This window comes from Perissodus microlepis, chromosome 18 (assembly GCF_051167445.1).
Source record: "Perissodus microlepis isolate ML-2025 ecotype Zambia chromosome 18, ASM5116744v1, whole genome shotgun sequence".
Taxonomy (NCBI): Eukaryota; Metazoa; Chordata; class Actinopteri; order Cichliformes; family Cichlidae; genus Perissodus; species Perissodus microlepis.
In genome coordinates this window covers 10,351,983-10,473,878 of record NC_140478.1, presented here as the reverse complement: position 1 = coordinate 10,473,878, position 121,896 = coordinate 10,351,983, and the positions used below count along the sequence as shown (strand labels likewise).

Sequence of the window (121,896 nt, the reverse complement as noted above, 5' to 3'; positions counted from 1 at the left end):
TTGCTTCTTTGTGACTTTAAGGTAGGAAGCTCTGGCTTCTTTCAGCTCTTGGTCAAGAGACTCTACCTTCAAATCATGAAGGGCCTTGTTGGAAAGCAGCTGGGATTTCAGGTCACTGATTTCTGTCTTGAGTGACTCCTTCTCCTGGCTATGTTTAATTGCCTGCTCTTTCAGCTGTTTCTGGAGCATCTCTATCTGCTCTCGTCGATTCCTACATTGGACCTCCAATTCAGCCTCCTTAGAGGACTTTAGGCCTACAGAGTCGGGGTGTGAAGTGCCTGCGGTTGGAGTGGCAGACTCCACACACTGCTCTGTGGTAGGGTGGCTGATTTGTTCCTGCAGGGATAGCATCACCTCATCCAGTTTGACAATTGCTTGATTGTCATTTGTGAGAGCCTCTGTTTCACTCTTGTTATCGGGCTTATTTCTAGAAGCCTCTTCCAGCTGCTCTATGAGGTCTTTAATTGTTTCCTCATGATTTCTGTTGTTGTTGTACATTTGTGCATGAAGTTTGCTCTGCTGAAACTGGTGATAAGAGGCCCTCTTGTTAGCACCAAGCATTTGCCAATAAATGTCGTTCTGATAGTTTTGGGAGGCTTGCAGTTGCTGTTTGAGAGCAGCAATCTCGTCCCATGGATTATACTGGACTGCGCCCTGATGGGGCCAAATCTGGGATTGGACTGATGTTGGACTGATGTTGCCCGAGTAAACGGTCTTCTTGGCTCTTCAGCCACTCTTTGCTGTTTTTGCTTTTTTGCTTTCTTTGTTTTCTTGACCGATTCTGTTTGAGCTTGTGCCACGGGAGATTTTTCAGTATTTGGTTTTCCGGGTTTTTCGAGCTCATTTTTTGGTCCTTGCAGGATTGTTGTTTTCGGTGCAATGACCATTTTCGTTTGTGCTTCTGCCATTGTCGATGGTTCAGCGTTTGCGTCTGCGTTTCTCTGCGTCTGCCTTATCTTTGTTTTAACAACCAGGTTGTTGTGTGTTTCTGCCATCCGAGATCCACTAAAGTTGGTTGAGTTTCTCTCCTATTTAAGGATTTTTCCAGTAGAATGTTCACTCTGACATCACGGCTGTTCCTTTGAAGTGCCATGATTGGAGCAATTCAAAATAAAATGCCTACAAACCTACTGTAAAGGAAAGGCTTTTTTTTTGTAGCATATACTGATTTAACACTATAAAAGCTACTCTACAGAAATTGCAGTAAAAAATAAAACAAAAGCAAAATATAAGTTTAATAAATGGTTGTTAAAAACCCTAACCAAAGTAGAAGATGACTGTTTAGTGGAAAAGTATTCAACATTCTAGAGATTCTCATGCATAATAATTTCTTTTATAATTTAAACTAGGGCAGGTAGAAAACTTTGATATTTAGTGAAAGATGTTAATAAACACTATCCAATAAGAGTTACTGAATGACTTTAGGCAGTGAGATCATGGTGTTTGCCGAGGTGACAGAATGTCATCTATGTTTTGTTTTAAATTCAGTTTCATTGCTGAATCTAAGAAACAACAGACTTTAATAGAGGTTTACTAACTTTTACTTTTATATCTATTGTGGAAAAGCCTGTATATATTTAGCATAATATATCCCAAGCATGCAAACTAGTATGCAAACTAAAATTCACAGGAGAGCTTATGAGACCACAAACACTGTTGAGATCCAGTTCAGAGACACAGGTTTTGCGGAGGTGAAGCCTAGAGGACAGGTGGCAGCTACAGATTTGCTCATCTGCTTTTTTCCTCACAATTTCAACATTATGACTAAACGAATGCAGGTATGAGAATCAGGCACAGGCTGTGTTCTGAAAGGTGTCTATTAAAAACTGTATTGAATGTATATGTATTACATTTTTAAAATTAGAATAACAAATTTGACGCCACAAACCTGAGTTGTCATATACATCTGTGAGTTTATGTGCACAACAGTATGCACATGTGGTCTGTGCATGTACACACATGAAGAATTTGACATTGCAGCATCTATGAAAGTGTTCATTGTGTAGAACTCACAACCCAAGCCTCTACTCGAAAACTGCCTAAAAGACTAGTTTCAGTATTTATACAGTCATTTGTAGATGTTCTAAGTATGTACAGACCCCCCGCAGCTCCACTCTTTTAGCAGACAAAGCAAAACAAAGACGTCTCTGATGATGAAACATTGAATTCAAACCTCAGCCAGCCGTCAACAATTTACGGATTCAGTGTGCACATCATGTATTGAGTGCATTCAAAGTTCAAAACATTTATGGACAGTTTGGTGTTTAAAGAGCAATCAGCCCCAAAACTGTACAAAGAAAAGAAACATGTTTTGTTGTTGCTCTGCAGGTTCTGGTTGAAGTGTTTCAGAAAGGTCGTGTTGTCAGTTGGGTTCTCTGAATACTCTGCACACTTCCTGATCAAATTACAAATAAAAAAATATTTTTCAAACTGCCGTGTAAATGTTATTCACAATTTAATATACTTCTTTGAAATGTATATATTTGAAAAGTAAATCAAAGAATTACACTTACATAAAAAATGTCAGCTGTTGGACAACCTAAACATATTGAGACAAAAGCAACAAAGTGAGTTTGTCAGTTAGAAGCTCAGATCCAGTAAACTTTATTAGTGAGGACGGATTCACTGCATTCAAAGATAAACCCACAGAGGAAAATCCTCTCTGTTCTTAAAGAGCCAGACTGCTTTTATTCTTCATGTTTTACTTTTATTCCATATTATCATTTGCTGTCAAGACTTCTTGCAATCATAGACAATGACTCCCACTCCCTCCATAACACACTGCACAATCTGAAGAGCAGTTTCAGGAACAGATTTCTTCAACTTCACTGTCTGAGGGGAACGTTACAGGAGGTTGTTCCTTCCTGCTGCTATCAGACTCTTTAATTCATCCACTTGAGTCAGATCCACACATGCAGAACAGGATTAAACACACCTAACTGCACTGTTACTTTTGTACACCATAGCATATATTTGCACACATATTTTATATTTATATATATATTTATGTTTGTATTTATACCTATATCTCTATATTTATCTCAATATTTGTCTAATAATGTCTCTGACATGACATGAGTTTGGCTGTTGGAAGTTGGAGACGACTCTATAGGCAAACATCAGCTGCAGCCTTTCACAAATCAGCGATGTTAGGTTTCTATTTCATTATGTTCCTGTGTGGGAAATGTTTATTTACTTGTTTTCTTTCACTATTCTTCTTGAAATGATGTGTTAATTAGATCCTGGAGAATGAAGTTTCATGTATGTTAGCTGTTACAGGAAAAAAGAAACTGAAAGAAAAACAAGTTACAATATAAAGAGATCGTTTATATACTTACATGTGCTCAGAAATATTCTTCTATTAGTGCACCGAACATTGATATAATAGTCTTTTGTTGTACAAGGGAAAGGCTTCGTCTCTCCTTCCCGCATGTATTCAGATGAAGTTTTTACAAGACCATAACGAGCATATCTAGCAGGATCCACCACACAGAACGCTTCTGCAAACCAACAACAAGTAAAAACCAAACATAAAAAGAATTTTAAGAACATTTTTAATAAACTTTTGGAGTGAAAATGATTTTTTTGATACCTTCACAGGTGGGTAGTTTGGACCAGTGAGCATCACTGTAACAACTCACAGCTTCTGGACCAGCTAGTTTGTAATAACGATTGCACTGGTATTTCAAATGCATTGGACCTTCTTCCACAATTACAGCATTTTCAATGTATGGGCGGGCTCCACACGACTGAACTAAAATAAAAGAAAGTGAGTGTAACAAAATGATCATTGTGTACTCAGCTGTTTAGTTTTCATAATCTTTGAATTCCTGTACAACTTACCCACATGAATCATTATTGCAGTGATCAACAAGTTTTATTCATTCATTCATTCATTAACGCTGGCTTCTTATTCCAATACAGCTGCTTGTTGTCATTCAAAAAACTAAATTAAATATATAAACTGAATTTGATGTATATGCTGATTAAGTGGAAAAGCAACTTACTATTCACCAGCATGGGTCTACTGTCTCTGTTATTTGAGTCAGAGGTGCTAGAAGATCCTGCAGGATTCAGAGCAGATAATGTACATATACAGACAACAGATCAGTTAGACTGGAGATATCATCTGAATTTCAGGAGCGGGACCACTCCTCCTTCATGCCCCCTCCGGCCTCAGGCTATAAAACCCCCCTTCTCCATTACCTGCTGTTCTCATTTTCATGCCCCCCCCCCTGCCCCCCCTTTTCTTTCCTCTCTTATCCTCTTTTCCTGTCCTCTCTTCCTTTCCTCCATTTATTTCTCGTTAGTACATGGGGATCTGCCCGGTCCGAGAGCCGTCGCCAGTCCCCTTCAAGGCCTTCCCCAAACCGCAGCACTATTCACACTTCCTTATCCCCCATTGCCCATCGTTACCAAGGATGTGGTCCCTGCTAGTGAAATCACTTTATAAACTTCTTTGACTTATAAATGAGTCCTGCTGCCAGCTGTACCTCCCTGATGTCCAGTAGTTCCTCTACTTGATGAGAACAGATAACTCATTAGTTATATGGTACATGCTGCATATATTTCATTGAGACATGGAGGTGCTGCGGGAGTACGCGTTGTCTGGCCCATTGCTATGGGCCATTCGATCCCTACACAACCGTTGCAAGAGCTTGGTTCGCATAGTTGGTAATAAGTCAGACTCGTTTCCCGTGGGTGATGGGCTTTGCCAGGGCTGCCCTTTGTCACCGATTCTGTTCATAACTTTTATGGACAGGATTTGTAGGCACAGCCAAGTGGCGGAGGGCTTTTACTTAGGTGGCCTCAGAATCTCATCTCTGCTTTTCGCGGATGATGTGGTCCTGTTGGCTTCATCGGGTGAAGGCCTCCAGTTTGCACTGGAACGGTTCGCAGCCGAGTGTGAAGCGGCAGGAATTAGGATCAGCAACTCCAAATCTGAGAACATGGTTCTCAGCCAGAAAAGGGTGGAGTGCTCACTCCGGGTCGGGGATGAGTTCCTGCCCCAAGTGTAGGAGTTCAAGTATCTTGGGGTCTTGTTCACGAGTGATGGGAGAAGGGAGCGAGAGATCGTCAGACGGATTGGTGCTGCGGCCGCAGTGATGCGGTCGCTGCACCGGTCCATCGTGGTGAAGAGAGAGCTGAGCGTAAAAGCGAAGCTCTCAATTTATCGGTTGATCTACGTCCCTACTCTCACCTATGGCCACGAGCTGTGGGTAGTAGAACGAGATCGGGGATACAAGCGGCGGAAATGAGCTTCCTCTGAAGGGTGGCTGGCCTCTCCCTGAGAGATAGGATGAGGAGTTCAGCCATCCGCGAGGGGCTCTGAGTAGAGCTGCTGCTCCTCCACATCGAAAAGAGCCAGTTGAGGTTGTTCGGGCATCTGACAAGGATGCCTCCTGGGCGCCTCCTGGGTGAGGTGTTCCAGGCATGTCCCAGCAGGAGGAGGCCCCGGGGCAGACCCAGGACACGCTGGAGAGATTATATCTGTCGGCTGGCCTGGGAATGCCTTGGTATTCCCTCGGACAATCTAGAGGAGGTGGCTGGGGAGAGGGAGGTCTGGGCTTCTCTGCTTAGGCTGCTGCCCCCGCGACCCGGCGGGGGCAGCAGCCTGAAGGAAAAAAGAAAAAAAAAAAAAAGAAAAAAGAAGGAACACACACATGTAAAGGAAGCACTCAAAACGTGCGGCTATCCTAAATGGGCGTTCTTAAAGTCAGCAAAGAGGCACAGAAAAGAAGACCAGACACCAGCGAGGGAGGATAAGAAGGACAGACGCAACAACATTGTCATCCCCTATGTAGCCGGTGTATCAGAAAAACTTAGGAGAGTTTTCTCCAAGCATGACATCCCGGTGCATTTCAGACCCAGCAACACGCTCAGACAAAAACTGGTTCACCCGAAAGACAAAACGCCAAAACACAGACTTAACAATGTGGTGTATGCTGTACAGTGCAGCGAGGAATGCCCAGACCTCTACATTGGAGAGACCAAACAGCCACTTCACAAGCGCATGGCACAACACAGAAGAGCCACCTCCACAGGACAAGACTCAGCAGTCCATCTGCATCTTAAGGATAAAGGACACTCTTTCGAGGATGCCAATGTTCACATTTTGGACAGAGAGGACAGATGGTTTGAAAGAGGAGTGAAAGAAGCCATCTATGTCCACTGTGAGCGACCATCTTTGAACAGAGGTGGGGGTTTACGACACCAACTCTCTGCCATCTATAATCCAGTTTTGAGATCCCTTCCCAGACGCCTTAATGCCCACTCACATCCTGGGCCATCTGACCTCAGGAATTCGCATGATAAGGTGGGGCCAGGTTTCACAATGAACACACCCGAAACTCTGGCTGATTGGGACCCACACCCAGTTTCACACCTTGGCTCAGGCGATTAGAGGATCATCAGGGGGTCCTTTTGTCCCTCTGTGGGGGGATACTCCCACTAGGTTTATATCTGGGACTCTCCACCATTTGACCTTAGAACTGAAGAAGCTTCTCGGATGAGAGGTGAAACGTCTTCAAGTAACTTAAAGAAGTCCAGACGCTTTTCTTTGCAAGCTCCTTTGACGACAGCTATACGGAGAGAAATCTGTCTCCCAAGGCCCTACTTGGATATAGGGGGCCCGGCTCTCCGAGGCCGTGTTGTCTCAGAAGGGTTTATCCAGACTCTCCTGCCGACTGGCCTTTCATCCCCTCGGTGAGTGGAATATATGAACGTGAAGGCTCTGATCCTGAGAATTTACGCCCTTTAATTCGAGAAACTCGAGCTTCTTCCAACAACAATGTTTTCACCCCGCTGTCTATGGCGCTCTTTAATGCCCGATCTTTGACGAATAAATCGTTTGTGCTTAACGATTTTATTGTTTCTAAAAATCTGGACTTCCTGTTCTTGACTGAGACCTGGCAACGGGGTTTGGATTATTCGTCTACTATTGAAATGTGCCCAAATGGCTTCTCTGTCATTTGCCAGCCTCGAGGATCTGGTCATGGAGGAGGCCTCGCGGTGGCATTTCGGAGCCGGTTTAACTGCCGTTCAGTGAAAGTTGGACACTTTCTGTCTTTTGAACTGCAGCTTATCAAAATCGGAAAGAAGGATCCTTTTTACTGTGCGTTGGTTTATCGCCCTCCTGGCCCAAACAGCTCGTTTTTAGCTGAGTTTAGTGATTTTTTGTCCTCTACTATGAGGTTGTCTAAATTGCTTCTTGTGGGAGATTTTAATATACATGTTGAGGATCAGTCCGACCTCTTTGCTAAGGGTTTTACCAGCATCATGGACTCTTTTCATTTTATCCAACATGTATCTGGCCCCACACATAACAAAGGCCATACACTGGACCTTGTTTTTTCTTTGGGTCTGAATATTGATTATATTTGTTCAAAGGACATTTTTATTTCTGACCATTATTGTGTCTTTTTTAATATGTCTTTTTATGAGCCTATGTCTCCTGTTCATCGGACAGTTATTTCCCGCACCTTAAACTCCTCCTCAGCACAGAAGTTCTCTGATGCTTTTAATTTAACATTATCCCCACAAAACGATGTTGATTTTTCTATAGATCTATTCAATTATCATTGTCTTTCGATCTTAGATGAAATCTGTCCGATTAAAATGAGACCTGTGCCTGTTTCCAAGTCTGTACCCTGGTTAAATGACAACATTCGTCTTATAAAACGTAATTGTCGTAAAGCTGAGCGGTTATGGAGGAAAACCCACTTAAATGTTCATCTCCTTTATTTAAAGGATCTTTTAGCCTCCTTTAACAATGCTATTAGAGTTGCGAGGGCTGCTTACTTTTCTCACTTGGTTGCAAAGAGCAGAGGTAATCCTAAAGTTTTATTTGATACTATTACTAATATTATTACTCCTGCTCCACCTGCTGCCATTATTTCTTCTGTTGAAGATTGTGAAACTTTTCTTGCTTTCTTTTTAGAAAAAATTAGTAACATAAGGAAAAACTTGTCTTTTTCAGCGTCTGCGCTGTCAGTTCCCACTCCAGCTCGGCCTGTTGTTTTAGAAGGTTTTTCACCTGTTTCACTACCAGAGCTGGGAAAAATAGTTAGTGCAACAAAATTATCCTCTTGCTCTCTTGATTTCTTACCTGCATCATTATTCAAAAATGTCTTTTACTCTACTGGTCCCTGTATTCTTACTATAATTAATACCTCCTTGGCCTCGGGCATAGTCCCTGCCTATTTTAAAACTGCTGTTATACATCCCTTGTTAAAAAAGCCTATGCTGGACCCATCTCTCACTAGCAATTATAGACCGATCTCAAAAATTCCGTTAATTGCTAAGATTCTAGAGAAGATCGTGGCTAAGCAGCTTACAGCAGTTTTAGATAAATATAGTATTTTCGACAAATTTCAATCTGGCTTTCGTAAAGTTCATTCCACTGAAACAGCCCTTCTTAGAGTTTCTAATGACATTTTGTTACAAAGCGATGCAGGTAAATGTTCTGTTCTCTTAATGTTGGATCTTACGTCGGTCTTTGATACTGTTGACCACTATATTTTACTTAACAGGCTGAAATACTGGGTTGGTGTCTCTGGGACTGCATTGAAATGGTTCTCCTCTTATCTCTCTGAACGATATTCTTCTGTGGCAGTTTCTAAGTATAGATCATCTTCTGCGTCCTTGTCTTTTGGTGTGCCACAAGGCTCTGTGCTGGGGCCTTTATTGTTTCTAGTTTATTTACTCCCTCTCCAGCACATTTTGAGCCCTTTTGAGGATATTTGTTACCATTGTTATGCGGACGATATCCAACTCTATATATCTTTTAAACCGGAAGAGGCTTCTAAGCTGTGGCTTTTAAATGTGTGCTTGGAAACCATTAAAGGCTGGATGGCTGAAAACTTCCTCCAACTAAATGAAAATAAAACCGAAGTCCTCTTATGTGCCCCAGATAGACATATACCCAGTATAATAAATGCTCTTGGTCCTCTTTCAACGTTTGTAAAACCATCTGTCAGGAACTTAGGGATTATCCTTGATCCTGCTCTTACGTTAGATAGTCATGTTAAATCTCTTGTTCGGTCTTGCTTTTATCATTTAAGAAATATTTCTAAATTGAGCTCTATAATATCCTATACCGAACTGGAGATTGTTATTCATGCTTTTATCTCATCACGATTGGACTATTGCAATTCCCTGTTTACTTGTTTAAACAAAGGTTCTTTGGAGCGTCTGCAGATCGTTCAGAATGCTGCAGCAAGACTTTTGACGAAAGCTTCAAAATTTTCACATATAACACCGTTGCTTATGCAGTTACATTGGCTTCCTGTCGAATTTAGAGTCCATTTTAAGATTTTGGTTTTAACTTTTAAGGCTCTTCAACAACAAGCACCACCATATATTATTGAACTTTTACAGCCCTATGCCCCTAGTAGGTCTCTGAGGTCGAGTAGTCAGGGCCTACTTGTCACTCAGTATAAGAGACTGAAAACTAGGGGTGATAGAGCTTTTGCTACTGTGGCCGCCAGACTGTGGAATTCCCTTCCTCAGGACTTACGATCCGCTGATTCATTGATTACTTTTAAAAAACAGCTAAAAACACATCTTTTTAAAATTGCTTTTTGCTAACTTTGTTTGTATCTTGTTTTTTTTTTTTTTCTTTTTATAATCTGTTATATCTTGTAAAGCACTTTGTGATTTCTATCTAGAAATGTGCTATATAAATAAAATTTTACTTACTTTACTTACTTACTTACCATGATCAGCTATGTGAGAAAAAAGGGAACGGCTGTTCTGCTGCTCAGCACAATGAACCACAGCAAGATGGTGGATGAAAACAGCCCAAAGCAAAAACCAGAAGCAGTTCTCTTCTACAACCAGACCAAAGGAGGAGTAGATACTATGGACCAGATGGTTGGCAACTACACCTGCAACTACACCTGCAACTACACCTGCAAACGCCAGACGCAAAGGTGGCCCACGGTGCTTTGGTACAACATGATTGATGTCACCGGTCTGAATGCCTATTCATTTTTCAGGGCTCAGCACCCTGAATTTTACACGGGCGACACCGATGGACAACGACACTTCCTCACAGAGCTCTCAAAGGAGCTTGTGACACCTCACATGAACAGTCGACTGGAAGGTACCCCAACCCTACCAACCTACATCACTGAAGCAATGGGAAGGTGTGGAGTGACAAAAAGTGCTCCGATCTGGCAACAGGAAAGAAGCACACAGAGCCAGCAGAAGAGAAAGAGGTGCCAGTTGGGTCCAAGAAACAAAGATCACAAAGCCACTGATTGCTGCTTTGGGACAGCTGCACACAGTGAGAGGAGATAAGATGTTTGTGTGTGTATATATACGTGGACAGGGTTATGGTCTCTGGACCTGTTGAATGTTCTCTGTTCGTCCTCCACATAGGGACACACAAACATGTTTTGACACCTGATTGGCCTGATTGATGGTTAAGTGCTAAAATGTGAAGGAAAGGAAAGAATTTACATGTCAAAGATTAAATTACTCTTTTGTTTGAACAAAGTGTATCATCTTAACCAAACTGAGAGAAATGTCTTTAGTTTATTGCAAAACTCACTGATTTTGTGAAAGAGTCAGGTAGCGAGAGAAAAACTGAAATTACTTAAAATTAATGAAATAAATAAAATGCAAATGGCCTCATGTCACAAACATGTTTAATGAGGAATACTTGGAATATGAAAATATTCTATACTCTTCATTTTAAAGATTTTGACTCATAACAACCCAGTTTATTGCAAAAACGCATTGATTTTATTTGGGGTCATTTTTGACCCCACTCGTGGAAGAGTGTAGGTATTGGTAGGTTGTGCATCCAGGTGTTAACCAGGAAGCTATAAATACAGGAAGTAAAACTACATTTTCTTCCTTTTGTTCCTGGAACACAGGTAGGTAAGGTGAGTTCAAACTAAACCACTTAACAGTTGAAATAAATAACATGTTAACTGAACAAACTTGTCAGAATTAATTTAAACCAAGATGTTATGTTATATAACCTGTAAAAGTACAAAACATAAACAAACCCGGGATAGTAGATGTTTGCCTATTGGAGACAAAGAATGTTAACTAAGAATATGGACAAGTGGTGTTCTCATCCACTTTGTCACACTGATTTTAAGTGTTTTACACTGTACCATGTGACTGTGTGTGGAGACAAAGCCACAACATGAACAAGTAAAACTACAGAATATCACTGCTGAAATAAATAACATGTTAACTTAACAAACTTGTCAGAATTGATTTAAACCAAGATGTTATGTTATATTAACCCTTTTTATCTAAGGGTTAATCTGAGGTCACAGGAAGAGACCAGGTGAAGAAGGGGGAGAATCTTTGTAATTTAATAAAGCTGATTTTAGAGTGTGTTTATACAGAAATTGATTTATTGGTGCAATATGTTTTGATTACACTGCAGAGATTTTATTGCTAGTAAAGAGTAGCAGTAAAGGTTTGAGTATGTTCCTCCTACCTACTGAATGGAATAGTCCAGGGGTGAGTGGACTATTTAAGCAGATGAACACAGGTGTTCAGGGAAAGAACCAGGTCAGTGTAGCTGTGTGCAGGTTAACCTTAATTTCTGTTGATTTAAGTTCAGTTATTTATATTTGAACTGAGTTAACTCTGGAGTTGAGTTTCTTATTTATTTTTTGTAAATATGGTTTGGTCACAAAATGGTGAATAAATCACTCGCTACACTGGACAACATCTGTCTCCAGCCATTCTTTAGCCGTTTAGGTCCAGTTCCACCACAATCAGTATTTATTTTTCCATTACAGGTGAGAAAGCACAGCAGTGTGAGGAGTGATTCAGACGCCATGATCACCTGACAGTCCACTACAGAAGTGATCATCTGGGGGAGAAAGTCTGGCAGAAGTGTGTTTTTCAAACCACGGGCTTGTTCTCTAGTGTAGTGGTGTTGTTGTTGTCACCTGCTTCTCTCTGCATCTCTTTCCAGATCAGCCTGTAACTTTGGCAAGTGTTGTTTTCTTTTTTTGTCTGCATTAATAAAGACTGCAGAAAGCTGCTGTGCATCAGTGTGAGGTCTGCATGAAAGAATTTAAAGGAAGTCTAGAAATGCACTTCAGGACTCACTCAGGTAAGGAAGCAAAGGAATCAGTGGAAAGTGTCATTAGTCATTGTTAGGCTGCTTTTTTATTCTTTACATCACTACCACTTTCCCACGCTGATAATCTCAATACTCTCCTTATTGAAACATCATTAATATTATGATATGACATAACCCCAATCACAGCTTGAACCAAATCCTTAACGTTTTGCTTGAAGTTTTGGTTTTGGAAATGAAGCTCTCTGCTACATTCTTATTCCAAAATGGATTTATTATTAAAAATACAAAACAAAAACATAACATGCACATAAGTGTTTACTGCCTTTGCCAAGACACTCAAAACTGAGGTAATGATTTATAGGACCAGGATCAACAAAAAAAACCTAACCTAAAAATTATAGTTCATACAAGTTTTTGGTTTATTGTCAACATATATAAAGCATTGTATAAAGATTTAAAATATCATGTGACCTCATGTGACCATGTAATGGATGATAAAATGTATTTTATCTCAAAATCTGTCACAGACACCTAGTGTTTGTTATTGTCTGACTAAATGCATGAGGACGAGGTGGACAGCAGCTTTAAATGGTCTAGTTTCAATTACAGATCGTTTAAACTGTGAAGGTCTGCCTTTAAGTACCAAGGCCTCAGAGAAGAGCTCGAGAAGATGTGGAGGGTGAACAGTGGTCCCTGTAGTAATCAGAGCAGTCCATGCAGTGACTCCCAAGCTAGACGAGTGACGCAGATCCCAGGAACAACATCTGAGATCTGTCCAGAAGAGCGCAGCTAAGATACTGCACAAGACTCTCAAGCCCTTGTAGAGGACCCGAGCTTGAAGGATAAAGACTGCCCGGCCTTTTATTAGTGTAATAAAATGTGTAAGAACCTTATTAAAAACACTCAGAAAGTGAAAGTTAAACAGTAAAGAAATGTAAAACAAATAGAGGGATTATTTCTTTTCTTTACTGTTTCCTATAACTTTGATCAGAATTGTTTGAGAATTCAATATTCCAAATACTTTAAAGTGGTAATGTCTTTTTTTCCAAACTTTGTTTCTTAATCAATAAATGACAACTGAAAAATAAATAAACAAAAGATGTGTTTTAGTTTGTAGGATCTTTGAGTGTCTGGTGGCTCCAGGTAGGACAGGACATGTGAGAACCTTTAACAACTTGTCACCCTGACACTTCAAAATCAGTGCTCTTGAGATACAAACAAGAACAATAAAGAGCAGCAGGAGTCCTGATGGTAAAATCTGAGACTTTATTCTTTTCACTGGTGTTTTTGTTTTATATATAAGCACATAAACCATTTTCTCTGACACCTTCAAAGATGAAAATGAAAAGCTGATACAGGGTGTGATGTGATCATATGTCAGGTGTCTCCTTTAAAAGCTCCAGGGTGGTGAGGAAATCCACAGCTACAGCTGTGCTTCGCACCTCTGGTTAGAAGAAAATATGTTTTATGAATAAATTACGAGTGTAAAAAAATCAAGATGCAATTCTTATTCTTTAAATGACAGATCAATAACAGCATTTCTTTTAAAGAGGAACACTCACCACTGCATGTTCCAGCCTGTTACAACCTGTAAACAGTGATGCAGAAGCTCAGTGTGAACACTTCAGTTACTTAACATTTGCAGATGAGGTGTGTTCAGTTTTCTACATGTCTACAAGCTGCTGGCAGTTTTTATCAGGTTTGATATTTTGTTGAATCGACTTTACTGGGATACTGTTTAAATCACTGCATGAGGCAGAAGTTTCTATAGAAATGGATATGGTTGTTTACTAAATAGTCCCCTGTGTTTACACGAGGCACAAAGTAAACAACATATTTATCAGCCTCATTAAAGGTGATCACACAGTAAACTCTGTTTAAAGCTTTTTTGCATGTTTTAAAGAAATACATATTCATCAGGTCTATAAGATCTATTGCGATTCCACTAGAAATTGCCAAGTGGAAATGCCAAGGATAACTTTAGGTTTAAATCATCACAGGCATTAGTGCAGGGAAAGGGAAGCTGTCAGGGCTGCAGCATGTGCTACAAGGAATCAGTGAATCAGCAGTGTTGCTGTACTTTTTTCTGTGTGTTTAAAGGAGTTTAAAGTTGTAAAAGCTTGGTTGGATTTGGCGACACTGAGAGACATTAAGTGCTCAGATCTTTTAAAATGTAGTTGTTATTAAAACGATTCATGTTCAGTTGTTTTATTTATTAAAAAGTTTTCTTTCTTATAGGTAATAAAAACGTGTTAACATGTAGGCAACACAGCACTGAAAACTCTTTTCTGACTGACACATTCAAACATAGAGAGTTTACAGTAATACTTACATTTAGTTGCCTCCACTCTTCCACTGATGCATCGAACCATAGAATATTGTTCCATCGACCAGCTGTGTGGTTTCACACACTCCACTCTCTCTTCCTCACCATTTTCTATGTGCACAGTTCCCACAGATATGTATTCAGGATTGTCATTGGTGTTGACAGCACAGAAGTTAGCTGGACACAAGAAACAACCATTAAATTAAAATTTCTCCCCAACGCTTTAACAGATCCTTAAAAATGATTATCATTGATGTGTTTATACCTCTACACTTAGGTAAGTCTGACCACATACGACTGCTGATACACTTCACTGTTTCTGGACCCACTAATATGTAGAAACGTTGGCATCGGTATGTCAAATAGTATTGTGAAGTTTGCTGAGCAACAGCATTTTCAATAACAGGGATGTTTCCGCAATTCTGAACTGAAATGAAAACGCAGGAATATTTCTGTAAACACCAAACTGTGGCCGAGGTAATGAACTTAACATTCTGATTTCATCAGCATGAATAAATTCAAGGAGAAAATAATGTACTTATTTACTTGTTGTATAACGAAGACGTGTGTCTCCCTCATTTGAAGATCCTGAAAGACACAAAACAGTTATTTTGCTTTGAGATTAGGCCAATTTGAACATTTTCTCTATTATTATTTTATAAAGTTTGTCAGTCATTTTTATGTTAACAAGGTTCTACACACACTACATATGCATCCAAGAACTTTTACTGCTCAAAAACACCCAAAAATAAAAGGATAAAGTCACTCCATATGTATTAAATATCTGTTTTTTTTGTATTTTTGTATTTTATTAAATTTCACTATGAACAGCAGAAAAGACTGTAAACAGACACTGACAGTCCACTTCCTGTTTAAACGTGCATCATTTGTAGACTGTAAACTTCAAATGATTGCAGAATACTTATTCTTTTTTATTTATTATATTTCTGACCACCTGATCATTCACTAAACATTCTCATTCATTTGTGCACTGATACAAGTGTCATGTGATCAGTTGTTTTTAAACTTACTGTGGATTATTGCCAATTCATAAAAAGTAAATACATAAATGCAGATCTCATTAAACAGTCAGCTTACTGCAGGTCGGGCCTTGTGTCCAGCTTCCTTGTGTACAAACAGATTTTTTGTTGTGTGCTCCCTCTGCAGTGTATCCATCCTCACACTCATACTGCACTTCTGAACCTGCTGCAAACACTTCCTGGTAGTCCTGATGAACGATGACTGCATGGGGGATTTTAGGAGGCACGCTGCACGCATTCATGCTTTCTGTAAAATTAGTTTAAGACTTTATTAATCCCAGAGCAGGGCTGTTTGTTTGTAGCTTATTCACAGGATCAAACCCACAAAACCTACAGTCCTTAAATGCTAATCATAAAAACTTTTGCGTGTTGAGTCATGGCTCAAAAAACTGTGAGGACCTGAAAACAAAAACTACATAAATTGCCCTTATTAACAGCATTGGTCTCGAATTTGTTCTGTGTTGACCAGTATTAATTTTGTTGACCAATAATTTTCATCATAGTGTGCAGACTGTGGTGTCTAACCGGATACTTACAGATACTTTACAGTTAATCCAAAATACTGCAGCAAGAGTACTATCAGGGACTAGAAAGAACCACCATACTTCTCCTGTATCATCTTCACTTTATTGGCTCCTTTAAAACGCAGAATTAAATTTGAAACTCCTCTCCTCACATACTAGATTTAGGCTGCTGGAGAATTTCATGTGATGTGAACTTTTATTCTTTTATCACCACTTTTCGATCCCTGTTCCTGCTGTAAGTACTAAATCTTTTGTTTTTTCTCTCATTGTCCTCGTCTCTTTATGTCGTCCTTTCTTCTCCCCCCAACCATTCCAGTAAAATAATGAATTCTTCCTTCCCAAGTCTTGCTCGCTGCTCATCATCTGATTGTTGTTCTGAAGCCATCCATCCATCACTAATTTTCCATCTAAGGCAGGATGGATCCATGATTCAGGCTGGTAGGGTCTACTGATGTTTTCTCAGCCTACTTTGGGTCCCATCATTTAAACACCAAAGCCTACTATTGTTGGGGACCACAGCCGACCATTTTCTACTGACTGCTTCCAGCAGGTTAATGTGCTCAATGTTAAATCTGCAAATCTGCAGCAGTTGTGTTAGGTGATACTAACATGTCAATATGGCCACAATTTCTGAAGAATGTTTGCCGCACCTTATTACTTTTTAAACGAGGTGAATTATCTTTAAAATTTCACATAGGTTTCAATCAGATTCTGAAAAATCAGCAATGTTGGAATTTTCTTTTGATTCTGACATGTAATCAATATTATATTCTTTTAAAAGTTAACATAAAATGTAGTCTTTGAGACAGTCATAGAAACAGTCATAATTCTGACAGTTATATCTTTATTATCTCCTGATCAGTGAGGACACTCTATCACACTGACAGTAAAAACAGGCTCTCTATACGAGGGCTTTGGATTTATTATGCTCATTGCGTCTGTGTAGGTTCTCAGTCATCCAGGTTATGGCAGTTTAAGGAGCTTGGAAAGAAGGCGACCAGATTTCTTTACGTTAGTGAAACACTTAAAAATAAATCTGACACATTAAAATTTTAAACTGATGTTGGCATTAAATTAAAAGTCACATAAAGTAAAAAGGAGTTCATTCTAACTTACTGTCTCATGAAATTAGTGCAAACATATTTCAACCAAGACAAACAAGCAAAGAAAGAAGAGCTGTTGGCAGGACTTACCTATACACTGTGGCTGATGAGACCATTTTCCATTGTGACATGTGCTGGTTGCCCACCAACCCTTCATTGCTAGCGTACGTCCTTCGTTGCAGGTGTAGCTCAGCTTGGTGCCCTGAGAGTAAGTCTCTTGCTTTGGGGCAAAGAAGCCACCGTCCAGTGTGGGAGCATCACAGGCCTGTGTGGTGCTCTGTGCTGAAACACAACACTGAAGTAAGTGCAAAACATTATCAACCAGTGTAAATGTTTGTCTGTGAAGTTACTTGTTGTTCTCACCGTGCAGCACTCCAGGAAACCAAAGAAGAGCAAATGCAAAATATTTGATGCACATTTTTAAATCGTCCAACAACAAAGCAGCACCAGCAGTTAAAGGTAATCCACATGAGAACCAGCTACTTATCACAACTGTCACCCGAAAGTTTGTGCAATCATCTTGGCCCTTCCCATTTTGTGGGATGGAAAAAAGTTCGTACACATTCAAAACAACTTTTGAGAAAGAACGTGGAAAAAAATACTGTTTTCCCACAAACGTTTACTCAAATATGTGGTCACATTTTTTTTTATTGAGGTTCTTTTTAAACATGAAGAAAAGAAATAAAAATCTCAGCAACATCTATTTTTCATTGATTTCATTCATTACACATTGGGTCGTATGTTTGGAGCAGTTCTGAGCATTTTCCCTGAAGCCAACAAGAATCATTTACTTTGAAACATCAAATCAATGAAACTATTTACTGTCCAAATTTCAAAGTCACTTCCCGGACTCGATGGATCAGAGGCTGTATGTTTGACCTGATTGTGCAATTTATTCAGCTGCTTCTAAAAGTATATCTAACATGCTAACATTTTTATGGTTTCCATCAAAGTTTACACACTACTTGAAATGACTGTAAGAAACATATATCTGTGTAGTAAGAAGCAATGATAATGTGGGTGATATATTCACTGTGTACATGACTCTAATGTGAGGATTAATGCAAGAAGTCAAAGTGATGCAGTTGAACCTTGGTGAGGTAAATAAAGTCACATTACTCCCCCATTTTATTTTAAGCGAGCATCATTAAATTGCTAGGCTAGCATCGTGGTGAATGGAGGTGTAAGACTGGACTCATATTCTCTGCTCTAATACATCCCAAAGGTGTTCTGTCAGATTGAGGTCATGACTGTGAAGGTCAAAGTTGCTCATCTATGTCTTTATGGACCTTGCTTTCTGCACTGGTGCGCAGTCCTGTTCGAACAAGAAGCCTGTTCCATGAAACCTCTACGTGCTGTTCTTGAGCTGATCTAAAGCCGTCATGAAGGTTGGAGGTCTGTAACAATAAACTCTACAGAAAGTTGGTGACCTCTGCTGACTGTGTGCCTCAGCATTTTCTGACTCCTTCTGTGTTTTTACGTGGTCTACCACTTTGTGGTTGAGTTGCTGTTGTTCCCAGTTGTTCCTAATTGTTGAATCATGAATCTGAACTCAACTGAGAAGTGAGACCTGAAGTTCTTAAGATGTTGTTCTGGGTTCTCGTGTGACTTCCTGCAAGGAACAGAAAAACAGAGGGGAACGGGGACAGTGAGAAAGGACACTTAAAAAGGAAAAAAAATCTCCCGGATCACCTGTTGAGAGAAAAAGAAAGAAAAAAGAGAACAACATAATAAACACAGCACTATTGCATTAATCTAGCTAACAGTAAATAAGAGTAAATACTAAATGTTGAATGTTGTTGTGCAGCACACAGGACCGACAGCGCACAATGTGCTTTGAGGTAGCAGCCAAGAAAGGTGTAGTTTGTGTCTGTGAACACCTGTGTGGATCAGCACACTTCTATTCAAAAGGTTTCTCCATGTAATGATCTGCTAGAGGGTGTGGGGAGCCATAGACCCGTCCCCCAGGGCATGAAGCAGGTATGGAGGAGATCCAGGCCCCAGACATCCAGAGGTCCCAGAGTGCGAGAGCCCAAGGAGGACCACTGGAGGGGCATCCGTGCCACCCTCCTGCGAAGAGCTGAGGAGAGCCCCAGACGAGGGTTCACCCAGCAGCCACGGAGTAGAAGTCAGAGGGGGCTGCAGTGGCGTGCCCGCAGGCTCTGCCAGAGTGAACTGAGGCACAGGCCCAGAGGCCAGAGGCCTGAGGGCCCCCACAGCCCAGAAGAGGCCTGGCCAAGTTACGAGCGGCAGGCCGGTACATACCTGAGCGCCCAGCCCCAGACACCAATAACCACCAAATTTGAGTAAATCTTTCCTGTGAAGGTTCACCCGTTTCTCAATCTCTAGACAAACCTTTTCTAGAAGAAACAGCTGAGAAACAAATTCACTGACATCTGTTTCTCAGCTGTTTCATCAGATCAGGACATGACATGTTTCTTGTCAGCCAGGTTCTATTTCAGTGATTTCTTGACCTGGTAGTAATCAGGTAAGCAGGCTGTGGCTTCTTGAAACTGAACTCACCTTTTGTGGTTAAAATGTGGTTAATTACTGTTTCATGGTTTAACAAGAGGAGCAATTACTTTTTCACACAGGGGCAGATTGATTTGAATAGCTTTATATCCCTTAATAAATGAAATCGTCATTTACAAACTGGATTTTGTATTTATTCAGGTTTGTTTGTTGAATATTACAAAAAACCAAAAATACTTCGTCAAACCACTGTTCCTGCTTTTTTTAACAATACAGTAATCCAGGGTTTACTCTAATAAAATGTAACCTTTATGCTGAGTCTAAGAAATCGTTGTCCTGTTAACACAAATTACAAATTGTAAATTAATGTCAAAAGTGTTGGGAAAAGTGGTTTTGTTATGATTTCTTCTCAAATGAGATACAGCAACTATTTCAGTCAGACTTCAGAGCTTTTCATGTTCCTGAAAAAGATTTGTTGAAGGTGATCAATTATTTGTGACTCACATTAGATTCAGGAGATATCACAGCCCTCATTCTTTTGAACATTAGCTGCTTTCTGCTTTTGATATTGTGAAGCACAAGAATCTTTGGGCTTGGCTCAAATGCTGGGTTGTATGTTTCTTGGACCAGGACACCAAATGAGGGTTTTTGTGCCGTCACAGACTGTTTGAAAATGTCAACCTGTGACAACTGTTAACTGTGTAACAGTGGACCAGTGTGTGTATGACACGTTTCTCTGTGATACTGTGGTGCATCAACTCATCATCACCTCATCTGTAAAATTGAGTTCAGCCAACCTTCAGATGAAGCTGTTTTCTGCAGCTTGTATCCACAATCTCATTCTCTCGGTCACTAACCAAAGCCAACACCATCATGAAGTAAAACAAATCAATAAACTTGTGCTTGTGTGCTTACTATAATGTTTCCGTTATTGTTATTTATTGAACAACATTTTGATGTGCATAATAAAAGAACTGTTCTACACAGTTAGTAGACAAAGCAATACAAAGACGTCTCTGATGATGAAACATTTTATTCAGACCTCAGCCAGCCATCAACACTTTATGGATTCAGTGTGCACATCATGTATTGAGTGCATGAAAAGTTCAAATCATTTATGGACAGTTTGGTGTTTAAAGAACAATCAGCCCCAAAACTGTACAAAGAAAAGAAACATGTTTCATTGTTGCTCTGCAGGTTCTGGTTGAAGTGTTTCAGACAGGTGCTCTGAGTTCGTAGCAAGACTCCTGATTAAAACACAAACAAACAAACAACAGCTGAGTGAAAAACATCAAGCACATTTATTTCAAAGAAACTATATTTGTTTGAAAATAAATCAAAGAATAACACTTACATGATATGCAAATTCAGATCCATAACAACCTAAACACGAAGCAGATAGTTTGTCAGTTAGAAGCTCAGATCCATAAACTTTATCAGTGAGGACTGATTCACTGCATTCAAAGATAAACCCACAGAGGAAAATCCTCTCTGTTCTTAAAGAGCCAGACTGCTTTTATTCCTCATGTTTTACTTTTATTCCATATTAACATTTGTTGAAGTTACTTCATTTTGTTTTTTGTAACCATAACAAACTGTTTTGTGGTGATTTGGGGGCAACTGGAACAAGTGTGGATGCTGCACACTAAATCACTTTGTTCCTGTGATAAAGAGTGAATCTCCTGCTTTGTGTGATGTGCTGGGACGAAGGCAGGTAGATGAATTTGGCTGTTGGAAGCTGGGGACAACTCTACATAATACAACATGAAGTGAATGTGTCATTCCTATAGACAAACATCAGCTGCAGCTTTTAACAAATCAGCAATGCTATTTCAGTATGTTCCTGTGTGGGAAATGTTTATTTATTTTATTTTTCTTTCACTATTCCTCTCATTTGTGTATCAGGTCCCAGAGAAGAAATTTTCATACATGTTTGCTGCTAAAGGAAAATAGAAACTGAAAGAGTTAAAATGTAAAGAGATAAATGCTTACATCTGCCCAAATATATTCTTGTGTTAGCACACCGAACATAAATATGTCTGTCTCTTCCAGTACAAGAAAAATGTTTTTCTTCTCCTTCCTGCATGTATTCAGGTTGAGCTGCTGCAAAACCATAACCAGCATATCTAGCAGGATCCACCACACAGAACGCTTCTGCAAAAACAACAAGTAAAAAGAAACATAAGAAGAGTCAAAGGAGCTTGCAAAGAAAAGCATCTGGAATTCTTTAAGTTGCTTGAAGACGTTTCACCTCTCATCCAAGAAGCTTCTTCAGTTCTAAGGTCAAATGGCGGAGAGTCCCAGATTTAAACCCAGTGGGAGTATTCCCCCAAAGAGGGACAAAAGGACCCCCTTTGACTACGATGACCTGGATGACTGAGAACCTTCACAGACATATTGCCGTACATTTTGGGAGAAACACCCTTCAACTGCAGGAAATTTCACACCTTGCTTTCAAAAACACACACCCCTCATTCTGAACCTACACAACTCAGGGAAGAAAACACACCTGAAGACAGTCAGGAGAAATGGGTAAAGAACTTTTCAGACTGGAATCTCACTGAACCTGAAAAGAGAGTATTAGCCAAAGGACTCAATTTTGCCATTTCCCCGCAACAGTTGCCCATAGTGGACCTCATCACAGCCACAGAAACCGCCATATGGATTAATAAATTATCACAGACGGAAGCAGAGCAAATCAGGATGAAAGTCTCAGCCACCCTCTCCAGTGCCAAAGTCCCTCCGTCCAACCTCACAATACAAGAAAAGAAGGCCGTTGCTTCCCTGAGCAAAGACCACAACATCACTGTTTTAACAGCTGATAAGGGAAGATGCACCGTGGTCCTAAACACTACAGATTACCACACAAAGATCACTACTCTCCTCAGTGACAACAATACCTACGAAGCCTTAAAGCGAGACCCCACAAGCAGCTACAAAAAGAAAGTTATAGCTTGCCTTCAAGAATCATTGACCGCCTTACATATCACCACCTTTACCCAGGGGATGCCATACCCTGCATTTACGGACTTCTTAAAAATCCACAAGGAAGGGGTCCCACTCAGACCTATAGTCAGTAGCATAAACTCAGCCACTTATAACATTGCGAAACACCTTGCTACCATCCTTGCACCTCTCGTGGGGAACACCCCACACCACATCAAGAACTCCACCGACTTCACTGACAAGGTCCAGAAACTTACCCTGGACCCAGATGAAACGATGGTGTCCTTTGATGTAGTCTCTCTCTTCACTTGCATACCCACCACGGAGGCTGTGGAGACTGTCAGAAAATGACTACAAGAAGACAGCTCCTTGGAAGACAGGACCAACTTCACACCCGATCAGATCTGCACACTGTTAGACCTCTGCCTTACCACAACATATTTCAAATACAACGAAGACTTCTACAGACAAAAACATGGCTGTGCCATGGGCTCCCCCGTGTCACCTATTGTAGCCAACCTTTACATGGAGGAAGTGGAAAGGAAGGCTCTTGGCTCTTTCAAAGGGAGAGTACCCAGCCACTGGTACAGATATGTAGACGACACCTGGGTCAAAATCAAGACACAAGAAGTGGAATCCTTCACTGCGCACATTAACGCCGTGGATAAAAACATCAAGTTCACCAGAGAAGACACAAAGGACGACTGTTTGCCTTTCCTGGACTGCGCTGTGCACATTGAAGAGAATGGCAACCTCAACATTTAAGTTTACCGGAAGCCCACACACACGGACCAGTACCTCCTCTTTGACTCCCATCACCCTCTGGAACAAAAACTTGGGGTAATTAGGACCCTACACCACCGGGCAGAACATGTTCCCTCTAAGCCTGAAGGGAAAAAGAAGGAACACACGTATGTAAAGGAAGCACTTAAAACATGCGGTTATCCTAATTGGGCGTTCATAAAGTCAGCAAAGATGCATAGAAAAGAAGACCAGACACCAGCGAGGGAGGATAAGAAGGACAGACGCAACAACATTGTCATCCCCTATGTAGCCGGTGTATCAGAAAAACTCAGGAGAGTTTTCTCCAAGCACGACATCCCGGTGCATTTCAGACCCAGCAACACACTCAGACAAAAACTGGTTCACCCGAAAGACAAAACTCCTAAACACAGACTTAACAATGTGGTGTATGCTGTACAGTGTTGGGACTAACGCGTTATTAAGTAACGCGTTACAGTAACTACGTTATTATTGTGGTAACGAGCACGGTAACTAGTTATTATGCCAAAATCAGGAACGCGTTACTCGTTACTGGGATTTAGATAGGCTCGTTATTCGTTACTTCGTGTGGTGGCTATCGCGGAGCTTCCACAGATTCAGTAACATTAGCAAGTGGTGGAGGCCAGCAGGTGGATGAGAGAAAGGGGAGGCAGGAGGAGCAGAGACCCGAGGCAGCCGCCGGTCCGAGTGTCAGGTGAACTGAACTTCAGGTAAGAAGTTATGACCTGCAGTCTCTCTGGGTCAGATATAAACCAAGTTTAGTTGGAGTTTATTTTCGTTGTGCTGACTTTTTCGTACTGCGTGCTAGCTAGCATGACGGGGTTTCTATACAGCTGGGTGGTTGCTATGTTACTGATGTTGAACTTTATTTTGTTCATACGGTTAATTATTAGAGTTGCCAACCGTTCCCTAAAAAATGGAATCGTCTGTTATTCAGAGAAAATATTACGCGTTTCGTATTTAGGTGAAAAGGAACAGTTTGTCCCGGACCTCAGCTACAATGAAAAAGACACAAAGCTGGAGTTATTCTGTGTCTTTGCTGCATAGCTGCCTCTTCTTCTCTCACCCTCCCTCTCCTGTTGCTACTTTAATCATGAAACTGATCAATGATCAGCTGATCGGCTTTTCCCTCTTGTTTATTTATCGTCCGCTTTGCGCCAGAAAGAGGAAACCACCGGATGTCGCGTTAAACAACAGCAGCACGTTTGATCAGCTGTTGTTAGAATTTATTTAATATTAATTTCTAGTATCAGCTGATGTTTGCTGGAGCCACAGCTATGAACCTGCTGGTCATGATGTCGGTTTGTATATCTGGTGAGTGGGAAACCAGATGAAACCAGGAGATGTCCTTACTGAATCATCAGAGCTGAACAGGTGATGGAGAAACAGGTTTACCTTTTAGGTGACATGAATGAGTTGAAGGGAAGTTATGAACTGTGTCTGAGAGACAAATAACACCAGGATCCTTTTCTATGTAGCTGACAGCTGGTAACTGTGCAGGGGCGGGTCTAGCAAAGTGTTGCCAGGGGGCCAGGTAGGGCATTAACAGGGAAAGGGGGGCACAAAGAAATACTTTCTTATTCTCATTTCAAATGTCTAGCTTTTAATAAATAATTATCTGAGTCTTACAACAAATGATTGATAGATTGATACATATATACCATCAAAACAGTGTACATCACTGTCACAACAGCGTTTGTTTTCATTCAAAGGCTTTATGATATTTGCTATAATGGCGGGCCGGTATCTAGTCAAAACGCCCGGGCTGATTTTTTTGTCCCAGTCCAGCTCTGTATGCAGCTCATCTGCAGTCTGGTGTTGCCTACATCTTCCTATTTGGAAGGCAGAATTTCTGAGTACAATCAAAAGCACCACGACTGCAGTTTTTGTGTTGGATGTAAAAAGCGCACATGACGCTGTGACGTAGACTAGAATCATGGCGGCGGTCAACGACGGTCCAGGCGTGGGATTTCTCTCGTGGAAATATGCACATTATTTTTTAATAGGTGGCACAGTGCACTTGTGGCAAGTAAGCAAGCTAGAAGACTGGCACTCTTGCTGGGTATCCAGTTAGCAACACATTAACAAGAGAAGTCTGAGTAAAACCAAAGTTACTTTCCCTAGTAACTAGTTACTTTGAAAGTAACGAGTAACTTGAAGTAACTGAGTTACTTTTGATGGAAGTAACTAGTAATGTAACTAAGTTACTAATTTAAAGTAACTTACCCAACACTGATGCTGTACAGTGCAGCGAGGAATGCCCAGACCTCTACATTGGAGAGACCAAACAGCCACTTCACAAGCGCATGGCACAACATAGAAGAGCCACCTCCACAGGACAAGACTCAGCTGTCCATCTGCATCTTAAGGATAAAGGACACTCTTTCGAGGATGCCAATGTTCACATTTTGGACAGAGAGGACAGATGGTTTGAAAGAGGAGTGAAAGAAGCCACTGTGAGCGACCATCTTTGAACAGAGGCGGAGGTTTACGACACCAACTGTCTGCCATCTATAATCCAGTTTTGAGTTCCCTCCCCAGACACCTTAACGCCCACGCACATCCTGGGCCATCTGACCTCAGGAAATCACATGATAAGGTGAGGTCAGGTTTCACAATCAGCTCACCCGAAACCCTGGCTGATTGGGACCCACACCAGTTTTCACACCTTGGCTCAGGCGATTAGAGGATCATCAGGGGGTCCTTTGTCCCTCTTTGGGGGGATACTCCCACTGGGTTTAAATCTGGGACTCTCCGCCATTTGACCGTAGAACTGAAGAAGCTTCTTGGATGAGAGGTGAAACGTCTTCAAGCAACTTAAAGCAGGGGTCCCCAATCCCAGTCCACGAGGGCCGGTGTCCCTGCAGGTTTTAGATCTCACCCTGGGTCAACACACCTGTATCACATGATTAGTTCATTACCAGGCCTCTGGAGAACTTCAAGACATGTTGAGAAGGTAATTTATCCATTTAAATCAGCTGTGATGGATCAAGGACACATCTAAAACCTGCAGGGACACCGGCCCTCATGGACTGGGATTGGGGACCTCTGACTTAAAGAATTCCAGACGCTTTTCTTTGCAAGCTCCTTAGACTACGATGACCTGGATGACTGAGAACCTTCACAGACAAACATAAGTAGAATTTTTGAGAACATTTTTAAACTTTTGGAGTAAAAATTAATTTTCATATACCTTCACAGGTGGGTAGTTTGGACCAGCTACCATCACCGTAACAATTCACAGTGTCTGGACCAGCTAGTTTGTAAAAGCTATTACACTGGTATTTTAAATAAATTGGACCTTCTTCCACAACTACAGCATTTCCGATGTTTGGGCGGGCTCCACATGACTGAACTAAAATAAGAGAAAGTGAGTGTAAATAAATGATCATTGTGTACTCAGCTGTTTAGTTTTCATAATCTTTGAATTCCTGTACAACTTACCCACATGAATCATTATTGCAGTGATCAACAAGTTTTATTCATTCATTCATTCATTAACGCTGGCTTCTTATTCCAATCCAGCTGCTTGTTGTCATTCAAAAAACTAAATTAAATATATAAACTGAATTTGATGTATATGCTGATTAAGTGGAAAAGCAACTTACTATTCACCGGCATGGGTCTACTGTCTCTGTTATTTGAGTCAGAGGTGCTAGAAGATCCTGCAGGATTCAGAGCAGATAATGTACAAATACAGACAACAGATCAGTTAGCTTCACTTTATAAACTTCTTTGACTTATAAATGAGTCCTGCTGCCAGCTGTACCTCCCTGATGTCCAGTAGTTCCTCTACCTGATGAGAACAGATAACTCATTAGTTATGTGGTACATGCTGCATAGATTTCATAGAAACATTGGACTGCAAGGCAAATACACACTCATTCATATCTGATTTATGTCTAAAACCTACCTCCACCTGAAGGTTGTCCCCCACTGACAGCAGGGTCGTGCTGTCCTCTGCCCACTCCCCCCACTGGTTGGTGACAAGAAGAGGTCACAGCACAAACAGCAACAGTTCATATTTTTAATCTACTCATTTAAGGCGTCAGGTTTTCCTTCAGGTATCTATGTAAAAATGTGATGGGCTGGAAGCACGAAGGGCTGCTTTATTAAGATGGAGAGTAATGACATGATAATTTAGAGCTTCCTCAGATCTGTGATAAGGGTTGGGGTGAAAATTGAAGCCAAATAATCTGCAAAGCATTTGAAATTTACTAGTTTCTGTTTTCTTTTTTAATGCTTGTCTTGCAATTCTTGTTTCTAAATCAAAAATGAGAGTCAAAAATAAATATCTGTGTACAAAAATGCTGCAATAATCTCAGAGATGAGATGACTGGATCCACCAATTAATATGTTTCACTTACCCTCCAGTTGTTTACCACTGCCAGCTCCACTTTCTCTTCTGTCTAAATGAAAAACATGCTTTAGATTTAAAGTATACGCAAACACAGAGATTAGGTGCACGGACAAAACGATTAAAAAAGTACCTCCCCCCTCAGGCTGGACGTTTGCGTCTGATGCAGGGGGTCCCTGATCTGCTGATGATTCGTCTGCAGAACCGAAGATATTATTGAGACTATTCAGCTTAAAAGCAGCTTTAATGCTAACGTGCTCTGTCACATAAACTGTTGTTTACCTGCTGACTTGCAAATGAATTCAGAGCACAATTCAAGTAACAGTGGCAATCCTATCAGATTTATTCTCAAATTTTATACAAATTTTCAAACAAGACAAAAGTCCTACATTATTTCAGTTACTGCTGATAAAAGGTGTGGTTGTCATCCTATAAAAACTAAGCAGCCCATGTATAAAAAAAAGAAGAAGAAAAAAGACCCAAAAAAAGTAAATCTGCCCTGTTATGATGCTGACAGACTGTTGCCAAAGTAAAGTTTAATGTCTCTCAGACCTGGACTGCATTTATATAATTATATGGATTTTTATTTTTTCCACTTTCATTTTAGTGAGACCTTGTTGTATTTATTGGGAATTTTTGGTTTTTTTGTTTGTTTGTTTTGGATTGCAGGGTTCATTTTTATTGTCATAAGCAGAAATAAATATTCTTGCAGGTCATTTGTCATTTTGCAACATTTGATCAACCTGCACCAGGAAAAAGTAAACAAAAAGCTGTCCCAAAGTGCAACTGCAATTTCAAAAGCCAATAATTCAGTTTCTACACATGCTGTGCATGAATCTCTTCTGATTAACGTACATATAGAAACTGGTTTCTTATAAACTTTTGTAACATTGTTTTAGGTTTTAGAAAGGTGAGAAAAAATAAAATTAAAGGGTATTTTTTACACACTTACTGCATGTTGGCCCTGCAGTCCATTGTCTATGTTCACAAATGATGATATCGTTGCCCTTTTGAGTATAACCTTCTTCACATTTATACTGCACTTCTGAACCTGCAGAAAACACCTCCTGGTATTGATGAATTATGACTGCATGAGAGATTTTTGGAGGCTCACTGCATGAATCTCCGCTTCCTGTGAGGAACAAAAAAACCTGTCATTACAAGCCGACTGATGAAGGTGGTGAGAAAGTGATTTGTTTGTGTGGGATCTGGCAGACTTACTCTCACAGACAGGCAAAGAGCTCCAGGTTCCTCTTCTACACCTGGGGCTATGCTTGTCTTTGCGTTCATATCCATCGTCACATTGTACCAAAATAGTGCCCTGTTCTTTGTACCAACCGTCTTTTGCTTTAACATATTTTCCATGAGGTATTGTTGGGGGGAGGCAGGCATTTTGATCTGAAGAAGATAAAAAACAACAAACTCGTTTGATGACTTTCTTTAAACTGTATTTTACTTGTTTTCATATTATTCTTGTCCTCTATTGATTCAAGATTCTTTATTTGTCACATGCATAGTTATACGACTACAACACGCAGTGAAATGTATCCTGACACACTCCTCAACTGTTCTGATTTAGGACCCTGTTCTGTAAACAGAAGAAAGTAATATCACTCGTCAGACTCACACTAAGCTATCAAGCAAACATTGCTGGGTTTGGTAAGCATTACATTACTGTGTAGTTTTAAATATTATACTACATATTAGAGTACAATTTAATAAAACAAATAACAAATAAGGATAATTTTTATGGCTTAAAACTGAATGCATTACTTCTTTCATACAACAACATCACTCCACATTGTTCTTTTAATGAACAGCTAACCGATGGTATTGAATAAAGTTCGCACTCCGGCAGATTTGTAGCATCTAACTGAAACAAATTTGTTGAGATATTACTGAACACTTACGTATACACTGTGGTTTATAAACCCAATTCCCATTTTCACATGTGCTTGTCGCCCACCAACCCTCCACCACCGGTTTCCGTCCAGAATCACAGGCGTAAGTGAGCTCTGCTCCGTGAATGTAAGTCTCTTTTTCAGGGACATAATAACCCCCCTTCAGCACAGGAGCCCTGCAGGCATTTTCATTTTGTGCTGAAAAAGTGATAAACAAGTAAGCAACTAGAGGAAAATGCACTTTTTAAAAATGTGTTTTTAAGTATGAAAATAGCAGGAAGTGAATTTAATATTCTTGCCATGCGTCACTCCTGCAAACCAAATCAGAAGCACAAATCCAAGATAGCGCGCACACATCCTGTCAGGAGCTCAAATACTGCAGAGTAATGCAACAAACATGAGAGCACAGAGACGAGATAAAATCAGAGGTGGTTAATAATTATTTAAGGAAATTCCCCCAAAATGTAACCATACCTCTGCCCACATGCCCAAATGGAGCAAGCATCTAAAATCCAGTAAACTGGAGGGAAAAGTCAAACCTGTAGAGTTACATTTTTTCTTCCTTCAAATTGATTTCAGACGCACAGGAAACCTGTACGAGGAGGAATGTACTGACCAGCATTGCAAAAATACTTGCTTCTGTACAATTATAGTTGCAGACTCTCTGTGCACCTTTAGTTTGAGCTTCTAATTTCTAATTTAATGTTGACTTTTGGTTTTATAACTGTAATGCCAGCGTGTCTGTGTGTGTTTGTATGTGTGTGTGTGTGGTGGGCTGGGTTACTCTATATATCGTCCAGGATTCAGCCTTGTTTGGAACAGCTCTCACAACAGTTTGTTTAGAGTGCGCATTTCAAAATGATTTCCCGGACTGCCGTGTTCAGAGGTCACTGTTTTGTTGTTTTGAAATACCAAACACAGCCAAGCCAAAGGTCAGGCTGGAGTAACACAGGTGAAAGGCAAAAAAGTGAAAACATGTTATAAAATAAGGAGGAATAATGATTTAGGGTTAGATTATTACTGATGACTGTAATGCGATCCTTTAGTTTGTGTGTGATCACCATCTCCTGGATCTTCATGGGCTCTGCATTAAAGTGCTGGTGGAAAAATTGGATTTCTGGCTATAATTTAAAATGGCAAAGAAAACATAAAACATCCCATAAAAGAGCAAATATTTTTAACAGCGAATATGTTGACATCATTTTGTGTCACATGACATATGTAAAGGTTGTCCTGCTTTGACCTTAGCCCTGCTTATTCGCTGCTTCTGCTCCAACAAATTCAACTGATGTCATCAAATTAATCAGTTAAATATTATATATGTGCAATGCTGTAACACTTAGCTCAGGACAAGCATAGCAATGCTAGAGCTTGACCTGTAACTGCACACATTAGTACAAAAACTGAGGCTCAGCATCAGCCACTTGATGTTAGCTGACCCTGCAGATGCAATGATAGGATTTGTATAGAAAACAATGGCTGAATAAAAGCACTTTACCACCTTTACATTTTAATCAGGAGATTTTAGGATGGTACATTCTCAAAGAAAGCCAGGAAAATAAATGTATCATAATGTCATGCTCTTGGTTGATTTGAGTGTTTTTAAATGCAACTGTATTCTCGCATCGCCCTTTTTCTCCCTGTTGATGATCCAGGGAACATCTTCAGGCAACATTTCTGTTACTACTTTTGATTCTAATGAATCTGTAACTTTCTAATTTCAGGGCTGGAAAATGGCATACATGGTGTTTCAAAACGAGAAGAAATGAAAGAGCACAATTTCACTCTCTGAGCTGCTTTTTTGGGATACTCCTTTATTTATTTATTTCATGGAAAAAGCTCTGCTATGATTTGAACATTACTTTTAAGTTCCTGAAACGGGTTCAAAGCTGCAGACAGACGCTGAGAACAAAACAACACCAGTTGCACAGAAGCATCGACAATGTGTGAAAAATATATTTGTATCCAGCGGAAACGGCTGACACTCAAAAACAACATTTTGCATGCATCCATCCATTTTCTTCTGCGCATCCGATTCAGGGTCGCTGACAGGCCGGAGCCTATCGCAACTGTCGCAGGGCGAGAGGCAGGGTACACCCCACACAGGTCACCAGCCAGTCACAAGGCTATACAGAGAGGCCAACATGCTCAGATGTTCACATCTTGCCAATTTAGAATCACCAGTTAATATTTAATTGTCACTTTTGTAAAATAAATAAATAAAAATCATTCACTGTGAAAAAAAGAAAATAAATTGCGAGTAGAGTTTGATGGAAAGAATAGTCCAGACACTTCAATTTGATCCAAGGATCTGCTGGAAAATCTGCATCTCAGTGCCAAATTGCATGCATTTCCAGTCACAAAGAGACAAATTTAACTGGGATGGAAAGTGTTCCAAGTGTTCCAGCCTTTGCTGTCCAAAACGAACACTGGGGTGGAATAAACGGACTCAATGATCCTTTTCCTTCTAGTTGCATCCACTCCTTCAGCCAGCACTCTATTCTCTGCCTTGTAGGCGCTTACTAACTATCACACATGTTCAAAGTCGAATAGCAGGAAAATAAGATGTTCAGTGTCTTGCTCAAGAACACTTCAGACTGAAGAATCAAATCACCCACCCTCCAAAAAGGTGGAGGAGCCACTCTACTCCTGTGCACAGCAAAACAATTGTTTGCCAATGAACATATAAGAAAACATTGGATTTTCCCTCTGGATAGTTATGTGAGAGAATCAAAAATCAGACTTTCAGTAGGATAATACAAACTTTATTTTAGTCTAAATTTTAATACTAGTAAATATTCTCAGTTTGAATCAGTGAAGCAGAACATGAGCAGAGAAAAGAAATCTGTTTTCTGTTGGCTACGTTGTAGAGGATGACTCTGCATCTAAGCAAAAAATGAGCACAGTCAGGGGCTGAAGTGGGATTGAGCACGTGGGGAACGCTAAAATCGTTCTTAATGGCTCAGTGTGGGCAAAAGAATCACAGCACACAATAATTCTATTGAGAGCTCCAGTAGATTTTCTTAGTGTACAGGCTGTGATCAGCTGACCTGCTGCTGCTCTGACAAGGTGTCAGCAGATGTCTCGTGAGTTGTTCTGGCTAATTTCCATTCTCTATACAATACACAGTTTATGCTGTCTTTATATTAGACACTATAAAGTTGGTATGAAGATGGAATTCAGTGAATGCATCTCAGCATCATCAGTTTAACTTCATGAAACCACAGCCACTGTGCACCGGTCACACACTGTTCTTTACTTTAAACCCATCACAGTGCAGCAAACCACAGCGAGTCTACTTCAGTTTGTTTTGCAGCAGGTTTCACAACATGAACAAAAGCATATTGTCACATGCACAAACCTGATATCCAATTTAAAAAAACAAGGACTTACTTGTAAGCTTTAAATTTCCAACACCACTGATCAGTCCTTATCTTTAAATATAAACATTTCTTCTTTCTTTCCCGTCTTTGTCATCTTTCTCCATCTCTGAGTGAAGTTCGCTCCCTTTCTTTTCTCTCCCCGTGAAAACAGCAGCTGGACCTTTAGCTTGCAACACTGTGCTACAAACTGCACACAAACTGTTCGTGTGTTTGCTGATGTTTATTGATCTGATAGAAACATTGCATTTGAAATTACCAGCCACAGCATGTTGCATATTCCCCTATGTGAAGTCTGAAAGGCCGAGGGCCGTGGGAACGAAAGTGCTTTACTGTCAGGGGACCACGATTAACAGGCAGAGCCTAAAGAGGCGACACAACTCAGGTCACAAAAAAAAATAAATCAGTGAACCTGTGTTTGTCCCACCTGAGATGGGATTTTGAGTTCATTTATGGAGGAGTTTGAGAGGGTTTAACAGGATTTTTGTTAATTACGTGTTTATTTTTATGTTAAAATGTTAATGTAAAATAAAAATGAAACCAGCACTTATGTCACTGTGTTTTCTCATGTGCTGCTGTGTTTCTGCCCACCTGGTGGAGTCCAATACCGACTCTTCCTTTGAGCTCTTTGTTTAAGCCGCGTCAGAAATGTCGGGCTCTTCACATGTTAATAAAGCTCCTCTGTCGGCTGCTTGGTCCTGGGAGGCATGTAGGAGAATGTGGATGAATGTGGAAATCACATCATGAATGTGCATCTGATAAATCTGCAGCAACTGTTAGACGCTGTCATGTCAACATGGCTTCCGGCGCCTCACTGAATCTATACCACGAAGAATTAAGGCAGATCTGCAGGCAAAAGGGGGGTCAAACCTTGAAGTACTAAGGTGTTCCTAATAAAGCGTCTGGAGATTATATACGATGGAAAATGAGCAAGCATGCACTCTATCCAGTTTAAACATCCTCCAGTCCCAATGAGATTATTCCTAATCCTTAGGAAGCCAATCACGGCCGTCACAGATCACTTGTTCTGATACTCGTGGATTTGTTTTAGTTCGTATTTTGATTAAGAAGTCATCAAACCACGAGCAGATTATTAACTGCAACTGTAAAATGTGCTAGAATTGTTTATAGTAGCTACATTTCACAAGACATTATGTAACAGTGCTGGAGCCACACAGTAAAACTGGAGCTTTATTTTAGGGCTCAGCTGCATCTATGCGTTCAGCCTCATTAACCACACAACGTATTTCAGGTGACATGATGAAATGAAACCAGCATTAAACTACTGAGATAGAAGAATAATGAAATAAGCACTACCCACTTTCAGCAGACTGCACACAAGCACTTGTTTCTCAGAGGCTTTATTATCTATTTTCAGGTGATGTTTTAAAGCAATACTCTCCATAATTTCTCTCATCTAGCACAACACCAACAAAAAAGGAGTTTAACAAGGTCACTGCATGACCAAGACGTGTGCAGAGCTGTCAAAAACTGAACTAGGCATTGACTGCTTGACTGAGATCATTTTAACTGAGTGAGAGCAGAGGAGCAATCTAACATATGAACACATTTACCTGCACTTCCCTTTCTGCTCAAGGAGTTTTGGCTCTCACAGATTTGATCACATATGTACATTCAGACCACAAACACCCAAAATTTAAAAAAAGAAAAGAGAAGTGTAAATAAAGTCTCTTCCTCAAACTCAGCACTTGCCTCAGTTGTACCCAGAGATTCTCACGTTTTCATCAGACTAAAACGCTCACATTTCCTGTTTACCGCTGACAAAAGGCAAGCATCTCCCTCTGAGCTCATGTTGCTTAGTACTGTGTTTTAATCATCTCCGCAGCATGTTACCTTTTATATAAAACTTATTTTGGTATTTGTCTTTAACTACCTGAAAACATTAGAAAACAATTACAACAAAAACACAAAAATCTCCTTTCTGATGTCCAAAGTAACAATTCCAGCACACTGCATTAGGAGTCCTGGAGGAAGCCCTGGAATGATCGCTCCTCCTCTTCCTCTTAAAATGGGGATCATGTTGGAAGATGGATTGGCAGCTTGGATGAGGGAGTTGGACCAATTAGAAGGGGAAGGCTGAAGAATTGATTTGTGGGATTTTCGGTGTCTGTGGCTGTGATCCTGGCTCAGAACCTGAGGTGAGATTTGTGTTTCACCATGTATCTGTTCACCAAGAAAGAAAAGGGAGCGAGGAAAAGAGTTTATTACAGAAAGTTTCGTTAACTACATATTAAAAACAAAAAAAAAGGTGCATCGAGGTGAAATTAAATTAAGAAATTTAATTAAGTGCATAAAAATTAAGTACCTGTCAAGGGTCTCCCAAAAGCGCAGGAAGACGGGCCGGTCCAGATGGCGTCTGTGGCGGCTCAGCTCCAGGACGGTCACATCCCACTTTTGCACATTGGGATCAGTCGTTGCCTCATCGTATTTTAAATGAAAAGCTCGAACTGGAGGGGAAAATGCATTCATGCAACCATAAGGATGTTTTTCAGTAATATCTCCTCAACCTCTCAGTTTATTTTACATTTTCAACCCTCTGAATCCTTTTCCAACCTCATCTCTAAAATCCTGGAAGACACGGTGGCACCACAGCTCTAGTTAACAATAATTTCTACGAGCCATTTCAACGCGATTTCCGTTCTAGACAGACCACTGACATCCCTCCTGACATCACATGGCACTGTTCTCACCATCCTCATCCTCCTTGACCTCAGTGCTGCTTTGATACCACTTCTCACCCTCTTCTGTTAGAATGACGAGCCAGTGCTGGACTCAAGGACAGCACGAGAATGGTTTACATCCTTCCTTTCTGACAGGATATAGTTCAAGGCAAGACTGTACGCTCTCTATTAGCCTCGGTCACACATGGGGTCCCTAAAGGATCAGTACTGGACCCCCTGCTATTTATAAATTATCTCTTTCTTCTCAGAAATATAGTTTCATTTTTACGTTGACAACTCCTTTGCCCGTCCTTTCCTCATTACCTGCTCGCAAGCCGTCATGAAGTTATTTTATTGAATGAAAGTAGGGCTGGGCTTTATCATACCGTTCACGGTAATACCGGTGTAATGTTGGGCAACGATAAGAAAATGAAATATCGCGATAGAATATGGGTAAAACGCGCGTGCGCAGTGCCTTTGTTTTCATACGCACATGGCGGTGACGCAGAATGAGAAGGGCGAAAGCGGACCGTTGAATGAAACGGATGAACCAGAATTGGTTTGTAAAAATGCTGCAACTTCAGTGGTGTGGAACTGGTTTAGCTTTCATCCCTCAGATATACAACAAAGCACTATTTTTGGTAGCGCATGCTAGCGGGCCGTCGTTATTACCGTGTTTTTTGGAAAATACGGCACACTTAAAATCAATCCTTTGATTTTTCTGAAAATCGACAGTGCCCCTTATAATCCCGTGTGCCTTATGTATGAATTCTGGTTGTGTTTACTGACCTCGAAACAATCTTATGTACACGGCGCTCGAAAATCTGTCGCACCGCTTGATGGATTGTCGGAGCATTACGGCTATCGTAGGCAGGAGCCTCGCGGAGTGATACGTACTGTGCTTCAACATAATACCGTATTATGTGTGTATAACCTCTTTTTAAGTTTTGTGGATATTATACAAGGTTATGCTGAGGACATGTCGGCCGGTTTCCACTGGAAATGCTTTTTGGTTAAACTGTCAGCAAGGAATTTGCATTTGCACTGTTAAATTTTTATATAACTTTAATGCACTTAAAAAAGCTGCTTGTTTAAGTGAAAATACATGGTTTGATGGTTTGTTTTGCACTAATAAAGTTGAGGAGTTGTAAAGTATCTTGTCTAGTGTCAATTATATCGTCAGTTATATCGTTATCGCAAATTTTCGAATGTATATCGTGATAAATATTTTTGGTCATATCGCCCTGCTCTAAATGAAAGGACACCCTATTTGATGTCTCTATAGATGGACAATACTCTCTTTGTCACCCACATCAATAACATCCAAGTCCACCTAACATCTTCAGGCTACACACAAGTTCTAGTTCATGCCCTTGAATAGCATTCCAATAATCCATGCCTTTGGATTAATGGAATGCTATTCTCTCTGATCTCCACCCAAAACTTCTTAACTGGCTCCAAATTGTACAGAACTCTGCAGCGAGAATAATCACCCACACTTATCATATTACACCTACTCTCATCCAGCTTCACCGTCTCCCCATTTCCCAGAACATCCAATACAAGATTCTGTTCCTCACTTTCAAAGCTCTCCATGACCTGGCACCCTCATCTCCTCACACCTCTGCCCGTGCACCATGCTCTCCTCACTGCTCCTCGCTTCAGACTTTAACACTAGAGGCTTTAGCTGCGACTCATCTTTGGAACTCACTACTTCTAACTCCGTCAACCAAACTATGACACAGCTTAAAAGCACAGCGCAAAACCTACCTGTTCATATCAGCATATCACCTATAACCATCAACACCTTATGTTTTACATTTCTGAATCTCAAACTTAAATCTCTCTTTAATATTGATCTACTTGTTAATTTTATTGTTGTAAGGTAACACTGAGTGCTTTGAAAGGTGTCCACAGATAAATATGTCTATAACAGGCACAGAGTTCACAATTTGCTGATTCTTTGAATGAGTGGAAAACCAAACATCACGACTCCAACCATTTTTTACTGCTATCGTTTCAACACAGTGAAACTAAATAGACTAAATAGACTTCACAATATTACTTACTTTTGGCAAAAATGTCGACAGGAGAGCCGTCGGGCAGCAGCCACGGCCAGCCTTTGAACTGCCAGGCAGGACCCTGCACGAACACAGCCACCACTCGATCCCTGAAGGAAGAAACAGGCTTGTCAAAAAACACAGGATTAAACATTTAAAGAAGGTGCAATAAGCTGTAATCACATTCACTGAACACTGCAGCAGAGGGCAAGGATCTCAGGTATCATTAATATGACAATATGTGTTTTCCTGATGTTGGATTTACAACCAAGGATGCCCGATGCTGAAATTCTTGATCGGCTGTAGGTCAAGTGGAGTGGTTCGGAAAACTGGTGGACTGATCCTCGGCTCCTGGCTCCACATGTCCTTGGGCAGGTTACTGAAAAGTTGCATCCAATGCAGCAACTAGAGTATGATTGTGTGCAGCTTGCAGTAGGAAGCACTGAGTACTCAACTTAAGTAGAAAGGTGCTACACAAGTACCAGTAATGTGCCATATATGCCAATACCAGTGGGTGTTATAAATGGGCTTAAGACTTGCTCCAGCAGAAGTGAGGAAGAGGAAACACACACCTCTCCCCCCCATTTCCCTCTGAAATTATTCAACAAAAATTCAACAATCGGCCAGTACTGTGTACCCATTATATGATAACCCAGACTCTGAAACACAATCATCTTGTGGTTTCAACACAGGCTGCATGCATAATAATGAGTCATATTTGCTAAACACTCAAATATTCCCGTTAACAGCTGAGTCATCTGATGAATGGTCATTTCATGATAAAGGTACAGAGGGGAGTACAGGCTTGTTGTTTCCATAGTGTTCCTGTATGGTGTAAAATGCTAATATAACTGAGAAAATACATATACTGACCAATCCTGGGGAGCCAGTTTGAGCGGCTGATCGATGACGCGGTACGGCACGGTGACACTCAGTGTTGTGCCACCAGGCTGGATCTGGTCTTTGCGCCTCTGCAGCAGAACCTCATTGTCCCGCGGGATGCCCTGCTTCTTCTTCTCTTCTGATGTGATAAACCTGGTACAGGCCAGAGTCTGGAAGTCATTTCACTGCTGCTCCTTAGGGTACAATTTTTACCTTTCTTGCCAGCACTGCCCATTTTGCAGAGGTGCCAACATTAAATCCAGTCATTAAACCTGGATATTTTTGTCAAGTTGCTCAACTTAGTGTTGAGCAACTTGACAAAAAAAAAACCCACTACTGCGTGTCTGAAGAACATCAACCACCAAATAAGATCAAATAAATGCATGGAAGACTGTGCAATTGATTCATTATGTGAACACTTTAGAGAAAGAAGAAGGGCACTAATGATTCGTACTTACTTCAGATCCTGCAGGAGATCCTTAGCATTGAGCATTGTGATGAGGGAGGTGGTGGCAGCAGGGATGATGATGATTGGTGTTCGGGATCCTGCAGAGAAAGCCACATTAAAAATGGTTTAAAACTACAGCTCAGTTGGTCAGTACTACTAAAAAACAGTGATTAACTCTGATCAAATGTGATGTACCTTTCTTCTGGTTTGGTGGAGGTCTGGCTTGTGAAACTAGAGAGAAAACAGTTAAAAGAATATATTTTTAAATAAATACAAACAGGAACGTGGATATTGAGTGCAAAGACAAGAACAACAATCCTCAGTAAAACTGCTTCCTATGCATATTTGTTAAGTCACTTCCGTGACAAGAAATTTTCTTCATAAGCTCTAACAATAGTAAGACTTACAACATCCAACAACTGAACGAACACCACTAAACCTGAACACAGAAAGGGTTTTTTTTTTTTTTGGAATTTATCCTTAAAATCTGTTTGGAAAAGGGGAGGTACTTCCACATGATAGTTGGAAGAATCCGGTGTCTATCAGTATACCTAATGCTAACTTTAACCAATGAAATAAATGAACCCAAAAGGGGAAAAAGAAAAAAGAAAAGAAAACGGAAACACGACTTTGCTACTTAAAGCTTGCATACACGGAGTGTGTCAAATGATAAAAAAAAGAAAAAGGATCTTATGTTAGACTAAAAATACATGTAGCCGATTCTCCAAGTTCCCAATTTCATCAAACTGTGGTTCAGTTTCATGATGGTTTAAGTTGGGACCTTGTTTAAAATCTAAGTAAGAACAGAATTTGCCATCAACCCATATTTCAATTACATCAAGTATTGAATCCTACATCAGACAGCACATGATCTGGTCTGCACTGGTGTTGAAAGAGGTGAATTTACACTTTATTGTGTCCCAACATTTTTGGAATTGGGGTTGTGGATTTGCAAGAACTCTGCAATGTGTTAAAGTAATAAATATCTACCAACCGGCTGAAGCAGCTGGAGATAAAACTGAAAGCAACACAAATGCATAAATCCCATGTGAAATACCACCATGGAGTGAGCAACTGGAGAACCGTTAGTTTATAAAAGTAATGGCAAAAATTAAAGAAAGACCACTGAATATATTTAAATGTTTAGTCTTTTGCTAATTGGAGTATAATTAAATAAAGCAGAAAAGACAGTTTTTGTCAGACTTGCAGTCACACTCAAAGACAACGTTTTAGCTTAAAACCTCTGCTGCAGGTCAAATGGGTCAAACTGATTCTACTTTTTATTTTTTCCACACATACAATGGGAAGTTGCTAAGAGAGCATCTTAGGTCAGTGTTTGTAGAAGAGTCAAACAAACATGTGATTCTTCTCTACAGACAAAAGGTTATTTTAGCGATGCAGCTTCATTCAGAAATCATGTGAATATTCTTTTCTTTTTTTATTAGTACAATCATGTGTCTAAATGCCAGCCTGGAAACAGTCGACATTGTGAATAAAAGAAATACCGTTATTATTACACAACGCTCTGATACAGTCCCTTTAGAAACTGCTGGTAAGAGACCAGAGTGACTGATATATGAAAAGAGCTGATCAACACATACTAACAGGCAGTGTTGGGAGCACTGAAAACTGAAAACAGTCATGATGTGACTACGTCAGGATTTGGGAGGAGGACAAAAAAAAAATGACAGAATCAATTTAACCCTTGAGAAATGAATGAAAAAGGAACTAGCCCAGGCTCAGCTGGAGCCTGTACAGACTATAGGGTGTCTTTAGCTGTTTTCCCTTGCTATATGAAAAATAAGGCACAGAAAAGAATATTGTAGTAGTACAGAGTGCAAGTCTGTCTTTGTTAAAAACATCACTCCAGTACAAACTCTCAAACAGAAACACTCCTTACACTCTATGGCACGATGGGCAAAAACTAAAAAAACGTTTTTACTCTGTATTTCGTGGCGATCGTGGCTCAAGAGTTGGGAGTTCGCCTTGTAATCGGAAGGTTGCCGGTTCGAGCCCCGGCTTAGACAGTCTCGGTCGTTGTGTCCTTGGGCAAGACACTTCACCTGTTGCCTACTGGTGGTGGTCAGAGGGCCCGGTGGCGCCAGTGTCCGGCAGCCTCGCCTCTGTCAGTGCGCCCCAGGGTGGCTGTGGCTACAATGTAGCTTACCATCACCAGTGTGTGAATGTGTGTGTGAATGGGTGGATGACTGGATATGTAAAGCGCTTTGGGGTCCTTAGGGACTAGTAAAGCGCTATATAAATACAGGCCATTTACCATTTATTTTACCATTTATTCTTTATGCATGATTAAACATGAACATTTAGAATTCAACACTAACCTGGACGAGGTACAGGCTGCAGTGCAGGGGTCTGGGCCTTTCGAGCAGATGCTCCTTCCTAGAAAACAAGCAAAACCTCAAGATTAAAAATACAAGGTTATATACAGTCACATCATACAGTGTCTTCAGAAACTTCTGATGTTAACAAGAAATATAAAAATTGTGCAGCTTCGATTGTTGTGCCCAACAGGCCACTTGACATAAATTGTTCAAGGTGTTTCATCAGTGAAATAACTGAACAGCGTTGAATATTTAGGCTTAGATAGCCACCTAGCAGGAGCAGCTGCTCTTGAAGCAGCTGGTAGTCATCCTTATCGTGATCGGTTATTTGTTTTCTAAAGTTTTCAGCATTTTAACACAACTACAATCAACCAACAGTTAAATATTAGTGGGCATCAAGTATCAAATATACTCCAATTCCTCTGATCTGCAAGGTAACGTCTAACTGAAGCTCCACAAGAATGTGTCATTTACAGATAAATTGCATGTCTGGAGCTCATCTGCTTGAACTGAATGTGGGTTAATGTTAACTAGAAGGCTCCATCTGAGTGTGAGTGCAAGTTTCTTAAACCTCTCAAATGCTAATTACACTGCTGTAGTTTTTCTTAGCACTAGTATTTGTTTGTTCACAAGTTACCCTTGTGAAAGAGAGCTAAACTTGTCAGGGCTAACCTACAAAACAAGACAGATAGCTGCTTTACTGACCTCACAAGGGAAATGTGGGTGTTAGAACAGAAACAAAAAAAGTAAAAATAGTAGAAACCGTAATAAACAAAGAAATACAGTCAGAATAAAAGTGCCAGAAGCACATGATAAAAGCCTTATGCAGGAATTTATAGAGTTATAGCAGTGATTAAAAACAAAAAAGTAAAAATGTAGTTAAAAACAGTAATAGTAAGAATGACATTGCTTGAGAGAAAAGTGAAAATTGCATTAATTAAATATGTACATTACATAAAAAAGCAAAAAAAAAAAAAAAACAGCTGAATGAAGGTTTAATACAAAGTACATTTGGGATTTTATGCCTGACAGGTGAACACACCTGTCACAGCATGAAGAGTTTTAAATACAGCTTTGTAGAGAACAGTATGAATGATTTCCTCAAGGGTTCTTTGTGGCAGTGAGGTTGAATCAGTCTGAGGGACAAGGAGCTCTGCTGCTTCAGAAATGTGGAGCGGAGCAGGTGTGATGGGTGATAATTGTACATTAAAGAATAGCTTACAATAAATCGATCTATTCTGTAATTCAATCGGCACCACCAGTCTACTAAACTATGGCAAAGGCCTATATGTTTAGATGAAACCAGAAAAAAGAAAAATAAAAGTCCAACATGCAAAAGTTAGTGGAGTCAAACTTTCTCACAGGATGAGAAAACTGTGATTATGTTGTAAAATTCAGAAATGGGATTTCTACAGCTGGAACAGTCATAAAAACATAATGGTCTCTTACAATTTTAGTTCACGCTTCAGCAACAGTACTTATGCCGGCATTCTCAGTCATCTCTGTGCCTTTGTGCTGCTAAGAATCACAGTTGTGGTTTGTCACCTGAAAAGTCACCGTTTTTTTATTTTTCTGTCATTACCAGACACAAATAAAATATATGTATTGTAACATGGGCAAAGATGCTAAATATTAGATTTAGTGAGCTTAGTGTAAAGATAATTTTAATTAACTATATGCAAGAAGTTTGTGTGAGATGACAGCTGGGGGTGACAGACTGCTGGGGGTTTGGGTGGTAATGTCCACTGTTTTTCAGTCAACAACATGTAAGCTGATGTTTGCCACTTTTAAATCAGCGACCCTCTAAGAAGTGTGTACACAATGGCCACGCTTCCCTTTTCTCACAGCATGCCAACTTGAGATAATGGTTTATTCCTCATTCTGCAGAGTGGGTGTGAATACAAATAGGTCAGTAGCCCAACCCCCTCCCCTTTAACAGAGCAGGCAGCAACAGCAGCAAAGACGGCGTGACGTGGTGGGAGAGCGTAATGCCACCGAGCCTAGAGCTGCCTTTCAGAGCGAGCTCACAACTCACAGCTCTTCCTTCCGTTCATCTTCCTCCTCCCCCGTTGCTTTCATCCCTCTAGCTAGAAGGAGCAGTGCGTGAGAGGCAGCTGAATGGGGAGGGGGGATAAGCATAAAAACCGAAATCTGAACGATCTGAGAAGCACAGTGGACAGCGGGCATGTGAATCAAAGAGGAAGAACAAGAGGAAACGAGGATAAGCACAGAAAGGGGGAGCAAAGCTGAACGGAGACATGTAGGCTTATTTATCATTCAGATGTGAATCCCATCTCTGCGTGCCTGCTTTGATATACACAATATGACAGCGGGGACAGTAAAAGGACCCAGGGCTGCAGCTTACTGTCAACTACCGTCTCTCCTCTCTCTTCGGCCATGAGCAAAAGAAGCAGCACACCACGGCTAAAATCAAGCCTCTAGGGACAATGCGCCAAGGCAGATTGAGAGACTGCAACACCGGAGCGCTCAAACATGCTCTGGCCAGGCATGCACGCATGAACTAGCAGCACATTTGTGCACGCATGACACAAAAAGCTAGGATTACCTGGAAAAATTAATTTCCCTGGACTGACTACAGAAACCTTACCAGCCAAAGAAGAGGACAATTTGACATATGCTGCAGGAAAAAAAAAAAAAAGTGAGGACATGGGGCTGTGTGCATTTATGATCTGGCCAAAAGCACCGCAGGAACAGAGACCGAGTGGCCAGTCGGAATGTGTGAAGACTGTAATTTATCCAGCAGTGATGAATACCACAGAGACAAGTTTTTAGACTAAAAAAAGGTGAGTTTATGTTGTGAAGAATTGAAAATACAGACGAACATCGACATAAAAACAATCATAACAGATGACTGTTATGATTGACTGTTACAACTCATCTGGTTGTGGTTTAACTTACAGGATGTAAAGGGCGTGTCTTTCTAAAGGGAGAAAAACTTATTTCTACTGAAGCATGCAACAGTGGAGAGAATTTACACTCTCTTAAAGTCCTCTCTGTTATGTTAGGCTCCTTTGTTTTGTAATTTTCTTTAAATAAAAAAAAAAAAAAAAAACAAAGAAAGAAAAGAAAACTCCTCTGGATTCTGTATAACAGGCAAAAACTACACAGTCTGTTGACATTCTACAATTAGCCACAACTAGCATTTTAGCATTATTACATGAAAACTAAAACAAAACGAGAGTGTGGTAGAGGAAGACGTCAAAGCAGGTAATTTGTAGATTTTAATGCCGATATAAAAGCCTACAAACTATATTTAGACTATAGAAATGTACCCTCATTACATTAATATGATATCAAATACGTTTAAAAACAACAGGAAGGGCCAATCAAGTTGTGTATTTCTCCAAATCAAGAAATGAAAACGTGCTCACCAGATAGCTGCAAAGTTTTCTTAACTTGGCTGGTATTTACAAGCTTATTTACTCTAAACTGCAGCCTTATCAGAATGAAACTACATGGTTAAACTGTGAGTATAATTTCGTTTTTCACAATGAAAATGTATACTCTTCTTTCCACTGTCTCCTAGGCCATCACTGGGTATCAACAAAGTGATTTATCTTACTCATCAACACGAGCTGAAACCCAGCTGACAACTGGATTGAAGCGTAACAACTGTCAAGACTAGAGGTGTCGAAACCATGCAGTGGAAACGACGCCACTGCTGTACACACACAGCTAAACTTCTGTATCTGCTCTCTCTGCTGGGTGTGCTGTTCTTTCTAGTCCACCAGGTGTGGCTGCCGAGGCTCACTGGTATGCCATGGTGGAGAGGGCATCCTCTGGTGTATGGAGGTGGAGCAGCTCACACCACCAAAGCCAAATGGAACACAAGCACCCGCCATTCACAGTGGAGGTTCGTCATCATTCCTCAAAAGACTTTCAAGGCTGACGCCAACATCAGCTCCCGTGAAAATCAGGGAGTTTACCCAACTCAACCAGACCCAAATTTTGAGAACGTTCTGGCAGCAAACACAAGCCAAAGAGACGACGCAGACCTCAGCGCCGTGATAACCCACAGACCGTACCCTTACATCATTAACGAGCCTGATAAATGTGCAGACAACACAGCTGCGCCATTTCTGGTGTTGCTGATTGCCACTGAAGCTCGGCAGGTGGAGGCGAGGAATGCTATACGGCAGACGTGGGGGAACGAGAGTGTTGCTCCAGCTCTGGGATTTATCCGGCTCTTTCTGCTGGGGAAAAAAGATGGAGAACTGGGACTTCTACAACAAAGGATGCTAGAAGCAGAGAGCCGGAGGCATCGTGATATCATTCAGCAGGACTTCCTGGATTCTTACAAAAACCTCACCATAAAGACACTGATGGGACTAAACTGGGTTGCAATGCACTGTCCGCACACCAGCTACGTCATGAAGACAGATAGCGACATGTTCGTCAACACAGAGTACCTCATTTTTAAGCTGCTCAGGCCTGAACTGGAGCCCAGGAGGAACTACTTCACAGGAAACAACATGAGAGGCTACGCACCCAACCGAAATAAAAACAGCAAGTGGTACATGCCCCCAGAGCTGTACCCAGGTGACAAGTATCCCACCTTTTGCTCTGGGACTGGTTACGTCTTTTCTGGGGATCTCGCAAGGAAAATCTATCAAGTGTCTTTACGTATCCGCCATCTGCATCTGGAGGACGTGTTTGTGGGAATATGTCTGGCCAGCCTCGGAATCGAACCCACGCCACCACCAAATGAGTTCTTATTCAACCACTGGCGAGTATCTTACTCCAGCTGCAAGTACAGCCATCTGATAACATCACATGGGTTTCATCCCAATGAGCTCCTGAAATACTGGCATCACCTTCAGAGCAACAAGCGAAATGCCTGCATCAACGCGTTTAAAGAGAGAGCAGGCAGGACACACTTTCACAGAGTGACTGGAGAGAAATCAGCTGAGTGAAAGGACACTGTTACACTCACATGCTTACTGTTAAAAATGAAATAAATAAAAACAAAATAAAAAGAGATTTATATCTCGGCACATTCTCTTTTTTGAACTTCATATCAAGGGACTTTACTTATAATCCAAACCCACTTTATCCACAATACAAAATGTGCATAAATGTTGGAAATGTAAAAATCGAATCAAGTGCTCTAGCCAACTTTGTACAACAGAGATAAAAACTGTTTCTACGTCTGAGTCAAACTACTGGAGTTTTATTTTATGAAAGAACACGCTGTGCTTCACTGTACAGAAATAAAGTACTTTTTTGTAATAATCAGAGCTACTGTATGACTTTTAGATTTCTGAAGCAGACAGTGCAAGTAAATATCTCCACATATCAAACTGTCCAAGAAGTTATTTTGAAAAATGGCTGTGACAGGTGACGTGTAAGGATGCGACATCATTACCTACACAGAGGACATGTATCCAGTTATCTGTACTTTGTGCTGAATTTCTTTGAAACAGTAAAATCTATTTAGAAAGAACAGCAGGCATCTGTTTTTAAATGCTGTTACATACATAAGCACATTTAAAATGTGTTATTTAACTACTTGACAGACTTTATGTCTCAACTTTCTGTGGAAAACAGTGCTTGTATACATGTGTTACAGGTTGAGGTTTTGGTTAGTAGTTATTGTGCAAAAAGTTATTTCTTACCGTCACTGACTTCAGGGTCATGCCGTGATACGTGCCCATAGTATCGATCTTGAAGCCCTCCGTTTCTAGGACAACAACATGCTATGAGTTGGAGCTCACTGGCTGAACAAAGAGGGTTTTTTTCTTTATAAGTATAATGAAATCTAATACCTGCATATTATGCAACATGTTCGCGGCTTCTAAGCCCAGATGTCCCAGTTTTACACTGGGACTTGAAAGCAGCTTACATTTGTGAATCTGTGTGAAGCTAGCAGCGTTAAATTTGCCTTAAAATCTCAAGTGGGCATGTGACGTGGTCTGTGGGTATCAGGTGACTGGTGCTTATGCATTTATGGTTTTGTAAGGACATGAGAGATGATTATTTTTAGATGTGTGCGCGCACAGAAATGTTTTTGAAGGAGAACATTATCTGATTCGTGAAGCTAAACTTAAAAGTGTGCATAAATGATCATATATGATCAGTATTTATTCAAGTTTGGATGAACGCATTTGTAAAATTGTTTCACGTGTGGTCAGATTGCTTGATATTTGTGTGTGTGGATTAAAGCACTTGCATCTGAGTTCTCAAAAGTTACACACATATCATTGTACGCGTTTGTGAATCTTTAGTTTACGCTTGTGAATCATATCGCATGCATTTGCAATGCATTTGTGGCAAATTTCTCTCCATACTCTGACTACATTTGTTTACTGATGCTGGGTTTAAATGTGGAAACAGTGGATGAGTGAACTTATATTAACTCAAACAAACAAGCACTCTTTTGCAAAAGGATTGATACTAAAATTAGCAGTAAAGCATTTCTAAAACGCACCTTCTTTTCCCTTGAATCGCTCCTGATCGTATCTGTTATAGGCAGCTGGGACAGGTTGCTTGTTCCTTAGGGACGGGTCCTGGAAAAGATACGAAACAATAAATACCTGTATATACAAACACACCGCTCTTCAGTTTAAACTATAGTGGATTTGCAACTAACTCAAACACCTACAGACTATTTTTGCACACATAACTTTGGACAAATTCATTACAAGATGAATATATGTCAGTTTTAACTTTGATTTATTTATGAGATGCAAACGTAACAGGACTAACAGCTAATCAAATTAAAGGTGTGTGCTTATACAACCAACAAATCATCAACTGGTTCTTAATCGTCCTTATTACTCCTGTATTTTCAAATTGTAAAGAAATTAATTTACAAAAAAAGTGTGATTAAGATCTAAACCATGTGCAAATAAACACTTAATAAAAAAAGATTAAGGTCCAATAAAAAATAAAAAATAAAAATAACGTAACGTAATTTGTAGGAAGTGGATATTTGTCAGTTTACCGCTTGAGTCGTGTTCTGTGCTGGTCTCTGCTCTGGAGCTCGCCCTTCTTCTCGAGCTTTCACGGACTGAAGGATGGCAAAAATGTTTTTGGAAAAGTTCTGAAAAAGGAACAAAAGTAGGTTGAGCAGGAGTCGTTTCCTTTTAAAAACAAAACTGTCATCACAGAAGAGATTAAATTAAAACACATTTAAAATGTACAAGTTATTAATTACTGTGTGCTGTTAAGTTAACAGTCTGTCTACATCTTTGGTTTAGAAACGATGAGCGTCATGTGTGCGTATAATGCCCACCTCAGTACAGAATTTCCCAGGTTAAGTTTGAACTGTGAGCCAAGAAAATTGAAGTCTTTGCATGTAAACACAACAAAAAGAACATTCAAATAGGAGCTCAAATTTCACTAGTTATGGTCCATTCGCTGTTGCATATAAACAACGCAGCAGGTTCATTAAATATGTACAATAATTAAAATCAATATTTTGCATGATGCTGCAATTTCTCTCCTAACAAGCGATCCATCCACAGAACAGATGTTCAGGTAGAATTCCAAGTTTTCCAAACAAGATGGCTTTTGCCTACAAAGTGAGACAGCTGCCTTACTTTGAACATTTCATTAAAGAAAAAAAATTCAACTGCACAACTGGTGTGAAGGATTAGTTTAATTTAACTGTGAACTCTAAATTCTTGTTCATGAATATTTGGTTTTTGTTTAGATTTTTATCATTTAATACTCTGGATATCATAAGAAAAATATTAAACATGTGGAATCTGAACAGACATTCATACTTAACTGAATACTGTGCACTGTTACCTCCCTATCAGTCTCTCTCCAGTTAGACATAATGAGACACATTAAATAAATTAGTTTATCGAGGGACTGACAAAACCAAGATCTAATATCTATTTAGCTTTAAAAAGGTTAAACTAAGATAAGATCAGATAACTGACAACCTTAAAACAAACAAAACAAAGATGGCTGGACTTTAAATAAGATGGTTTCGTTTTAGATAAGCCAAATTTAAACTGATAGGTGAGCACATCTTTTCAACAATCTGTAGATCAGTTAATTCCTAACATTTAAATTCAGCTTCTGCTGCCATCTAGTGGTTCACACTGGTCCATGTACTGGTACACATTTATGGTGCTTTCATGGCTGGGCCATTTGAATGTTTTCTCAACCCAACGCACTGTCTCTTAGGGTTCAGGAGGCTAATGAATGATTTAAACTTCTGTGGGAAATCTATGTCATAACTCACAAGGTAACTAGAAACCCCTTTTTATCTTCCAGGCCATTCAGTTGTTTCTGCGTCAACCCAAGTTTTAGACAGACTTCTAGGGAGGTGCACGTCAGGTGATGGCGTAGGGTTAAAAGGGGTTTCTGGTTACATGATATGATACATCTGGCATTATAGTGTCAAGTCAATTACAATTCATTTATACAGCGCTAGTTGACAACACACTTGTCTTAAGGCTCTTGCTTCTGAAGGAAAGTTTCATTATTCCAGAAAACAGTCTGGCATAAAGTGTACACTAACCTTTCCAGTGCTCTGGAGAATGGTTGTCCTAGTCCTCCAGACCCGCTCTCTGCTAACAATATCCCTGGTGACATCCACTTCTGCATCCACAAAGCTTCTCTGCTTCAGTGTTATGTCATCATCGAGATCTGTTTTGATAGTTGAACGCTTCTTGGCCATAATCTTTGCTTTAATGGCTGCAATTTTTTCCACAGACATGGCCTCAGACAGTGATCTGGAAGACATGAACAAACGTTTTGATAAGCTGAACTATCTGTTAGGAGGAACTGGTAATCAGAATAAGGAAAAGCTCATAACCAGATCATACCTGATCTGTTCGATCTGCACGATGCCTTCTTTATGGCCCTCCAGACGGGCAGCCAGACGCTCCTTGTCCAGACGCACACGTTCCTCATCCTTGAGATTGAAAGCAGTTTTCACATTATTAGCAAATTGCAGGATAAAAAATGATATCATATCAAAAACCTTTAACTGCCCACACTGCTGAAATTTGTAAAAGTTAAAATACTCAGACTCTGTCACCTGCATGCATGACACACAGTTACCCATTTTATATTCAGTTACACTAAACACTGAAGAATATTTAATGAGCTGCGTTTCCCACTATTTAGAATCTCAAAGTTAATTCATTTAAATATTTTCCTTATGGAATTATTTTTAAAAATACATTATTATTATCATCATCATCACCATCATGATTAGTAGTGGTAGTATTTTCAGGTGTTGGGAGTGGTCCACATTTCTTACAGTAAGAATATGTAAACAAATTCAATGTTAAGTATGTCAGAATAGGAAAACTGTGATTTCTGTGTCCTGTGTGATACCACACAGAAAACAACATGAGCCACATGTGACAGCTGAAGTAGCATAATTTACCTCAACTCTTGGTTTTTTGGCTTCAGAGGATGCCTCATCAGCAGCTCTTTTAACTAAAAAAAACAAACAAACAAACAACAATCGCAAAGAAAGAAAAACAAACAAAAAAACATTGTATGTATCACTATGCAAAACAAATTCCTTCATCCCACCTTCCTTTATTTCACTTATGCAAAATTGTTTTTGTAAAAATAGGACAGTGTATGTTGCATCACTGATATCAGCTCTAGCAGTTATAAGTAGTAATTATTCCTGAAATTTACATTTCAGGATTAAGTTATGAAACTAAACTCCACATCATGTTGTAAAAATGTTGTTACTTTACCTTGTGTTGGCCTTTGCAGACCTATTTCTATGGGCGCACTTCTGTCGATGCTCGTTGACGTGGCTGCAAATGGACAAAAACAACATTTGAAGCAAATTTTCAGCGAACCAAAACCTGGAAGAAATCATTACAATTTAGGAAAATGCAAAAGGCTGTACTAGATGCCAGAAAACACCCCCATCCTCAGCGTCCAAGCGCTACTTACAGCTCTCGCCATTAAGATATGACAGCAAGCCCTTTCGATCAGGTCGTCTAACAACAGGGATGTTCTCTGTCTATAAACAACACACAATCATCAAAGTCAAAACGCTTTGAAGTTAACAAGATGCTGCATGTATGACAAAATGTGGGCTGGAATCAGGGGTGTCTCAAACAACACGTTGGTAAGCAATGAAGGATTGATACTGACAGATTCTGGGCTGTTTCATATGAACTCCAGAGCACTTACTGCAGCTCTTCGCACATAGGATGGATGCGGCAGGTGCACATTGTTGAGCAAGAACAAGATAGAGTCCAAGGTATAGTACTCTTTGGGCTGCCCCTCTTTACCAGTACTAAAGATCAAAACAAGCACAAAACATTTTTAAAAAAAGCATGCAAGTGTCCAGTTTTACAACTAACAAACTTTAAGTGAATTACTGCGCGATGCACACTTAAAGTGGTTTGATGTGAACCGCATTAAAGCTTGACTATAAAGCCAAAGTTACTTTATCAACCACTGTCAACAATTCTCCTGCTAGCTAAAGCACTGCTAGTTGCAACCTTAATTTCTGCGTCACATGCACAAAGTTTGGTTTTTGCACGGTGAAGAAAGACGTTTATAGTCATGACTGTAGGGACTAAAAGAGAAAACAAACAAACACAGGTGTTTCAACTCGACTCTCTGAATCTCTGTCTCCGTGAAACAACTCGCTCGCTAGCTAGCGTCCATGATTAATTAGCATTACACAATACTACAAGTTTGGCTGAACCCCTCGCGAGGTAAGTTTAAAAGACATACATTGGCTTTCATGGAAGCTAGTAAAATTGGCTCTATAGTCTATGGAAGAGACCTCCCTGATGCACTAACAACAATTAAAAGGGTGCTTTAACTTTTGAGGAAAGTAGCTGGGTTAGCATTTCGTAGCTAGCGAGCCTTCCGTCGTTACTAGCAGCACAAGGCACAGATGAGCATCAGCTGCAGGCCTACTGAAGCACTTTGTAGATGTTATTAGCACTGACATACCCCCAGATTATGTAGTTGGTCTTGACATTCTTCGGCCAGGAGAACTCCCCAAATATAACTTCATCTCCTTTAGCAACAATCTCCTTTTTCTGGATGTTATACTGACGAAGAACACTCAACACATCCGCCATCTTCACTTGTATGTATGTAGTGTGTTTGCAAGGCCCCCAGTTATCAACATCGTGCGGCCTCTCTAGATGCCTGATCTGAATGACGCTTTAAACTGTAAACTGTACTTTGATCACAGTGATGTATCAGTTCAACAACTCAGGCAATTATTGGTAAAATGAAAGCGCATTTCCAGAGCAGCAAGTTGTTTATTAGGAAGGGCTTCACATCGCCGCTACAGTGAATAGGTACATGTTAAGCGGGACAGATACAACAGAATGGTTGTGAAACACTTGAGAACTACCAAATCTCATGTCCATCTCCTAAAACGCTGTGTCAACAGTCATGTTATAAATATTTTATATGTTGACCAAAAAGATGTTGGATGTTGCTTTAAAATTAAAAATGAAAACATCAGCATGTTGGGACAAACATCCTTCACAGTTACATGGTCAGTTTATTGTTCTTTTGTTTATGAAGACTAAATGACACCACGATAAGTAAAGCTTATTACAGTACTTTATTACAGTAAAATGTAAATTCTGATGCATAGAATTTAGACTGAAACAAACTTTTCACACAAAAAAATTCCAAACATTGGCATTAGTGTGTTGTTAAAACTGAATCCAAATTTACTTTATAAAAAGTGTCATCACATTTCTTTTAAAGTATAATCTCACAAGAAGAAAACAGAAAACTCAGCTTTAAAACAATAAACTGGGCTTAGGGTCAAACAAATGTTAGAACAACTAAAATTTGTGGCTAAGCTAAAGCAAAGACAGTGTAAAAGGAATCCAAGATGTTAATACTTGAAAAAAACTTTTCTGATCTAAGAAATCTGTGAAATTAACACAATAAAAAGCAACTCCAAGTTTTACCATTGACTTTGTGTGCTTTGTTTCAGGTTTCTCTTTCATTGATGTTAAGTATCTCTACATCAAACCTGCTAACTCATACCATAGATGATTATTGAAAACTACAGGTAATCCCCCCGAAGTAAACCTACAGTTGCAAACACCCTATAACTGTGACTCATGCATTGTTCCCCTTAACCTGCCAACCTCTTGCTACAAATGTTGAATTGGCCTTCATATTCTACACTCATTACATTACTCAGGAAAAGTCCCCAAAATCTTATCAGATCAGATCTTGGGCCAAATTACGAATGACACTAAAACTCCAAGGTTGAAGCCAGAGATGGTCAGCAAACCCCGGTCTTCTGTGTCTGAGATGGCAATTCCAATGTAAGTCAGGCCACACATCACCAGCTTTGCACATTGCCTTCTTTATGGTCCTCTAGACGGGCAGCCAGACGCACACGTTCCTCATCCTTGAGGTGAAAGCAGTTTTCACATTATTAGCAAATTACAGGATAAAATGTGATATAATATCAAACATCTTTAACTGCCCAAACTGCAGAAAATTCTAAAAGTTAAGATATTCAGACTTTGTCAATTTCAGTGTCCTGACTGGGGGGTGGGGGATGTTTGAAGCATTGCATTTCTAATGATACCACACAGAGAACAATATCAGCCACATGTGACATCTGAAGTAACATAATTTACCTCAACTCTTGTTGTTTTTGGCTTCAGAAGATGCCTCATCAGCTGCTCTTTTGACTAAAAAAACAATAACAAACAAAAAAGAAACAAAAACAAACTATTTCACAGCACAAAACAAATGCCTTCATACCACCTTCCTTTACTTCACTTATTCAATATTAAACTCCACATCACATTGTAAAAATGCTGTTACTTGTGTGTGTTACCTTGTGTCAGCCTTTGCAGACCTATTTCTATGGGCGCACTTCTGTCGATGCTCGTTGACGTGGCTGCAAATGGACAAAAACAACATTTGAAGCAAATCTTCAGCGAACCAAAACCTGGAATGACAACACCTGTACTAGATGCCACAGAAAGCCCCCTCCTCAGCGCCCAAGTGCTACTTACAGCTCTCGCCATTAAGATATGACAGCAAGCCCTTTCGATCAGGTCGTCTGACAGCACGGATGTTCTCTGTCTATAAACAACACACAATCATCAAAGTCAAAACGCTTTGAAGTTAAGATGCTGCATGTATGACAAATTGTGGGCTGGAATCAGGATTGTCCTCAAACAACACGTTGGTAAGCAATGAAGGATTGATACTGACAGATTCTGGGCTGTTTCATATGAACTCCAGAGCACTTACTGCAGCTCTTTGCACATAGGATGGATGCGGCAGGTGCACATTGTTGAGCAAGAACAAGATAGAGTCCAAGGTATAGTACTCTTTGGGCTGCCCCTCTTTACCAGAACTAAAGATCAAAACAAGCACAAAACATTGTTTTGTTGTTGTTGTTTTTTTTAAAAAGCATGCAGGCGTCCAGTTTTACAACTAACAAACTTTAAGGGAATTACTGCGTGACGCACACTTAAGGTGGTTTGATGTGAACCGCATTAAGGCTTCAAGCCAAAGTCACTTTATCAACCACTGTCAACAGTTCTCCTGCTAGCTAAAGCACTGCTCCAAAGTTTGGTTTTTGCACGGTGAAGAAAGATGTTTATAGTCATGACTGTAGGGACTAAAAGAGAAAAACAAACAAACACACAGGTGTTTCAACTCGACTCTTTGGATTTCTGACCAGGGGCGGATCTAGAGAAATTTTCTTAGTGTGGCAAAATCAAAGCCTTTTTTAACAAACATATGCACGTGTTACATACGATAAAAATGATTCAAATGTAGTAAGTATACAAGTTTCATATAAATATAGTCTATCACTTAATTATTTTTTGTAGCCCACATAATTAAGCATTTCAGTTACATAAAATGTATGAATTTAAAGAAAAAAGAAAGAAAAGAAAAAAAACGGCACATACTCCACACAGCCATTATTTCAGTGTCTCGATGACATTAAGGCTTGGATGTCTGTTAATTTTTAAAATTCAATGATAAAAAGACTGAGGTGATGGTTTTTGGTAGCCCCACTGAGACCCCCAATGTGTATTTAGATTCCTTGGCCCAGTATGTTAAGCCAACTGTCACAAACCTGGGGGTCAAAGTGAACTGTGATCTCAAGTTTGAAAGTCAGATTAAGGCAGTGGTTAAATCTAGCTTCTTTCAGCTCAGGCAGTTGGCAAAAATAAAGCCAATTCTTTCACAGCAGCACTTTGAGACAGTGATCCACGCCTTTGTTAGCACTCAGCTGGATTACTGTGATGCACTTTATATAGGGGTCAGCGCATCATATATTACCCATCTACAGAGGGTGCAAAATACCGCAGCTCGCCTTTTAACTGGCACTCGAAAGTTTGAGCACATTTCCCCTATTTTAGCTTCACTTCACTGGCTGCCCATTCTTTTAGGATTCATTTAAAATAATTTTATTTTCTTTTAAAGCCCTCCATGGCCTAGCCCCATCTTATCTCTCTGAGTTGATACAACCTTATACACCCACCCGCTCTCTCAGGTCAGCTGATCAACTGCTCCTGAATGGACCCAGGACTGGGTGTAAACTTAGAGGAGATCGTGCTTTTGCTGTAGCAGCTCCCAAACCGTGGGACGATCTCTCTTCAGAGATTACACAGGCCTCTTCCCTACCAGTTTTTAAGACACTCCTGAAAACCCACCTCTTTACCCTGGCCTTTGACACCACGTGAGATGTTGGTTTTTATTTTTTATTTTTATCTTAGTTGTTTTTAGTCGATTCTATGCTGTTTTATCTTGTTTTCTTTTTTCCTTTTCTTTTTTTTTTTTTTTTTTTTAATATAGGGCTGTTTTAATTCTTTATGTATTATGTGTTTTATTTATTTATTTTTGCTGATAAATAAAATTGGATTGGAATTTGGATTCTATGTACTGTATTGCCTGTATTACAAATACATATGTAGACCAATAAGTCTAAAATACAGAAAGCTACACAACATGTAGTGATTCATTTAAAACAGTCTAACTTAAGTTTCACACTGATCTTTGTTAGAAATAATCAAGTTGTTACCCGCTTAAGTTTACACAAAATGTCAGAAATCTGCACTGTCATGAACAAAATTCTTTCATGATTTGTTGGGTTAACTCTCTGAGGTCCAAAATACAAGCAGGCATTTTTGACTCCTTTTTATATTTGTACTTCACCTTCAAATTGTTTCATTTTTTGCCTTGCTTGGTATCATTCTTGTCAGCTCAGCTGATCTGAATTCACACAAACCTCCGGATTTACTAGCCTGTTATTGAAATCTAAAAACTGGTATATACTTTGAAGTCTGAACTTTCAACACAAGCTGAAATAGAGACTCAGCGTGGCTGCAGTTTGTTTCTATGTCAGCATAAATAAGTCATGTGATTTGGAGGTGCGGCACACAGAGGGTTAGTAACACTCGCCTTCATTCCAATTACAGAGTGTCACAACCAACCATCCGTGCCCATGGTGTTGATTCAAAATGTGTTATGGTTAGTGCTGTCAATAGAATAAAAACAAAAACCCCAAAACTAATTAATCTCACAATTTTCTTTAATTCATTGCGATTACTCGATCGCGATTACTTGATATGTCCGAGGTAGACTTACTGAGTCCCCGATGCTCCGTCAGTGGTTTGTCACAAGCTGGGTGATGTGTTAGCCAAAGTCCTAGCAGCATCCCCGGCTAACGTATGCTTCGCGTCAATGTGATATTTTAAGCTGCAAGTGCTTCAGTGAAAAGACAATTCCTTCTTGCAAAATGTGATTGGTTCAGCTGCCCGTCACTACTAGCTCTACTGCCCATTTGCGCATGTGCAAAGGTAACTACTTGGACAAACTGCTCAAAATGCATTGACAGAAACATTTCAGGGATTTTTGAGTCATTCTGCACTCCAGATGCATTAAAAGCGTAAAAAAATTTTTTTATCACGTTAATCGTGATGACGGCTTAATCTATGTTAACGCATTAACTTTGACAGCACTAGTTCTGGTACAATCATAGGCATCGGTTGCTACTGACAACAAGAAATAAATCTGGTCTGCGCTATGGGCTGAACCAATGTTCCCTCTAATTTTCCATGTGTCTGAGCGAACACACAAACTCCCTGAGCGGTCCCTTGGACCACTGTGAGCAACAGCAGACGTGTGCACTGTGGTCACGCCAGCACCGAATCATCCAAGTTACAGCATTTACATTTAGACTACTTTTAATAAACTGCTTTAGCCCACTTACAATGAAAATTTAGAAAAATCTTGTCCATGACCTGTGTAGTATGTTAACACTATTGGAAGTAAAAATAACTTGAACTCCAATTTTGAAAACAAAACTTTATTTCTTTTTTCTTCCTTTTTTTATAAAGCTCTGACTTGTATCATGAGTCTGTGGTCTGGGAGAGAGTCTGTAACTCTGTCTGCAAAATACAGTATATAAAGACCAATGTTGGGCAATTAATTATATAGTTACTTCTTCAAAAAAGTAACTGCGTTTTGCAAACAACAAAGTTTTTTGCAGCTGTTTACCTAAAAATACAGCCAAGGCGTTTTTTAAATAAACATTTCAAACTATTTACAGAACAATCAGCTGTTCTGCATCAAATCTGATGCCACACAAATTATTTGTGCCGCTCCAAAAAATAATTTCTGTCCACTATGAGATGAAGGAGAACAACAGCCTGATACCTGCAGGCCTGACAACAGATGTATCACTCCTGTAACACCTGTAACATTCAGCAGTCGCCTCATTGTTCTGACGCACACAAGGAAACTATTGACTACACTACACAAGATTTGCGCTAAACCTCGCAAATCTCTCACATCTTAAAACATCTCAAAACACCGCTGTCACTCCTAAAACTTCCCCCTTCCTAAACAACTAAATGCTATGCTGCCATATTTTTTGATTGGTCGACATGGTACATTTTTCGACAAATAGGAAAGGGTGGGGTTTTTTGGTTTTGTCTTTGCTCACAGGCGGAGAGTGCTTTCAAGCGCTTTCCTTGTAAAATGCAGTTTTTACCGTTTCTTCCCGCAGTAAATATAAACAACGATAGTATTCAGGAAGAAAACCAAACACTGCATATATTTTTTTTAACATAACTCCAGTTTTACGTGGCCTATCAACACAATTTAAAAGCTGGTATAAAGTCCACACTTTTTCCGTCAATTGTTCCGTCTGTCCTGCTCACATCTCCAATGGTTGTACACGTTGTCACAATACACAATATATTCAGTTTTAGAATTTATATTCAGTGTTAACTGTAGCTAGGGTTAAAGTGTTAATGCTATCTCATTTTAATAAACAAGACTGTCATATGCAAAACTAGGGTGGCACGTGCGTCCCTTCTAGATCCGCTGTCTCTGACTCCATGAAACAACTCTTAGCTAGTTACGTCCATGATTAATTAGCATTACACAATACTACAAGTTTGACTTCACCTTTCTCGAGGTAAGTTTAAAGGACATACATTAGCTTTCATGAAAGCTAGTAAAATTGGCTCTATAGTCTATGGAAAAGACCTCCCTGTTGCACTAATAATAATTAATAAGGTGCTTTGTGACATATCCCGAGATTATGTAGTTGGTCTTGACATTCTTCGGCCAGGAGAACTCCCCAAATATAACTTCATCTCCTTCAGCAACAATCTCCTTTTTCTGGATGTTATACTGACGAAGAACACTCAACACATCCGCCATCTTCACTTGTATGTAGTGTAGTGTGTTTGCAAGGCCCCTAGTTATCAACATCGTGCGGCCTCTCTAGATGCCTGATCTTGACCCGCTTTAACCTCCTAGGACCTGGCGTCCACATGTGTGGACATCACATTTTGGGGTATTTAGACCAAAATATTCAATTTTGCTCTACAAGGGCCTGATATCCACTCAAGAGGACATAATACTGCTACTGTTCTATCAAAATTTTAAATGAATGTCCTCATATGTGGCTCTTATTTTTCTTAAAAACAAAAATAAGGTAAAAAAAAATCTGGTAATTCTTTGTTTTTACATTCATTGGGCCCCAATATGCCCAAATATCAAAGAGAAATTAAAAATGCATGCCGTGGAAGAATTCGGGTCTTAGGAGGTTAAACTGTAAACTTTACTTTGATCACAGTGATGTATCAGTTCAACAACTCAGGCAGTTATTGGTAAAATGAAAGCACATTTCCAGAGCAGCAAGTTGTTTATTAGGAAGGGATTCACATCGCCGCTACAGTAGGTACATGTTAAGCAGGACAGATACAACAGAATGGTTGTGAAACACTTGAGAACGACCAAATCTCATGTCCATCTCCTAAAACGCTGTGTCAACAGTCGTGTTATAAATATTTTATATGTTGACCAAAAAGACTGTGGATGTTGCTTTAAAATTAAAAATGAAAACATCAGCATGTTGGGACAAACATCCTTCACAGTTACATGGTCAGTGTGTGTTTTTCTTTTAATTTTATGAAGACTAAATTACACCGTGATAAGTAAAGCTTACTGAATATTCTCAGTAATTATTACTGTTGACTAAAACGAAAAGCACTACTGTAATCATTTGTTTACATTTCCTCAAAAATTAACAGGCCCTGTCTCTAAAACTCTCTAAGCTGTGCACGTTTATTCTGTGTCTGGAGAAATATAAAACGTATTTTAAATTGACCATTACAGGTTTTATAAAAGTACATTCAAATAATTTTCACAATAATTCATTCATATCAAGTTTTCTGGAAAGGTAGCAGTTTTCTGTTCTTGCAGAACGAACAATGTCACATTAAAGATAAGGTAACGGGTATCAGAGAGCTATGATTGGTCCTTTCCAGATACTTTATTACAGTAAAATGTAAATTCTGATGCATAGAATTTAGACTAAAACACAAAATTTTCACACACAAAAAAAATCCCAAACATTGGCATTAGTGTGTTGTTAAAACTGAATCCAAATTTACTTTATAAAAAGTGTCACCGCATTTCTTTTAAAGTATAATCTCACAAGAAGAAAACGGAAAACTCAGCTTTAAAACAAAAAACTGGGCTTAGGGTCAAACAAATGTTAGAACAACTAAAATTTGTGGCTAAGCTAAAGCAAAGACAGTGTAAAAGGAATCCAAGATGTTAATACTTGAAAAAAACTTTTCTGATCTAAGAAATCTGTGAAATTAACACAATAAAAAGCAACTCCAAGTTTTACCATTGACTTTGTGTGCTTTGTTTCAGGTTTCTCTTTCATTGATGTTAAGTATCTCTACATCAAACTTGCTAACTCATACCATAGATGCATGTTGAAAACTACAGGTAATCCCCCCGAAGTAAACCTACAGTTGCAAACACCCTATAACTGTGACTCATGCAATGTTCCCCTTAACCTGACAACCTCTTGCTACAAATGTTGAATCGGTTAATTTTTTCCCCACTTAAATCACGATCCATCAAAATCCACCAAAGTACTGAACAGCTGATCATATAGAGGCTCTTAAAAACATGATATGCAAACACATACCATGTCTTAATCACTTCCTATTCAATTTTCACAAAATATAGATGCATTTTACATTTCCAAAGTGTTGTCCAGCCCGCTGGACACTTTGTCGACTGAATGGTGAGCAAGAGAAAACAAAGAAAAACTGGAATTGAAATTGTCAGCATCTTTTGGATTAGTGCTGTTTTGGGACACTCTACATGCTAAATGAGCCTCATTGGTCCACTCTTTGCCTTCATATTCTACACTCATTACATTACTCAAGAAAAGTTCCCGAAATCTTATCAGATCAGATCTTGGGCCAAATTACGAATGACACTAAAAGCTCCAAGGTCGAAGCCAGAGATGGTCAGCAAACCCCGGTCTTCTGTGTCTGAGATGGCAATTCCAATGTTAGTCAGGTCACACATCACCAGCTTCGAATTAGCTCCTGATGTCTGTTGACAATATACACAAACCATGTTTATTGTAAAAATGTTACATTTGTCATCGTTACTTAGTACATATTTTAAGTAACCTTTTGGATAAAGGAGTTTAAAGGAGAACTTATAATGCTGTAAAATTAACTGTGCCCTATCAGCCATCTATGGAACAATGTGAATAAAAATAGCACATCAACCCCATCCCGTTAATCTTTGCTTGGTATTGTATATGTTCAAAAACAATCTTTACCACACAAGGCCATTATTTAATTCAACTCCAGATGTGAAAAAACAAACATACTTCTCTGTGCTTCTTCAGAGACTCCACCGGGCTGGCAGTAAGCATCCACAGTGGGTTGGTGCTCAAAGTGACGAACACATCTACAGCTTTCCTGTTCTCCGTGGCCCATTGAATGGGAAGGGTGCAGTCTCTGCTCTCACTCTGGAACTGCAACATAAAGGCACTACCTGATGGCTGTGCACCCCTTTCTCTCGTGCTCTATGTGAGAGGACAATAAACAGGTGGTAGATTAGCTAACCAGCACTGCTTTGCAGTACTTTGATGTGAAGGTGGAAGAAGAAGAAAAAACTGCCTCTAGTTGCTCGTCTGCAACAAATATTGTATTGTATATTCCTGAAAGGAACTGTTCAGTCACTCGTATTATCTCTTCACCTTTAATGTTCTGTAAAGCCTTACCTTAACCAGTTCATCGGTTGCTTCTTTGAGAGTCATGTCAGCAGAAATAGAGAATGGTACCATAGCCTCTTCAGAGTAGACAAGCACATGTGTGTCAGCCTCCGTCCTTGCAAAAATCTGTGTCAAAGCCAAGGTCAAAAGAAAGCCATTTAGTTACCCTGACTAAAATGCCTTTATCCTGCATGCACATTCACACACAGTACACCACTGTTAGGGCCTATGCGCTAACATACTGAGAAAGGCATTTTCAAGGAATTCACAGTATGCGTCAACAGTCTCACGCCATCACCCGGGATCTCTCTAAAGATGGGGCAGCCTGAGCCCTGTTTGAAGATGCAGCTGTTCCAACTAACCAGATAGCATCATCTGGCTGTAGTACAGTCTTACCATGGCAATAGCGGCTGCAGCAGCAGCAGTGCTGATCGACGTTCCTGGGACAATGCTGCTCGGTGACCCGCTCATATCTACTGCCACAACAAAGCATTTACCCACAGGCTCCACATTCTGAGGACAGAGTCACAGCAGAACAGGTCATTCATGTTAAACAACTGCTGCTGACATCTTCTGCAACAACTGGAGAAAGTTTTGAAAATTACAACAACGTACCATAAAGCTCTTGTAAAAGGCAGAGTCCATAGCTTTAAGGATGTTGCGGTCTGCTTCCCATTTCGGTTTACCCTGATAGCCATGGCCTTTTTTGTAGTTTTCTGTAGCCAAAAGTATACTGAAAGGGTGGATCTTTGCCTGGTGATTTTAGGAGACATTTAATTCCTAAATATTGACCTCTGCATAATTAAAAACAAAATAACATTTCTGGTAGACGTTGTGAGCCTTACCTGTTTTAGTGCCGTCTCACTTTGAATTCTGTCACATAAAAACTGTGTTTCTGAGCTTCCCGGTTCAAGAACTTTGCCAGATGTCAGCCTACCTAACATCTTTACCACCGAATGGAGAGGCATTTCCTTCAACAAAGCGCTCCATACCTGCAGAAAACAACCACCACACATCCTGTTAGATGTAGAAAAATACATTTTCACATTCTTTACATTAGGCTTCAGTCTACCTGAACACTGCAGTTTTACAGATAAGAAATGTTTTGATTTTTTCCCCCTCCAGAGAACACTTTTACGCAGTGAGCAGGAACTTACAAAGGGCTCATCCCAACCCCCAAAAACTGGAAAAAAACAAAACAAAAGTCCTAGCAGTTCAAGAAGTGAGATAATAAAGATCATTTATGGTATTTGGTGTTTAGGTAGTGAACGAGAAAGCAGTTACTTTTTAAACCAGGGATGTTTAACTTATTTTATATCAGGGGCCAGATAAACAGAACTTTAATCTTAAGTGGGCCAGACCTAGGAAAGTCCCCTTTCTATCAGTGTAACTACGTGTAGCTGCACATTTAATCCCTCCAATATTTCAATATAAATAAAGAGGTGCAATTTCAACAGGGCATCTCAGTTTTACTACATGATAAAGAAATTCTGGTAGCTCATTTACCAGACTGTCCTGTAATTATAAAGCAGAAAGTTTTTGTTGTTTCATTTATTTTACTGTGGACACACTGTAAAAAACAGGTTTTCCTTTTATCAGTACTGAAAACCCAAAAAGAAAAAAGGAACTTTTCTGTTCATTTAATAATCTGATGTAGTATGTAAGACTGTGAGTAGGAGGGCTTCATCAGCAGGACAAGCTGTAAAATTTATGAAAATACAGGTGTAAGTCCAGTGGGTCAAAGACATCCAGTGGGCCGGATTGGACTTCCAGGGCCTCGAGCCTTATGTTTGACACCCCTGTTCTAAATGCTCTGTTTGAATTAAAAATGCAATTTTCATTTTTTTTTAGTGTGAACTGCCGAGGGAGATTTTTGCTGATTACAAGCTTCTGAGAACTGATAAAATAAACTTTTCTATCACTTGTGCTGCTACTGGACTGGTTCTTATATAGCGCTTTTCTACTCATCTGAGCACTCAAAGCGCTTTACACAACTTGTGCATTCACCCATTCACACACATTCGCACAAGCACATCTTTCTAAGTGCTTTATAGCTAACATTCACACACATTCATACTCTGATGGATGCATCGGAGAGCAATTTTGGGTTAGTATCTTGCCCAAGGATATTTGGCATATAGACTAGGGGAAGCCAGGAATCGAACCACCAACCTTCCGATCAGTGACCTGCTCTACCACCTGAGCTACAACTGGAAGGAGGTACAGATTAAAAACTAAACTGAAAATAAATTGCTGTACACCCCCCTTTACATGGCATATTTTACTTTACCAAACAACAGCAGGTACAATATATTTATTTAACAAAACTATATGAGTTGCTTTCATTACTACCCAGTTTGTTTTGAACTTCACAAGCCCTATCTGTTTTTCACTTGCCTTCATAATTTTCCTCATAATCGTTTTTAAGCTTTGACTGCTCATACAGACGCTGCTAGCTTGTACCTTCTCTGAGTTCTGTATTCCTTTAGCCACTTTGCCTTTTCTAGCTTCGTATGTTCAGCTGGGTGAAAGTGATTTAAGTGATTAGATTTGTTGTTAAACATTTTTGTGGTCATCTCCCCGTGGTTTTCTGCGTTGGACACTGGTCTAGTCACTCAGTGTGAGCAGTTTCCCCACTTGTCAAACTGTGGTTATGAGTGTGCGCTGCTTTCCGTGTTCTCAGCCCAGTCAGTCACCAGTTTGGGCTGAGAACACTGAAAATCTTCCTATGTCATGTGCATTTCTAATTTTAATAAGATCCCAAGTGTAAAAACTGAATTCATCTCATCAATTATCACTACGGTCTATGTTATAAAACACAACCAGGCCTGTCTACAAGACATCCTGTGTACGTGTCCCACCAGCTTTAATAACCCTAATTCCAGAAAAAATAATTGATCTATTGGAAACTGCTAATTACTACTTACTACAGTATCATGGTGCATAAAAACTACGGAAGTGCTTAATAATAAAACAAGCGAGCACAAAAAACAAAAAGCATCTTGAAAAAAAAAATGATTTAACAGACTCGCCTGTTTAAACTTCAGATGCTCGGTCAGCAGCTGTTCCCTCTCAAGCTTGTGTTCCTCTATTAAAGTGACGACCTCAGTTTCATCCCGACTGTGCTTTACCTTTTCCACCACTTCAAGATATGAAAGCACCCTGATAACCTCTTCGGCGTTCTCTTTGTTTTCATGAGCAACCTGGACCTCTTTCCACCCTTTTGTTACATATTTGCTGATCAAGGCAATAGCTGAAAACACAAAGAGATGGGTGTTGCATGTTAGCACTGACTAAAGTGAAACAAAATAAAAACTTACACTGTACTAATTAAAATTCAGCATGGGGAGTTTATAAATATGCACATATATGCTCAGAACAGAGAACATCCAATAAAACCCCAAAGAAAGTTGGATAACTGCAGACGTTTATTCAACTGATTACTAATAACATTTTGCAGGCTAAATGACGTGGGTCTCTATACTTACCATCTCTAGCTGGTTTAGTGTGGGAGAGTCTGAGCAGATCCTGGTGTGACCAGCCCTCTCTCTGCTTACATTTGGTCACTGCAGCAGCTAGACTCATGGCATCTTGCTCATTGTACCAGTCAGACAGTGCTTTCCTCAGGGCACGCCCCCATATCCCACATTTCATGTGCTCTTTTAATTCCTTCTTGTACTTGATGAAAGAAAACAGATGGGCAGGCTCACGACAAACATCCTTCAGGGCTTTGAACGCTGCCTGTTTGGTGTTCACATCTGGGTTTTGGGAGCACAAAGCCAAGGCAAAAATGGAGGGCTCTAGTCTGACAGCTTGCCCATCCTGAGCGAACCTTTTTATTTCCTCCAACACCTCAGCGCCTCGTTTCTCCTGCAGCATGGACTGCAGGGCTCCAGTGTTCTCCACTCTGATGTGACCATTCTCTCTGGTACTGTACAAGTCTCCCTCTGAGCCATAGCAGAGGAAGCGACAAAGCTTGGCCTTGTCACTGATCTCCCATGAACCACCACCTGTTGAGTTCAGGGTATGGTTGCTAGTGGTACTTCCTGATAGCTCCATTGAAACACTTGAGGCGTCCTGAAACACATTGTAGTAAAACGAAGCAATTCTAAACTTTATAATGAAATGGCACTGTAATTTGATTGTGGTATTTTATCTTATAGTATAGTGGAAATGAAATAAAAGCTAACTACTAACACTAACGGGACGTAAAGCGTCCCCAGTGTTAATCAAACCATGGTTCGGATTTGACAGGATTGCGCAAGCGTTAATAAACCACCCAGCGTTTGCTAAGGTGGCGCTTAGCACACCTTACTTTGAACATATATTATCCAGCTACGTTGTTAAAATGCACATTAAAATGTTTGAGTCCCTGCAACAGCCTCTCGAGTTCAAGGCCAGCCAGCAAGCATGAAAATGTTAACTTCGCAAGCAAACATGACTTACTCATTGCCTCAGAGCGCTGTCAGAAATAGCTTAAAGCCGATTACAGAAGACGATCATACGCATAAGACAGAGAAGACACGCTGGTTTGTTAACAGGAGATGGTACGAGAAGTTAACTGCACGTCATTTTAAGTTAGCTGCGGAATGAGCTAGTCAGCCTTAGCTAACACTCCCGGTAGAGATTCGTTTGCTAAGTTAACTAGTTAAGCTAGCAAAGGAGGGCGGTCTGGGCAAGGTGAATTAAGTTATGCGGTTTTAATCATTTAACAATAAAGTTAGGAATATGACAAGTCATGTAGCAACTCATAGCCAGACCAAGTCTCCTCAGTTTCCCCAGCCGTGACTTGGCTGCATAGTAATGATATTAATGTTAGCTGTCAGCACAAAACTATCAACTCCCCAATCTGAGCTCCGCTCTGGCTGGGACACCGGAAAGCACTTTGATACAGCTAGTCCAGGATGAGCAGCTTGCTACTAACATACGCTAACCCTAACAAAACTGTGTTGGATTTACTCAACACATATACTGTTTGCGAGTTGAAATAACATGACATAGATATCCACTTACCATCAGGTATGTACACAGTGCTCAAGTTTTTTGGGTTGTTGTTTTTTTTAATGTAGCTAGATGTGGAAAGGCCTCCCCGCTGACCGTCAGTGAGATAACAGGGCGGTGCCGCGGTGGATGCCGGGATATGGAGTAAAATCACACAGGCACGTTCACCCAGGGTTTTCTCGCTTTCTCTCCGTACGTTCACATTCACTTTTTTTAGTGGTTCACAATCCACTGAAAAAGACTTGAGCCACCTTTCATTTTTCTATATTTTGCCAGTAAAACGGAAAATAAGTGCAGTGATTTATTGAAACATGCGCAAACATAGGTGGGAATACACATGTACATATGTACAGTAAAAGGCAAAAACTATTCTATTGAGCTTCAAAGTCAATATTTGGTATGACCATCTTTATTTTTCAGCACAGCCCGAACTCTCTTTTACAAGCTTGTAATTTTTTCTTTAATGTCTTTAGGAATAGTTCTCCAGGCTCCAGGTTCCAGGCTCCAGGTTCCAGCCCCAAACTGTGACAGACACCATGGTTATTGGATGGGTATAAAAACTGTTGTACCTTTCTTCTAACCTCCTCCGTACATACTTACATTGATTTAAATCAAAAACTTTTGAATCATCAATCCATAAGACCTGTTTCAACAGGCTTTAAGCCCAGCGTTCTCATGAAATTTGACATAGCTCAGCTTTTTCTCCTTGTTTCAAATCTTCTTTCAGGCTGTTAGGAATGTTTATGGCAATTTTAATAGTTTCAGGCAGAATAAATGGGAACAAAGGGCTGTCCTTGTCACTCCTGTTCATAATTTTTATGGACAGAATTTCTAGGCATAGCCAGATGGCAGAAAGCCTCCACTTTGTTGGCCTCAGAATAGCTTTCTGCTTTTTGCAGATGATGTGGTTCCATTGACTTCATCAGGTGGTGGCCTCCAGCTCACACTGGAGAGGTTTGCAGCCTAATGTGAAGCAGCAGGAACGAGAATCAGCACCTCCAAGCCTGAGGCCAAAAAGAGTGGAGTGCTATGTGTCTATGTCTATGTCACGAGGAATAAATCATACATTTGGATGATTTTGATTTCCATCAGATGAGAAGAATGCTATTAAAACATATAGCCAATCTTCCAGATAGATTTACCATCACATATTTTCACTTTTCAAAAAACAAACACACTTTCATCCATCAATTCCAAACTGACCTTCAATGTATCCAAAAGGGCCACACAAACGGGACACTTTTCCAACTTTCCAAACTTGTTCTATTCTAGGCTTAAGGCATTTTCTTTCCTTCCCATTGTCTTTTGGTAACATTTCTGCAAATCCGATACCTTTCACCCTGCAGATATTTCTTTTTTTAAAATTTATATTTCACCTGTTTGTGAGTGACAGAAACGATGACATGTTTTTGCTTTTCGTGCACCTTCCCTCCCATTCCCTGCACATCTACTGCTAATATATATTGTTAATATAAATATATTAATAGTATATTGTTTATATTTTAAAATGTTATATTTTTTCTGTAATACTAATCTGTATATGGAGAAGGTGTTTGACTATCTGTTAATTATCTAGTATCTCATCAATTATCTAGTAACAAATTTAGTAACAATCTAGTAACCAAATTATATATTAAAAACCTGAATAGTTTCACAGTGGATGGCAAAAATGTACTTGTTTTTCACTTTTATATTTAGTTTGTACAAAGCAAGAAATTCTAATGAAAATGTAGCATTTTTCTAACAGCCCAGTGTCAAGAAGTACCTTTGCTAGGATTCAGTGTATTTTGTATGGTGGAGTACATTCTGCAAACCCCATCAGTGTTCATCACGGCCATTTCCATCTTTTTCACAAGATCCACTACCTTCTGTTCTTCAGCATTGTTCTCCTTAACATCATACCTACCAACACCTCCTCTTCACCTCTGTTTTCTTCACCTCCAAAACACAAGTTTTTCCTTCAAGATGACCCCTGCTCCATTTCTCTTCCTAGCGACAGCAGACTAGAGTATTAGTAGCTCCTGGCCTTGCTCCCCTTTCACCTGGTCTCTACCTCTCCTTACATCCTTGCCTTTCTGTCTTTCTTGATGCCTCTGAACATGCCTTTCAACAGCATCAGAGGTTGTTGGTGTTGTCCACAGATCTGACTAATCTGGTATCGAAATGTTCTTCTCGATGATCTACATGTTTGACTTACTTAAGATATCACACAGGACGCGCTTCCTGACACAAAGTAATGAGTAATATAAGGGATTACTATCGCAAAAAAAGTAAATAGATTACTGTTACTTTCCAGTAAGCACGCCGCTTTACTGCGTTACTAAACCGTGATTTTGTTTGTGAGAGTGTCTCATGACAATGACATAAGCACGTGCGACACCTGTGGCAGCAACAGACTTGTGTAGATCAACAATGGATAGTATGGAGTGCAGGACAGAGTACGACTATGCAGCATTTAAAGCTTGGACGTACTTACATTACTTTAGTCGGTAAAAAGTGACAAAAATATTAGCATCCGCTGTACACTCTGCGTGGGAAGAAAATGTCTTTCTACAGCGAAATATTAAACTTGAAATCTGAGCAAGCACCTAGCACGCTGCCACAGGAATGTGAAATTCACAGAGAAACCCCCGGATACCCCCACTGACATGACTACTGTGGCACCGGGCAAACCTCCACCCGCCCCACTCCTGCTTAACAGGTGAAGATAGATTTAAGAACGACAGGACTTAGTGACTCTGAGTCTTTGATTCTATTTATTTTTTGCTGTGTTTTACTTGCATCTATTTGAAAGAGTGAGTGTAAACACAAAAAATATTTTATTTTATGTGCTGGAATGTGCAGAAAATAGGTTTAAATGTTAAACAAATTTCTTCAAGTCAAAGACTGTTGAATATAATTTCATTTTTGCTTAATGCAATGTGCATAAAATTAAAAGATTAAAACTGATAAAACAAGTTTTTAAAAGAGACTCTGAGAATTCATTTGATTCAATTTTATTTGATGGATTATGCAGAAAAAATAGAATTGGGCTGAAAGGTCTGTTGCTTTATTATGTATTCAGGTTGTGTATCATGTTTTTAAAAAGTAACAAAATAACTAAGTAACTAATTAGTTTTGAAAATAAGTAATCAGTAAAGTAACAGGATTACTTTTATGGAGTAGTAATCAGTAATTAGTTACTAATTACTTTTTTCAAGTAACTTGACTAACACTGGTAATAGATCTCATCAAGGAATTACAAATCATCCACCAGTTCTTCGGAGCTCAGTTATAAATGATTAATAAGAACAACTTCTTGGCTTCTAGTGTGCAGAAGGATTGAACGTCTACCTGAATTTCTTAGTGAGAACAGTTTTGTGAGCATAATAATAACCCCTTAACTTCACTTCTCTTTCCACAAACATTTTTATGCATGCGGGTAAATAACAAATTTTAGGGTTTACTACACATTAAATTGCAGCACAGAGGATTACTAGAGTCTGCTTTAGTCTTTATTTGGCTTTTCTGCGACCTCTAGTGACCTTTTTGGTCTTTTAGAACTCTTTCAACAGAAGGCCATAGGGACGAATGGCACGCGCCACCATCTTTTCCTCTTCTTCTTTTGATACTCCATCATTGATGGGAACCAGCCAGTACTTATCATTGTTGTGTTTCTCTCTGTATCTGGGGTTGATCCGATTCTGCAGAATCACTTTGTATGTCTTGCCGTTTTTTTTGGACTCGAAATCTTTACAGTATTTGAGGGCCACTTTGATGTCAGGTGTAGAATAAACCCCTCTACCATAGACGTCACGGGGACCTGGCTGTTAAATAAAGTGAGAGGAATTAGAAATCAATTTAGAGATTTAGATAATTTAGAGAATGTTACAGTTTATTTACTTTGACCTGAATAAGATAAACTTTAAGTCATTTTTAACCATTTTATTTATTTAGTTAAAGATGTACAATAACTAACAGTAAATCACGTTTCTATTCTATAGCATAGGGAATGAACACATTGCAGTCTTTGTTAACACGTATTGTGTTTTTCTGTTATGTTTTGCAAATCTTCTACTGAAGATGAAATCTATTGAAATTTCAGTAGATACTGATCAGGGGCTGAGGGAAAGAGAAGCATAGAAAGACCAACAAACAACAAGAGGACAAAAACACAGACTACACAGACAGAAGATAAACATTCATGAAATATTTTAAGATATTGTGTCAAATAACTATACAGCAATTGGAGTGGAGATGAAATGCTCATTGCATCATGGGAAGTCATCATGGAGATGATGGAGACACAGACCTCCTGACAGAGGTGGCTTACCAGGCATGTAATTCCAAAGTATTGCCATATTAAAGCATCATATCATATTTTCACTGGTTAAAATACTGCAGTACCAGAGATAATGTAATCAAACCTTGAAACGTCCTTTGATGATGTCACAAGCAGAGTCATAAGATGTCCCGTGGTAGGACACAGGCCACTCCCCTGACACTGACCGAGTGCGATAGCCTGCTGTGCCGAGCCATTCATTTCCATCATACTTATCCAGGACCTGTGATCAAATATTTTCATGCAAGAAAATCTGTTATAATGTTATAACAGATGATAGCTTCATAGAGTTACATAAGCTGAGGGGCACAACTCATAGCAGAACACAGTTAAAAAACAAACAACAACAAAAAAACTATCGCTTTTGATAGGTCAAAGAGCCAAAAGTTATCTCTTTATCTGTAGTTATTTCTGTAACTGTTTGTTTGTTTTGTATCTAGAGGCTGGAACAGATGGGGCAGTGGGACATAAGAGCAGAGGATGCTATCTAGAGGGCGCAGCTCGAGTACGAAGACATAGTCTGTCGGTCTGAGGTCATCAAAACTGCTTTTGTTTGTTTCAGACAGTCCATATCCTAGTCCACATCTTTGCAAAAGTTAAACACGTGTTTTGCACACAAATTTTAAAAAGTCAAATAAAAGTAAAAGTAAAATTATTATTGTCATTATTCTGATTTCCCGTGAAATATAATATAAATTCTTTTGACAATCTATTGAAGTCACAGCCCTCCTTCCACTGTATCTACCAAGAGAAAAAAGTCTGCATTTTATTTGTTCATCACAGCCTCTAGTTGAAAGTTTCTAATAAAGCCAGCAACAGAAAACAAAATCAACTCTATATTTTGATATCAATGTGATTGTAATGCTTCTAAATGATCTATTAATAACATTGTGAACCATCTTTTGATTTTATTCTACTATATATTTCATATACTATATACTTCATTTCATTATACACTTCATTATATACTTTATTTTATATAAGTAACTTTTATGGTGGTATCATTGAATTCATAATGCGTCTTTTTCAGTGAGTATCAGTATCATCCAGTGCTTGATAGTGTTTAAGGACCAGTTATAGCAGTTTAAATGCTGAACATGAATAACATGGCTGCTTCAAAGGGATACTTACCTTGAGAGCAAAACGCTGCCAACCATAGGGACGCTGGTACTCTTCGTCACCTCTGTAAAAGGTATCTGTGTCTTTCATTCCAGTAAAGTCGTAGTGAAATCTGGGGTCAAAGAATTCTTCCTCGTTGATGATGAAACGCCTTCCATTTCTTTCCTCTATTTCAAATTTTGATACATGTTTATTTGCTGGAAAACCTTTAATACCTATATTCCCGGGCAATCCTGAAGACACGTGCCCATCAATCCTCATCAAGCTGCTTTGTGACACCGAGCTGTAAGCATAAAGTTTCAAAGCAGATCAGCTGTCTTTTCATGTCATCGACTTAAATATATTTTAAATCAGATTATGCATGGCTTATAGGTCATGCTGTTTTACAAAAGTTAATGAGTTATGTCTCGGGAGTCTGAATAATCTGAAATTTTAGCTGTTGAAAATGAAAATGGTGGATTTTAATTGGACTTTTTTTACACTATATAAAGTGAAATGCAGGTAAAAATGAGCACACATATTTTTTTATCCTGTTGTGAAACGATTAAACTTCTTTGGGTTTTCGAAACTACAACCTGACTTTGAGTCTCGGCACAGTCACGGTTTTACTAGTGTCATCTAAATTATTTTTGAAACACTTTTTGCATCAGCAAGCCTAACCCTTTTAAAAACCTACAATCCTGTTTCAGAAATGACATTTAAAGTAGTTGTTATCAGAGGTTTAGTATAATATTTACCAGGTTTGATCTCCATCCACAACTGTAGAAATGAGCTGCGTAACAGGCAGCTGCATAGCAGGAGCTTTGAAAAACAAATTTTTGAAAGCTTCGAGAAGACCAGAACCGATGCCAACTTCTCCTTGATTTTGTTGAACAGAAGTTATCTTAGCATTGCAGATCACCCCCAGTGCTTCAAGTACGATGTCGTTGTCAATCATCTTGGCGATGTTGTCTTGATGTTGCAGTGCTTTGCTTTGATGTAAAGAACGAAAGCTTGTATCTTGTACATGTACTTTCACTTCTGGTATATAGCAAACAGCTATGTGTATGTGTATGGAGTCATCTCTGTTGCTGAAGAGGAAGTGTTTCTAAACTCTGAGTTCTTTATACCATGATTTATTTCTTATATGCCCTGTGAAAGTTAAACTTCAAAAAAATCAATTTTCTTTAAATAAAAACAGGTTTCCACATAAACATTTATACTTTGGTCTGACTTATACTTTCATTTCTATCCACTCATGCAATTTCTTAACTATTGGCAGGGGTACTGGAGCCTCTCCCAGCAGTTACTTGCTGGGTGTTACAAAGTCTCTCTCCTCCACCCTACATTTGTATTTTTAAGATAAGTAATGTATCAAAAATGAAAAAAGCCATAGTGTCACGTCTGGCGTGGCAGACGTGTGGAGTTGTAGATAAGGACCCAAGATGCTGCTTGTGATGAGAGTGAACTTTATTTAGTAAGGAGGATGACATACAAACAGAAACGGCGTGGCGAGAATAAACTTAAACTGGAACAACTAACAAAACAAACCGAAAACCAAACCCAGAGATGAAGGGAGACACGGAGGGAGATACGCAGGAAGATGGAGGGGAACAACACAGACGAACCAGCAACGAGGACGAGGGAACACACACTATAAATACACACACCAGTAATCAGGGGATGGGAAACAGGAGGGAAACACACCTGGGAGACATAACAGCTGATGAGGCAGGGGAAACGTAATTAGAACACACAGACAGATCGAGACCTTCAAAGTAAAACAGGAAACACACCGACTGAACACAACACACACCAACTAAACACCGACTGAACACACCTACATCGGCACATGAAACGTGAAACAGAAGAGTACAAAAACCCAAGATAACCAAAACCACAGAATAATAATAAACTAAACATAAACACGGAGTCACAGACTCCGGACCATGACACATAGAGTCAATGAAGTTAAAGATGTGTTACACAAAACAGTTTCAAACCATAAAGTTATTACTCATATTGCAAATTTTATAGAGAGATTGTAATGGAAATGTTACTGTTTGCAAGGCTGGGGGAAATGTGCAGTCGCTCTGAGGTTTGCTTGTAACAAAAGCTGAGAAATGCAGGGGAGGCAATTAAAACTGAAACCACAACCACTGTATGGTGCAGCTGGTGACATGGAAGATGAGGATAAAGCAAACTGCATCACAAGTGCTGAATTCATCACTCTTGCACTGTGTGTGATGATTAAATGATTAAATGTTGCATAAAGTGGCAGGAACAAATACAGCGTTTCTATCAGCTCAGCAAACATCAGCAAACATATAAACTGTTTATATGTTGGCCACACAGGTGCTGCTGGCTAAAAGCCTACTGGTGTGTTTCATTTCACAAAGAAAAGACTGTGAGATAGCTTCACTCAGAGAGGGGGAAAGGTGTAAGAAGAAAGACAAGAATGGGAGAAGTGTCCACTGGCATTTGGTAAACTGCATTAAATATCTTTTAATAGAGGATTAAATAGAAAAAGTCGATAGAGATAAAGACAAACATGAGTCTATGGAGCCATTCACTTAGGTAGGTCAACTTAAAACAGAGAAGGGAAGAACTGGATTTTCCATCAGATGTGCAAAAGGATTTAACGTCCAAAACCATTTTGTTAATTTTATGCACATATGTACATTAAATTGTAGCAGAGAGTATTTTTAATGGATTACTAGAGTCCACTTTAGTCTTTTCTTCCAACCTCTAGTTACCTTTCTTAGTCTTTCTAACACTTTGAGCAGAAAGTCATAAGGACGAATAGCCCGTTCCACCATCTTTTCCTGTTCTTCTTCTGGTAATCTAGGATTGATGCAAAACAACCAGTTTGTTTACTTTGACCTGGTTAAGATTAACTTTAGCTCATCTTTAACAATGTAATGACCTGTATTTGTACACATACAATAATTCTAATAGTTAATTGCATTTTTATTCTATAGCACAGAAAATGACCACATCACAGTCTTTTAACAGATTTTGTGTTTTTTTGTCATGTTTTGCAAATTTTCTGTTAAAGATGTAATCCACTGACAAAAAATGTTTCTGAGTGGTTGTGGGCTGACGGAAAGAGAAGCACAGAACGAACAACAAACAAGACAAAAACCCACGAGTCTGGTTTTGGTTGTTGACAGGAGAACAGTACATGTCTGACTGCACTGTGCCATGTGTAAAGTTTGGTTAAGGGGGGGATTATAGTGTGAGGCCTTAGTTCCAGTGAAAGGAACTGTAAATGCTTCAGTTTACCAAGACATTTTGGGCAATTTCATGCCCCCAACTGTGTGGGAACAGTTTGGGGATGGTTCCTTTCTGGTTCCAACATGACTGCGCACCAGTTTTTCAAAGCAAGCTCTATAATGACATGGGTCTGGGTGCAGTTTCCCCCTCTAGGGGCAAAGGTACCTAGACCTGGGGCATAGTACATTTGGGGAGTGTGATTGTGTGTACAGTGTCTATTTATCTCTGTCTTCACGTTGGGTGAGTGCTGAGTATTTGCATATGAGAGCATGAGGGTGGGAATGGATGTTTGTATCTGTGTGTGCCTGTTTGTCTGTGTCTATATTTCAGGTTGGGTATCAGACGCCACTTCTCTAGGGACATCTCAGGCCCCCCAAGGTATGGAGGCCTATCTCCCCCCACCACTCCCCCTGCCAGTGGCTGATGCCGTCAGACATCGGTGCATGGGTGGTTCTTGGTGTCCGGCACTCTGGCTTCTGCTCCGCAGCTGCTGGGTGACCCTTCATCTGGGGCTCTCCTCAGCTCTTTCCGAGAGAGTGGCACGGTTGCCCCGCAGTTGGTTTTCGTTGGACTCCTGCACTCTGGGGGTCTCTGGATGTCTAGAGCCTGGATCTCCTCCATACCTGCCTCATGCCCTGGGGGGCGGGGCTATGGCTTCCCACGCCCTCTAGCAGATTGTTACATGAAGCGCGCTCATGCTCACAGGTGTACACACGGGTCCTCACAGACACAAACTACAGGGTGGGCCATTTATATGGATACACCGTAATAAAATGGGAATGGTTGGTTTCCTCCCCGCAGACGGCTCCGACGGGCCGGGCAAAACCACATCCGGCAGGTGAGGCTGACGCGGCTGCTCCGGGGTGGCCGTTGTCTGTTGCTGCTGGACAAAGTCCGTTATTTTCCGAGCTTGCGCCGCCTCCCGGGCTTCATGCAAATTGGCCAATAAGTCCAAACATCCTCTGACCTGGCGGAGATAGGGATTTCTGACCACTTATAAAATGTGTTCAATGTGCTGCCCATTGTGTTGGATTGTCAGTGCAACCCTCTTCTCCCACTCTTCACACACTGATAGCAACACCGCAGGAGAAATGCCAGCACAGGCATCCAGTATCCGTAGTTTCAGGTGCTGCACATCTCGTATCTTTACACCATAGACAATTGCCTTCAGATGACCCCAAAGATAAAAGTCTAAGGGGGTCAGATCGGGAGACCTTGGGGGCCATTCAGGTGGCCAACGACGACCAATCCACTTTCCAGGAAACTGTTCATCTAGGAATGCTCGGACCTGGCACCCATAATGTGGTGGTGCACCATCTTGCTGGAAAACTCAGGGAAGGTGCCAGCTTCAGTGCATAAAGAGGGAAACACATCATCATGTAGCAATTTCAAATATCCAGTGGCCTTTAGGTTTCCATACAACTATCGTTGTACCCCATATACCACACCAAACCATCACTTTTGTTGTTCCAACAGTCTTGGAGGGATCCATCCAATGTGGGTTAGTGTCAGACCAATAGCGGTGGTTTTGTTTGTTAACTTCACCATTCACATAAAAGTTTGCCTCATCACTGAACAAAATCTTCTGCGTGAACTGAGGGTCCTGTTCCAATTTTTGTTTTGCCCATTCTGCAAATTCTGTGCGCCGATCTGGGTCATCCTCGTTGAGATGCTGCAGTAGCTGGAGTTTGTAAGGGTGCCATTTGTGAGTAGCTAATATCCGCCGAAGGGATGTTCGACTAATGCCACTCTCCAGTGACATGCGGCGAGTGCTAGGCTGTGGGCTCTTGCTGAATGACGCTAGGACAGCCACTGATGTTTCTTCATTAGTGACAGTTTTCTTGCGTCCACATTTTGGCAAATCCAACACTGAACCAGTTTCACGAAACTTAGCAAGCAGTTTGCTAACTGTAGCATGGGAGATGGGTGGTCTCGTAGGGTGTCTTGCATTGAAATCTGCTGCAATGACCTGGTTACTGCGTTCACCAGATATCAACACAATTTCGATCCGCTCCTCACGTGTTAACCTCTTCGACATGTCAATGGCTGTGAACAAAGAGGAACTTGTAAATAACTCATGAAAGAATAAAGTTACGTTGAAACCAAGCACACCATTGTTTTTCTTGTGACATTACCAATAAATTTGATGTGTCACATGGCCCTCTTCCAATTGAAAAAACAAAAGTTGTATCCAAGATGGCCGACTTCTAAATGGCCCCCATGGTCACCACCCATCTTGAGGAGTTTGCCCCCTCACATATACTAATGTGCCACAAACAGGACTTTAATATCACCAACCATTCCCATGTTATTACGGTGTATCCATATAAATGGCCCACCCTGTACACCTCTTTTGGCTGCTACCTCAAAGCACACTGTGCGCTGTTGATCCTACGTGCTGCACAATAATATTCAATATTTAGTATTTACTGTTATATTCACATAGGTTATCGTGATGATCTTGTTTATTATATTGCTCTCTTTTTTTCTTTTTTTCTCTTTTTTTTCTCTCAACAGCTGATCCAGGTGATTGATCAGTGATTCCTGAGATTAGGGACAAAACGGGTTTTAATTTTCTAAAATATATTTTTTGATTTTTCAAAAACATATTTACATATAATTGTTACACAAAGTTTTGGCTGTCTCACCATGTTTTGGTACAATCTCCCAGGTGTAATATTTTTTAATAATTTATGATTTTGCTGGAGAAGTGAAAGGTTTTTGTCAACACCGTCAGACACAAAGAAATGCAAAAATATATATTTTAAATTAAGTTGTTTCAGCTATTTTGACTATTAGCCGCTTCTCTATTCTATTGTTTATGCACATATGTTTTCAAAGTAATTATACCACATTTAAAAGTAAGATTGTTTTGGCTTTTTATTATTAGAGTTACAGTCATACATATTTTCAGAAGCTTGTATTTAATCTCTATAAGAAACATTCATATTTAGCAGCATGCAAATTACAAATTTATTGAGAAAATTACGTATTTTTATTGGAAGATCATGAGGGATGAAAATATATGGTTCTCCAAAAGAGAAAAATAAACCAAAACTCCATATTATGGAATTGACAAGGTGCTGACGGTGGTGACGCAAATCTGACGGTGGTGACGCACTAGTAGAAAACAAGATATTATTTCTTTCAAAATGACCATTTAACCTTAACAACTTATGTAATATCACAAGACACATCATAACAATTCTGTTTTTGCACATGTCAAGTTGTACATCTTAACAGTTCACCAGCAAGTAGCTGCCTACTACTCCTTGATTCCTAAAGTACTCTGTGGTTGTGTGTTTAGACCCTGCTGTACTTTCTCTCCTTTTGTCTCTCTGTGCTTGTTTCCAAAACCTTCTCTTCTGCCTTTTTTCTCTTTCTTTCAGATCACTGGTGTTCTTTATTTTTCCCTCTTTCACTCTATTTCTCCATCTTTCCCTTTATGAGAAACTCTTTCTTCAACTCAGGCTGGCTGTTAATTTTTTCTCTCCTTCTTTTTCGATCATTCCTGTTCCTTCTCTTTCGTTCCTCTACTGACAGGTTCCCCTTTGCTATTCTAGCCTGAAATGTACCATTTTGTAATCACTATAATTTTTCTGAACCTTATGCTTTTTTACAGATTAAGGATGAATATTCACAACACAATTATGCATTAAGCAATAGAGATGCTATCTGGTCTTTAAGTCTGATGTCATTAGCCATTTCCAGGTCCAAACTCCGCTGCAGATCCCAAAGTCAAAGGAACTCTGCGGCATCACTGAGAGTTACAAACTGTCTAAATTCTTTCATCTTTAATAAAATGATCAGTGTGTAGCTCAACCAGGTGTAACATCCAGGCATCCATGAAAACAGAATATATGAAATTTAACAGAGTTAGAAGTTAGATTGCTTGTTTCCACCTAAACATGATACACCAGCTCTGCTATCGCTTCCAACATAAATGAAGACAGAAAACTAAACAGCAGTGACTTCTGTAGAGTTACTGAAGTTGGGCTAGCTGGTATACAGTGATGTGCTACGTGATCGCTAGCGACATAGCTATGTTAGCATAATATAAACACAGTGAAGCTGGAGGATGAATGCTAACTTTTTTCCACTTGATAAAAGTTAATGTAGCCTGGGAAATGGTTAGCCACACAGGACACAATTACTGGGGTTCTTAATGTGCAGTTTTATTGTCAATGACGACTGAATAAACCAAAAAAATGTCCTTTGACCTTTACTTTTGTCAAACAGCGGCCATATGGACTTGTATTGAACATCGGCAGCACGAGAGGTAACGTGGCAAAGTAACAGAATAACCGATTAAACAAAGATGCGCCAATACAACACGAGGAATAAAAGAAATGAAATGAAATACAAAACACAAAAATACGGCAGTGGCCTCTGTCTGTGCAGAACAAAATACAAAGAGCTAAATCACACAAGGCTCCTTTAAAAAATGTGGAAGTGTTACATACATTTTTATAAACACTTACATTCCACAGAAATCTCAGCTCACTTGCAATACTGGAGCACACAGACAATCTCGCAACTTATCCCTTGCATGGAGAAAATGGCCGCTCCACGCTGCACATACAGGTCCTTTGCATCATACATTTAAGAAATACATCATCTTGTTAAAATACTGACGTTTTGCCACTGCACTACAATTATACCAATATGTTTCAATGAGTTATGTGCATATTTAACAATTCCTTACCAACAATTTAACTCCTTCACAACATTCCCATTCCACATCCACAACAAAAAGAAAAGTAAACAGGAAGTCCCAAGATGCATTTCTTGTTAAGTTTTTTTGGAAAACTGCAGTTAACCCTTAACTCAACTACACAAACCTATAAAATTAACAGCTTCAAGTGCACACAACATGCAGATAACCAAAGAAATAGCACAAGCAATAACATTAAATTACCCAATAACATTCTTGTCTTACCATACATGGAAACAAAGAAACAACATTTTAAGACCCCTTTTTGAACCTTAAATGGATATTTGGTTAACTGAAATGAAAAATATTATTATTAATTTACCACTCGGCTACATTAACGTGAGGGTTCCCGATGGTTAGGCTGACAGTGATCACTGACTGTTTTTAGGGGCTTGTTCAGATGTAATAGAACAAGATAAAAAGCATTAAAACATTTTAACAGCACAACAGGCTTAATAAACACAGAGTAGTTTAGGCCCAGAAGCAGGACTCATACATCATCACTTAAAGAACAGCTCTCGGGGCACAGCTAGCTCAGTAGATGCCACATGATCGGAAGGTTGGGCGTTCAAATCCAACGAACAGCGGCTATCCTGGATTGGTAGCTGCCCACTGCATCACTGAGTGAATGGGTTAAATGCAGAGGACTAAGCATTTTCCTACAGGATTAATAATGTATACATAAACAATGAGATTCAAGATAAGGCAAATTTGATAATATTTGTGTCATGGTCCGGAGTCTGTGACTCTGTGTTTATGTTTTAGTTTATTATTATTCTGTGGTTTTGTTTATTCTGGGTTTCTTGTACGCTCCTTTTTCACGTTTCATGTTCCTATGTTTTGTGTCCCCCAGTCTGTGTTAAATTTGTGTGTTGTGTCATTACGTGTATGTGTTTCCTGTTTTATTGTGAAGGTCTGCGTCTTATGTGAGTGTTTTCAGTTTGCCTCCCTGGTCTCGTCACGTTAATCACTCCCAGCTGTGTCCCCCACCTGTGTGTAATCTCCCTGTGTGTCTCTGAGTGTATTTTAGTCGTGTCTTCTGTCGTAGTAGTTATTGGTTCGTCTGTGTTGTTCCTCTCCATTTTCCTGTGTATTCGCCCCGCGTTGTTCTCCCTGTATCTCTGTTTCACGTCTCAAGGTTTCAATCAACCCGTGACAATTTGACACATCTGTAAAGCAGAAATATCAGTAAAATACACAGGAAGTAATATGACTGAAATATTAATAAAAATAACTTAATATAATGGATTAATAGGACACGTTTGTGGCATTTGTCAACACCATTAGAAAAAGGGTCAACACCGTCAGAAAAAATCCTGATGGTGTTGACATCTGATGGTGTTGACAAAATACCCTACTTTCTCTCAAAATACATGTTTTTCTGATAGAAGCCATCTTGTTTTTCATCAGTTGCTTATGGCCTCAACAATCCACCTAAATTAAGCTCTTTTTACAAAAAAAATCTTGGATTACATCGACTTTGGTGTTGACGCACTGTGGTTGTGACACAGTTTTATCAGAAAGGTGTGCAATAAATGAAATAAAAATAAAAAGATTATCACAGCAGTGACCTCATGGCATGTGTATCAAACAGGAAGTGGTAAAGGGGTCCTCAGAGTGTAAGCTACCCACAATAATTCCTGATTTTTTTGTACTTTTAAAAAAATCTGATGGTGTTGACAAAAACTCTGGACACGATTTTAATCACTTAAAATATTGAAATAAAATTTCAATTGCATATTTGATATTATATAAGGTATTGACTTAAATACTTAGTGACGAGAGCCATGATGTTTAATTTTACATTACTTTTAAAAAAAGATTTCTGTATTTTAATATTATCACTCCTGCTTCTGGACAATGGATTTTTAAGGTACTGATAATGTACTGTACCATTTAAAATAAATATATACGTATAAAAAATGCAAAATCATACTTTTGTTGTAAAAACATTGCCTTGGCTTGTCTTTTAGGCAGTTGGGTTAACACTTGTATGCATATTTTTAACCACAAAATTGGGTTTTATCTGCCGGACATGTTTTGTCCCTTATCTCAAGAATCAGTGTGATATATATATGTATTTTTTGTAATGTAAATCCGTTGGGCATCTTTCTTGGCCTTCAGACAACAATTCTGATGGCAAAAGAACCAAACGGGACAGGCAAAAAAAAAAAAAAAGATTCTAAGCAGTGCCTCTGGTTCACCTTACAGCATTTGAATCACCTGCTCATTTAACATTTTCTGGTTTTCTAGGTGGCACTGTTGGTCCCTTTTCAATTAAGCAGAAGACAAATCACACTGAAAGTGTTGGATTGTAAATTTTAAAGCCAATATGATAACCTTATCCCACCAACGATGTGGAGATCCACTTTTTTTTAAGATCCAATTAAATCAGTTCACTCAAAAAGATCCTCAGGAAAACAGTAGAATTCTTGGAACAGAGTTTAATACACAGAATCATATGAACAGCAAGATAGTTCATACACAGAAGAGCAAGAAAACCCATAGCAAAGCAAACAAAGCAAACCCCGGAGTGTAGCGCCTTAAGCACAGACAGCAGAGCCACACAGAGACAGAGAAGAGCCCCGGTGGCCCCTCTGACCCATCTCTTATAGGCAGTGCTGGGGAGTAACTGAATACTAGTTACTTTCTTGAAATTAATGGATTACACAGCGGTCATTTTCTGCTTCATATGTTAGGCTATCCCCTCTCTAATTTTGGTAATTTCACGCATTGCTGGAAACCCAAACAAAACACGCTATAAGAGGCTCTAATGTAGGCATCCTGTTAATGTTGGTAGCGTCAGTTGCACAATGGACCCGGAGCCAGCACAACAGATCCAGCAGTGCACGGGCAGGAATGCATTTCTTACTTGGAAATTCCGACACCACTTCACATTTAAAGAAAGGGATGGGCGAAATCTGACTGTTCAATCCAGACTCTGTTTGCCAGCAACCAAGCTGCTCTCAGCTTCTAGTCCTGCTCACTTGGTTGTTCAATATCCAATGAGTTGGCAAGCACAATCATTGAAATATTTAGGAGTTGTTATTCCCAAGGATTTAACTAAATTATTTGAGGAGAATTTTGGTTCCCTACAAAGGAGAATAGTGGGTGATATTAGACGATGGAACATGATCCCCTCTCTTTCTCTACTCTCACGAGTTGAATTTATTAAAATGAATATTCTGGGGGGGGGAAGCGGCCGAGGGTTTGTTTTAAAACTTTACAACTACATAAGAAGGCGGGAGGATGGGGGTTGCCGTCACTAAAAAATTATTTTCGGGCTGCTCAGCTGAAGACTGTGGTCAACTGGTGTGATACAAGCTACCAAGCACACTGGAAGACTATTGAGGAGAACATGTTTTCCTCTCCAATACAAGCTGTCTTGATGGATTCGAACATTCGAAAATGTATTGACAAGGTTTGCAACCCCTGGGTGTCGTGCACACTTAATATATGGAGAAAAGTTGTGAAAGAATTTAAACTGGAACAGGATTTGGCTTTATTTAAATGGTATGCATATGACTCTGACTTTGTCCCGAATAAACTGGACTCACATTTTAAAAGTTGGTCTGCTAAAGGGTTATCTACATTCGATAGTTTGATAAAGGATGGGAACTTTATTAGTTTTGACACACTGAAACAGAAATACAATCTAGAAAAACAGGACTTTTATCGATATCTGCAAATAAGACATTATATAAAGACAACAATCGGTGTGATGTCAAACACTAATGCGGAACTGGTAACTTTGTTTAGACAGGCGTACAGTGGGGATGTCGATACAAGACTCATTTCCTTTTGGTATAATTTTCTTATAAATAAGCTTCCCCACTCAACTGATTATGTGAAGATGTTATGGGAAAAGGAGGGAGGGATGTGTATTTCAAGGGATGAATGGACTCAGATGTGGGAACGGCAATGGAGGAGTACTTCCTCCAACAGCTGGAGGGAATTCGGATGGAAGTCTTTGATAAGGTTCTTTATTACTCCGTGTCAAAAGGCTCATTATGATGGGAATCCTCCTGTGTGTTGGAGAAACTGTGGACACCAACGAGCACATCACACCCATATTATGTGGGACTGTCCTGTGCTACGGACTTACTGGAAAGACATTCATGGTACATTACAAGGCATTTTTGACTGTACATTCTCTTTGGACATGAAGACAATCTTTTTTGGTTGTATACCGCAGAACTGGTCTAAAAATGATACATGTCTGTTAAGAGCTTTACTTGTTGCAAGTAAGAAAAGTATAACTAAGAAATGGTCCTTGCAAGATATACCGACCTTGTCATTATGGTGGGAAATTACGCTAGAGATTTATAGGATGGAGGAAGTAACAGCTCATGTCAATGACAGGGTGGGTTGGTTCCATTTGTGTTGGGATAAGTGGGTCCTATATGCCAATACCCATAAACCGAATCTTCTTTTCAAAGCTTGAAACCACCAACCTAGCTAACTGGTCACTCCCGACTGTTTTTTTTTTTTTTACTCTTTTTTTTTCTCTTTCGTTTTGTTTTGTTTTTCCCTTGTAAATTCCCTTGTAAATTGTGTAAATTGTAATCACCTTCGTGAAGTAATATTTTAGAAATAAAGAATTAAAAAAAAACAAAAAAGAGCCGACGGATGGCCTGGATTGTAGCCATTCGAAGACCAAATATAACGTTCCAGAACACTCCAGCTCACATGTTAGTCTGCTCCAAGCATTTCCACAAAGGTGAGTCTTCTGTTGTAGTTATTATGTAATTTATTATAACATAATTGTTGATGTAGGTTACGAATAAGTCTTATATTGATTTGAATTGAATTTGTTGCGCTATGCTGCTTTGTTCACTGTGGTTTTGCGGGCTAATGTTTGTTGTGTAGGAAAACCAGCCTTCCAGTATGTTGTTTTGCAATAGTTATTTATTTATTTATTTTGCATTGTTGATTTGTTTTTCACCAAAGCAGCTAGTAAAGCATAATGGATTTTTACAATTTTGCCTCTTTCCTGTAAGATTCTATAATAGAATGAAACAATAATGCCAGTTATAAATAAAGACAATAAATTGAATGAATTATGAAACACTTATTTTATTTCTATTGGATCTGAAAATGTTGTGTAATACTACAACCTGAAACGACAAATAGATTGTGTTGGTCTGTACAGGAGATAAAGAACAAAATGTAACAACAGCTGTGAAATGGAATAGTCCAAATCACCAAAGTAAACTGGACCTGGGCTTGTTGCTGGGATCTGAAGTTACTAAACATTTTGTGAGTGTACTCACACTTAGGACCATATAATAATAAATATGTGTGTGATGAAAGCTGGGCAGTATGCTAACGTCCTTACTCCACTCTGTATGCTCGTATGGGTCTAACCCTTTCACTCCTTTGATTTTTTCCTCGTACTTTTTTTTTTTTGCCCTTTTGTCAACTCTGTCTTTGTACGGACCTGCCGTGTCCTCCTTTGTTTTGTACATAACTGTTTTTGGGGCAAATAAAATGCAAGTAGGGATTAAAACCGCAGAATTAATGATTACCGGTGCTGGAAATGCTAGCGCTTGATGCAGTGTTTCCATTTTGTTGCCACTCATACCCACAATGCAATGCGCAAAAGTCACGTGGTCTGTAAATCTCTATAAGGGCCAATAACCCCTCCTCCTGCTGCTGGGTAACTTCCCACTCGTCCTCGAGCCAAAAGCAGCAGATGCAGGGTCAGGTGCTGGCCAAGGGCTGGTCAGGAGTCTGGCTAGGGGCCATCTGCAGATGGGGAACCTTTGATTAACCCAGTGGTTCCCAAACTTTTTTTGCTTTTTTGCTAGGCCCCCCTTTGTTTTACAAGAAAAATGTTCGCGCCACCCCCCGCCCGCGCACGCACGAACACATCCTCCAACCACAAATACCCATATTTTGGGTGCACCTCAAACATTTAGTAAACAATTAAGCAAATACAAGTAAACTGCAATAAATTACAGGTAGTAATAAAATACACTACTAACTCTTTTACGCTACGTCCGCACCTACACGGGTATTTTTGAAAACGAAGCTGTTTCTGTGCGTTTGGGCCTTTCTTCCACACGTAAACGGGGTTTCGAATCACCAAAAACTGAGATTTTTTAAAAGTCCATTTTTGCGTTTATGTGTGGACGAGGAATACAGAGTTCGTCACGCAACGTCAAAGGTATGTGCCTTTTTTCACGTCATGCTGTGCGCCATGTTATTGTTTACATGAGATGAATTGCAGAATAGCAGATAGAGACAAAATACTGTTAATCTGACTATCTGCAGGTTTTACACGCTTACATAGCTTACATACTGTCCCTCTATTTAAAAAGGCAGAGGCGTCATGGTGTAATTATTTTACATGCAGTTGTTTTTTTTCCCTGTGGAAATATATTTAACATTGCTATCAATACATTTTTCAAAAATGCCACTCTGTGCAAAATGGGTTTAAAAACATAAACAGCTGTGGGATCCTGTTTGTCCGTGATTTGTACAGGGGTAACAAATCGTGGCAGGATGAGCCTGATATTATTTGTATCCCACTGTAACTTTACTGTATAAAGAGCTAACATCTCCAAAATGTCAGGAGTAGTTAGTCATTACAACAAGTGTCTGTGAACTAAAAATCAAGAATGTGGGATACTGTTTGTCCGTGATTTGAAGAGCCCAGCGTGTGCTCCTGACGCAGGGAAAACCAATTCTGCAGGTGAGACCAAAGGGAAGATATGCTTCACCTTTTCTAGTCTTTGGCTTAGAATGCAGTTGGTTTGGAAACATATTCAGCTATGCTTCGTCTCCTGCTTTGCGTTTGTGTGGGCGCCCCGTGCTAGCAGTGTCCAAGCGTTTCTGTTTTTTTTTCCCTTTTCATACCATGCCCCCCCCCCCCCGCAATGGCTCTGCGCCCCCCCTAGGGGGCAGGCCCCACACTTTGGGAAGCTCTGGATTAACCCTTTGCTTTGCTTTATCACAATAGGTCACAAAACGGTCAAAATTTGCCAACATACTGCTTGTTGCAAGATTGTTAAATCTTACAACAAGCAGTATGCATCAACAGGTGCTCATACAGCAAGTGGCATAATCTTATAATATACATGTGAATAATACTTGACCTAACTATATAAGTTAAATGCTTAACATGGTGATTCTCATATATAAAAACATTCCAGTGTAGATTTATAATGTATGCGTGTATATGTGATTATATAGCGTTGTCATGATCCTTAAGGGGATCATGAAGTGTTCACTATTTCTGTTGCAGTGTTGCTGTTTTTAAAGAGTTTTGTTTGTCCTGGGGGGGGGGGGGGGCTAGTTACTGGAGCTGGAGAGTGAATTGTTCAGGAGGACTCTCCCTGGCATTAACCTTCCTATTACTGTACCACCTCAATAAACTATGGTGAGGGCAAAATGTCTTGTGCTTAAGAGTCTATGCAAACATTACAGTATATATGTTCAGTCCAGATAGATATTTAGTGTATATAGGTATACATGTCATCCAAAAATCCACAACAAAAGACCTTCAGAAAATCTAACTCCTTGAAAGCAAAATATAAATGAGGGGTGGCTCAGGACTTTTGCACAGTACAGTAGTTGTGTACTATAGAAATAACGAGATAGAATACCTCCCACCACTTGGCACACTAATTGTGTTTTTCTTGACAGATGTTTGCCTTGATAACTAAACGTTCCTGTTGTCTCCCATCACTGGTTATCACATGCAGTTGGATTCTTCCACATCCTCCAACAAGTGTTTCAACTGGCCCTTTATGCACTTTAATGATTTCCTGACAACTTATTCTGCTGATGGACAAATTCTAATCATCATTTCCAAAATTAATTGAATTGCAACCAACTGGACACCGCATGGAAGGAGGCACATTTTTAATAACAAAATTGCTGATCTGGTTGATGATATATAATCATTTACAGTTTAAACATAAAGATTAATTTAATGTTTACTCTTCACTGCATCATTTTTGGTGTTTTTCAGTGGCTCAAATTTAAATTTTACCTGCATGTCTTTCAAGTCGCCACTGTGTGGCAGTAGCACACCAACTGTAAAGAGACGTGATGCACTTTTTACACCCATGAAAACACAGATGGGGGTTTTTGTTCCGTTTTTGCAACGCTTGAACAATTTAAATATATCGTTATCACAATAAACTCTCGGGGATCGCAATGCTTTACGATGCACACATGAGAAGATTGTGCAAGAATACATGCAACAGCCCTCTGGCCATCTACATTTCACTTGTATCGATCAATAAATATTGAATTTCACACTTGAAACAATGGCTATCTCACCCAGAAGCATCACATTATTGAAAAGCTTTACTTTTAGTTCCATCCAAGTGTTATCTGTGCACCAGATGGCACTCCCTGTAGTGTGGAAGTTTCAGTGGCACAGCCATCAGTCTGTTGGGGTATTTTGAGAGAAGGGGAAGTGTCTGCATGGTGCCCATCAGCAACACTTCCCCAGTCTGTCTGTGCAACACTTTCCACTGTCAACAACACAAATGATGTCAGTTTGTGCAAGACACAGAGGTCACTCTGCAGACTAGATGGGTCGGAATCATGTTGTATTATGTTTCCAGTGCTCTTTATCCTCAAGGCCTCGCAGTGCTTTTCAGAGCCTCTCTGTTTAGAGGCTGCATCAAAAAGGTCTTTGTATTGCTTAGATTGAATGAAACATGAGAAAGTAGCATTCTCCAGTGGGCTGTGATTATCTCATGTGCCACAGGAAGAGGGAAGCAATGACTAATGGCTTCCGTTGACTAGAAATCCAAATCACAAAAATTGGATAGCAATAACACACGGATAATATATCTGAACATAGTGTTCCTTCATGCAGAAGATAATGTATAGCATCCAGCCACCTACACTGTGATTGCAGTTTCAATTTCTGGGTGTTGCGGTTGTTGTACGGTGCAGATTATACAGGGTAGTGCTCACGCTTGCTTTCCAGGCTTTTATTGATTTAGGTGACTCAGCCTGGACGAATTCGGTAAATACTGGCTGCTTTCTGTCTTTCCTCTGGACTGTCAAACGTCTGGAACTCTTGACAGGCGGGTTGGATGTCCAGGCCTTTTTCAAAGAGCTCTGACTTCAGAATGAAATGCTATTTGTCCAAATTTTACGGAGAAAACATAACTTCATTATAAACAAAACAGTACCCAACCATGATATTAGTTTTGTACTGCTTGAATGCAAGTCAGAATTACTTTTGTGCTCAAATAGTGTCCCAGAAGAGGCTTACTTCATTTGTATCCTGTCTGCTGACAAGAGAACAGCACATGATTTGGATTTGTTTGCATTTTAAAGAAAACATCAGATACGGCAATATTAAAATGCAGTCTGAGGTCATGAAGGAAAAACTAGAGAGGATAACAGCTGGAATATTTAAATGGTGTACTCGGTATCAGTTGCAGAAAAAGCCTTAAAAACCCTCCTCATTGTATTACAAATGAGACAACTTTAATTTCATTCGAGGTAGGGTACATCCTGAGGAATGGTCTTCACATTCACAGCTTTTCTGTTGGATCCTGGCTCTTCCATCCTCATGATGAAAGTCAGGATCAGAGTGGAACAAGTAAACAACTAACGCTGCTCTCTGATGTTGTCACCCTGCTGCACCTTGTCTCTTGTATTGTTACATAAGAAGGAGTCGCATGAATGCTCAGAATACAGCAAATTGTTTTTCTTTACCCCCACGCTCACATTTTTACCACATTTTCCGGCTAAAAGTTGTTCAGTCTCTACGTCGCACAACTCACGTCAGTGCTGATACTGTTACAGATCAAGTTTCGTTTATCAGTTTTACAGCAGTTCCTCCTATCTATCTATCTTTAATGTTTACTGCGTTGTCTCGTGTAATTTGTTAGCATCAAACAAATGTGTTTGTGTCAGAAAAGATTAAAGAAGTGACATAGTTGCAGTGAAACATCAGATGATCAAGAGATTAAAACTTGGAAGGGACGCTTTAATATCAGCAGGAGAAACTTGGGCTGAATTAATATTTTCAATAAAAATAAAATCTTGGTTATTTGGTATTTAAGTAAAATAATAACATGGAATGAACTGGTGTTATTTCAACTAGCAGAGAACAGAAAAAAAAAGCTAAATTACAGATTTTATATTTCAATGCACGCTCTTCCTCACCAGAATAATTAGTATGGGAACACTCAAATTACTTTTTCACTGAACTGAAGTACCTCTTTAGAATTTTAAAGCATAGCATCACTTAAGCAGAGAGGAAGAACTCGGCTGAAAGCATGTGCATCAGAAACACTGAAAGGATAATGGAAGTGATGATTTCCTTTACAAAATGATCACATTTATCATAAATAAACAAGAAATACAGATAATATACACAGAGCACTGGGGATGCACTGATTGTCAAATCCTGGAGGGATACCAATGCTATACTGATAAAGGTTCAAAGATTCCTTATTGTCATTGTGCACTCACATGGTGAAATTGACACACGCCTGCTCTTTAAAGGTGTGTATTTATGCTGTCTGGCTGTTCTTGTTTTTATAGTCCTATAGCTTCTTCCAGAGGGCAGAGGGACAGTTTATTACCCAGGTGGGTGGAGTCCACATCAACACAGGTAGCCTTTTTCTGGACACGGCGAGCATAGTTTGAGTCCAGATCTCGGAAAGAAATTCCCACAATCCCCTGTACCATTCTCACTACCCGGGGCCAAGTCCTTTCTGTCCTGTGCTGTGCAGCTGCCATATCATCAGAATCAGAATACTTTATTAATCCCGAAGGAAATTAGGGTTACAGCAGGCAGCACGCTAATGGCGCATGCGCACTTACAAAGGAACCTTCTGACCAACTTTACACAAACATCACATAGGGGAGACATGTCAGAAAGGTAGGCTGATAGGAAAAAAAACAACGAAAATACATAACATGAGGTAAGAGGAGGAGAAAAAAAACTCCACTCAGACTGAGCTCCTAGTGGGAGAACAGTTTGATAACAGAAAAAAAAACACCTCAGCACAAAAAGCACATGACTATCAATACACCATAGAAACACAAGACAAGCAACAGGGGTGGGTAAAGGGTAAGAGAGAGCCGGTGTAGACAGCGCATCCGGTCCTGCAGCATGTCTGCGCTGGTCCAGTCGACTGCCATCTTCCCCAGTAGGGCACAAGCATCGAAGACGTTTGGAAAGGGAGGGGGGATCAGTGTGTGCATATCAGTGTATGTGTGTGTGTGTGTGTGTGTGTGTGTGTGTGTGTGTGTGTGTGTGTGTGTGTGTGTGTCCAGAGTTCAGCTGAGACAGTGTCCTTCGCCCTGCCAGGCTAAGTAAACAGTCTTCCAGCCAACCCAGGTGGCCTTGCATGGAATGGGGGGAACAGTCTAATATATATAGTATATCATACTGTCATACTGAGGCAGGGGATGCCTTCTTTTGTGATTATGTAGAAGTTTGTTAGCAGGCAAGGGGGTTGCTTTTAAAATGTACTTACTCTAATTAGGACAATATGACTTTGAGTTTGAATAGAGTATACTCACTGACAGCATGGGAGCAAGTTACTCTGGATACGTCTGTTTTAAACTTGCTTAGTCATTCAAATAATATTTGAATTCTCAAATGGACATGTTTTTCAAAATATGTACAAACAGCAAATGATGGCAGTGCATGCATTTAAACCATTGATGTCATACTGGCTGGAACGTTTCCTTACATGCAGGTTCAAGTTTACATGCGCAGTCAGAATAACACAGCAGTGGCACGACTGGTGTGACATATTCTTCTATTACTGGATGTCAGATGGTTTGCTGATGACAACCACTGAGGTGTGAAACATGCACCACTATACAACTCTGTGATCACATTTATGCATTCAAAATTTGGGCATGTTTTGCAGCCCCAGGTCTCTGGTCTTTGCCATCATTGAATCAACAGGGAGATGAGACTGACTTCACAAGGAAATACAAAAGGGAGAAACACAGGGAAGAGACGAAGGAAACAGGAAGGGAAATAAGTAGATAAGGAAAACATACATGCAAAAGGACTAAATACGAAAGGAAGTGACATGAGAGAAAGAGGAACAGAAAGGGAGGAAAAACTAAACCAACTGGAAACCAAGAACAAGACTATGTTCACAGAATAGTACAAAAATAAGAAACACATTAAGACTAGGCAATGCAGGAATCTCATAATATTCAAATAACTAAATCAGTAAGTCCCAAAACGCAGCAAGATCAGAAAACAGACCCCGGAGCATGACAGGGATGTACTTAGTTATTCAGAGGACTGCACAGAATCCTGTGAAAACAAGATTGTAGCATGTTTACATCATTTTAGCCATTGCAATCTATTTAACAGGCATTACATTTGAAAGCAGAAATATTGGTTTGCCTGACGAAACGTCAGAGCAGAGCAACACATTCATATGGACACAGTGAAAGTACACAATAGGTTTCATGAAAATCCATTTACTAACAAAAACTACAACTTTGACTCTTAAAGAGAACATGAAATGCTACACACACACAAGCTAATATACACCATTGAGCCCTGCTCTCAAAAACTGACATAGATGTAACACTGGATTTAAGAAATCGATGCTCAAAGTTCAAGTTTGAAAAACATGTTTAGCGCCATCTTCTGTCAGTACGGAACGTGACGTCATGCGGTTGGTCTGTTGCAGCTAATAGACTTACATTAGCTTATGTTAGCTAACTAGTGACAGAATCGCTGACTCAGAGGAAAATAACAACACTAAAACTAAAAATCAGTTTAAGGGTATCACATTTATGCTGCCCCTGGCTGCAACAATGAGTTTTATGTTAGGAAACCAAAGATATACCATCTACTTTCACGGTCTGTGTCTTTAGCAGGAACTGGCTGTTTGCTGTTTGGCTAGCTGCACTCAAATCTAGCTGTTAGCCGTAATGCTGTTTGTAAAGCACTTTATAAATGAGGATTGTGTAGAGGAGAGCCTGTTTGAGTCTATTAGTTTGAGTACTAACAGAAGACAGCCAAACTTTAACTTCTAGCTCTGATTTCTTAAATCCAGCTTCACAGACAGTCTAACATCTATGTCAGTTTTTGAGAGCAGGGCTCAATGGTGTATATTAGCTTTTATATGTGTAGCATTTCATGTCCCCTTTAACTAACTTAGCTATCTCTAACTAATTAGCTCCTCTTTTTTTCTTTAACTTTTTCTTCAAGTTCAACTAGCCGTCAGTATGATAAAATGTAGATGTAAAGGTTCCTTTAACAGAGAATTAAAAAAACCAGCTTGCATTTGTTTATCAGGGAATGATTGTATGACAGTTAATACGCTGTAAATAAGAGACCTCAAAGACCAGACATACCAAACACAAACCGGTAGAGACAAGTTTAAAGTTGAACTTGTGACTGAAACTAGGACATGATGCACGTTATCTGCATGTGGTTTGCCTGACCAGAGTGTGCTTTTGTGACCAGGAAGTAGCTGACAGAGAGAAAGCAGCTAACTCAGTGTGCTTTCAACAATTTGTTTAAACAAATAGACATTTATTTTAATAAAAGAACCCAAAAGAAGAGAGATTAAATGATCTTACCTACTTACATGGTTGACATGAAAATCAAGAACAGGACCACATGACTAAATATGGATGCTTTGTGGGGCAGAAGATTTTTTATTAAGGTCATTACTGGGGAAGTATGTAAACAGAAGCAGAGTAGGCAAGCAAAACAGCATAACCAGGTCTGCCCTCGCCTGCGTGTTACACCATTATCTACATAAAAGCAGTTAATTCACACGTATTTAGGACACAAATGTGTACGTTGATTGCAGAATACACAAAACTGTGACTGCTTCACATATGAGTAAAACTCCATTAGTTACAGCCATCACAGTCCCTGAAAGCTTTTCTGCTGTGCAAGCCACTCACAGATAATTCTGCAAATTTCTTTAACACCTGTTGTAAAAAAAGTTATATATAACCTTCTTATGGTCCAGATCTAAACATGGGGCCTTCATTTGAATGGCAGGGTCATGGTCAGCAGTGTTTAATTGTTATTGTTTTACATAGTGCAGCAGTGGAAAGTATGGAAGATGAAAAGTTTTACAAGTTTTTATTTGCAATTCACATCAGCGCAGTGAGATAGCGGTGGGTTATTGTTTTCTCTCGCAGTCCATTGACCTGCAGGTCAGAATAACCTGAGACATTTTGTGCCTAAATCTTGTTTTTGTATGAGTTGGCTGATGCGAACTAGGGCAGATTTAATAGATTTAAGACTTCACCCTTACTCTTATTCCAAACTTATCTGAGTTAAAAAAAAAGCCTATCACATCAACTGTCTGTGTCTACGTTTATATTCTTTAGATTTGCAGTGTTTGTGGGAATGAGGAAATATATATATATATATATATATATATATGTGTGTGTGTGTGTGTGTGCTGTCAGCATTAATCTTGTTAAAATGACGTTAACGCCAAATCTCCGTTAGCGAGTTAGCGCGGATCGCCCCGTGTGTGGGGCTGCACGGCACTAACGCGTTTACAAGCTAACCATGCTAACGCGTTGACGCCGTGTTAACGTCATTTTAACGAGATTAACTCTGACAGCACATATATATATGTATATATATAAATATGTGTGAGTGTGTGTGTGCGTGTGCACAGTGTGGCCTGCTTTGGATTTAAATGAAAAATGAAAAATGAGATGAACATATACTTCTGTGTTTTAGTCATGTTAGCAGCATGATCTTAAGGAGGCCAGTATCAGCTCAGCTCACTGTCTTTTAAATTAGCTTTAATTAAAGTCTGTAAGCCACTTCAGGTGAGTTGATTTTTGTACCGTGAGGTTCACTGTCCTCCAAGCGCAGATTATTTTTAAGCATCACGTTTGGTAAAAGCAAATTTTTGTACCTGGCAGAATGTTTCCTCTGTGGAACGTGTTTACATGTCATTAAAATAGATGTAAAACAAAGCCTTCTTTGTTGAACTGGTTGAGCAAGATCTGTCACGTGCTGAAAGCATGATCGCTTCCATCTAATGACACATATGGTGGCTAAGAGTTTCATTGGTGACTTTTAGTCTTAGTTGCTGAGTAGTATTCTTAATGGGTAGTAGATAGTCATCAATAACGCATTGGTGATTAGTATCTCAGGGTGATTAAAAAAGCACCCTAACTCACTTTTTCTGATAGTGGCTTATAATCATATGACTGACGTATCACCGGATCATCTTGTTGCCAACACACAGACCAGTGTAAAAAGGGAAATGACTAGCAGACAGCGGTCCATCCATGTCAGCCATGACTGACTAAAGATTAAAATAACAGTTAGAAGAATTTTTCAAAAAGTTCAGATCCTTTTGAAAGTTTATTTGACAAAAACACAACATGACTTTAGTGGTGCTTAACCTTTAGTTTGTTGTGTTTTACTCACCTGACAACCCAAAAGGCGTTTCAGGGTCATGACTGCTTACGTATATGCCTCTCGCTCCCTCTCTCTCTTTCTCTCTCTCTCATTGTGTGTCTGCGCAAATTCAAAAGTACACAAGTGAGATTAAAAGAGGATGTGGTGGAGCAGTTAGGCCTAAACAGATCTTCCTAATTTCTGTAACCTTTAGCAGAGTGATACCTGATGTGTTCTCACAGATAAACTTCCTTTTTTTTAAAAAAAGCCAAAATTTATTTATTTATTTTTAAAAAAGCCCCAACAAATCCAGTTTCAGTTTAAAACTTTCAGCTGCATTAACAGGAACATACAACGGCAACATCTGGTACACTAATGAATGAGACACTGGGTGGCGAAAGGCTGAGCGACTTGCAGGATGGTGGGACGATAACCCGTTTAAGAACATGAAAGGCCGATGACACATGAAAGGCTGATGTAAGAACAGACCGTGTGTAGGTGGAAGAATTTTGTAACAACCTGTCTGCTCACGTAGCACTCGAAATCGCTGAAACCTCACTGATGGGCGATGCATATCATGATTTTGAACTATAGTAGTAACTTTGGCAGTCTCAAAGACACCAAAGATCCTCGGCTGCACAAAAAAACGTGCAAGGCTTCTATTGGTTTAATGGCATGGCCGGCATTCTTCAGTCAGTGTAAACACTCCATAGTGCAGCTGCAACAGGCTGATACAATATAGAATGCTTTTTATATGGACAGTTTAAAATGAATAGTTCTTTGTGACTGTATCCCCTTTTCACTGGGGAAAAATGTATATTAAGGAGTTTAAAGGGATTTTTTTTAAAACCCTGCAGGCTCAGCAAAACATGATTACTAAACTTGCTACTTTAAAATAATTGTCAAAAAAGCAAAACAAAGGAAACAAACAAAACGATTAGGCTCTCGAGGTCCTCCTAATTTTCAGTGTGTTTGCGTTGAGCTAAACTAAGCTAACGTAGTTATATGAGGCCAGCTGCTTCCTGTTTACATCCTGTGCAAAGGATTTTTTCTTAAAAACAGTTAAAAAGAATTACTTATATAACATGGAAAAGAAATGAGGCCACAGTTTCAAGATTAGGTGTCCTGGTACGTTGTGCTGTTCTACATATCATAAACCCACTGGGTAGTAAATACTATAACTGTGAGACAGTTTATGAATGACTGAGAAAAAGAAATGAATGAACTGCTGACTAAGTCACTTCCTGTATTCTTAAAAAGGTGTTTAACTAAAGCTTAAGCAGCTCTTCTTTGTGTCTCAAAAAAACCATGTAGTCACAATGTACATTTAAAACAGTTTTTTTTTATTATTTGTCACAAACCCATTTATTATTCACATTCGCAAACTGGAATACATTTTTTAACATATAGCTTATAATAGATTACTATCATTACAATGTATCGGCTTACTGTGTCAGCACTGATGTCACTATGTAAAAAATGTTAAATTCACAAGGCTGTGCATAATATCCACATCTAGATACATCTACTTTTTTATTGCTTTAGTGAAATAACAATAAACTTCAGATGATGTGCATGTGCAGATATCGGATTGTGCAGTTTCATTTTGTGTGGATGGCGTTGACCACACATGCTTCCTGGTGCCTCACTCAGAAAGTCCCCAGCATTCTCTTTAGAGAACTGTGGCGTTTTGGGAAAGCAGTTGTGACCTGTACACAGCATTTCCAAGCACACTGTCTGCTTCTTAGTAAACTCTTCTCACAGATTTTCACTAAAGTGCCGGCTAAGTCTTTTTAACAAGTTCAGACGAGGTCTTAGCCACTCCCAATTTATTTTCCAACTCTTTAGAAAAGTATGAATGTAATGGAAATGAACTGGGTTTCGTTTTGGTGTCCATCACCACCAGTCTCAGGACAAACAAGCAGACGTCACGGCTCCTCTCAGGTAGTCCAGTACTGGGCGTAGCGTCAAAGTCCAGCTTTTACACACACAAAGTCTCAGGCGTCACTTCTTTTTACATGTTCACCGATTGTGATGTGGAGTCCATTAAAGTCCTGTAAATGTCAGACTTGAGGAAACGTGGGTAAGAGTCCCTCTCCATTAACCCGTAGACGATCTTTTGAGCGTCATCAAAACACACTGTAGAAGGCGCCTCTATGTTCTGCTGGATCCTTTCCCTCGTCTTTTGATCAATGTTGATCTGGAAGCAGAGGAAACATAATGAGGACCAATGAAGAAAAACTAAAGCAGCCAGCGCTCCTTGTTCTGTAAAGTGCCATAAATCTGTCTGGATTATCAAGAGCTACATACCTCTCTGGGAGATTCAGCTTGAATGTAGCGTTTGAAGATCTTTTTCGCCCTGGATGACATCCTGAAGGAATTTCTTATCTTCTTAAACTCCTCACAAACCACCCAAAACTCAATGTTTTCATCACTGAACTCCGACTTCAGGAATGCCTGGAATATCTTCATTCCATCTAAAGATGGTAAAAAAAAAGATCTGCAGTTAGCCATTGTTTTCGACATTTAGTGACTAAGACATGAGTCTGAGACAGTGTATTGATTAACTTACATTTGGATGAAAGAAGCCTCTCAAGTGATTGTGACCACTGAGACATATCTTCAAAACAAAGCCTGTAAACGAGGAGAATAAAGTTAGCACAGGTATCCATACATGAAGCATAATATATGAGCAGGGTTTGCTTTTAGCTTGTAGTTGAGTTTTTTCTCACTTACCCCTCAGTTTTTGTGGCTTGGGATGATTTACGCTGCAGACGATACTTCAGGTTTCCCCCTCTGGTTAATCAAACAGAAACGAACAAAAGTTATTTTACTTATATTCAAACAAAAACAAGACAAGATGTGATGATATTGATTGGCCAGAATAAATTTTACCTGTATTTCTCTGTCTTCTTGTTGTCAGTGTCCATGTTGATTTGCTGAAGCTCCTTTGTTGGAGATGTGACTAAACCTGGCATGGCAACAGTTCTTTGTACATGTATGACTAAATGTTGGGCTCTTAGAGAGTTATGAGATCTCTAACTGCGTCTGTTTGACGAGCCCGCGCAGCGTTGCCTTATATATCTGCAGAGACGAACGTCACATCATCATTCTGCAGCAACCACACGACAAAGAGGAAGCTGGGGAATGACGCAAACGAGCAAACAGACAGACAGCAAATAGCTACAGGTTTCTGTTCATACTGTACTCAAACGTGCATCATAACTTGTTTGGTTTAAAGTCAGTGGATGCAAATAGGCCAGTGGAAATTTCTGCAGCAGATAAGCAAATGCTTTAATCTCTATTCCACTTTGCCTCAAGAGCCAGTACCACTGTTCTAACTTTTGGAAACATTAGTGAACTAGATGCTGAGGCTATTTCAGCTCTCACAGTCAAATTTAAACATAGCATGTTCTTGCTCCTTAGCCTTGTTGGGCATTTGCATTATATGGGCCAAAAAATCCACTGAGATAACGAAAGACTGCATTTTTGCGTTAGCTAAAGCAGCGGTGTCCAGTTAAATGCAGAAATTCCTCTGCTCTCTTGAAATATATATTGTATTTTTTAAAGAAGAAACACGTTCCTGCATTTGAAAATGATAACCTCTGAGTTCACTACAGTCAGAGAGTCTGGCGCTACAATTGTACGTACACCACCATGAGCTCTAGCCTCTAATACAGGAATGTCAAACATGGACAAAGAGTGAAACTCAGCCCATTGGCTTTGCAAGTATAAAAATGATCTTGTAGCATGGTTACGAAAATGCATGGAAAGAATAAAAAGATATGTCTAGATCTTGACAAACTGTTTCAATCATAAAAAGTAAAAGAATAGTTTTACAACACATGTGAAGGTTTGTGCTTTTCTTATGTATGGTTAATAAGTCTCTGTAGATTCTCAGTCATCCAGGACATGGAAGTTCTAAGTGGGGGCTGTCCCTTTTGACACCTTGCCTCATCACATGAGGCAAGGTGTGAAAAAAGTTGGATGTAAGCCTCAACACTGAAGTTTACGGGAAGCCAACACACATACAGACCAGTAGCTACTCTTTGACTGCCACCACCCTCTGGAATACAAACTTGGGGTTATCAGGACCCTGCAACACCGGGCAGAAAACATTACCTCTGAGCGCGAAGGAAACAAAAAGAAACACACACCTAAAGAAAACACTTACAACATGTCGTAATTCCAACTGGGCCTTCATCAAATCAGTAAAGATCCACAGTAAAGGTCAGACAACAACTAGCGAGAAACAGAGTGACAAGCAGAACAACATTGTCATCCCTTATGCATCAGGTTCATCAGAGAAACTCAGGTGAGTTTTCTCTAAGCACGACATCTCAGTGCACTTCGGACCCAGCCACATACTCAGACAAAAACTGGTTTATCCCAAGGACAAAACTTCCAAACACAAGCTAAGTAATCCAGTGTACGCTGTGCAGTGCGTCAGGAGTGCTCGGACCTCTACACTGGAGAAACCAAGCGGTCAGCCACTTCAACACTACAAGACTCAGTTGAACATCTGCACCCAACGGACAAAGGTCACTCTTTTAAGGACGCCAAAGTTCACATTTTGGACAGAGAAAGACAAGTAAAAGAGGCCATCTACATCCCTGTGAACGACCATCATTGAACAGAAGGAGTGGATTATGTCACCAACTGTCTGCCACCTACAGTGCAGTCATGAGCTCGCTTCCCAGGTGTCTCAACCCCAAGTCACATCTTGCATCAGGTGACCTCAACAGGTCACATGATAGAGTAGCGCGAGATCTCACAGTGGTTACACCTGAAACCTCCAGTGGTATCACCCACGCCTTTGTTCAAACCTTGGCTCATGTGATTAATAGTGAGTACCTCTTAGGGACAGCCGCCACTAGGTATTAAATACCTGTGACCCTCTACCTTTTGTTTTACAACTGAAGAAGCCTTTTGGATGAGAGCTGAAATGTCTTTACAAAAGCTTAAAGAAGTCAAGTCGTTCTCTTTTTCAAGCTCCTTAAACTACAGGTAATAAGATATCTCTCGCTAGTCATAGTCTGAAAGGTATATGCATGGCTTATTAAATGTGAACTTTCCTTGTACTGCATCACATGAAAAGAAAGTTAGGTTATTGCGCAGCTCTTTTACTGATCTGCCCACTTAATATCAAATTAGGGTACATCTAAACCAGGAACTAAAGTGACTTTGACACCACGGCTCTATTTGCTAAATGTTAAATAAACATAAACTAACCTGACGCAATATCATAGTTCTGCTTTGGTTATTTGTAAATTTGTCAAAGCTAACTAAAGACCTTCGTTCGACCTTCATTTGCTACTTGCTTCTAAATTCAGATAAAACTGAAGTTATTATACTCGCACTATACTTGCACAGAGGGGCTCGCTTGATTGATGGGGGTTCTCTCTATTATTGTGGGGTCTCTATATTACAATACAAAGCACCTTAAAGCAAGTTTTATTAAATTGAACTAAACTGAACTGAATTTGCCATTGTGGGAGTTACTTAGTAAAAGTTTATCCCCCCCTTTGGTGTTTGCAGCTGATTGTGCAATCAAATTAAACCAGCTATGTTATATGGTTTCATAAATGTCCCACATGACACCTAACCTTTCTAGAAATGAGTATTTTAACGCCCATATGGTGAACAAATTCAAGATTCAATGTCAGATGATACAAGAACAGCTGACATGCTGACACACCTCTTTTGTATCTACTTTAACTGCGGCTCAAACACTGCCTCATACATTATGCACCACTTTGTGGTAAATTTCTCTTGTGTCTTTTGGCAGACTTTTGTAATACGGGTTTTGTTTCTGTTTACAATCTCTTGCCGGTGGAGGCAGAGAGGAAACACGGGGGAAAGAGAGGGGGACGACAAAGGTCACATGTCGGAACCAAACAAGTTACAGTGTGGGTTATGTGGTGTGATTCTTAGACCACTAAGCCCCCTCAGTGTTTCCATTTTAGACACAATTGAAGCTCAGGCACAGAAAGTATAACACAATCTCTGTTTTAGAAACGTAAAGCTCGGGAAACATTTTGATCTAAAACCTGACATCGGTCAACATCATGGAGGAAAAACTACTAACGTTCTCGATCAGCATCCTTAATCCTTCCCCAGGCCTGTGAGCTGTGACAGTTTGGCTTTCCCCTGTCCTCCAACAGAACCTCTTAAGAGACAAGTTGTGAAACTGTTTCACTCTTTACTTCCTGCTTCTTTGTTGACAGGAAACTTTCATCTGTTCTCTGGAGGTCTAGAGTGTTTTTAAAATTCCAGTAACCCCTTTGTATTCATAAATTTATATACATTTCAGTTTTAGTTCCTCTCTTTTTGAGCCCCAGTTTAATCCCAGTGATGTAAGCAACAGATAACATAGATAAGCATTTCATGTGGGAGATGTAGGTCAACTTCTTCTTCTTCTTCCCCCTTTTTAATGACTGTTAACTTTACAATGAAATACTAGTCAGTTAGGTTACACCTTTATGAGACCTTAATAACATTTTATGAACTGCTTTAACAGTTGTTTCCTGTTTTTCTTTCTTTTTCTTTGAACAATTCATGTATGTTTTAATTTCTGGAGCCACTTGGTGTGTCAAATATTAAATAGTAGTACTTTCTACTATTAGCTTATTATTATCAGTAAACAGATGAGATTTTATTGCGAAATGTACAAAAAAATGTATGAATGAATATTGTCCACTTATGCTCCAGTTATGCCTCATCATATTGCATCATAGTTCTTGTAGTGTATAACTAAATCCTCAACAAGGAGAAGGCCAAACAGCTGCTAACCCTGCATCTCTGAGAAGAGTTGAGGTTTCCTTACAGCTGTCATTCACTAATTGACTCTAAAATCCTTTTTACTTGGAAACCAGTTATTAAGGGTTCTAGCTGCTCTAAAAAAAATGGGTCAGCGTTGCTCTCTGTCTTCCTTTTGTAGCTATCTTGTAAAATGACTCAGCAGATATAAGCGTGCTTCACAGATGAACACTGTTGGTTAGTTTCTTGGTGCGCCCCTTTGCTGTTTCACTTGTTTAAAAGCCACATTTAAGGGCAAAGACAAAGTGACAGTCATCAGGACCCATGGTGTTTGAACCAAGAGTGCCACTTTCAGCATCCTAGCATGACTGCAATGCTAATGCTATTCAGTATGCTACAAATATGGCTCTTGTCTGTTCCCACAGCAGTCTGTCTAGCAGTATTGAAAAACATGCCGTGCCATTGGGGCACTTTAAGTTCATTTATTTGCTCATATGACTAATGATAGTGCCAAAGGAAAAAAAAAGGTTAGTATTACAAGCTAATTTTAATCTGTTGTTGTTAGTGTGTTCTTAAGACGGAAAGCTAACGTGGGAAGAAAGATAGAGTTGAATTTATTGTCTGGAAATCATCAACAAATGAATAAAATAAAAAAATCACCCAGCAGTTGCTGAAGTATTTTAGTTTAGTACTGATGTAGCAGCCTGCCTTATAGCAAAAAGCCTCTCTCAGCTGCTTTACTGTACCTGGTAGTCTGCTATTGGAGATTTTTAACGATAACTTTTCATTTGTTTTCATCATCTGCTTTTGATTTCAGCATCATACTACTCTTTCACCTCACTCACTTGTAATGTTTTGCTGTAAAGTTTCAGTAAATCTACGCTCTCAGCTAAAAGAATGAATCCTAATGTCTTTATGGCAGCCATAATGACATTAGGCTGACATTAGATGTTCGCACGATTTCACAAGATTCCCTCTGTTGTGAAATCAACTGAAAGCCACTGGCTGCTGAAGAGTTAACAAATGTTAAGAACATGTTAGGAATGCATGGAGGGGAAAAGAGCAACTAACAACAGTCATGTCTGTGAAAAAAAAAAGGAGCTGTACATAACCTCATTCATGTGTAGCGGTAAATGTAATCAGTTTCTCCTGAGGTATACAGTGCTTTGTCTGTACTTTTCTTGTGAGTGACAGGAAACACTTTCTGTCAAAATGCAGATGTGCCTGTGGTGACATTACTGTTATTGTTATCTCATTTTCTTTACCGGTCGCAACACCCATCCGTGAATTTCCTCCAAATGTTGTGACTGTGAGAACCCAAACCTTCTTCAGAACCTTTCGTTTTTGTCTTTATCACTTCCTGCGCTCAGTATCCTGCAGTTTTTGCTCGGCTACACATTTCTTCATGAATGCGTGTGTAGAGCAAACACCCTGTTTTTCAAACCCAGTGAACTTAGTCTTCCTCCCACAAAGAGGTGAGAGCCACCAGCGTTGTCTCAAAGAAGAGGAAGTTGCGGCATTATGTCTGCACAAAACAGAACGCCGTCTTTCAAACATCTGAAACAGCTCTTAAAATAAATCCCCCCGCCAGCCCTCACACTCAGTACCACCAACAGAAACTGAAAAAAAAAATGTCCATCCACCACTGAGTAGTCACACGGAGAAACCATGCTGCGCCCACATCCACTTTCCAAACAAAAAAAAGGGACATCAGTGAAAATGTGGTATTTTGTACTTGACATTCATTATGTTGATTCATATTACCTTCATATGAACATTTTCTCTTTTTTATCTTGTTTTTGTGGACCTGAACATTATGTCTAAATACAAAGTAATAGAGAGCCTGTTTTTTAGTGTGCTCTTTTCCATTTGCATTATTTTTGCATAGACTATTATATGAGCTAGTAAAGTTCACCCTGTCCCTGCAAGAAATAAACAAACACAGAGGAGAACTGTGTCATACTAAAAACTAAAAACTGTACTGCCTCACAACATTTTGAAGGGATATAAAATACTTTTTAGGGATAACATGAAACTAACTTAGTTGTGACTGAAAGTGCACACCCACAAGCCCACGTCTGATGAGGCAAATGTAGATTCAGACTCCTGATTCATGCAGTTCCTCTTCACGTAAACGTTCTGACTTCTTAAAACTGCCGAGCAGATGACACACAAACTTTAGTGGAAGTCTCAAGTATTTCATTGTCCCCAGGCTGTGCTTCTTGTTTAATGAAGGATGTAAAGAACTCTGTTGCCATCTGCTGTTTGTGTGACAAATGACCACATTACAGTAACCCAGGTGATTTGCATTGCATGCAAAAAGACCACACCCGGATGTCACTTGGCTGAATAGGTTTTGTTTTTTGATATTTCAAGAAGTGCATGCAAAGCAGACAAGAAAACGTTCCATAGAACACAAAACTGAGGCAGAAATGTAACAATATTTATTCGCATAAGAAAGTGGAAGTTCTCAGAGCGTAAGACAGTTTATATTTGCACGAAGTGTTATATAAAGCGTTGATAATACTTTACAATAAAGGAATTATCTTCATTATTAACTGTATGTGGGAGGGGAGAAAACAAAAGAAAAGACTTAAAGGCACTTTTTTTTTTTTTTACTTAATTAAGGGATAAAGTATAATACAAGCTGTAAATTCAACTTAAGCTACTAAATCACACAGACTAAGAAAAAAAAAAAAACTACCTCCACTAGACTAAGGATCTGGATTGTATAGGATAAACCTGTTATCCACGCTGAAATCAAGGAGTGCTACAGCAGATCAGAATTGAGCCGAAGACATCATGAGCCTCGGCCTGAGAGGCCGTCATTTTTAATACAGTCACCTTGAATCGTTTCTCCTCAGGAGTCCCTGATAGATGTCAGATTTTAGGAACCGCGGGTAGCAATCCCTGGCCAACAGACTGTAAATGTGCTTCTGAGCTGTATCAAACGAAGTCAGGGTCGGCTTGGAGATGTTATTTGTAATGCTTTCTCTTGTACCGCAGTCTATGTTGATCTGGAATCAAGCAATGTCATACAAAAACTACATTACAGATGTTCCTTCCATCATCACCTGCTGTCTGTCTGCACAGAAATCTGCTTATATTTCTGCAATTTTACCACCATGAAATGCACAGTTTTATTGCAGATGCTATGTGACTATAGATCTACTAACTGCTAAAATATTTATATGAAAATTTAATTCCAGCAAAATCCTGTTTTATATGCTCCAATTATTTACCTGTCTTGGTGCTTCTGTTTGGACAAACTCAGAGTAGATCCGGTTGGCGGAGGAGATCATCTCTGGGACTGTCTTAATCTGTTTGTACTCCTCACAGGCGAGCCAAAACAGTATATTCTCCTCGCTGTACTCTGACTTCAGGAACTCCCGGAAAGCTATCTGCCCGGCTTGAAGTCACAGACCAGAGTAAGCGAGCGGGAACCATGCACATGCAAGAAAATATATATCATACAGAATCAGAAGAGACTCTCACCTTTACAGCTGAGGACTTTGTCCACAGACTCACTCCAAGTCTCAACATCCCCAAGTGGATCCGTGGGAAAGCAACAGAATCTACCCTTGAAAAGAGCATTAAGATCTATCACTAGCCCAAATGTCTGTGAACCCCCACATTACAACACCCCGCCTGCAAACCGTACCTGCAAAGCGTCTTTTTAAGACATCTCAAAGATTTGTTAAATGCATCAAGCACCTGAGAGCAACCTCCTATCAATACAAGACCCCTTCAGAAATAGACACAGTCCAAAGTTAGACTTACAGTGAATGAAAAGCCTTTTGGCATTTTCCACATGGCTGCTGTAAGTTGTTTCCTGCTGAAAATGGTAAAGGCCGAATAATCAAATATGCAGTAACTCACTTTATCGCCATCTCCTCGTCCTCTACAAAGGGAGACAGAGATAAGATCCTGCCAGACTGAAGATGGGGTTGTGATTGTTTGGAAATGAGAGAGTCGAGTGAGTGAACAAATCTAAATGACCCACGCCCAGCACGAGTGGAATATATGGAAATCTGTATGCAAAGTGTTATTGTTGGGAGAGACAGGGCATCCGTCCATGTCTGCGGTACCGTGAGGAAGAGAGAGCTTGACTGTGATTTCAATTGTACTAACTGTTGACCAACATTAACCTAGACATGGGAGATACTTGCATCACACCAAGGCTGAATAAATAAATAATTCCAGCACATGAATTTCTTACAGTCATTTATTTGCTGCTTAGTAAGAACTGCAATCAAGTTGTTTTTCTTTTCTTTTCTTTTAAAAACAAAACAAAACAAAAATGAGCCCAATTAAGAATATAGGATACAGGGCCTGCTGTGGCAGAGCACAACATGCGAGATTTAGAATATGATTTAACTAAACTAATGATCGGTGATCAGGAAGCTCTGGAAGATCCTGGCCATATGCAAATAGCCATAAACAAATTTGCTGTTAAGGAGAAGCCTCGTCATCCCTCCCATTTGCATATTAGCAGTGTTATGTGACAATAGCACAAGTCAGCTCTGATTTATTAGTATGCCTTCAAGTGTTGTGATAGAAATGTTTTATGTTCTTAGATTAGTCTACCGCAAGAGCCAATCTGTGCTGACAGAAAATTAAAGTCTCAATCTAAATGCTAATGCTAGCCTGGAATGCCAACAGTGGGAACGCTAACATGCTGGTGTTGGGCGGATGCTGTGTAACCATTACTATATTGTGTTGTGCAAAAGTCTTGAGCTACCCGTCATTTCTTCATATTTTGCTTCCAAGAAGCCAGAGTCCCGTGTGATTTTCCCAATGCAGTCCCGAGAAATACATTTCCAGCCTTTATGATGGGCCTTTTAAATTTTTCTTTGGACATTTCAATCCACTCCTTTTACCTGATAATTTTCAGAGGATTTTCTTTTCATTGTTTTTTTTTTTTTTTTTTTTTACAGTACATAACACTAACTTATGAATCATTCAACCATGAAAGAGGTACTTAACATATTACATAACATATAACATATATTACACTTATCATATTTAGCAAAGAGCCAAAATACACAGTTTGTTTTCATTACTTTCTGTGAAAAAATGCCAAAGATAACACAGTTTACAGCAATAAAATAGTATTTTTGCAATAAAAAATGATTCCCAATGGGCTATTAACCAAAAAGTGGCCTATCTGAGCATGGTGTGCAGTGTTTACTTAAAAATCTGAGGAAAATGGACAAGTAGAGGACAAAAGAAGAGGTGGCAGATGAAAAGTATCTGAGAGCTGTGTCCTTAAAAAATAGGAAAACAATCCAATAAAGACCTGACAAAGGACCCAAGAGAGTCATCTGGCCTTTCAGTTGATTCATTTGCTGTTCACTGAAACCTCATCAGAAAGGTCTAAGTGTAAGGGTGGCTGTCAAGAAGCCATTTTTAACGATTACACAAGACCTGCACTGAAAATTTAGTGGTGAATCCAAAACTGAAAATTTTGGTTAAACTGTCATCATTGCTGACAGAGGAGGTCAGGAGGGAGGTACAATGGTGGTAAATGACCTGCATTTGTATAGCGCTTTACTAGTCCCTAAGGACCCCAAAGCGCTTTACACATCCAGTCATCCACCCATTCACACACAGGTGATGGCAAGCTACATTGTAGCCACAGCCACCCTGGGGCGCACTGACAGAGGCGAGGCTGCCGGACACTGGCGCCAACGGGCCCTCTGACCACCACCAGTAGGCAACGGGTGAAGTGTCTTGCCCAAGGACACAACGACCAAGACTGTCCGAGCCGGGGCTCGAACTGGCAACCTTCTGATTACAAGGCGAACTCCCAACTCTTGGGGATGTCTACAGCCATCTGTAAAACGTGGCAGAGGTTGTCTCATGGTTTAGGGCTGCATTTTAGCCAGGAGTGCTGGAGAGCTTGTCAAAATTGAAATTATTAACACAAAAATACCACCTGGAAAGCAACTGATTGAAAAGCTTCATTTGTCAGCATGACAATGACATGACAAACACAGTATATGCAGCAAAAGCATAACAGGATAGAAAAACATACAGTGGAACACAGCAGTCATGGATTGGCCTCCCCAGAGCCCGAACCTCAATATTATTGAAGCAATGTGGGATCACATTAACAGGGAAGAATACAAAAGACAGCCAACATCCAAAGAAGAGGCTGTGTTGAAGAATAAAGACAGCTATACAAAATATTGACTTACACACTGCAAACAATGCTGTATTTTAGACACATTTTTGGGGGATGTAGCTAATTTGGTCAACCGTGTGTGCAAGTTTGCACTGACGTTTCTAGCTCTAAAACTTGGAGAAGTCTTAAAAAACAACCAATTAACAAATCGGGTGCAAACAATTCTAATTAGTTTTTCACCCTCACACATTAACAGTGTGATAAACTACCCCAAGAGGTTTGTTTTCACATTAGGTCCATTACATACTTTTCGTCTTTCACAAATAGAATGTTTAAGCTTTTCATTTAATATCTACTTTGTTGTTTGAGGGAGAATGTTTTTCATATTTTACATTTCCATGATACATCTCACTTAATGTAAATAATAGCATTTGGCAGCTGTATGAATGTATTTTGCTGTGTGTTCAAACCCATCAACCCCAGGGCGGTCATTCTCACTTTCTAATGCATCAAAGAACAGCATGACGGACCAGGAGCTATATATATATATATCTTCTCATTTGACTTTGTTGCTTGCATACAAGTCATACATATAGATGTCATCATAAGTATTTCTAGAATGCTTTATCCTGCTGACCTTGTTGACCACTGGCTCAAATGTGATGGGCCGAAACAAACCAAGAATGTAAATGACAAGGTGATCACACAGGTGATGGAAAACACCCAGGCTGCCCTTATTTGCATGTGTGTAGACACACCAGGTTGAGGAATTTGTTTTTCAAAAGAGCCCATGGCCTGAAAGACGTGTGGACTATACTGAGGTGTGCTCTCATTGCGCATTCACTGCATCCAGGATGTTTTTTCTAGTTCTGAAAAGTTAAGAGAATCCAAGAATAAAAGGGCTCAACGCAAGCCTAAAAAGGCTCTTTTAGTAAAAGAGAACACATTTGTTACAATATGCTAAAAAAACACCCTCTTGTGTTGATGAGATTTTTAAAAAAGTTGGCCACTTGTGCTGAAAAGCCATTTCAATTGCCGTGAGCTACAGTGATTTAGTTACTGATAAATAATTACCAGACACAGAAAGGATAAAAAAAGGTCCAAAATGCGGCCAGAAATAACGCTGTGGAGAAGGCTTCAAATGTTTTTCTTTTTTATTACAAAGAACAATTCCTTTGTTGAAATTGTATTTTATTAATTAAGTCAAAAAGCAAAATGTGAGATGTTTTAAAACTCCTTACATGCTGCAAAGAAAACATATCAAAGAAGGAAGGAGCGAAGCAAGGAAACAGTTAAAAAAAAAAAGGCTGACGTATTACATTGCAGTATTTACATGTAACTAAGGAAGTAAGTAAATTATATTCACTGAGCAGTTTCCAAGACATAAATCACAAAATGCTGTACGAAAGAAAAAAAACACCAGGACATCAAAAGGAAAAAAAACAACTGAAATAAGACAGAAACAAAGTAAAAAGCTACAAAAATGCTGGTTTAACAAGACAAGTTTTCACATTCACGAGTCCTTAGAGCTGCGAAGACTTCATTACTTTAGCTTTTAGTCTGGATTTTGAGATGATAACAAGCACAGGCTGCAAGACCCTAACCCTGTGAAGCAGGCAGGTGATTACCATACAGAGCCCCGAAGGTGAAAACCAGGATTTTAAATTGGAATATTCATATGCTATAAGTATGGACCACACAAAAATTGCAATTATATTTAACAAAACAAATCTTTTTTCAAAATAGAGATACAGATACTAGAACAGATGGAGGAAAACATGCAAGCTGAAGCAATGGGAGGAAGAGTTAGATTGGTACCATCCTTTAGGAAAACAGGTACATTTCATCTTGAGCCAGTGGCAACTGTGGACTATTCATTTCTGCAGTAAAACTCTTTGAGAAATGGTATCCATTAAGACATGAAAAGTCTTTTTAAATTGAAATTTATATTTGAAAAGGAAAATGCAGTGGTGCAATAGAGAAGTTCTCTGTCTAATTTTTACATAAATAACTTAATAAAATAAAGACATTTTTCCACTCCATGTTAGAATATAACCATAATCACTAAAATATCATAAAACAAAACATAATAAAATTGAAATCCAAAGCTATAAATCTAATATATCACCATGTAAATACAAAGGTGCTGTTTGACAGCAGCATTAACTCAGAGGATAGATGACTGAATAAAAGGCATTGACGGGAAAGAAATTCTACGTGCCCTATGTTATTGTTAAGATATTAATAGGTACTAATGGGTAGCTCATCAATAATGCAATATTGACTAGCTCACCAGCTCGCCGTTTTATTAAGCACACCTATTCAGCTGCTCGTTAACATAGACTTAAAAGGTGATGCTAGGCTGGTGTGAATGCTTCAGGAACTGTTAATTTACTGAGATTTTCCTACATAACCATCTCTAGGGTTTATAGAAAATGGTGCAAAAATGAGAAAATAGCCAGTGTGGCGTAGTTCTTTCTGTGAAAATGACTTGCTGATGTCAGATGTCAGAGGAGAATGACCAGACTGCTTCGAGCTGATAGAAAGGCAACATTAATCCCAGTGACCACTGGCTACAATGAAGATATGCAGAAGAGCAGATGGACTACAGCAGCAAAAGACTGCAACAGGTACCACTGCTGTCATCTAAGAACAGGAAACAGAGGCTATAGTTTGGATAGATTCACCAAAACTGGACAACAGGAGACTGGAAAACTGTTGCTGGTCCAGTGAGTCTTTCATTCAGATCGTAGGATCAGAATTTAACATAAATAACATGAGAGCATGGATCCATCCTGCTTTGTATCAGCGGTTGAGGGTGATGAAGGAGATCTTAGCACACTCTGGGTCCCTTAGTACCATCTGAGCATCTTTTATCACAGAGTACTATTGCTGACCACATCCATCACCTTGTTGAATCTCCGTCACAAAGAAGTAAGCCAGTTCCAAAAGCAAAAGGGGGCCTGACCCACCAGTAGTAATGTGTACCTAATAAATTGGCCTCGAATATATGCAGCGTCTCACTACTCCCACAGCAAGTAGAGATGCAGTTTTTTCACCATACACATGGGGGCACTCTAGTTGTCCTATCTTTACATTTGTGTCAACCATCCTGTGTAATTACTGACGGCTCTGATTCAGCCTGTCTCCCTTTGTTGTGCGCTCCGCTTGCTTTATTCATTTGAACTCGAACGGGGGGTTTGTCTGTTCTCCTCAAGACTGTGGGGTAGAGATTGGTGCAGAGCGAAGATGCAACCAGCACTTGATTTAAATTAGATTTCAAACTCTTGAAGGTGATGACTTTTGACTTACATGATATTAAAAGACAGCATCAGGCTTTCTTTCTTTCTTTCTTTCTTTCTTGCTCATGTACCTTCAAATGTAACTGTTCTATAAACAACAGTAAAAATCTTGACAGAGCATCGACTTGTCCTCGGTGAAACATGTTATGTATTTTTCTTTTTTTAATTGTTAAATGTTACATTCCCACTTATACGTACAGTTGCTACTTATTTCAGCCTGCTCCTATAGATCTTATGCAACTGACATGTTTTCTGACAACGTGTGTTTCAATGTTTCATTTTGCCTTCAGTCTGACATTATTCCTGAAAACGATTTAGGCTACTTCCTCCAGCCCCCAGTCCACTGATAAACATGGAGCCACTTTAAGAATCAGCAGTGCTGATTTTTCCCAGCATAAATGGGTGCCTCGCTGCTTCTGTTACTTCAGTGGAGGTTTAATACAAAATAAAAAACTCTCACCTCAAGATTTTTAAACTCGACATGGCCCTCTGTTTGCAGTGAAATATACTGAAGTGTGTCAATATCTTTGCAGGTCAACCACATCAAGTGCAAATGGATTTCTAACGGGGGAAGATTTCACAACTCAATATGTGAGCCTGGGTGTCAGCAAATCTCTTGCTAAATTTGAGCCACACAGGCTCCGGAGACGGGACAAACTTGTTCTCAAAAAGGAGACAAGAGCCCAGCAGGTACATAAACTGCTGACGCTCTTCGGTCTACATTGAGTAATCTTTTAAAACAAAAACATACTGGAGAAAGTGTCTGTAAAATCCACTGTTAGCCACCTTATAATACATCTTTTTCATTTTAAACTCCTCTTAGACTGGTATTCATTGTGTTTTACAAGCCTCATATCTCCAGGCAAACTGCTTTCTTACTCTTTTGTTTCCCTTCAGCGGTTCCACAATACATCTTTAACTTGTGGGTGACTTTAGAGGCTTTTTAGCATAGACAGAGCTTCGAATTTAAATGCCAATGGGGAAAGAAACACGGAATCTGCCAGCAAAGTCTTAGCGGGCAACTAATCTTATGCTGTGATGTATTTGGGAGGGCAGCAGAGCTACTACCTTTGTTAAAAGACCATTACAATAAATCCCACACCCCACACTCCTTCTTTGACTATTGGTATGAGAAGACAGCAGGAACTGCAGTGTATGCATGCTGCTGCTGCCATCTAGATGGATGCATAATTAATGGGAAATGTGAGGTATTCCGCACAGGTTTTATAGAGTGACAGGTACTTGGGCTGAGATTGACTTTATCCCTTTAAAGCATTCTTGAATCCTTGACATCTGTGTTAATGAGCTAAACCAGCACTATGTGTGTATGTACCGCTTTAAATACTTAGATGTAGTCTGTCTGCATGCATATTCAAGAGTTCAGGGACAACAATTCTGAATTAATACACATTTGTCATTACAAGAAGTATAGCTTGTGCATACATATACAGTAACATGAATAATTTCGTGCTAGAGTGGTGGGACCTGATACGGACTATTAATTTTTCAGTGATTTGGAATAGGGAGCTACACAAGATCACAATTTCCCCCACTAGTGTAATATGCACACGCTACAGCTCGATTTTTCACATTTAGATGCGGTCATTCAGAGTAATTAATGCCACTGAAGGCCTCATTAAAAGTGCTTTATAAGAAAGTGTTTATTTGAGTTACTCCACATCATTTACAGCAAGTCAACACGTATGATGACATATGAATAATACATAAATTATTAGGTGGTAGCAAACGGAAAAAAAGGCAATCATAATTTATAATATTAGTATTCAAATAGCACAGATACATTTTCTTGGTGTGAAAAAAATGAGTCTTTGATTAACAGCAGAAATAAGAGATCTGTAGCTCTTGTTAAAAAAACAAAAAGTTTCTGTACTTTTGCAGCAGGCTGTCACTGCAAGTTAGTATTGAGACAGGTGGGCAGTGCGATAGAAGGATAAATTCATGAATTCCTTTTAATGAGACACATTCAAATTGGCTCGTATGCCGCATTGACTGCATTAATGGTGTTTTAAGGTGCTGTCAAACCAAATGAAGTATACGCTGTCTGAAGTCACGAGGGCTGCCTCAGTGTGGCTGCCTGTACGGCTGGCTGGATACTGTCAGTGGGGAGGAGGCGTCTCATCTGAGATTCTGTCTCCAGCTAGCTATCACATTGTCATTCAAGTTTTGTGAGATTTAAAAAAAAAAAATCTAAAAATCATCAATAAAGATTGAATCCACAAGTAGAGCGCGTCTGAGGAAAAGAATGGATAGATCAATCCACAGATGCTGCGGAGTAACCTGGTTTCATACAATGGCCACTGAGAATATTCAATTCTGATTGACCAGGGGGCGTCCATTATTTTCAGATAACCACATGGCTGTGACGTAACCTTTGAGATTATTCTTGTAGCTGAAGGTTAATCCTGTGAACTCTCCTATCTGCATGACATAAAGCTACCGCCCGCAGCCCGTTAGCGTATCCCATCACAAAGACTCAGAATGAAGTGAAACAGTGAGATGAACTTCTTTAAATACTATCTTTTTTTTTTTCTCCACAGAATGAACCGTTAACATATAAAGCTTAAAGCTTTCAAAATTAGCTTTAGAGGAACTGCGCTTGAATTTTGTTACTCTGAAACAGAGCTTTTGTGGCTATAATCTCCTGTTAACGGCCTTTATGCTAAGCTAAACTAGCCAGCTTCTAGCTGTAGCCACGCATTTACCGCACACGCGTTTAAGATTTGTAGCAGTCTGTGCATTCAAGAAAGCAAACAAATGTACTTCCCAAAATGTTATTTAGATTACTATTGCTGGCATGCTGTCACAGTGCTGTGCATGTGGAGTAATCCACTGTGGCAACGGTGGTTATAAAAAAATAATGCACTCTGCAGAAGCAAACCTGTGGAAAATAATAAACTTCCGCACCACACTGTATATTTCAGCAATTGTGCTGCAATATAATAATTAATCCATCGCACAGAGTGAGCTACTGCTCTTCCAAGCTACCAGGCTGAGGGTTCGGTCGTGGCCTCCCCTCTGTCGTTGAATACACAGGAGCGTGACCTTCTGCGAAACATGGTGGCTCCGGGGCCTTTCCTCCTGGTGAGTCGCAGATAAATGTCAGATTGCAGGAACCTGGGGTAGGAGTCCTTTTTCATCAGGCTGTAGACTTTCATCTGAGCTGCTTCAAAACAGCTCTTTGTGGGCTTTGCCATGTTGTTCTGGATGGCCGTCTTGGTGTGATAGTCAATGTTGATCTGAATGAAAAATAGGGACACATGTTAAATCTACACTTGCCCACGTACATTTCAACCTGAGTTTGGGATTTTTGCGTAGGTTTGCAGCAGGGGCAGACAGTGGGTTAGACAAAGGCCTGAGTAGATATGCAAGTTACTGATAAGAGAGGGGAAACCCCGAAACCCGCAGTGAGCGCTGCGTGGAGTCGTTTACAACAATGGAGAAACTCCACATCTCGATGTTTCGGAAGGTTACACACACACGACACCAAATAAAAGTCAATTTCAGAATGTCAAGATGCTCTTCTTAAGAGAAAATAATTCTGCTGTGCCTGCTTTAGAGGATCTTTTAAAAAAGGTTAAGAATGTCAAACCTCACCTTGACATTAATGGATCGCTTTCCAAAGCCAAAATGTGACTTATTCATAACTGCTTTCCCCGTGCGTGTTTTTGTTGACACTATATTTCAACTCTAGATAACCTGAGTTTAAACAGTCACTGACACACATCAGTTTCTTAGATATCATCACAGATAGATGTTAATTTTCTGCCTCCTACTCTCGTGACTGGCTTTTTAATGTTTAATTACTGACGGCAAAACCATATTTATGCCCTTTATAGACTGAAATATTCTTAAGATACTTTCCTTTGAAAACCTACCAGCAGCTCTCAAAATAAATATGCATGCGTGTGAAACTACGCTATCGTCTACCATCAGTATTGAAGGTTGCATTCATTTACATTTGTTTCTCCCTTCAAATCGCTCGAGCTGTGTACTTGTGTGCAATAATGCCACTGCAGCGTTGCTCTGAAAACCCTCTTTCAGATTTACATATGCACTCATCTTAGACTGAAAGTGTGTGGGAGATGCTCTCTCCACTCTTGCAGAGGAATGTGAAAACCTCAAACCAGACGCAGAACTCTTTAACGGTCAAATATGCTACGGGCCCTGAAAGCATATCAGATGGTGGTCGCATCATCTTTGCAAAGTGAGTGGAAACCTTTTAAACCACAACTGTCTCGCACAGAAATAACTCAACCTGCTTTGCAGCCGTGTAAGCGCTAAACACATGACCTCGACGAGCTGCTGCTCCTAATGATTGTTTGCAAAGGTCAAGTTGCTGCGGGCTCCTGTCTACACAGCACTTTAGAATTCGCCTACTGTTATTTTTTTTATTACGATAATATAAATATTTCAAGTTGTCAACAGCCCTCACTGACAAATAAGCCAAGAAAAACGGTAAACTGCACTCCAGGGGGGGTTAAGCTTTTGAAGCCCAGCTTAGCAACACAACATCCATGCCGTTTGTGATGTAAAAAAAGGCATATGTCATACCTCTTTAGGGGCCTCGGATTCAATAAAAATTGTATAAATATATTTGGCTTTGGACAGCAGCTTTGTCTCAGAATCAGTGGTCTTGTATTCTTCACAGGCCAACCAGAACTCAATGTTTTCTTCACTGAACTCTGTCCTGAGGAACTGAGAGAAGGTTTCCACCCCATCTGATGTAAAGAAACAGAAACAGAGAAACAGAGAAACACTGTTAGTCACGCTCATGTAACTACAGCTGTTTAAGGACATGTAGCTTCCACATTTCAGCGTGTTGTGGAAACCTGCCAAAACTTCATAATCGATGAGTCTCAGCTCTATAGTCAGTTTAACTATCCCGAAACAGCTTAACCATAATATGTGTGAGTGTGCTCAAAAGTGTGGATTTTATTACATGGATCTGTTAACCGTGCCAAAACGACAACAGGTCACAGTGTTTCTGTGCGGCATCTGTGACGAGGGGAGGAAGTTGCACAGTTTCTGTATTACTATCTGTGTTAACAAACATTAAAAGATGTAGTGAAACTCTCACAGCACTCCCCATTAACTATTTAGCGCTTCGAACACTGTGTTACAGTTTACAATTCAAATGAAGCAAAGCGTTTGACAGCACAAGAAACTGTTTTAGACAGCAATTCGACACAACATTTTTGAAAAGTTTCAGCCATTAATCTGACCTGAGTGCTTTAGTAGTTCTTCAAAGGAGTCGCTCCATTGCAAAGCTGCCTCCGTTGAGATGCTGTGAAACAAATCAGAGATGCGGTCAGCTCTCCTCTAATGATGCAGCAAAAAAAAAAATGTCTTGGATTCTCACAGAGACGTACTAGATGTCATGTATCTGTGAGTGTGTAATGAGTCATGGAGGGTACAGAAATCTGAGGTTAAAAAGGGATAACGCTTGTGCAAAATACCATGGCCTGCATGAGAAGTTAATGGATTTTTTTTTCTTTCTCACTTGCTGGGTGTCGTAGCTGTCTTTTTACTGGGACTGACGTTTTCGTGAGAGCCTGACTTGGTGAGAAAAAGGCTAAGCCGACTCTTCCTCTCTTTGTCTTTCTGCCTGCAAACAAGGGAGAACAAATATAAAAGTTCAGTCACATAAGCTGACGTGTTTTTTAAGAAAAGCGTGGAGACCCTTATGAGGGAAGACGGCAGCTTTTAAGTTCAACAGCCTTATATGGTGTCAGCTATAGCAGCTTTGAGCAGCACAGAAAAGGCAAATCTACAAGGTACGGAGACATGTCGTGAATATTACAGATTAAAATATTTCTTCTTTGTACAAAAACGCTTGCTGAATCTATTTCTGGTTGATTGAAGTTGTACTGCTCCAATTTCTTTCAATAGCTGTTAGAAATTGCTAAAGCCCCCCTGAAAATATTCAACTTCAGAAAACAGGTAAACATTTAAAAATGACGGAAAATCACACACCAACCTGCTACTGTCGTCCTTCATCTTTGGTGTCTGTAAGCCTACTGGACCAAACATTTTGAAATATGCTTCCTCCTTTGGGGGCATGTAGCTGAATTGAGGAAATAGAAGAAGAAGTGTCTCCATGCTGTCTGTGGCGTGCAAAGCAGCAGGCCACAAATAACTCTCTGAAAAATGTTTAACCCATCACTCGTTGAACCACCTCGTCTTTTATAAACGGCGCTCGCGTTTCATTTCCCATGCTCGCTCTACTTCCTGTAACGGTATAACAGCTTACTGCCATCAGCTTGATCTGTGATATAGAAAACCCCTCTGGGTTCAACATCCTGCCAACTATTTACTAGGAAACTTGAAAAAGACACCTGTGATTATGTTCATTACGTTCATTTTTATCATTCATTAGTTCTGTTTGTTTTGACTTGAGGTGATATTTTTGTCTTGATTTTTTGTAACAACCGTTTTCACACTGTGACGCGTTGCACTTAAGCAATTTGGACCCAATATTTAAGAAAAACTCTGATGATGTCCGAATATCAATATCAATTTGAATATCTGTGTTTATACTGTCTCGTGTTTGATTACATGCTCGACGTTGCATGAATAATATCAACCTTGTACACATAGAAAACGTTTAAGAGTGAATTATAACAGAGGTCACTTGTTCTGTGATTCCACTTGTACCGCCAGCAAGGCCAGACACTGCAGTGCGGGAAAGAATAAAATGTAATGAATAATAAAATGCGTCTGCGCTGAGGCTGACCTTAGCTCGTTCCCGAACATGAGAGCCTTAAAGAAGGAGGACGAATTCATTGTGACACAGTAGAGAGCAACAGGGAATAGATGTGTTCTAGATGGAGATGGAGACAAGTGCAACGTCTGTGCTGGAGAGAGTGTGAAGCTGCCTTTCAGCATAGCAGCAGAGGATGTGTTTCTTTAGTTCGAACAGAAGTTAAAAGGAAAGAACAAGGTCCTAATTAAACGTAATTGGAAAATGAACAAGCCTTCTGAAGTTGTCAGTCAATAACAGGTTCAGAGCTGATAAATCCTCTAACCTTATCTCCCACCCATAGTGGGCCCCTCTAAGTAGCTGTCTGAGGGTCTGAAGTGCAGCTACTTGATCTGCAAGGCTGTACAAAGATATCAAAGCGCTTCCAGCTTCCAAATGTCAATTACAGCTGACAGTTAGCGGGAACTGTGGAGCCCGGACAAGAACTGATAGACCAAAAAAATTGCAGATGTAAACTGCACATCTGTCGAGCAGAAAAGTAGACTCAGCTCCTCCTGCACAAGTGACGTGATAAATCTTCTCAAGAGCCTCTACAACCCAGAATTTACTGATACCACGGGCAACAGTGACACCCCAAAGTCATGACTACTCACTACACATCAGTCACAGGGGCTGGCCGTGATCCTGCTTTTGGCTTTGTTTTCCTTCTGGTGTGATGAAAACCACATGTCTGTGATGACTTTGTCAGCATTTCGCAGAAACCACAGCAACAAATTGGCAAAAGTGGCGTGAACTCTGTTTACATCCAGTTGATCTCCCCCATATTCTGTGTTCAGTCTTTCTGCTAGCAGCTCTGTGGTGGGTGCAAACCCCCTAACATGTTTCAGCATTGGTGGTGTAGGTTGACCAAAGTGGTAGCCAAATTTCAGTCGCTGGCCACCGGTTAGCTCTGCCCCTGCATAAAGTTGCAATAAAGGCACACTCAACCTTGATACTTGCTTTGTAGTTAAGGTTTAGCTATCCAGCCTAGAAAGAAATCAAAGGAACGCAATGGCAAACACAGTCTATTTGTAAAACCCTTGAAACTTGCACCAAGCTAAATCAAAACCTTTTTCTATTCTCACATTAAAAAAACAACAACCCCAAAACAACTAAAACAACAACAGAAAACATTACCTGTTGAATAAAAGACACAATTTCTGAAAATGCATATGAGTCCTATAAATAGAACCTGCAGCATCCTTTCTCTTCAGGTAACAGCAGCCTGCACAATCACTGAAACCAAATTAAATAGCTGTCATTTAGCTTCTCTGTATGCATTTGCCTCTTGTCAACATACCAGATGAGAGAACCAACAAAATCAATACACACACTGAGCCAAGAAGATTCTGGTGCCAGCTGGAGACAAAAGATTAGAACTGTTTCATTTGATCATTTTGAAATAATATTCCTATTTACAGTGGTAATTATGTAACTGGTTCACCGGAGTATTGTAGCAGTTATTTCATGCAGTGATCTGTTAATAAACAGGGGGAAGACTGCGCTTCTGTATTTCTTGTCAGAGAAGAAGTGTTTAAAGTGTCACCGAACTAAACAAATAACATTATCTGCTCACAGCGGCGAAACTGATATGAAACCACGTGATGTCTGGTTGAGGTATATTTGGCAAAATTCATACGTACACCCAACACCGCAAGAGTTGCCCCCCCACCTGTTGTTTTTGTGCTGTAGTGCAAACATACAGAGCTGTGCATGCGTGGACAATGATGATATGCAAATGGACATTTAAGAGTGCATTTTGGATGTCGCTTGGTAAAAAGGGAAGCGATGGAACCGAAACTGCAAAGTGCTGACATGGGTGAGGGGGGAAGAAGGGGTGTTGTTACTTCCTGCCTGAAAGCGCCTTTTCACGTCAAGTTCAGTCTGTGCTTTGTGTCTCTACATTGGCTGAAAACAAAGCGAAGTCAGACAACAAAATGAATCAACAGACGTGTCAGAGTATAACGGACTTCAGTGAACCAGCAGGAACCCCCTTACAGACCACAAACAAGCACAACAAACACAACAATGGTGCTAAGGCTTGGAAATTATTTTCAACATTCTCTTCATGCTCCTATTTTCATAACAATATGCCTCACTGGAATTGCTTTTATCTAAAAATAGGGCACTGCAAGAATGAAGAAAAGAGACATTTGGGTGCTCATTGGAGAGGAGAGGCCAGGCCTTGATCTTTTCTACAAGGGTACAATATGTCAATCCAGGACAGATGACTGAAGACTTTCCACTTCTTTTCATCATCTACCATATAAAACATTCTGTTTAATGACATCAGTTTTGAATCATTATTCTTCTTTCCCATTTGTGATATCAGAATTGTGCTAGCCACTCATTATTTCATTAATCATTCACAAAAAGATAAGAGCCAAGTTTCATTTTATGGAATTCAAAACTCATATTTCACCAGCACAGAGCTCAACATGTCATAATCTGAAAAGCACGCACACTAGAGGTTTAAATACTTGGCCCTGGGATAAAACTGTCACAAAATGCCTCCAGCAGGTTAAAAATACTGATTTAATTACATCAGAGGAATTTTTAGCTCCGTTATTAGCTGTTAGCTAGCTAATGTTGCAAGCTACATTAGCTACACTGCTAACCACATTCCTATTTGCAGCTTAAAAAATAATTTAAAAAAAGGACAAAACAAAACAATAATGCAAACAAAAATGAATTCTACATTTTGAATGAGGACTTTTTTAATCGGGTGGAGAACATAAACATGGGCATAACTTTGTGCTGAACATTGGGGGGGTCAAGATCTCTGTCTAAATAAATAAATTCCTAGATGATTAAACATGCAACTATTTTGCTGGTAATACCTGAAATAAGTTAAGAGAATCTACAGCCTATTTATGCAAGATAATTCATAATTTTATTGGGGTAGGGGGTTATATCGGTTGGGTCTGATTATTGGGGGGGTCATAACTCCCCTAACCCCCCTGGAAATCATGCCCCTGAATATAAAGGAAGAGGGGTGACTGATTAGTAATTAAAAAAAGAATTTACTACATAAAAGCCAGACTAGGCACAAAAACAAGTACAAACGAGTTCTAAAATACTCTAACACTTCCCACTCTGACGTGCCATGCAGAAGAACAACTGAAACCGAGTCCCACCTGTCTGCCAGTCGTTCTTTTACTGTTCTTGTTGCACTCCACAAGGACCCGATCGCTTCTGGCTAGCTGCCTGCAGTGCTTGAGTATTTTATAAAACAGAAAAACAGCATGGTTTGCTCACAGGAGCTCTAAGTAATATTTGCAGCCATATATTTCTGTTGGGTTCTCTGCTCTGCTGTGTCTCCCTGCATTTTTAAAGCAGGT

General features: G+C 39.7%; 9 protein-coding genes across 12 annotated transcripts; 1 reads left to right on the top strand and 8 right to left on the bottom strand.

Annotated features, from left to right (window-relative positions):
- Positions 1–13,013: 13,013 nt before the first annotated feature.
- LOC146367295 (coagulation factor XIII B chain-like) lies at positions 13,014–17,545 on the bottom strand. Of its 2 annotated transcripts, none has more exons than XM_084913181.1 (8): positions 17,418–17,545; positions 17,145–17,336; positions 15,486–15,674; positions 14,934–14,975; positions 14,653–14,814; positions 14,394–14,564; positions 13,624–13,649; positions 13,014–13,505 (listed from the first exon to the last, which is right to left on the bottom strand). In XM_084913181.1, exons 1-8 carry the CDS (start codon positions 17,470–17,472, stop codon positions 13,485–13,487), a joined length of 858 nt encoding a protein of 285 aa, XP_084769307.1. In that variant the 5' UTR covers positions 17,473–17,545; the 3' UTR covers positions 13,014–13,484. The 2 variants fall into 2 exon arrangements, with proteins under 2 accessions (XP_084769307.1, XP_084769308.1); XM_084913182.1 differs by having other exon boundaries at positions 17,145–17,331; positions 17,418–17,512.
- A 2,998-nt stretch (positions 17,546–20,543) lies between these two features.
- On the bottom strand, positions 20,544–29,936 carry LOC146367294 (complement factor H-related protein 1-like). The gene is made up of 13 exons (XM_084913293.1): positions 29,813–29,936; positions 29,523–29,711; positions 28,834–29,010; positions 28,565–28,744; positions 27,746–27,808; positions 27,623–27,664; positions 27,169–27,231; positions 27,025–27,051; positions 26,864–26,920; positions 26,449–26,610; positions 21,519–21,680; positions 20,881–20,909; positions 20,544–20,773 (listed from the first exon to the last, which is right to left on the bottom strand). Exons 1-13 carry the CDS (start codon positions 29,868–29,870, stop codon positions 20,741–20,743), a joined length of 1,242 nt encoding a protein of 413 aa, XP_084769419.1. The 5' UTR covers positions 29,871–29,936; the 3' UTR covers positions 20,544–20,740.
- Positions 29,937–34,238: 4,302 nt separating this feature from the next.
- cdc73 (cell division cycle 73, Paf1/RNA polymerase II complex component, homolog (S. cerevisiae)) lies at positions 34,239–58,976 on the bottom strand. Its single transcript, XM_084911831.1, has 23 exons — positions 58,827–58,976; positions 55,943–55,951; positions 54,525–54,617; positions 54,284–54,353; positions 54,103–54,165; positions 53,906–53,953; positions 52,227–52,362; positions 51,450–51,555; positions 51,207–51,276; positions 51,002–51,064; positions 50,677–50,729; positions 50,108–50,196; positions 49,801–50,014; positions 48,268–48,366; positions 47,752–47,830; positions 46,940–47,004; positions 41,304–41,361; positions 39,160–39,195; positions 38,975–39,062; positions 38,508–38,669; positions 37,644–37,744; positions 35,220–35,361; positions 34,239–35,077 (listed from the first exon to the last, which is right to left on the bottom strand). The coding sequence occupies exons 1-23, from the start codon at positions 58,959–58,961 to the stop codon at positions 35,041–35,043; spliced, it is 2,016 nt and encodes a 671-aa protein (XP_084767957.1). The 5' UTR covers positions 58,962–58,976; the 3' UTR covers positions 34,239–35,040.
- Positions 43,296–47,513, top strand: LOC146367293 (beta-1,3-galactosyltransferase 2). The gene is made up of 2 exons (XM_084911829.1): positions 43,296–44,107; positions 44,851–47,513. The coding sequence occupies exon 2, from the start codon at positions 44,963–44,965 to the stop codon at positions 46,235–46,237; it is 1,275 nt and encodes a 424-aa protein (XP_084767955.1). The 5' UTR covers positions 43,296–44,107; positions 44,851–44,962; the 3' UTR covers positions 46,238–47,513.
- A 453-nt stretch (positions 58,977–59,429) lies between the features above and the next one.
- On the bottom strand, positions 59,430–66,975 carry ro60 (Ro60, Y RNA binding protein). Of its 3 annotated transcripts, none has more exons than XM_084911828.1 (9): positions 66,853–66,975; positions 65,328–65,916; positions 64,872–65,092; positions 62,685–62,831; positions 62,455–62,592; positions 62,236–62,352; positions 61,849–61,965; positions 61,453–61,599; positions 59,430–61,166 (listed from the first exon to the last, which is right to left on the bottom strand). In XM_084911828.1, the coding sequence occupies exons 1-9, from the start codon at positions 66,853–66,855 to the stop codon at positions 61,014–61,016; spliced, it is 1,632 nt and encodes a 543-aa protein (XP_084767954.1). In that variant the 5' UTR covers positions 66,856–66,975; the 3' UTR covers positions 59,430–61,013. The 3 variants fall into 3 exon arrangements, with proteins under 3 accessions (XP_084767954.1, XP_084767952.1, XP_084767953.1); XM_084911826.1 differs by having other exon boundaries at positions 61,453–61,650; positions 66,853–66,974; XM_084911827.1 differs by lacking the exon at positions 66,853–66,975 and adding an exon at positions 66,286–66,827 and having other exon boundaries at positions 61,453–61,650.
- A 2,864-nt stretch (positions 66,976–69,839) lies between these two features.
- On the bottom strand, positions 69,840–73,526 carry LOC146367290 (uncharacterized). The gene is made up of 4 exons (XM_084911285.1): positions 73,018–73,526; positions 72,293–72,563; positions 71,247–71,384; positions 69,840–70,646 (listed from the first exon to the last, which is right to left on the bottom strand). Exons 1-4 carry the CDS (start codon positions 73,215–73,217, stop codon positions 70,377–70,379), a joined length of 879 nt encoding a protein of 292 aa, XP_084767411.1. The 5' UTR covers positions 73,218–73,526; the 3' UTR covers positions 69,840–70,376.
- Positions 73,527–96,929: 23,403 nt separating this feature from the next.
- rgs13a (regulator of G protein signaling 13a) lies at positions 96,930–98,669 on the bottom strand. The gene is made up of 5 exons (XM_084913404.1): positions 98,503–98,669; positions 98,344–98,403; positions 98,180–98,241; positions 97,918–98,084; positions 96,930–97,807 (listed from the first exon to the last, which is right to left on the bottom strand). Exons 1-5 carry the CDS (start codon positions 98,583–98,585, stop codon positions 97,622–97,624), a joined length of 558 nt encoding a protein of 185 aa, XP_084769530.1. The 5' UTR covers positions 98,586–98,669; the 3' UTR covers positions 96,930–97,621.
- Positions 98,670–104,755: 6,086 nt separating this feature from the next.
- Positions 104,756–106,340, bottom strand: rgs1 (regulator of G protein signaling 1). The gene is made up of 4 exons (XM_084912867.1): positions 106,246–106,340; positions 105,862–105,941; positions 105,609–105,775; positions 104,756–105,383 (listed from the first exon to the last, which is right to left on the bottom strand). Exons 1-4 carry the CDS (start codon positions 106,254–106,256, stop codon positions 105,207–105,209), a joined length of 435 nt encoding a protein of 144 aa, XP_084768993.1. The 5' UTR covers positions 106,257–106,340; the 3' UTR covers positions 104,756–105,206.
- A 7,091-nt stretch (positions 106,341–113,431) lies between these two features.
- On the bottom strand, positions 113,432–118,004 carry rgs18 (regulator of G protein signaling 18). Its single transcript, XM_084913202.1, has 5 exons — positions 117,794–118,004; positions 117,317–117,421; positions 117,039–117,100; positions 116,368–116,534; positions 113,432–115,052 (listed from the first exon to the last, which is right to left on the bottom strand). The coding sequence occupies exons 1-5, from the start codon at positions 117,913–117,915 to the stop codon at positions 114,798–114,800; spliced, it is 711 nt and encodes a 236-aa protein (XP_084769328.1). The 5' UTR covers positions 117,916–118,004; the 3' UTR covers positions 113,432–114,797.
- Between the last annotated feature and the right edge of the window lie 3,892 nt (positions 118,005–121,896).

What these genes read in the sequence shown, in the direction of transcription:
- LOC146367295 (XM_084913181.1), bottom strand. Translation starts at nt 17,472, where the DNA reads ATGTGCATCAAATATTTTGCATTTGCTCTTCTTTGGTTTCCTGGAGTG. An exon ending in ACGTCTTCGTTATACAACAA is followed by an intron (nt 14,815 to 14,933) that starts GTAAATAAGTAC and finishes TTTTCATTTCAG; the next exon opens with TTCAGAATTGCGGAAACATC. An exon ending in ACAGGCTGGAACATGCAGTG is followed by an intron (nt 13,506 to 13,623) that starts GTGAGTGTTCCT and finishes TCTTCTAACCAG; the next exon opens with AGGTGCGAAGCACAGCTGTA.
- LOC146367294 (XM_084913293.1), bottom strand. Translation starts at nt 29,870, where the DNA reads ATGTGTGCGCGCTATCTTGGATTTGTGCTTCTGATTTGGTTTGCAGGA. An exon ending in CTCTTTGCCTGTCTGTGAGA is followed by an intron (nt 28,745 to 28,833) that starts GTAAGTCTGCCA and finishes TGTTCCTCACAG; the next exon opens with GAAGCGGAGATTCATGCAGT. An exon ending in AAGAATATATTTGGGCAGAT is followed by an intron (nt 20,910 to 21,518) that starts GTAAGCATTTAT and finishes CTTCGTGTTTAG; the next exon opens with GTTGTTATGGATCTGAATTT.
- LOC146367293 (XM_084911829.1), top strand. Translation starts at nt 44,963, where the DNA reads ATGCAGTGGAAACGACGCCACTGCTGTACACACACAGCTAAACTTCTG.
- cdc73 (XM_084911831.1), bottom strand. Translation starts at nt 58,961, where the DNA reads ATGGCGGATGTGTTGAGTGTTCTTCGTCAGTATAACATCCAGAAAAAG. An exon ending in ATATCTTAATGGCGAGAGCT is followed by an intron (nt 51,065 to 51,206) that starts GTAAGTAGCGCT and finishes GTCCATTTGCAG; the next exon opens with CCACGTCAACGAGCATCGAC. An exon ending in GCGATTCAAGGGAAAAGAAG is followed by an intron (nt 47,005 to 47,751) that starts GTGCGTTTTAGA and finishes TTGTTGTCCTAG; the next exon opens with AAACGGAGGGCTTCAAGATC.
- ro60 (XM_084911826.1), bottom strand. An exon ending in GTGAGACGGCACTAAAACAG is followed by an intron (nt 62,593 to 62,684) that starts GTAAGGCTCACA and finishes TAAAATCACCAG; the next exon opens with GCAAAGATCCACCCTTTCAG. An exon ending in CTCTGAAGAAGCACAGAGAA is followed by an intron (nt 61,167 to 61,452) that starts GTATGTTTGTTT and finishes TATTGTCAACAG; the next exon opens with ACATCAGGAGCTAATTCGAA.
- LOC146367290 (XM_084911285.1), bottom strand. Translation starts at nt 73,217, where the DNA reads ATGATTGACAACGACATCGTACTTGAAGCACTGGGGGTGATCTGCAAT. An exon ending in GGCAGCGTTTTGCTCTCAAG is followed by an intron (nt 71,385 to 72,292) that starts GTAAGTATCCCT and finishes ATTTGATCACAG; the next exon opens with GTCCTGGATAAGTATGATGG. An exon ending in TCATCAAAGGACGTTTCAAG is followed by an intron (nt 70,647 to 71,246) that starts GTTTGATTACAT and finishes TTTATTTAACAG; the next exon opens with CCAGGTCCCCGTGACGTCTA.
- rgs13a (XM_084913404.1), bottom strand. Translation starts at nt 98,585, where the DNA reads ATGCCAGGTTTAGTCACATCTCCAACAAAGGAGCTTCAGCAAATCAAC. An exon ending in AAGAAGACAGAGAAATACAG is followed by an intron (nt 98,404 to 98,502) that starts GTAAAATTTATT and finishes TTGATTAACCAG; the next exon opens with AGGGGGAAACCTGAAGTATC. An exon ending in CAAGCCACAAAAACTGAGGG is followed by an intron (nt 98,242 to 98,343) that starts GTAAGTGAGAAA and finishes CCTCGTTTACAG; the next exon opens with GCTTTGTTTTGAAGATATGT.
- rgs1 (XM_084912867.1), bottom strand. An exon ending in CAAAGTCCTCAGCTGTAAAG is followed by an intron (nt 105,776 to 105,861) that starts GTGAGAGTCTCT and finishes TGTGACTTCAAG; the next exon opens with CCGGGCAGATAGCTTTCCGG. An exon ending in AAACAGAAGCACCAAGACAG is followed by an intron (nt 105,384 to 105,608) that starts GTAAATAATTGG and finishes GCTTGATTCCAG; the next exon opens with ATCAACATAGACTGCGGTAC.
- rgs18 (XM_084913202.1), bottom strand. Translation starts at nt 117,915, where the DNA reads ATGGAGACACTTCTTCTTCTATTTCCTCAATTCAGCTACATGCCCCCA. An exon ending in ATGAAGGACGACAGTAGCAG is followed by an intron (nt 117,422 to 117,793) that starts GTTGGTGTGTGA and finishes CCTTGTTTGCAG; the next exon opens with GCAGAAAGACAAAGAGAGGA. An exon ending in AGAACTACTAAAGCACTCAG is followed by an intron (nt 116,535 to 117,038) that starts GTCAGATTAATG and finishes TCTTTACATCAG; the next exon opens with ATGGGGTGGAAACCTTCTCT.